The sequence below is a fragment of the Centroberyx affinis genome, unplaced genomic scaffold (genome assembly GCF_046629955.1).
Source record: "Centroberyx affinis isolate AG114_WGS23_722 - 3 ecotype Tasmania unplaced genomic scaffold, CSIRO-AGI_Caff_v1 ptg000377l_1, whole genome shotgun sequence".
NCBI lineage: Eukaryota > Metazoa > Chordata > Actinopteri > Beryciformes > Berycidae > Centroberyx > Centroberyx affinis.
Window position 1 is genome coordinate 15,155 of NW_027279046.1, and position 144,179 is coordinate 159,333.

The following is a 144,179-nucleotide window of genomic DNA, read 5'->3' on the forward strand; positions in this document are numbered from 1 at the left end:
CAGCCTGCATGCAACACACACTTCTCAATCACCATAGTAAACAGTTTGTACAGTTTTTTGTTGACTCAATCAGAATACAGACATGAATGAGCAGTTGACTGACTCATCTGCTGACACGTCTGTAAGATGTAATTTCTGATGGATCAGTACAGCGTGGAGAGGTGGTAAAAATAGCTGACAACCTATTCACGACTACACAAGATTTATGAATATAAAACATGAAAATAATCCCTTAAAAATATAAAACTCGAAACAAACAAAACAAAGTAACAAAAAGTTAGTAACTGTTGTAGCACCCAATAATGTAATAATTTCCTGAAAATGTAATAACGCCTGAAAATGTAATAAAATTTGCACTTATCTTGATTGAAAATGTAATAAAACCCAATAATGTAATAACTTGACCAATAATGTAATAAAATGTCCTGACTGATATTGTAATAACATTTTACCGATAATGTAATACCTTTCAATATAATAAAAACCCAATAATGTAATAACATTATTGGGTTTTATTACATTTTCAATCAAGTTAAGTGCAGATTTTATTACATTTTCAGGCGTTATTACATTTTCAGGAAATTATTACATTATCGGGTGCTACAACTGTAATTAGCTTTTATATGAACTTGTAAGATAAACTTTTCCTGAGAATGAAAACTTCACTCACAGTAGAAAAACTGTCTGACTTGGGAATTGAACCCAGGTTGTCGGAGTTGGATTTTTCTCGGTTTTGGTGCAGGGAGCTCGTTATCCACATGTTAAGACTTCATGCTCATTTCACAAAGTTTCATGATGCCAGGCTGAACACACACACACACACACACACACACACACAAACACAATGCTCTTGCACTGCCACTTCTAACTGTAGCCCTGCCCCGGCACTGTAAACGATCAGTGAGATGATGAATGTTGTTGTCGTTCCTCCACAGAGACGATGTACTAGCAGGAGGGGGATCAATGCTAAATCACTTGGGAGAGCCGTCCTGCTCTTTGTGTCGCTGCCAGAGCGCAGACACACTGACCGCAGCACAGGAACCACAACCGGCCTCATTCATCAATCACAACCAGCTAAAAGAAAAGAAAATTCTATTCAACATCAATACTTCGGTACGGAGCCCAGGAGCGGCTGTTGGGAGAGAAAAAAAAGTTATATCGAGTCCACGATTTGCGTGCACACGTTTTAGTCCATTCGTGCGCACAAGACAGGATTCATTCCCTAGATTTCGTTAAACTGTGCAATTTAGGAAAAAATGCAACTTAAAAGGTATCTTTTAGGTATTGCAGATAGGCCTAGTAAGGATTTGGTATGTTAATAACCATTGTCTGTTTACACTGAATAGGCAAATCCCCCAAATATTGCAACATATGTAGCCACTTAACCTTCAGGCCATGTAAACACAATCAGGTGCTGCAACACACCCAGGACAGGCCACATTTAAACATGATCACCAACATGTGCACTGACTCTTTATAAGCTTGTGAAGAGCGCATGGATTATATATCGAGAGCATGATATCACTATTACTGTCTGTCCCTAAGGTTCGCACTGAATTTGGCAAACGGGCCTTTATGTTCTCCGCCCCCTGCAGCCTGGAGCCACTTGCAGACAGATTTGCAGCTTGATGTGTTGATCCCGATTAGGGCGTTCAAAAATGTAGTGAAGTGGTTTGGAGGCAAATTCATTTGGAACTTGCACTTGCTTCCTTAGCTAGACCCGCTTCCTCCTGTCCGTCTTTTAGGCGTAATGATTCTGCGAGTTGCGTGTGTGTATGTTTTGTTTTACATGCTTTTAATGTTTGCTTGTATGTTGTTTGAAACTTTGTATTGCTGCTATCTTGGCCAGGGCTCCCTCGAAAAAGAGATCTTGTAATGTCAATGGGACTCACCTGGTTAAATAAAGGTTTAATAAAAAAAAAAAAAAGAATTTCGAGGGCACGTTTGGGCAATTAACCAATAAACCAAAACGAGAGCTCATTTTAACCAGATCGAGGGAACGAATTGTATCTCGTGCACATTACAGTAAATTGTGGCCATTTCTGAAAATGTATATTCTAACCCTTTATTCAATCAGTGGAGGTAGGCAGAGCTCAGTTTTTTTCAGTCTTTCACACCTCGGAGCTGCACAGTACAGCCACAGTCCTGTGCTGTTGTCCCACCTCATCCAAGACTCAGTTCAAGGAAAATTTAAACAATCGCAGATAAGTTCAGGGTGCTCCATAGTGTTTACTTGGTACCAAAAAAACCAGCACCGAGACGCCTGGAAATGTGAATCTTTCTCAAGTCCTCTTCCAAATGAGCTGCGGTGTGTTTCATCAGACAGTACGACAGCAAAGCGATAGTTCTCACTTCCAACTGCATCCATCTTCACTGAAAACACTCTTTTATTTTTTTTGGGCTGCGAGTCAATGAGAGAGTCTCACGTTCACGCCGATCTATTTTCTTATGCGAAAGGCTTATTGGATTTAGGCAAAACAGCGTAATGTTTAAAGTCTTTCTAAACTACAGACAGCAGTGAGATCCAGACAGTGTTCCAATTTTGTTTAGCAGGTGCTCCCGTTTCACACATGCAGTGAAATGTGATATCAGTAATGAATATTCATGAGGGTTCTTCATCAAGTATTGTATACAAATTATTATTATAAATATTACAATATATTTAATATTGATAGTTCACCTATATTGTAACTTTAGACAGTTGCACTCATACTTGTTTCCACTTTTGCAGACAAAGGATTCTATAAACTGGACGATGTTCAGGTTCTTCGTTCCTTTTTTTTCTTCTTCGTTGGTTCCATAAAGGGGTGGGAACATAATCTGAACCAACTACAGGAAACTACTTGAAATTGAATTTGTGTTATTGTCACCGAATCCAATTCACAGTGGAGGAACGTAATTTCCACAACATGTAAGTCTGTGTTTTCAGACTCGGTGCTCATTTCACAAAATTTTATGAGATCACATTGTGTCCGAAAGCCGAGCAGAACGGAAATGAAAATCTGGACTGATGCTCATAATCAGCTGTTTCTTCATGGCTTCTTTACCGGTATGAACACCAGAGAAGAAGAGACAGACAAGTCCATCATGCTCAGGTCAAGTTGCAGAGAAAAATGCAACAAAGTGAACATTTCTACTGTGGTTCGAACCATAGAAAACGTTTGAATATACTTTTCTGTGATTGAAAACTTACCTGACACTCCCTGACACCCCCACACCCTGGTCCTGGAGCTCCAAGCAGGCTAAAACAAAGTGTACAGAGAGGGATGTGAGCTGTCCTTTAAGGCTTTCTCTGAACTGTCCTTGGGTTCGGATGATGGGAATCAACTGCAGTTTTTGTTCACTCTTTAGTGTGAACAGTGATGCTCTACTGCTGTCTCACTGAGGATAAATCTTTTTAGGATAGTGCTGTTTTTTTGTTTTTTTTCCTTGGGCTTGGTGTGGTTTGAATTCCACTGAATGTCTGTCTGTCTGTGCTTGTTAGTTTGTTTTGAAGGGAGGCTTGGTAGGTAATCTGTTTTGTCTCAGACTGGAGCCGTATCATCCTTCACTGACCAAAGACCAAGATAACAAGACTCTGGAGCAGAGGAGGGAGAGGGAGAGAGAGAGAGAGAGAGAGAGAGAGAGAGAGAGAGAGAGAGACTTTGAAAAACAAAACACACTTCAATCCGCAGCTTTCTTTATTATCTGGGTTCATTACTGATGTCAGTGTTGTTTGCTTGTTGTCTCTTTCCTAATTTGACTTCACACTGACACTGTCTGTCTTGTCACCATCCTTTTGCAGTAGAGAATACAAATGTCTGTTTTTTGTGTGGTGATGCTCCTACATGACCTGGGATCAGTATGAGAAAGCCTGTTTCTGTTTTGTCTGGATGACTGTTGAGTTTTGGGGGGAAACTGTATTACTATACATACTATACTATACTGTATACTATAATGTATTACTGTTTTTTTGTGGTAACTAGTAACTTATCACATTTTTTATTTTTCTTTCATATTGTTTCATTTATTGTTAGTGCAAATAATACAAAAAAAAGTCAAAATCCTGTGGTATTTTGTGTCAATAACATGATGCCAATTGAAAAATCACAATCTAAATATTCTTGATATGAAATTAGATTTGTATTTTTGTGTTGCATTACATTTTTAAACAATTATCGACACACACATCAACACACTTGGTAGCACAAGCCATATGTTGGGTTTTTTTTATTTTGTTTTATTTAACCTTTATATTACCAGGCAGGTCACTTAAGACAGTGATTCTCAACCTTTTTTCATATCAAGGACCCTAATTTAGTCCACATTAGAGCCACTGATCCCCATTTGATGAGACCCAAAGCTGAGAATATTTTTATTGTCAGATATGACTTTGTCCAGAATTCCATGACTATCTGTATTGTAGGTAGAGAGATAGCAGAGAAACTATGATCAAAAGTCATTCTTCTACATTCTCTAATTGTGTTAACTTCTTGTAAATGAAATGGTGAAGTTTAACAATTCATCAGTTTGCTGGGGACCCCCTGGAACCCCCCCTCTCAAGGACCCCTGGTGGTCCCCGGTCCCCTTGTTGAGAACCACCGACTTAAGAAACAAATTCTTACTTACAGGACGGCCTGGCAAGAGGTTTGGAAAAGGGAAAGTTACTTTTAATGTAAACTAGGTCCCTTTTATGGAAAGTAATGAAGAAAAGTAACTTGAAACAGATTTTGCTGTGTAATTCTATGGAGCTGCAGGCAGAGAGAGGAAGAAAGGGAAGGAGAGAGTAAAAAGACAGAGAGGGAGGGAGAAAGAGAGAGAGAGAGAGAGGGAGTATTAGCGAATTATGGGAGACAATTGGATTCCCTTTTTCTTTTTGTAACGGTGCAGAGCCCAATAAAGAATCTTAATGGATATCTTCAATGCAACACTCTGGGAATGTAATGGCCTGATCTCTGTCCCAGCTGCAGCTTATGAGTCTGGGGAAATACTGATTGTGTCGCTAATTAACTGCAAATAAATGTGAACAGAAAAACACTCTACAGAAAAATACATTCCACTGATATTATCAATTTGGTTCGCACACACACTGCCAAATGTAAAAACAGCGGTTAAATAATAACACTAAAAAATATCAGATTTAATTGGCCTTTCCATGCTCAACTATTTACAGTTTTCTATGATAATGGAAATATGTGAAAGCTCCAATATCATGTAAAGTATAAAGTGGTTTCTCAGTGTATCCCAACTTCTCTCTCTGCCCATCAGAGCCGGTGTGTGACAAGCTGAGCGTTACATGACATCTCATGAGACTTGGGGAAATGGGCCAAGTTGCAAAAGCAATATCACTTCAGCCATGAATAAATCACTGAAACCTAAAAGCTATCAGAGTTAGTTGGGTTGCCAAGGGAAATGATTATAGGATTAGCGTTTGGGGAAAGTGTGTTTTAGCGGCGTCAGTCAGGGAGACGATTAAAGTAAATAAAAAAAAAACGACAACAAGAAGTGACAAGGGAAGGAGATCAGAAAGCTCCGGGCAGCGAACGCTCCCACAGAACTTATTCAGAGGAGACGATCATGACTGGAATGAGCAGCTTCTCCCTCCACCTGCTGCTGGTTAATCTCCACCACAGATGGACAGACTTGTAGCGGAGCAGAAACCCAAGTGATACCAGTCAGGAGAAGGAAGAAAGAAGAGAAAGCCTAGGTTCACTTCCATCTTCACGTAAAGTCGTAATCTGCGAGGGTTTATTCAATTTTGTCTCCATCTTTTGTTCCTGTGGTGTTTCTACTGCAATTCCCACAGATCAGACCTGTCAATCAAACAATGTGGGGGTGGAGCTTGGATTTTCGGTTGACGCAGTGTTCGAGTTTCTCTTTTCTTTGTCTGTTCAGCCGTGGTGGCTATCGCTAGCCTCATGCCACCCACGTTGAAGAAGTCGGGGACCAGAAGGACTCCGACACTGTCCAGCCACAGCCTGACAACAGCTAAGAGAGGCGTCCACACACACAGCTGGCGAACTCACTCCAACTCGGTCAGACACGGCCAACATGAACCAACAGGAGCACACAGACCGGGAAAACAGGACAAGCAAACTACATTAGCATTGGCAGAAACCTGAGCTGGTGGTCTAACCTTACTGTAAGAAGAGACTGAGTCAATCCCAGTAACTGAGCAGAGCTAAGGGATAAATAAATAGCTAAACAATACTAGAGATATTCCTTGCCAGTAACATGAGACACATATGAGTTAGCAAAAGCATGGATTCCCAAAAGAAACCACAGCAGTATTATGGCCCTTGTCTGGAGGTAGGGATGGGGGGGGGGGGGGGGGACTAGTCTTGTGAGATTATTACTTGATCTTATTTGTTTTTTATATCCTTGATACTTCAATTCTGTGTTTTCTCCTGTAAACTGCTCTGTTTCTGAGAAAAAGTCAATAAATAAATTGTTTTAAAAAAAAAGAAACCACAGCAGCCCGCAGGTACAAAAATGTAAACAGACTTTATTATAGTGGTTATATAATAAAGACTGACCAACGTGAGCTGAACGTGGCAATACAGGATCAAAGCCCTAATCCACAATCAATAACTACGGTGGCCACCAACTCAAGCCTGCATAATCTGCTGGACATCTCTGGAACCTCTCAGCAGTAATTTCCAGTCATCCTCACTTTCGTCCGAGGCAAAGCATTACATGAAACCCGGATCCTGCTTCTCCACTGAAGAGAGAGAACGTGATTGAAAGCCAATTATCCAGCAGGTCGCAGAAGGGAATGGAGGATTTTCTCCTCTTCCTCGTTTTCTGACACTTTGCGGAGCGTTAAAGGACAAACAAATCCCCTCTGTGTGTGGATCTGATAAAGCTGCTGCCACAAAGCTTATTCTGATGAAGTTTTATAAACAAAAAAAAAAAATCTAGAACAAAAAAGTTAAAGTATTCAACTACGTACGAGTGAAAGTATTTAACATTTTATTAAGACTTTATCTCTTGGTCGTAGTTATATATTTTGGATATTCTTTGAAATATTGTTCCAATTTAAAAAAAATTGATAGCAAATCTCATATAAAATCCATGCAAAACATTTTAATGGGATTTTATTGTGTAGGATGCACCAATGCTGTGTTAACTACCTGTTGCCGCATTCACATCCAATATTGAATAAAATGTCATTGCTACAACTAGGAAGTCTTTGCGTATATAACTCATTTGAGCGCCCCGACATCCCAAATATTCATTTATAAATTTAAAATCAACCATAAATGAACCGCAGCAGACATTACTGATATTTCAGTAGTAAGTAGAGATGATTGTATATGAATGTAACCGGTAGATTTGTATTATGTTGGACTGCCCACAAAAAAATCCCAATAGCCTACTTGTAATCACGACTAAGAGTTGGCGGCTTCTATTTACAATAAATCCAACATGACATGAATGTGGCATTATGGATGGCAGTTGATTCCACTTCCTTGCGTTTTATAGAAAAAAAACAAAATCCTTCTTCCATGTGAGAAATAAAATGACAGCTCATAGTTTCAGACTAGAGTTGCCGACCAAATATTTATAGTCCAATTGAATGTTGGACTATAAATGCATATATAGATGCGAGTAAACTTCTCTTCACCCCATCCACTCTCACTGTTTTGGAGACTTTCCTTCATGCTGATGCACATTTTTTATTTGTCCCTGTGCTCAATAAGAGATGCATCAGAGCTAATGGGAAAACCGGAGACAGCGAGGATCCATCTCTCCTCCATTATGAGTTTTTTTTTTTTCTGCGGTGAAACAGGTGGAAGCTGGACAGGGATGTTTTATGAGCAGATGTCAATCAAACAGGTTTTGAAGGTTAGAGAGATAAATGATGATGAAGCAGATTTGATTCGAAAGAATCTGGAAACAAATAAAATGAATAGTGGAGTTCTGCAAAGCGCCTTCACATGACCTCCGGTGAGTTTTAACATTAAAATTGTATTAATATTCAACAACAGCTGCTCTTTTATTCGTGGGAAGTGTTTTGTCCCAGGCCTTAAGAATCAATGACATAAACAAATGAGAAGGTCAAGGAGATGAATACTTTTTTTTATAGCTGTATTTAGCATCAAAGCTACTTCAAGAGGTGGTGGAGAGAATATTTTGAAAACAATTAATCGCACAGAACTCACCTGATCTCCTGACTGCAGATTTGGGGATTTGCTCCACTGTATGTGAGCGCTGCTTTCCTCAGTCTAAACAACAGACTGAGGCAGTGAGTCAGTATTTCTGGGAGCTGGATGGCTGAAAATTGACCAGCTTTTCCCAGAGCTGTTTGCAATTTTTATTTTGATGTTCTTGATTTAAAAAAAAAAACAAAAAACAAAAAAACAACTGTTGAATTATTGAACACAGCGGAGATGAAACAGATGAGCAGAGAGCAGCAGAAAAAACACAAAAACATGTTGACAAATTGGATTAAAAGAGAAGAGAAACCATTTTCTCTCGCCAGTTCCATTCCATTACCTGAAGTTATTAAAGCAACATTTGGGCAACATCCTTTCTCCGGCCGCAAATAAAAGAGCTGCAGCCTTCATTCAGTCCGGATAATCCGAATGATCTCAAAACAAAAAAAGAAAGTGATGTTACATATTGGAAATAAATTACCAAACGTCAAAGTAAACTTCTTATTGACCCTAAACCAAGACGACTCGGTGGCAGAAAATATGACAAACCATGAGAGACTGGAAACTGAGTCAAAACAAACCTGATTCCAGTTCCTGTAACTTTAGCTAAACGTGATGGACTTGTCCGTCTCTTCTTCTGTGGTGTTCATACCAGTTAAGAACACATGAAGAAATAGCTGAATATGAGCGTCAGTCCAGACTTCATTTTGTTCTGTTAGGCTTTCCAAGCACGAGGAACCGCATCCGTCTCCTTCTACCCATAATTTTAGGGTTGTTTTGGATTATGTTCTTACTTCTAACACACCGCAGTCCTCTGACCCACATTTTCAGTTATTTGGTGCCATCCGAGTTCCTAACCCTAACCCTAACCCTAACCCTAACCCTAACCCTAACCCGACCAAAGGAATAAAACGCTCCAGAGTTAGAGAAAAACCACCCTAAACGTACTTGGTGTGAACGCACCCTGAAATAGAATCTCACTTCTTGCGACACTCTAAGAGATACGAAGACATAAAAGCAACTGAGTGACAAAATACATGAAAGAAACCCCCGAGATCCATAATCTCTGCAGTCTTCAGAAAGTTCCCCGTTCACGTGGCGATAAAAGTCGGCGCAATTTTAGCTGCAAAACGTGCCGATTGTTGTCAAACATCAAGCGAAACGGGTGGCAATAAAGAACGAATAACGAGCGAGTGAGAGGAAAGAGTGGAAAATCCTCTGAAATTCTACTCTGCCAGCTGTTTTCTTTTTTTTTCTAAACCTCGTTAGTGTTGTCAGGAAAAGCATAATCAGCAGTTGCAGTTTTATATGGAGAAGACACATGGGAAGGCTACAGGTTACTCCGGGCAGCGCAGCTCCAAGCTGTAGTTTCGATTTTTCAGCCTCAGACAAGATTAAAATAATAATAATGATGATGATGATGATTAAAAATAAGATCAATAAAGGGCTGTCATGGACCAGTTAGTCAGTGGTTTCCAATGGTTTCAAGGAAACAAAGAAAACGGATTGTAATGTTATCACCACTTCCTCTATGAAAAAAAACTGAAGAAAATGCACAAGTTTTGTTTGGTGGAAATGGTTTCGAATTGTACTATAAAAAAGAGAAAAAGATCAGGGAGGAAGAGGCAATAATCTTTCCTTTTGTTGTCTCTCCTCCAACATGGCGGCATGCCCCCCCCCCCCCCCCCCCCCCCCCACGAACCTTCCCCCAATACAGACGCTGACCACAGTTTATCATCCAAATATAGAAACCTTTTTATTTTACAATTTCAGCAAAAATATCATACAATTCCAGTTTAGTTGTACAGTATGTTAAATATCTAAATACACTTTTACAGTCGTAATGTCAGTAGAAAAAAATATCGGATATTTTATGAGATACAAAATGTACACTTCCCTACACATCAAAATCGCACACACATGTACACGACATTGTGTGACTGGCCAACGTCGGCCTGAGACATTAGAAACCTTCGCTTTTATAAAATAAGTATCGTCTTTACATTGCTCACCCAAATTTAATCTGACTACATCATGGAAAAATTGGCCCTTAAAAAAATGTACTTCGATACCACGATACAAAAACAAGGTAACACTTTCACAATGGCCTTACTCCACTGTACCAACTGTGGAAAAGTACTGTAAATACACAAAAAACCTGACAGGACCTAATGAAAATCCTCCTAATACACAGTCTACTGTACTAAGAGTGTAACAACACGATGCAAAGCTAAAAGTTGTATTTGTACACTTTGTACTTAAATAGTATTTTTATACTCTTGTAAGTACATTATGTATTTGGGAGATTTTCATGAAACATTTACAGTATTGTTGTGCATTTATAATACTTTTAACACAGTGGCTAATAAAGTGGAATAACGCGATTGTTAAGCGTTAGCATAAAGACCCAAGTTACAAACCATACAATATGACATAATCAAAACATATTTTACATGTGCAATGGAAAGGTTCAATGTACTGCAACAACACATACAAATTGTGGATTTCACAAGCTTATTCTCTTTAACGAACGTCTCGGCTGCGATACACTTGGCAACTTTTTGGGCAATATTTTTTTTTAGCAATTCCCCCCCCCCCACAGGGATAATTTAAGTTTCATCTCTCGAGGGCTAAAATGTTCTACGGATGTCTCCAATGTAGAAATCCCACCTTTGCAGCTCTTTGGCTCCATCAAGACTTGGGAAAAAAATTAAAACAAATTTTGTTCTCTTTTCAGAAGTTACAAAGAATGGTCTGGAAACTAGTTGGTTGAGAGAGAGTTTGTGTTAAATATACTACTTGGTTCTACTATTTATGCTACTATTTGGTTCTACAGTATAACACAGAACAAATTGTTTGCAGTTATAATGCAAGATGGATGTAGGAGTGCATCGTCCTGTCATGTGTCCCAAACTGTTGCCCGGTGTATTCCCCCTTCTAAAGACTCCAAACTGTTAGTCCACAGGTACAGTGTTCCTGTTAAATAGTCCTTCACAACAAAGTCACATGATTAAATAGCCTAGATCCCACTACTGATTTAAGTCAAGGTTTTTGAAAGAGGAGCACAGGTGGACGAGTTGCATAAAAACGATGAGTGATACATGTTCCATTCTCAAACTGCCACAAAATAAATGAGGTCTAAGATTGTCATTGGTTGGCAAAATCATACAGTACAGACAGACATGATGAATGGACCCCAGAACTGTCAAAATGTATCGTAGTCAAACAGGAAAAAAGGTTTGCAGTGAAAGTAGCGAATAGGTGAGTATAATTTGAAGTGAATTAAATGAAAAAAAAAAAGATCCAAACAAATGCCAGAAAAAAAGGTTACTCAAACTATGTATTTTACCTTTTTTTTTTTGTTTTTTTTTTAAATCGTTCACAATATACCACATGCCTTTGGTTTTTCAATGAATACATCACTTCTATAGTCGTCTCTTTCTAAACCCGGTCTTCAAGTTACAGTAGAAAACTAGGCTTGTAGGCCTGCAGTTTGTGTCCATCGACAGCCAAGTGTCCTGATCAGTCTTCACTAACAAATCAATCATATTTCACTCTGGATAACAGCATCAGCTAAAAGCCTAAAATGTTAACGCATCTGGTACTGAAGTTTTTCCTGCACAATACAGTCAACTTACCCAACAAAATATTCTTACCTATTACCTCAGCCATTTCAAAACATTATAAAGTTAAAATATATTTCAATTTAAAAATGAATGCTTGGACATGATCAATAAGCTAAAATCACTTCTAATTTAGCATTTTCACGGCTCACTAACCTCCTGTCCAGCTTTACTGCATATGGACACTGAAGGTTAAATCATCTAACTCTACCCAGTGGAAATTGGGAAGCTCACCACTGCTAATGTTGTGTGTTTGCTTTCCATGAAGGGATTTTGCAATGTGTAAAAAAAAGTGGGACTTCTGCGATGGCGACATGTTTAGGACACAAAATCTGTCGCGGCAAAAGCAGAAATTCAGCTACATGTGGTGAGCAAGTCAAGAACAAAGCTTTTATGGTAAAACCAATAGGTTGGTTTGTAATACCCATAATAATACCCATTCCACAATCCACACCCAGTCAGACAGATAGGAAAAAATATAACTATATAGATCTGTAACGCAATATTAGGGGAAACAATAAGCTAGCGGTGAACTCAAAGCAGAACACAAAATTTTAAGATGTCTTGGCCACAAAACCTTGCATATTAGGGTTTTTGGAGTTGATAATGACAAAAATGTGCCAATGTGATGCCGATATATTCAGTAATATATTTTTTTTGTTTTTGTTGTATAATGGTGTATAATGTCCTAATTGTTTATGTGAGGATCTATATTAAGTCTGACTGGGTTTCAGCCTCACCTGCACACTGCTACTGCTTTACACAATGCTATTTGATGTAAATTTCTCCTTATGTGTGCAGAAAAAAAACTTCTACTAATACACAGTATATGTTAGAGGATGTGATGGTTTTTGGTGTACTACTGACTGCTGAAATCCAACACGCCACAATACTACATTACATTTTTCTGCTTCACAAAACAGGATTAGCGTATTGATGAAGGCACAGACCGGAGCTTCCCTACAGCATAGCAAACATACATTGCATTGACATAGAAACTGTATTAGATCATCGGCTAAACTAGGACCAAAGCATCAAAACAAAAGACAGAATAAAGAACATTTCACTTTAAGGAAACTAGATGGGTGTAAAAAGGTGGATGGTAAAATAGGCAAATCAGTATTTCACTGCCCTTTCCTATAGAAGTATTTTGGGTTGAACAAGAAAAATCAGAAAACAAAAAAAAAAAAACTCCAACAACATCCAACAACAGCATGACGTCATGATCAACATATAAGGAGGGTCTTCATAGGGCCATGGGTAACTTTTCAAGGCAGGAGAAAACATGGTTAAATAGTCTCTTTAGCTCTATTCACAGCCAATAAACAATTACATTAGTGTTCATTTAGAAAGCCATACAAGAATCACATACAATGCCAGTGGCGCCTTAGATGTCCTGCACTGGGGTTGAGGTCAATTCATTGTTCAATTCCAATTGTAAATTAAAAAATAGAATTTACATAACAACGATCAAGCTTTCATTCTCAATCATTTCCTTTCAGATCGCGTACATGATTACTTATAAGAGGTTTTTTTTCATAGCGAAAGATTCCCAGGTTTTCACTTTCTGAATTGAGCGAATTGTCCCCCCCCCCCCCCCCTCCCCCTCCCCCTCCCCCTCCCTCGCCTCGGACATCTGGACCACCGGCAGCAGCTCCACCGGCACCCAGCCAGGCCTACATCTACTCTTCTTCCAACAAGGCACTAAGATTTCATTCAAGTTTATCATTACAAGTGCTTTATGCATTTTAAACCGCCACATTCGTCTCAGTCCCGGAGCGACCTCGGGGCAAGCCTACCTACAGAACCAACTCCACTCCACCGCCCCCTCCTATCTTCCCGGTCACCGTCCGCTAACCTGATGTGTCAGCCGGGCAGCCAGCCAGCCGTGCTGCGAATCAGCCGGCCTGCCAGTCAACTAGCCAGTCAGCTAGCCGGTCAGCCCCCCTCCCCCTCTCCCCCCCCCCCCGTCCCCCCCCGTCCCCCCCCGTCCCCCAGCCTGCTGCTACGCGTCGTGACCCCGCGCTAGACCGTTTGTGATGAGGTCGTTCCGGTGGTTGACTGGCCTCATTCCGCAGACCAGCGGAGGCAGGCAGACTGTAGGTGGGGAGATTTTAAGAACTCTGACAGCCGCTCCCGCCCCCATCACCACCCCCCCCCCCCCCCCACCACCACCACCACAACAACAAACAACCCCCCCGGCAGCAGCAGACCGCACGCCGCTCACAAACCCATCACCACCACCGCCTTAGATACCGCTTGCCTCTGAGTAATAAAAGAAGAACGTGGCACAGTAGCATAGCTGCGTACTACTCAGACACAGCTACAGATGATTAGAGAAAAGGAGGGAGAGGATAGAGGGAGAGGATAGAGGGAGGAGTGCGAGGTGCGCTGCAGGTTGGCGTTTCCTTCCCTTAAGCTCTCTTGTCAGCTTCCATGTGGTGCATTCAGGGCATCGCTGCCCACCTAGATCTCCCTCCAACCGCACAGAGGAAGCACCGACCATGAGAAACTACAAGCCGGGGGGCAGGACATGGGGAAGGATGGGGAGGGGAGGGAGAGAGACAATGGGGATGTAAAAGAGAATCAATCCAAGGTGATTTTCAGAGTGGTTCTGCCTGGCTTCACCCAGGTGTCAGGATGACTTTGGCTCAGCAGGAGCCCCCCCGGGGGGGTTGTCAGAGCCGGGGAGACATAAGGGGATTTGAGAAGGAGAATGGAGAAGGTGAGCGGAGGTGCACTCATGCACAGAGATAGAGACGGACACGGAGGCAAAGGCAGCTGGGAAAGACAAGAGGGGGAAAAGGGAAAGAGATGGAGACGGGGGGATAAGGGTAGATAGATAGAGGTAGATAGAGGGAAAAATGTGCACAAAAAGACAGAGAGAGAGAGAGGGGGGGGGGGGAGAAAGGCGATAAAGGCAGAGACAAAATGAAACACAGACAAAGGGCAGGAGGGAAGAGAGAGAGAGAGAGAAACTGAGAAAAGACAGATAACCAATCACAAAGTGAGATAGACCCGCCACCACCTGACACTGTGACAGACCAAATACCTCCAACGCACACAGTCACCTTTCAGCAGAAACCCATCCATCAAAGCATAAGACAATTCCCGAAAAACCTCGACTCAATCTCTCCCCTAACCGATGTTGTCTAACCAGCTTGCCCAATGCTCTCCCCGTCCTCCTTCACCCCCTTAACACCCCCCAAAACAACCCACTGGACCACAAAGGGAAACAGCTGTCACCGCGGCGCCCGGCTATGTGGGGGATCCGAATGAACTTAAAACTTAAACCCCATTTTCACAGCAGCAGCAGCAGCAGCAGCAGCTCCAGCTCCACTCCCGCTTGCGTTCTCTGAGTCGATGGTCGCTAGTCCGTCTGGTGGATCTCTACGGTTCGTGGCGTGCGGCGGCCTCAGTTGTTCCCGCGGTTGAAGCGCTCCAGCACCGTGGCGTTGGTTCTCTCAAACAGCCACTGCTGGCTGGGAGAGCCGGGGTCACAGGTGTTCATGAAGACGCGGCGCTCTGTAGGGCTGCTGTCGATGCAGCTGTTACTGACCGGGTGGTACAGGCTCTTGTCCTGCGGGGGGGGGGGGGGGGGGAGAGAGAGGGAGAAGAAAGAGGAAATATGCCCGATGATGTGTAGAATCAACCAAGAGTGAGAAATCAGCCACCTTCACTATTTTACTAGCTTTTTTAGAATAGGAGAGAGCATCTGACTGATGGTTGGTTGTGATGAGACGATCTGCTTATCTCACGATACGATTCGATATGTGATATCAGGTTCACGTAGGGCTGGGCGATATGGTTGAAATCAATATCATGATAATCATAGGGATTTTTCTCGATATCAGTATATATATCACGATATGGTTCATGTATGCAAAATCACATTAAATAATCAAATTAATGTTCATCTCATTGAACCGAATGGTAATGTTAGGTGTGATGTCAAACAAAACAGAAATATTCAAATAATATTCCTACCATACCTCATTTTATGAGAGTTTTTAAGTAAAATTTGCTTGTCATCATCAATTTAGACAGAAGAAATGTGTGTCATGATATCAAAATATCTTCATATCATCACGATATGATTCCACTGAAAGACGATACACGATAATATTGAATTATCGCCCAGCCCTAGGTTCACGATTCAATACAGCCATGATATGATGTAATCAGTAAATGTTCAATGACACCGAAATCTGACTGTGCAGAATTGTGTTTATTTCTGAGACACAAATCTTTCTCGCGATGGCATTGGCTCGCTAGAACGTAAACAATAATTTAAAAATGGCAAATAATATAATTTGGATGGAGAGCCTGAGAAATTGTGATGGACAAGCCACCTGATTTGTGATTACTACAGCAGAATAGTGGTTGCATTTTTGATTTGGTTTGTTTAGGTTACAAGTCAACTAGGCCTTGTAAACAAAAGTCACATGGACTCAGAAGTAGCTTGTTTATTGGACAGAGTTTTGGCAACCTGTCATCCTGCAAAGTTAGGGATTTTAGTGGCAAGGGGGATTCAAAACAGAAAGATTATTGTTTGGTGCGCACTTGCATTCGAATGCCATTGTTTTCAGCTATAAAGACAAACTGAACTACATGCTTTCTCTATGGCTTGACTCTGTGAGTGCTGTATGAATGTGCCGTCATACATACCACGGCATTTTATGTTTCTCACGGTTCTCATGATCACAACATGCCTGAAAGCTCCAGTACTTTAGTGGAAATGCGGGAAAATTCACATCTACACATCCTCCAACAAGAAAAAAACAAACAAAAAAACAACCAGAAAGGGCCAGCGGCTCCAGTTCCAGTTTTGTTTAGGTTAGGTGTCCACAATTCACGTCTCCCAACTCCCAAATGCAGCCACCGTTCAGTTTTTGCAGCAGTTCTGTTATTTTGACGGCTTTGCATCAGTTTCTGTGTGAAGCGAGGACCAAACTTCAAGAAGTTCAAACAAACTGCTTCAAACACGCTTGATGTGAAAGCCTAAATGCCCGAAATGTAAAAAAAAATGGAAATGTAGTCTCCAGTGGTGATCCATTATTCTCCGTCACTTTTCTGTAACACCACAGTTGGTGCATTGTAACAGCATTATAGAAGCATAATGAGGTCTCCTCAAGCTCCCTCAGTGGGGTTTCAGCTTTAGGGTAGATTCTAGTTTCAAAGTGCACAAACCAAGTGTACAATGAATAAAATAACCTAGCAACCATTAATGTTGAAGCGATTATGTTGGCAGGTTCGTTATTTTCTACTCAGAGGGAGGGAGAGAGAACAAAAGCGATATAGAGAAAGAGATAGAGAGAGACAGACTGACAGAGAGAGAGAGAGGGAAATAAGCAGGTAACACGTTCTGTTATTAGAACCCAGTGTCCACTTTCTCCTCCCGTACCTTCCTGTAGCGCCACAGCTGGTTGCCCTTCATGCCGTGGCAGTCGTACAGGGTGACGGGGCTGTTGTGGGAGATGGCGTCGAAGCAAACCTTCTTGGTGTGCATGGGGTCGCCCACCCGGACGTCCTCCCTCCAGCCGAACGTAAACACCTGCAGGGAACACGCCGCAACTGTGATATCAGAGGCTTTTTCTCGCTTGATTCAATGCTGAAAGTTTAAAAAAAAACTAAAGGCTAAAAGCGCAGGGATGTAGTCAGGAAGTTTATTGGAGTTTATTGGCTGCTCATGTTAGTAATACAAGAACTTAGGTTTCATTAAGTGTTGCACCTTTTTAAAGTTGTTCAGGAAAAGAGCATGAACGTAAAGGTTTCTCTCTAGCTGAGTAAAAGAGACAGGATTTGGAAATACTATTTATGAGTGAGCTTGCTAAGGCCCTTTCAATTACTGGCTGTGCATTATGTCGGTAATACTGAAAAATCAAACCCCTGCCTGCCTGAGCGTTTGTAGATGTTTCAGTCTCTGAGAATCTGCATGCAGCGGAGTTAAAAGAGACTTCTCCGCAGCAGGATCACAAGCCAGTGTGGCTTCTGTGGATAATAACCCGTCTAATTTATCAAGTTAAACCTGGAATATTAACGAGTCCCTGAGGATAGGATCATGAATACAATTCCTAATAGGGGGAATGCCCTGTGTAAGTGAAACATGCTCATGGTGACTGTTGCATAGAGACACAAATCATTAATTTAAAAACACCACACCGCTAAGTAAAGGATGGAATAAATGGTCTTTGCTATATAAGTACTGTATTTGGGCTCTAATATAGTTATAATCCTCTTACCAGGGGCCTAATTTACATTCCTATTGATTGTGTTGAGATGAAACTAATCAGTTGAATTCACTAATGAAATGTTTTCATTCCAGAGCTGGGAAAAAAAAGGGTTAAAGCTACCCTGATAATATTCCTGAACAGAGAGAATGCTATGAATAGAAATAACAGAAATAACACAAGGAAAGAGGTAGAAGATACATTTTTTTTTTTTTACTTATAAAGCGTCTCAGCATCAATGTCACCAAGCCAAATTCTTGTACATTTATTGTACTTGTCTATTAAAGTGATTGTGATTCTAATTTTGGATCTTACTGTGGTCCGAAAAAAAAAAAAAAAAAAGACCCTGGCCTATGTGTTTGCATTTTGCAGACAGAGAAGCACATTCCTGCAAATCACTACCATCAGCAACACCCACGCGTCCCTCATTCCTCTCCATTAGGATTTTTTGAATGAGTGCCTCCGCTCCTCTAGTACCAAATCAAAAAGCCCGACAAGGACAGCTGCCAGAAGGCCTTGTGTGATTTGCAGTGGCGCCATTTCCCCCTGGTGCTGAATACAGATCATAACTATGGCAGAGATTAAGCTACAACGCATCTTCAGATTACAGCAATTAAACTGTCAGAGCTCAGAGCCGCAGTATTTCCACTGTGGAAACAAAGAGGGGACATGCAGTCCGTCGAGGTTGTATTATGAGCTTGACTTAAAGATCTTTGGGGTGACATCTGGAACAAACAGTCTCTGTTAGAACAATGCAAAGATAATGAAGCTATGCAGCGTGAGCGATGTTTATGTGTCTGATTTATATGGGTCTCCTTGAGAGGGAGGAAAATCGCAGAGGACAGACAAGCTATCACGAGGCTGAAATGTCATGAGACTAATCTAAAACCTCAGGATCCCCTCTGCTGAAGGATGGCCCAGCCAGAAAGTCCGTCCCATAACCAAAACGTCACTGGATCAATTCCCCCAAAAGTCAGTATGTGTCCATCAACAGCCATGTGTCCTGTTAAAGGGTCCATGACATTGAACTCTGATCAGCTCACTCGGTTATTTTAACTGCTCTGACTAATAGGCTTGGGCGATATCCAAAATTGGGCGATATCCAAAATAATGTATTCAATATTATTATAATATCGGCCCAAGCCTACTGACTAATGTTATGTTCAGGCAGCTCAAATCAAAATTTTTCACACGTCCATTACGAGTCGAGTATTTTCCACTACCACATTCGTAGGTGGTTTGAAATGTGATTCATTTCAAACCGTCATCTCTGAAAATGCAGCTCAGTCTGACCACTCAGACCGGGTTTCAATTGTTTAGTTTTTTTCTCGTCACTCCCTGTGTGACACATATGTGATGTCACAAAGAGATGTGACAGGGAGAGAAGAGAACAACAAACATCAAGGAGAAGCAGCGGTTGAGAGCAACTGTGCCTGAACAAAGAAGTTTCCTGCCTTGTCAACAACATGGCAGACAGCAGCCTCCTCCATCGCTGACATCTCATTCTGCACCGCGACTTTCAGATTTGCCGGACAGAAACCGCGTCTGTAGTCGGCGTGCTCACGTCTTGCTTTGTTACTATGACAACCAATGTCGTAATGACAGGAAATGGAACTTGTCTAAACACACAAATCTGATCTGGTCGCTTGTAAATTACAAAGTGGACAGTCAAGCCTTCCAGGTCAAAATTTGAGAAACAAAATGGATTTGCCTCGACATAGCTTAAGAGTGTCAGCAGAGGTGTGACCAAATCAGCTTTGCTCAAGTCCCAAGTCAATCAAGTCCCAAGTCTAAATGTAGAAAGTCAAGTCCAAGTCAAGTCCATGTCACTAATGTCAAGTCTCAAGTCTAAATGTAGAACAGCAAGTCAAGTCAGAACAAATCAAGAGTCCAGTATCAATTTAATATCTTAAAGAAAACTAAATATCTAGGACTTTTCAGTGCAATATGGTTTTAATAGGATAAAAACTTGGTAAGAGCATCATGAGTTTGATTTCTATAATCAGTTTCAACTTCAATAAATTCAAAATCATTCATCCATACAAATTCAGAAAACCGTCTGGTGGAACAAATCTCACCAGAACCCCAATCTCAGTCTCAAGCAATTAAAAATCTAGTCCCCATCTCCGAGTGTCAGCTAAAGCAGTGATTCTCAACCTTTTTCATATCAAGGACCCCTAGTTTAGTCCACATTAGAGCCACGGACCTCCATTTGATTAGATTTTGTCTCTCGGACCCAAATCTGAGAATATTTTTATTGTCAGATATGATTTTGTCCGGAATTCCATGACTGTCTGTATTGTAGGCAGAGAGATAACAGAGAAGCTATGATCAAAACAGTTGTTCTTCTACATTCTCTAATTGTGTTAACTTCTTGTAAATGAAATAATGCTGAAGTTTAACAATTCATCAATTTGCTGGGGACCCCCTGGAACCCCCTCAAGGACCCCCTGGTGGTCCCCGGACCCCACGTTGAGAACCGCTGAGCTAAAAGGTCTAAAGCGGCCCTCACCTGTCCGTGGCTCCAGCCCGTCTCGCTGCGCCCCTTCACACAACTCTCCAGGCGGATGGGGCTTCCCGACACAAAGTGCTTACTCTCCATACACATGCTGCTGCCCACGTTACGTACCTACAACACACACACACACACACACACACACACACACACACACACACACACACACACAGAAAAAACACAGATACAAACACATGATATATTTAGGCCTGTGCCAATGTGAAGAGTACGATCATATTTGCCAAAATTATCTCGATATTCGATATTATCCCGATTATTAATAAGATGAAAACCTTAAAAACAGTAATGTGTTATGCTTCGGTTACTTAAAAACTATCATGTCAAAATTATCTCGATATTATCTTGATTATTAATAAGATGAAAACCTTAAAAACAGTACTGTGTTATGCTTCGGTTACTTAAAAACTATCATGTCAATAGGAAGACATTTCTCTTTTTTTTAAACATGTTTTAATGCGAGACTGTAGAACATATGTAAAATATTTATGTCAAATATTGAGCTTTGCGCTTGTTATGTGGTGTAGCGGGTGTGGTTTGGGATGGTGTGAGAGCCCTTATGTGTGTGTGTATGTCCTTGTAAATGTTACTATTGTTGATTGTTTTGTGTCGTTGGATTGTTTAATTTATTATCATTATTATTATTTATGTATTTTGTTTTGTTTATATGTTGTTAACTTCTATGTTTTGTGCCTGAGGACCCCCCCTCGAAAACGAGATGGTGCATCTCAAGGGGTTTATCCTCTAATGAAATTTTGAAATAAATTCAGCCTCCTATCAAGTCGGTGGTTATCGCATTGGTCACGGTAATAACGATTAGGTGTCATAACCGTTACTGTTTTATACCACAATATATAGCGATACCTGTTATTGTCCCATTCCTAGATATCACAGGTTCAAATCTGACAACTTTTGGTACATATTGTTCCCTCTGCTCCCACCTAATGTCCTTGTCACTCTCTTCTACACTGTTTAAGAAGAAGCAGAAAAGCCATGTGCAGTGTATCTGTCTGTTCTTGGTTCTTGGTCTGAAGTGCAGACTTGCGGCTCGTACCTCTCCCCAGGCGGCGGCGGGCGGCTCCACCGGTGGGTAATGTTTGGGCAGGTCCCAGGCGACCTCGCTCATGAACCACTTGAAGCTCTTGCAGTCGAGGCTGTTCCTCAGCTCCTTCTGCACCGTCATGTCTCCCGCCGACAGGTGGCGGTACTCCGGCCGGCGCTGGTAGATGAACTCGGCGTACTCGTCCATCCACACCTCCGCCACGCGCTTCAGGTTCTGAAACCACAATCACAGTGAAACGTTTTAGGCGTTCAGCTGAAACTCGCCACTGGGCGTGGGCGATATCCATATCGCGATACTGTCCCGCCAAAATATCATGATATACGATATTATCGCTGTAGGACGTTTTTTTTTTTCTTTTTTGTATTTTCTTTTATTTATCCTAAATTTCATCTAATCATAATTAGAAATTTGATCTTACTATTCAAGCATTAGAGGAAACAACAGACATTTGGTGTAATCTTCTCATCCCTCCTATTTCCAAAAAAACGAGCTGATTGTGGAAAAAGGGAACCCACTTGAAGTAAGTAAAAAGACTTTTCCACTAATGATTAGTTATTTTTTTACTATCCTACCACTAGGTAGATAATATGGTAATATTTTGTGAATATCGCAATTTTTTCCACGATATCAAGTATCGCCCCACCGATATTATCGAACAACGGCCCAAGCCTACTCGCAACCTCAGCAACAATGACAGCAACAGTAAAATGACAGTAAAATTTCTAGATCGGCAATGTTACAAGCAATGAATAGTAAGGATTTCAAGGATCAGAGCCACAGTGTAATTTCTTAATTTGTATATTTCACAATATTCTTGTGACCTATGACTGAACCTGTAGTGCTAAAAAAAGAAATAAAAGGCAAGGAGAGAGACAGAAGTGTTTTTTTTTGTTGCAAATTTGTGATGTGGTATAAATAGAGTGATTTTTGATGTGTACTGAAATAAATTCCACTTCCCTGGTCTACAGTATGTGACAATAAAAGCAACTTGAACTTATTAAATAAAAATAGACAATTAGGAAGATAAAGAGAAAAGTCACACAGGAGTTTATTAGTAGATCTGTGTGTTAGGCGCTGTGCGGATTCTCTTAAGACTTCATCCCAACTTCCTGCCTTCCCTGAAATACTGAAGAAGCTTCCTGCCATCCTTGATGTATTGATTGATCTGACTTGACAAGACCGATCAAAGCAGCTGTGTAGAAAGGCTGCCAGTCTTCATGCTAGACCTGTCATCGCGTCCAAGGAAGGCAGTGATGAAAAATAAATGCAACTTGTCACTAGTCATGAAAGAAGATATAACACTGAATTCAATTACGCACTAGTTTACAACTTGGCTTCATAAAAGAGAGATGTGTGACTATTTACAATACACATAGTGACATCAGGGAGGCGTGGTGAGACCATCCCATAACTGAAAGGCAACTGGATTGATCCCTCTAGTAATATGATAATGGGGAAAACATGATTCAGTCTAGAGCTGCAACGATTAATCGATTAGTTGTCAACTATTAAATTAATCGCCAACTATTTTGATAATCGATTAATCGGTTTGAGTAATTTTTTCAGAAAAATTAGTCAAAATTCTCTGATTCCAGCTTCTTAAATGTGAATATTTTCTGGTTTCTTTACTCCTCTATGACAGTAAACTGAATATCTTTGGGTTGTGGACAAAACAAGACATTTGAGGACGTCATCTTGGGCTTTGGGAAACACTGATCCACATTTTTCACCATTTTCTGACATTTTATAGACCAAACAACTAATCGATTAATCGAGAAAATAATCGACAGATTAATCGACAATGAAAATAATCCTTAGTTGCAGCCCTAATTCAGTCATAAATGGATTTCTCTCCTTAAGAAAGTGACGTTAAAGTCAAACTTCCTGCCGGTAGTTTTGGATTTTGAACATGGTGCAAGGCAAACTTTATTTACATAGCACATTTCATACAAGGCAAATACAATGTGCTTCACATAAAACACGCATCTCACTTTCGTCTAGTCAGGTTTCTGTGTCTCGTTTCTTTTTATTACTTTAGGTCGCAGTTTAAACAGTTTAACAAACGCTCTCCTTTCTGTAAGATGTCTCCTGCCTCCTGGACGTTGCTCTGTATCCGGTTACGTTTGCCCTCATACACAGAAGTAAAACACCAAAAGAAATCAGACTAAGGGTAAACATGTACCGAATTATTGTAAAAGTTATGCACAAAAACCTAGCTGTGGTAATCGTGTTTCCCATAATGCGATAACGGCCTTTATCCGATTAAGGAAATGGCACTATGCCGTTTACGTGACCAATTGAATAATCAGGGAATTACCTTAGTGGGATTATTAGTGTTATTAGTTTATTAGTATGCATGTAAACGTACTCAATGTGTGTCCATCAACAGCCATGTGTCCTGTTGTTGTGAAGCTGACCCAACACCTGCTCACTGCCTCCAAGTTGCTCTAGCAAGGCCAAGGTTTAGGCATCAGCTAAATGCCTAAAAAATGTAAATGTACTGTGCAGGGTGAGAATATATAAAAAGACCAATTGTGGATATTCATAAGGAAGAAGAGTGAAATGTATTGTAGCTACACTGCAAGAGAGATGAACAGATTGACTGTCAGTTCAGCACAAAGTTGAGGGTTATGATCATAGAAGCCTGGAGAAAAAAAAAAAGAAGAGATGAAGATTTATGAAGCGGGTCGTCTCGCACGCCCAGACCTCTTTCTCTCTCTCTCTCTCTTTGCTCCAATTCATTTTAGCGCGGTGCCACCTGCAGCTCTGGTTTCAACCCTTTGTCAGGGCCGACTATTGGGAAAAAAATAATGTGCCAAAAGATGTTGAAACTGTTACAGCTGCTTGAAAGTTGTCAGTAAGAGATAGATCATTTGGATGGCACGCTGAGATAAAAGTGCTCTCCTCAGATTTCCCCGGGACAGGAATATCCAGAAGCCAGACTTCTTGATATAATTTGTCTGTTAGGTTGGCCTACATACATTTAAAAAATGAAGGGTGGTTGTCTTAGATCACAGCGATCCCAAAATGTTGGCTGGGACAGGAACTGAGTGCGTTTGCCTTTTTGTTTTTTATCTCACTTGCACAATATTTGTATTTTGGCTCTTCTTTCATCTTGAATTGTACTTTATGAGTGTTTTTTTTTTTCTTTTTCTTTTTATCACGTCACAAACTATCTCTGCACAAATAAACTAGACCACAAGAAACCCGTTGTTGTCTAGTGTTGCTTCAAAAGATTCAAATTTCGATTTTGATCACAGTGTTTTCCAGCCATATTAAAACAATATACAACACAGAGGAGCATAAAAACACTGGAATTTGTTTATGTAAGAGCTGTGAAGTATATCCATTTTGTAGAGGTAAACATCATCATTCAGTATCTCTAAAATACAGAGGCTCCAGCCTGTAAGTGTATCATTTCGGGGGAGTTACCTCATCTGATTTCTCATTTTGGACAAAACTCATTTGTTGGTGGAATAAAAAGGTAAGCAGGCTGATCTCTGCCACTCTGGCACTACAAGCTGTGGCCAACAATGACTGTAGCCCAGACGGCTTCTTCACTACAGCCAATGGCTTCTTTAAGCTCAGACAATTGCACACATGAAAGATTTACACCTCAGCAATGGGGAAATCCATCCGTCTGAAGCTTCTGAGGTGTATAGCAGTGAAAACACAGGGCCTGTCAGCCCCCGAGGTAAAGGACGTGTGTCTGGGAATACAGATTGTAGCGGCTTGGAGGTACGGATGCTGGAATGAATGAGAATACAGATTCTGAAGGCCTCCGAGGAAAGAATAAACACAAGTCCTCCGGCCTTTGGAGGTACAGACATAGAGGAAAAAGGCCCTCCAGCCACACACACACACTCACACACACACACACATACACACACACACACACTCACACACTCCCTGTAGCACAGCTTATTGCCTGTAGCCAAACTCTGGCTCTGGGCTCTCCAGGTGAAGTGGAGTTCAGTGGTACCATCTGCCTCCATGGTGACAAGAGGAAAGGGGGTTGTAGGAAGGTGTGTGTGTGTGTGTGTGTGTGTGTGTGTGTGTGTGCTGGAGGGCCTTTGTTCTCTGCATGTGCACCCGCTGAAGGGACCAGCCTGGTCTCATAAAATTTCATGAAAAGAACACAATGTCTTAAAATGCAAGTAACGCATTTCATGCACAAGACCTGACAGAAGTCATGCAAAGAATTTTTACACGTGAGTGAAGTGAAGTTTTCATTTTCAGCTAAAGCTTTTCTTATTTCACCAAAACCTGAACCTTAACTAAATTGTTTTACTTGCCTAAACTGTTAGCCAACCTTTTGACATGACCAACACTTGGAAATGGCCTGTCCAATTTGTGCTTTTGTCACATAATCCTTTCATGTCGGAAGAATATAATCTTTGTAATGTCCGCAACATGTAATCAGTGTTTCAGAGTGTGTGTGTGTGTGTGTGTGTGTGTGTGTGTGTGTGTGTGTGTGCAGCCATGGGGATAGACACACCTTGTATCTGCTTAATGGAGTTTTTTTTTTTAAACTTAATGTAAAAAGCATCACCAACTAGTCTCATTCTAGGTGCAGTATATCTACAGGCCCACACCCTGAAGCAGTCACGCTGCATATGCATGGTGGTGAACAGTTCAACCAAAGAATGAATAAACAAGACTAGACTAGAATGATTTTCCCTTTTCAGGTCGTTTTGTTTGAGTAATTATCACAGAAAGCCTAGAGGCTGAAAATGATCCAGTATTTCACAGGAAACAAGCAAAAATTTGAGAAAAATCTGAAAAATTTGACATGAAATATGCATTTTCCTATACCATAAATCATCTCGCAACCCCCCAGGGGAACCACTGTCCTAATTTTGCCATCATATGTATTAACTTGACCAGCGTTATAAAGATATGGACGCACTTGAATAGAGTTTTGCTGTAATGCGGGTGAGCTTGTGCGCACATTCAGTCCCTGGATTACCCATGGTTCCCTAGTGAAATATTTTACCATCAAGATCACTGATGTGCATGGGCAAACTGAAATTACTGACTTCCCCTGGTGAAAATACTGCTGTCTGGAGAGGGCTTATGTTAGCACCTCTTACAATAAAACCTGAATTTAATACAGTCACTATTGAGCTGGAATATAATACAATCACTATTAAACCCGAATACATTCAGTAGACCATCACTAACTACATTATAAAACCTGAATATATGGCCATCACCTTCTACAGTATAATACCTTAATAATGTATATTTTCCTAATCAACAGTAACTAGCCTCATTCTTAGTGTATTCTCTAGTATCTGTCAGCTGGAATGCATGTGGAGTGAATACAGTCAACCGTGGCAAATCAATTACAAGGTATCAAGAGAGAAAGGACTGTTAATGTAGCAGCCATTTTACCCTAATATATACAAAAGGCCACAAGAGACAAAACACAATTCATCTACAGACTGCGGTAAGTATCCCTTTGTTGTAAAACCCAACTCCCCGCTCATATCAGTATTCCACTCAGCTCCAGCAGAAAGGCTAATGGTCAGAACAACAAGGCAAAACAGAGGCCAACGGGTTCAAATTACATATTCAGCCAGGCCAAACCAAGCCAGGTTTCAGGCTGAGGCCGAGGCATACATAATGAACAGACCCGCTGCATTTCAAATGACTTGAAGCTTTATAGAACTTTCTCATTCTGTGTAGAGAGGTGTTGAAGAATACATGGAACAAAGAAACTTGAGCTCGTTTTTTCTGCATTAGCAGCTGTAGAGACTAAATAGAGTGTAATTAGTATAATATAAATATATATTGTAGATAGGGGATATTAGGGTTCGACCGCTATGGGTTTTTGAATATTTCTGTCATGAAAATGTCTTTAAATTTGACTGTTTTCATGCTAAACATGACAAGGATTTGATGTTTCCTCACATTGTGTTAGGGTGTCAGGGTGGAAAGCCTCTGAAACAGCATTCAGACCATCATGGGACACTAAAACTCTCCATTGAAACCCAGGATGATGAAATTCCTTTAGGTGGGTTAGCAGCTCCCAGCACACCTGTTCACACCTCTTCACCTATTCAAACTTGTCATGTGACAATTTCTGGTTGCATATTTGGCACTGAACCTTCTTCTTATCGTCCGTTCTTTTAAAATGTCGTCACACAACTGATTTCTTTGGCACTGGCATCTCTAGCTTCAGCGCCACGTGTTTGAGACCAAAGGGCTGCAGAGGCCAAGAAGAACCAACCAGCCAACAGACGCTCATAAACGCAATAAGTGTAAAATGAATTGGGTCAGCGGAGGGAGTCGCATACATCTCCGAAACCTACATTCAGGTTTGAATATCAACCTATTGAATGGATATATGGACTGTGGACTAGCTGGGGCCGGCTGCTAAAACGGGGGGGGGCGGCACGATCCCGTCCTCTTGATTTGATTAAGAGCCTCGCTGCCGCATTTGACACTAGTTGCTACCTTGCCGAGTGGCCTTTTGTTAGCGCCCACCGTGTTTGACTGTAACAGGCTCTTGGACATGGAGGAGAAAGGAAGGAGAGAGGAAGGAGAGGGGAGAGTCCTTGACAGAGAGAGAGAGAAAGAAAACATAAGAGCCGTCATTTCCCACTGAGCAATTTTACATTGATAAAACGTTTAAAACACGTCTAAATGGCCATAGCCGTCTAGGCTAAATTAGGTTTAAATGGGGTTGAAAAGTGAACGTTTATTAGATGTCTATACATAGACAAAATTATCCTGGACTATATGAGAGCTACGCATAGACGCAATGTTGAAATTACTTCTTGTGCTCAGATAATTATCTTGTAGGCTAGTCTACAGGACTTCTCTGGTGCATATTTTTGGTATTTACAGATATTTATTCATTATAATAATGTATTTACTGCTTGGTCTAAAATAGGTCTATACATAGCTGTAATGATCCTGGGCTATATGAGAGCTAAAGCATAGACAAGACGTTGAAATCACGTCTTTTGCTCAGAGGGTTGTTATTCTGTCTAAACTGGAAGGAACACTCAAGCTGTTCAAACACAGCACCAGACTAGCACTGATGTGTGTGAGTGTGTATAAATGTGTGTGTGTGTGTGTGTGTGTGTGTGTGTGCGTGTGAAATGTTTTGTATATTATGAATATATTTTTATGACCGTGTGCAACTCCATGACTAATGTGTGTATATTCTACGGAACGTTTGCCACCCTATTGACCGCCGTATGGAAATTGTGGATAATATTGTATATTCTGTATTTTTCTATTTTGCATAGTATTGTCGTGTGAAAAATATGTTTTCTATGAATTAATTGATTAATTGAATTATGGATTGTATTTGTAATCTCTCCAATTGCTAACTGATCAGAACCTGTCCATCCGACAGTCTGCACATCTTTGGGTGTGTGTTCTACTGTCTATCCACCACAAAGAAGAGCTTCTCCCTCAGCAATGAAAGATGCAGACCGATCATCGACTTCAAATCCGCTTGACCTTGCCCACAGTGGGGCGCCTATCGATTCAGTGAGACACACACACACACACACACACACACACACACACACACACAGATGGTGGTGATAGTGTGTTGCTGTGTGAGCGTGTATGCATTTGAGCGTTTGTCATACTGAATTATAGTACAAAGTATTAAAGTATGCAGCAGCCAGGGACGCGGGCAGGAAGAAGGCTGGAAGAAGACGAGGCTTTCTGTGACACTTGAGGGAATAAACCGTCTGTTAAATGTTTCACCAGCTGAAGCAGATTCACCATCACCTCCAGGCATTCAAGGCCAAAAGCGTTGTTTTGACAGAATACCGAGTCTGACTACACAACACATTTAGAGTAGTTCAGAAGAGGTACTTTCCTTGGTGCGAAATGACTTGGATGTTGTTTTGAAGGGCATTCCACTTGATTGCAGTGATTTGCTCGTTTTTGACTGATTTTTTTTGTGTCCTTGTTCTGTAGAACGCTTGGTGATAAACTTGTTTTATCAAAAGAATTTACATAGCTGACATAAATATGGCTTGACAACGTAATTTTCCAAATAAAACAGCACATAAGGACAAAGATAGGGACACAAAATCTCCAATAATTGTAAGGTGCTATACCTTGGTGTAATATCAGAGGATGTGCTATTAAAATGTGACTGGTACCTTTGTGAGATTTTACTTACAAAACTGAAGTCCCTGGTCTTGAACAATGGATGGATATTACAGGAGAAATATTTGCTATGGAAAAATTTACATTTATCCTAAGGACTAAAGAAGATGTATTCCATAGAAAATGGGACAAATAGACTATTTACATCACAAACAAAGAGGACACTGCCAACTCTTGATATAAATAAAAATGGCTGAAATGCAGAACAGTCCACTAGATATCTATGAAATACTGTATGTACCCCACGCTGTTTCATGTTCATTGTTAGCCTTTGCACGATTCAACTAACAATAAAAAATAAGTGATAAAAAAAGGGAGGAAGATAGGTGGTAATAGTATGAAAAGTGGATTCAAACCCATGTCACTGTGATCCCGTGTAGCTCAATGAGCAGAACATATAAAGCTGCCAAGATTAGGGGTTTGATTACCACTGTGGCCGTCCATACTAAAAATCAGTGTTCTCATGGTAATGTAAGGTGCTTTGGATAAAAGTGTCCACCAAATTTTGTTTGCCATTGGTTGTGTTATTCTCAGCACAACACACTAGACAACTAGGCCAGTTAGTCTGTTCTAATCCTTCTAATCTGAAGGCAGCGGTTAATACTTGAACTCTATTTGTCCCATTTTCACATTTTTATTCCTTGGCTTTTAACTCAGTATGAGAGTTGCCTTGCTTTTATTATTTTATTGTCCTTTTGTCTGTTAAACTGGTCTTTGTTTTTATTGTGTTGTTTTGTGTTTTTTGCTATTTTGATTCTACAGCACTTTGGTCAACTGTGCTTTATAAATACATTTGGATTGGATTTGGATTGGAACTTGCCCAAAATAGAAACACAGTCAAACGCGTCACCGCATAGAAACTCTGTGTATGCTCGCTGCGGCTTCCTATTGTTCATTTATTCACACTCCAGCAGGGGCGCATGAAGATTAAACAGGTAACTGGAAGCTAGGGGAACAGGAACCAGCTGTGACAAAAACTCAGAGAACAACAACAACAACAACAACAACAACAACAGCAACAACTGCTGTGGTGAAAAAGCGACAACGGCTGAGGGAATGTGAGGATTTAGAAGCCGTTTGATCGGTCATGACATGTACAGATATTCTCCAACGAGCTCAGCAAGCCGAGCCTCCAAACAGTTCATTTTGAAAGAGTTAACCAGGAGATGGAAACAAAGGCAATGAACTGGGAAAGGACATGAAGATGCTTTTCCACAAAGCAATACAAAAAAAGCACATGATATTTTAGACCAATTGGATACCAATCTTTCCGCGAACGTGTCCTTTTGTCCCACACAAACCTGGCGAAAATCATTTCCGCAGCAAGTACATCGTGACCTTTATTGTAATTGTATATATTTTACTATTATGGCTTCCTTCTATAAACTACTAAGCCATATTTCTATCGCCAAGAAACGTAAACAACAAGGTTAAGTTACGTTCATTCAGCAGGTATTCGGCACTCACAGTTTGGTGTCCAGCGGTAGCTCAGGCGATGAAGATAGAAGGCAACGCGTGTGTGTGTGTGTGTGTGTGGCTACGCTAGTAAACAACCCCAGGATATGCCACGGCAACCCAAAGTACAAAAGAAACAAACAAACTTAAACTTTCACTTGTTGAATGAACAAATAATCTATCTTAAAAACCCGTTGGAAAACTGTTTCGGCTCTTGGCGTCCTGAAGCTGCATGCACTGTTCACAGCTGGTACTAATGACCAATGACGCCATCAACGGGTGTTAATTTATCAACAATTCAATGCCAAGGTTGGCCACATGGGGCACATATACCAACCACACAGTCTAACAGAACACTTCTTTATATTAAGGAATTTAACTTGTCTTTTTGATATTTGGCTCCTACATTTACTATTTTTGTATTTTCTACTGTGTTGTATGTTTTATTGTGTAACCACTGCTGCCATTTCCTAGCCAGATCTCCCTTGGAAAAAAAGATTTGGAATCTCAACCGGAATTCCTGGTAAAATAAAGGCTAAATAAAAAATAAATAAATAAATGGTATTGTATTAAGACTGGGCCGCTGTAGCAGGCAGTGTTGAGACTCACCCTCGCCAGGCTGACCCCACCAGGGACCTTGTAGGGGACGTACTTCCTGTAGATGTGTCCCACCCTGGAGCAAGGGATGTCCTCCATCCGACCACCACACATCCACACCTAGAGTGATAAAGGCAGTGATAAAGACAGGGTGTCAGAGTGGGGTTTTGGGGGTGCGGAGCTGTTACTGCTGGTGTTTGTGACCCGGGGTGTGAAACTGAACCGTGTGAGGGAAAAACCCGGCAAGGTCGACAAAAGCGAAAGGATGAAGCGAAAGGGGCGGGAGGAGAAGAGAGCGTGGGAAGACGCGATAAGGAAAGGGAGAGGTCACGAAGCGAAGAGAAGGCAAGAAGAGGGAGAGGACGGAAGGAAGGAGCGTGAGGAATGACAGCTACGCAGAAAGGGGCGTGAAGTACTTTGATGTTAACAGGTTTATGGGTCCTGTGAGAGAGAGAGAGAGAGAGAGAGAGAGAGAGAGAGAGAGAGGGAGAGAGAGAGAGAGAGAGAGAGAGAGAGAGAGGGAGAGAGAGAGAGAGAGAGGGTTCAGAGTAGGACTGCACCATCAGTGTGATGCTGAGGACATGGATGGAGATGTCACTAAGGCGTTTTGGCATTTCACACATTAGTTCTTTTTGGGTTAGGTGAAGACTTGGAGCCACGTCAGCAGCTACAGCGAGAGGGAACTGTTTAAACTTCAGGACCCAGACATTGTATAACGTGACGTCAGTAAACTGCACACAGCTCGCTCATGTTTACCAGTCTGGCCGGTCTGTGAGGCTTCATACCAAACAAAAAACCAAAGGGGCTGAAAGAGGAACAGATGTAACGTGGGCGGGAGCAACGCTGTGCTTCACATTCATTCATTTCCACACATCCTCCACCTGGGAGCTGCATAGTAAAACCACATCGACATTTACTGATCACTGTATGAGCGCGGTCACACCGAGCAGGTTTGGAGAGTAGGGCTGAATGATTTTGAAAAAATATCTAATTGCGATTATTTTGACTGATACTGCAGTTGCGATATGATTTGCGATATTAGAGGGAATGATAATTTTTACATCATTATTCTCATTTTCATTGAAAAAGATATTAAAATGATTATGGTGTGATTTTTGCGGGGATCTGTACCAAACAAAGATGTCTTCTTAAATCTGCAGAATATGATGTGTAGGCCAGGACATCTCTGCAGCACCACAATATTTAATTTAAAATGCTATTTTGACACACATTTCGCCTTTAACAAAAATTGCGCCTCCTATGATTTGAAGATTGCAGTAGGCCATATTGCGATTTCGATAAAATTTCGATTAATTGTTCAGCCCTAATGGAGAGGTTCATTCAAACTCTAGAGTGTTTACTCCTTCACGTTTGATTCGTTTGGGCGGGTGAGAACAATGCCAGTTGAATTCTTTTGGCACCGAGATCGCCTGAACATGCGAGTCTCAGTCCTCTTCCAAGCAAATTGCGGTGTGATTCATCAGGAGTGACAACGTTATCCGAGCCAACTACAGTAAACGGCCCCCAAAATGCAGGGCTTTACGGGTAGAAGGAGATGGATGTTGACACCTGACAGCCAGAAGTTACTCATGCTTGGAAAGCCCAGCATAACAAAACGAACCAAAGGCAAACCACAGTCTTGAGTTTCGCTCCCATTCAGATGTTTCTTCATGTGTTCTTGACAAATATGAACACCGGAGAAGATGAATTACAGCAAAGAGCACAGACAAGTCCGTCAATCTGCTTTATTTTGCTGAAGCTTAAACAATACACAAAACTCACTGACGCTCAATAGTTCAGTCTAAGGTCAGACACCAAAACTGTGTGTGTGGGAGACAGATCTGTAAGTTCATGAATGAGTTTGTTCTATAATATATGATTTGAATTTCCTCCTTTACTATCTGAAATGACCTTTGACACTATTTTGTTTATCTGAAGCGGTACAAAACTGGCCCATATAATTTCTCTTCATGCTGCGACAGCTATGACAAGTTGGCACAGTTCAGCCTGGCTCATTCGGTTCAGTAAGTGTAAAACTGCAATGAAAACAAACCACTAATTTGATCTTTTTTGTCCCATGTGATATGTTTTCTTTTGCAGTGCGTCAGTGTATTCTCTCTCCATCAGTTACAACTCACAAAAAGAAGCTGAACTGAGCAAACCGTGTTCTGTATCTTCTATAATGCACAGTGCATCCATGAACTATTCAGTCTGATTCAACTGAGTGAAAATTACAGTAGCATCTGGCTCAATATAAGCTCTTTGGGGGCGACCTCACCGTCTGATCCCGACCATGCTGGGTTATTCACAGTGACCTCTGACCTTTCCGGGCATCTCCTGCCTCCTCGCAGCACGCCACCCTCCCCCTCCTCCTCCTCTCCTCCCGAAGCATGTAATCTACTCCTAACCTTGTCGTGACTGGAATCTCTCAATTATAACGAGTCTGGAAACCTACTTTGACGCAGCCCACAGTTTAAACTACATTCACATCTTACGTTTTAGGTGTAAAAAAACCACCACAAAATTGCGAGAATCTGAAGTCGTTTCTACGCTGAGAAAAGCCGATCGGTTGATTTCTCCGTTTCGTTGCGGATTAAAAACAACTTTCAAACGTCAGAATGGGAAACCCAATCAGAATTCGACCTCGGCGCTCTCTCTCCAGTCTACAGTGAAGCTCGCTCGACCGAGGTTTGTAGCAATGCGTGTTTTTAGCCGTGACAGCTAATCTATGCTGACAAAAATGATTTTTTGCTGGTGAATGTTTTAGGTACAACTAGATTGAGATAACAGAACTGTGTTTTGTGTAAAAGGTTTGTCCACTAAGCAGCCGAGGCTCTCTCTCTCTCTCTCTCTCTCTCTCTCTCTCCAGTGCAGAGTGAAGCTCGCTCGACCAAAACGGCAGAGGGAACGCCCAGCAGCTCTCTTGAACTGGATCACTATAAAAAAACGCAGCAGCCGAAAGCTCGATTATATTACATTTACTGAACGTTAGGAACGCTCAAATCTTGGTGGATGATGAACATAGAACTCAAGAGTGATACTAAAGGAGAAAATCTATATTTCTAACTGGGTTGACCGTCCCCTTTAAGCGTCTCGCTCAAGGAAACGTGATTGATGATGGACACACACTGACCACAAGTCTACTGCCAACAACTAGTAAGTCAGTAACGACAGGTAGATTTTGCTCTGACTGGCGTACTTTCTTTTTGAATTGAGCAACCGCGGGTCAGTTTGTCGATGCGGCTAATGTGCGTCACTCCCCGCACCCTCCGGAGTGGATATCAGCCGGCTGCTATCTGAATTCAATTACCTATCATCCAATTTGTCACACCACTATAGCCTGGACAAATATAATTGGGAGAAATAATAGATTGAATCCATCCTCTCTAGATCTCGCCGTGGGAAGGTCTACCTTGCCGCACTAATCCCTTCCGTCCTCTTCATCCCTTCACTGAAACACTTGAGCTTAATAACAGAAGGGCCCCCGCTGCATGAGGGATCAAGAGCTTGAGTTCAGCGCTGGACGGATTAAATTGAAAGCCTTATCTCTCACCTCTAACACACGACCTCCACAATCCTCTCACCTCAGAGCATGCCCACTCAAACCCCAGTACCGTGGCATGGGACGGTTCTTTTCATCCCATTTAAGTGTATTGGCATTGGTGCTGCCCAGGATTCTGCCATGCTGAAAGAAGAAGTAATTCTTAACGGTCCAGTGCAATGAGAATTGCATTTCTCAATTTCATGGTATAATTTAACAAAGGAAGAAAGAAAAGCCAGCACTCATAATGTCCTTTTGTCTTTTAATCAACGTTGACATCATAACGCTGATGATGGCTTATTGCTGAAACGCGTCTGTCGCTTGTGCTCTATAGCTGCCCAATTCATTAAAAGACAAAAAGGACATTATGAGTGCTGGCTTTTCTTTCTTCATTTATTAATCTTTGGCCGTGCACCTAAGGAGGATTTTTTTGATCGAGTTGTGCTCGCACTTGGCAGAGTTTGGACATAATTTAACAAAAGGACCTGTTAATGTAAAGATACCCAAATTATCAGAACTGTCAGCGTTGTAGAAATTTGGAAAAACTCTCCCTCTGGTTTCAGCAGAATCAAGAAGATTTAGAAATCCAATGTAATTCCTGGTATAAATGATGTCACCTACACCCAGGTTTTAATGAATGCTCTGATTGTTTGACAGTATGCATCGTTAATCAGGTGATGATAGCCAACCAGCTACTTGCCAAACTAGCCAAAATCTTCCAACACTGGATACTTTGGATACCCCCAAAGATAGAAATATTGTCTGCAGTGGAAGGTCCGGCTCTCAGTCAGTCCTACAAGCTTTGTACCATCTAACCATTAAACACTGTGTCATCCATGAGTATATCAATGGGAGGCTGACCAAAGGTGTAGTCACTGGTGTACAGGGACAAGATATGTCAAGAAAACAGCCTTTTGGGGTCCCAGAGCACACCCGACCCAACGAGGATCTAAAAGGCGAGGGCTAAGTGGAAAGTTCTGCGGCGGATTACTCGGGAAGTTGCAGGTTCACAGAAAGATCAGGACGTGGTTCATGTTCCGCTGGGTCAGTTTTTTTTTTTTTAACAGTGGGACAATAAGTGAAGGAAGCAGGACTGGAAGAGTGGTAGGTGGAGGGTTATATACGGCTCTGCTATCTCTTTCAAAGTTTATTGGAGGGAGCAATTATAATAATGACTTCTGTTTTCTCGCATGATTGTGAAAATCTAAACCCTGCTTTGTACGGTAATTGGATCTAGGAAAAGTCACGGAAGGACGTTTTGAAAGCTGAGCTATTTCAATTCTAATATCCAAACCGACCGCCAACTGACCTGACCTGGCCTTTCTTGTTTGTTTCTTATTCTCCCGTTCTTGTTAAACACAACAGTTTATAATCTTCGACACATAAAAAGTGATCATTCTGTCAAAAGATTTGGTTTCATTAAATCATTCACCAGCTTCATTACCTAATTACACCCGACAGAAAACTCAGATGCACCATGATGTAATAAGTTTCCTGATGTAATGAGTCTAAATATAACAGGCCTATGCTACTGAAGCCTCATAGGCAATAAAAAGATTATCCTTTTCCTACACATTGTTCTCCAACTAATCCTTTTACAGGCGTTCCTCCACATATTCCAGCTCTGTAATTAACACAGCCCGCTCCAGCATATTGAGGCGGTAAGCTGAATCTTATCTGAGCAGACTGTGGAAGGGGGTTTTCGACGGGGCTTGAAATCAACGCTTGTCCACTTGTCTCGAACATCATAATCTATATATATAAACAAGCAAAAACTAGATTGGAGACACTGTACCACCTGGGGTTTTATGTCAAGTTGATTTGAGATTCAGGACGGCAGTAAGGAGCTGAAAGGACTGCTGCTGTGACATTTAGTCACGTCAAAAAATCCCCATTTAGCACGACACCTTCGTCTTTTGGGCACCTGTGAGCTGAAAACAAAAACAATGTTGCCTATCTGCTAGCTTTGTCATTCCATGTGGAGACAAATAAGCATTCAGCTAATAGCTCTGTTTTGCTCTTACAGAGAGAACAGTTAATTACCTTAATTAGTTACACTTACCCTTTCTATAATGTTAATTATATTTTTATATTGTTGTTCAGGTACAATGCTGGATGTTCTTTGTCTTTCTTGGACAGTTTCCTCTGTAAGAGACTTTTACTTTCAATGGGCCGAGACGATCAATTAGGGCTGGGCGATACGGACCAAAAATCATATCTCGGTATTTTTAGGCTGAATGGCGATACACGATATATATCTCGGTATTTTCTACAAAGTGGGCTAAATGTTCAGTTGTAAGTAGGGCTGGGCGATATGGACAAAATCAAATATCACAATATTTTTGACCAAATACCTCGATATCGATATTGCGACAATATTGTAGGGCTGACTATTGGTGCCTTCACAAAATATTTACACAATGAGATTTTTGATAAATAATCATCAGTAATGTGGATATAATGACTAAGTGGGTAAAGGCAAATAATAGAACAGCTAGAACAGTCTGGTAAGTTCAGAAAATTACATCACTTTGCTGTAATGCAGCCTTTAAAACCAGGAAAAGACACTTATGCCATACCACGATATTACGATATCCAAAATCTAAGACGATATCTAGTCTCATATCACGATAGCGATATAATATCGATATATTGCCCAGCCCTAAGATCAATACACGAGTGCTGTGAGTCATTCCATTCAGAGAAACATGTCTGTGCTCATGTGCCTCCTCTTGACGGAGTAATTACTCAGTGAAAAATAAGTGGCAGTAACAGAAGATTTGGATGTTCATCTGTTTTTTAAATAAGAAAACTTCACTCAAGAGGGACAGCAGCGTCCCTTTCACTCAGCTGAGGGACAACTCAGGCTAATGTCCTTAAAACTCCAAGCAGGTTTCCAAGTGCCACTGTAGCATACGTCCAATCAAATCAAACTACACAGCAGTGGCCTTTGTGCTTAATTGAGTGAGACGGCAAAAGTCCTTACTCTTTAAAACCACAATTCAATTATTCTGACAAGCTTTTCTATCTCTCCCCGACTCCTGGAGAGGGGGAGGCGGCTCTTAACATGCAGGTCCAGTCAAGATAATTTATGGCTATCCTATAGAATAATTCATGCTGAGGCACAAGACAAAAGCATAATCTAATAAGGTTTTCTGAGTATGATGGATGTGAGGAGTCCTTGATGCATCGGAGCATGTTTGGCTCAAATGATAGAAACACGAGTTGAAATCTTAATGTGGAATGCCTCACCTTGCTTTTACCAGTCTCAGAAAGAATACAACACCGAGAAAAACAATTGGGACCTTTCTCCATGAAAAATTAACTTTGAGATCTATAAGTAGTCGATTTTTCAATGGACAAACTGGGCTGAAAACCAGCAATAGCCTGCTTACTAGATATAGCTCTGGAGTAAAGTGTAACATCGTCCACACAAAGATTTAATAATTGTTAACTGAAAACCCTGCTAGTCCCAATCTATAATACAAACAAAACTGAACAGTAAATGCAGGACTTGAATAACAGCATCAAAGCCTTTTGAGTAGAGCCGAGTATTGGAAAATTACAGCCAAACTTTAGGTAGCTATATTGATTTTAAGGTATAAAAATGTACTGAAGAACTTTAAAATGCTGGATTCTTACAATATGAGCTCAAATTTTGTTCTAGTTCATGGGTATTGAATTGAGGAAATCAATGTGGAGTGGAGTCTGATTCTTAGAAAAGCAGATTGCATGTATAAATGCCACACAGAAAATAACACAGACAAAATGAAATGTGTATGGAAATGTGATGGAATTATCAGGCAAAAACTTTGGTTGCTATCAATGAAAGATTATAATATACCATATAGTTTATTTTAGTTCACATTAGTTCATTTTGCCTCAGTGTGGTTGTACAAATGTCAGCCTCAAACACTGGGAAAATAAATGAAGCTCACCTCAACAGGAAAAGAGAAACAATGAAGATGATTGAGAAACAAATGAAAGCTATGCAAAAATGCTCATTGTTTCCTTCATAGTATGTGAAGTTGGTGCTGACATGAACTTCCCCTGTTCTTGCATTCTGGCAGCAAAAACAACATGATTGTATAAATGGAGCTTATAATTATCATATCATATAATTAAGATATCTGGAGCATAATTTTCTTGTAAAATGTACGGTAACTTTTTACTAGGGTTTAAAAAATAGTAGTACCAGTTCTGAGAAAAACACTAGGACAGTACTATTTCTCATACTATTTTTCGGCTAAAGCGGAAGTCCTGGGAGAGACGGCCCCGCTGTCGCCCTCTACTGGCTGGCTGCAGAACAACTTGAAACACTCGCCTCAATATAAGCCAATGGGACCAAGGCCCATCTTGTAGGCACACACATAAAGTCAATATTCTTTTCCAAAATATTATGTTTGGGTTGGAATAACTAATTTCATTTCTTCTACGTCTCCGCTTCATGGCGATTAATCAAAAGTAATGATGATACATTTAGGGAGGAATATTTGCATGAATTTCACTGCATGTAAGGAGGAAATATCTGCATAATGCTGTTCCTGGCAATGACAACAGGCCGGCTCCACCCGATAACTCTAACCGCACAAACACCGACTCCAAAAATGCAACATGGAGGCACCCAGAAAATCCATTTCTCGGGCTTCAAAGTAGCCGGTCGAAAGTCAACGGGTCTCACAAGTCACACACAAGTCAAAGTCACTTTATCCATCATTTTCTACAGTCCTGTGGGCAGAGCTATGTGTGGTGGTGGTGTTTTTTGTTTTGTTTTTGTTTTTGTTTTTTTACCTTGAAGGAGATCTCGTACTGTTCTCCTCCCCAGATCTCCAGACCCGTGTCATAACCTCCCAGCTCCCAGAACCACTTTCTGTCCACAGCAAACAGTCCACCTGCCATGACTGGAGACCTGGAGGACAGACAGGACACACACACACACACACAAACACACACACACACAGAGTAAAATCAGACTCAGCGTTTTCGTAGCACTTCCCACTTGCCAACACACAGTTTTCTCAGCGGTGTGTGAAATCCATCTATCTTCGCGTCTCTCTGCTGTGATCACACACCGTTTGGCTGGTTCTCCTTTAGCAAAAAAAAAAAATAACTACAGAATCAGCAGCACAGCACAATGTCATTAAAAACATCCTGCAGGTAATCAATCAGAGAGGAAGAGGGAGAGAACACGAGAGAGACAGACAGACAGACAGGCAAGAGTGTGGGGGAGGGAGAGAGATTTTATGGTTTAATCAGGTTTTTCACTGTAGGAGTCAGGAATTTTTGAATAAATATAATTAAAGCATTTGCTCACAGACAAATGAGTTTGTGCATCAGCTGAACCCTTTAGGATGGGGGTTTGGTATCCTAAAAAGTTAGAGACTTTAAGTGCACACTTGAACAAGACTCTTAACCCCCAACAGTAGAAGACTGTGGTTGCACAGGGCATAATACAGATTTAAAGGAGTATTATGTCATCTCTACCATAAAGTGACCAGATTTTTGGGAGTGTGCAAGTCAGTAACTGTGTGAAACAGCAGATGTCAATCCAGACAGGATTAAAATGAGCCCAGGACGTCAGAGTTCACTCATACAATATACTATATATAAAATTCAAGGTCATTTAAGATGGAGTAGCCAGAGAAAATAACTGTCGATTAATATTACAGGAGGAGGTCTGGTAATGTCGTTTTTACCAGTGATTTCAATTTTACAAATACTTTGCACAGTAGACGTATTCTGGATACTCTGCTTTCGTAATTTATAGGAGAAATAAAGTAATGCTCAAAATGTACTAGATTAAATTACCAACGTTGTACTGCAATATTAATCCCTTACAGACAGCTGGGCAGGATAAAATCTCTGTGGTCCTGAGGTAAAAATGACAAAAATTTCCAGGGACATTTCCAGGGACAAAGCACCAAATCCGGGGACTGTCCCCAGAAAACGGGGACGTCTGGTCACCCTTCTCTAACCTTTATTGATGGAATTGCGACAACATTGACAGAACTTATCTCGCGCTACACAACTCTCTGGTGCCAGTGTGGCAAGATAGTGATCCATGACGTCAGCCACAGAGCCGGTGTAGCAAGATAACGATCCGTCACTCCGAGACGACATCCAGCCAGGATCAGCAGCAATTAGAGCTGGGGCGTTTAATCCCATCATGTGCTTTTTTTTTTACAGTTTCGGTAATACTGATTGGTACCCAAGCTGATGTACCATGATATAACATTGACGAGATCAAACGTTGTGAGTGAGGCAGCAGGGGGAGTGGACTTTTTTGTGACAACAGGTGAAAAATGTCTAGCAGTGCCAGACAGAGTCCAGAGTCATGTCTGGAAATACTTTGCCTTTGAGGCAGATGAACAAGGAAACATAACTGATGCTCACAAACCAGCCAGCAAACACTGCATTTGACCGTTTAAAACAAAAGGAGGCAATGCATCAAACCTAGCAAAGCATCTGAAAGACCGGTATACTGACTGGTTGAAAGTTTGAGAAGGGTTGTGTGAATCCAAGTTATGCCTGAATCCTTTTTTCAGGTTGCCTGGCCCACGCATCACTACTAGCTACCCTTTTTAACCGCAGCTGTTGTAAACCGCTCAGTTAATCTAGCCAAAACTCCCGATTACATCTCATCAAATGACATAACTGACATTGTGCTGGAAAGCCTCCTTTTTGATTGCTTACAGTTAAGGATTGCTTATTTCAGAAAGATGAGTTTATTGTGTTACAGAGCAGCGTCCCTATCAAAAAAGAAAAAAGAAAGCCATAAAAACTCATGCCGACAGCAATATGGCTGTTAGCAGTAAAAAAATAAAATAAAATTTGTCCTTTTAGCTAAGTGGCTACAAGGTACAGAATCTTAAACCCTAAACAGTTCCATCATGTCCTATACATTGGTAAATCACAAGGGTCTATTTATGACCACAAAGCATAAATCAAAGGCTTTTACATTAAGAAACGGCTCCCTGTTCAACACTTTACTGCTGTGTTTACAGGTTGTGAGAACAGAGACTTGGGTAGTCCCTGTAACTTTGAACTAAATACATCTTAGCAGAAGGATTTCTTAAATGCAAGATTAAAATATGAACCCATTCACATACAGGCTTGTAGCTGCTGTGCAAGCAAAACACAACATGCATTTCCAGTTGCTTGCACCAACTTATTGTAGCTCTCTCTAGTCTCTCGAATGAATCGTAAATTGTAAAGGAAAGTCTTGGATAGATGTTTCTTTCTGCTGCTCAGCTCTATAGAGAATGAACGTGTGAAAACGTGAAAACTTGGCAAAGCAGGAGCAAACACACACACACACACACACACACACACACACATACACACACTTTGTCTCCCTGGAGTGGTGCTGAGTGAAATGTAGTGGACAGTGTCTCATCAGGACAAGGGACAACTACAAGGACAAACTAAAATGGTTGCAGGGGGACAGGCGGGATGGTGTGTGTGTGTGTGAGTGAGTGTGTGTGTGTGTGTGTGCATGTGTGTCTGTGCACTAACTGTAGTGTTTTTTAGCTGCTGCGTGGTCACTGGTGTTTGTGCACTAAGCAAAGAGAATGGAGCAGTTGTATGTATTTTGTGTGTATTAGGGGTTGAGATTGTTAGCTCTTGTATGCCTGAGGGAGAAAATGTGACACAGCGAGAGACACACACACACACACACACACACACACACACTTTATTTCCCTGGAGTTGTGTTGAATGAAATGTATTGGAAGGGACAGACTACGCTGATATTTTACAACTCAGCTGATGGAGGGAATGCGGCGGCCCTTTTAGACGGAGCATCGCGTTAGTTCAGGCTGAACACTGAAGCCGTTTCGCACCATCAGCTGATCAGAGTCAGCTGACTATTGACCAATCACATTCAAACAAGTCAGTGAGGCGGTCTGAGAGCTGATCATTCATGCCACTGCTGCTGTTGACCTCCACCACCCCAACCTCCTCCTGCTGTTATCTGCACACAGGACGCTTGTACAGGCGATCTCTGAATTATGTCATGTGTTTATGTTATGGTTTTCATATTGTTGAATAAATATATATATAAACAGCAATTCCTCATGTGCGGCTCTGATCCCAAACAGTTCTGGAAGACTGTTAATATCATGGAAAATAAAAATACATCCTCTCATTTACCTACTGCAATTAAATCAGAAGACACTGTCATCTCAGATAAAGGCAGAATGGTAGACTGTTTCAATAAGCATTTTGTTAGGGCTGGTCATGCCTTTGTAGCTGCCAGGCCCACTCCTACTGTCAAGCCCTGCTGACTCAGTTTCAAGCTCTGGTCCTCTCCCCCCAGACACCCTCCCTCCACTTCTCCTTCCAGCCAGTGCAGGAGAATGAGGTGCTTGGGGAGCTGCTCAAACTGGATCCTTATAAATCAGCTGGGCTGGATGCTCTAGACCCTTTATTCCTGAAGTTAGCGGCTCATATTATCTCAGCTCCCATCACCTGTCTGCTCAACCTCTCCCTGCAGACCTATGAATTCCCCCAGGACTGGAAATCTGCTGCTGACATCCCACTCTTCAAGGGAGATTTATGTGTTAATGTCTTGCACCGACTTGCCTTCTGTTTCTGCCAGGTCGTCATTGTAAATGAGAATTGGTTCTCAATTGAGTTATCTGGTTAAATAAAGGTAAAAAAAAATAAAAATGTCTACTATTCCTGTGTTTGCTGCGCTCCCTGCAGAATCTCTCTTGCTGCTTGGATTGACTGGGGAGCATCCTCAGCAGCAGAGCCTTCTCCACCAAACACAACTGTATAACCATTTATCGCTATAAATGGTCCAATCTCCTTTGAGGTTAAGTGTCTCTGACTGAACAGTTAATTTGAATAGTAATACTTATGCGTTGCTTAGCAACCACTTTGTTTAAGTACACTGTTCAAGAATTATTTATTGGTGGAAGAACTGAATTACTATTATTATTCCACTATTATCAATCAAAGCTACAGATTTATTCAACATGTGCTCTCTTTTAATACAACAGTGGATTACTACCGTTTTATAAAAACAATAAGCCACTAGACACCGTGCCCTGCAGCCATTTTAGAACAGCTGAGAGGGTTTTAGGCACAACGAAAGCTGTTCTGTAAAATCACTGTAAGCATGTAAGCAGCTTTTTGACTGAATCAATGGAAATTCAAGATGTTTTTCTATTTTCATGATCAATATTAAAATGGCATTTCTGCTATATTTGACAGTAAACGGTGGAGAGACAGTAAAGACACACACACACACACACACACACAGTCAGCTGGCCGGGGCAGCAGAGCACCATGGCCCGCTCAGCTGCCCGCCTCCTCATGCTCACAGCTCTATTTGATGACCTGTTCACACACACACACACACACACACCGAGTTACAGTGTTAGGAAGTGTGAGTGACGAAGGAGGAGAGCACAGGAGGGAGAGGAGAGTGTAGCGCCTGCTAGAGTGTGAGTGTGTGTGTGTGTGTGTACGTGTGTGTGTGTGTGTCCTTATCTGGAGAGTCCGTCAAGGGAAACAATGAGATGACAAACCAGTCAGTCAAGTCACATTTTGATGTAACAGTGAGTCACTCAGTCAGGCCTCGTTCTAAATGAAACAGCAAGCCGCGGGTCACCAGCTACGCTCTTCTGCTTTGGTTTGGTTGAAAACATAGACAACATGCATGCACACACACACACACACACACACACACACACACACACACACACACACACACAACGGTACAAAAAAGGGCTAGAAATTTTGGCACTGAGCAGCAGTGGACCCCGATATGCAGAGACAAAGTGATGTTTTGGGGTAAAATACTGATCAAAAAACAACTGTTCTAGTGCTACACATCCATTTAGAAAAAGAAAAACATTACCTGTAGTTCATCAGTAACTCTAAGATAATCCAGTCTGTGGAAATGTTATTCTATTCTCTATTTACCAGAGTTTATTTAAATATCAATCATTTTCTAAGAGAAGGTGCCCTTTTTTTCTCCAAAATGGTGGATCTCTTATTTTGAAGGGAATACATCAACTCATCATTCTTCCTCTCATTCCCTTTCTCTCCTCTATCTCTCCTCCTCCTCCGTCTAAAATAAGATATAGCGTGGAAAATTTAATATCCCTTTTGGACAAAAAGAAACCCCAAACCATTACCTCAAGTTCCCATTATTGATCCCAAGAGTATGTATCACTTTATTCAAATGAACACATTATAAACACTGGTGTCAGTCCGCTTGAGGAATAAGATTTCATTTAATGATCCATGAATATTCCAAGTCACTATTTAGTTTTAATTAGAAATGCTCAAGTAGATATTCTCTATTTAAGTCTACTGACCTCGGAGGGGGATGGAGAGGGAGAGAGAGAGAGAGAGAGAGAGAGAGAGGAGAGAGAGAGAGAGAGAGAGAGAGAGAGAGAGAGAGAGAGAGAGAGATAGATGGATGACAATGACAGTGACAAAAGAGACAGAGAGAAAAGCGAAGAGATACGGAGGCATGAGAACAGGGATAACATCATACTCCCACGGACTGTGGGTTTTAACACACACACACACACACACACACACACACACACACACACACACACACACACACCTCCCAGATGGATTTTGTCATCGCACCATGTCTCACTCCACTCTGCGACAATGTCAGTCACAATGAAAATGAAAATCTTTGAAACTCAAATTGGATTTGCACTGATGAAGGTCGTTTCATTGGCAAAGAACAGCGGACTAATAAAAGAAATAAGGATTGATTCTGACTGTTCTGCAGCTCATTTCTTCTGCTTCAGTCTCCTACTTGTAGATCTCCCAAATACCTCAAACAGTGAGGCATCCAGACATGAAGAAACACTGTCTCACAAACAGAGGATCCCCCGGGACTCACAAATGGAGCGTTTGGCATCAAGCGAGGAGTCATTTGGCCTTACAAATCTCTGGGTATCATTCATTTATTCAGGTTTTCATTGCTTAAAGGTTGTGTCACCTATCCTATCTTTGCTGCTTCTTGGCTCATTTGTTCTATCAGCACTTCTCTATCATACATGATCACTGTCGTCTCACTCTGACTCTGACCTTTGTACTCCTCACTATTGGTTGCTTGTAATGTTAGTAATCTCAGAATTGGAGCTTATTTCACTGCTCAACTTTATTCATCAAGTACAATGTACAAGGAATCTTTCTTAGTGTAGGTGCCAACATAAAATCTAGTAAGAATAAGAAAAATGTAAAAAATATATACAATACAACAAAATTAAAAAAAAATATGTGCAATGAGTTCTGTACAGATATGAGTAATGAGCAATGTGCACAAGTACAGTTACATTATATGATCAGTGATAAGTACAGTTAAAGTGCAAGTGTGCAACTGCACTTAGAGTAAGTCATTAAAAAGTGCCACCTAAATGCCTGAAATATAAAAATGTAACTATAAGAAGGTAAATGAGAACACCGCCCTGTAGTTTTAATTTACAATATAGAGATGACGTACTGCAGGTGGACTCCCTAATAAAGTCATGTATTTTTTCATGACATTTTACATTTTAGTCATTAGGCAACAAGACTTACAATGGGCGAGAAGGGCTTCAGTGTCTTGCTCAAGGACCCAAAGGCAGGATACATGGCTGTGAATTGACATTAAGCAGTTGTACTCGCACTGCGTCTTAATTCACTGTTTTCCTAAATTAGTGGGGTTATTAGTTAACACTTAGGCCCCACACCTGGTTAGCAAAAATTAACCACAGCTGGCCAACAAATACACAGTGACAGAAATATTTTGAACGCTTTCTCCACCTGAACTCGCAGAGGAGAAGTTGGATCTCAAAACTCCTAGCAACTACAGCTGGCGCAATCATCAGATAATTGTCAAATATCGGCAGTACATTAACAGCCGGGCTAGAAAAAGAGAAATACCTGAAAAAAAAATGTGTTACATGGGTATAGGTAAATTCAGCAATGTTCAAGGTAAAAGTGAATAGTCTTAGATAGATCTGTTTCCAAATGAAGAGCTGAAGACTTTCACTATGGCAGCTGGAGGATGTGTTACATCACCTGAAAGCCCTCCATTATCCCTGTATTCTGTTGTGGTGGATTGTATGGGCAGCTCCCAGGTGTGAATGTGTGTATGAATGTGAAAACAGGCCAGCGCTGACAAAGAGCATGTGTACTCAGCAAACCCTTCACTGAATAAATCAAGGTTACCAGGTCCTGTGTAGCTCAATCGGTAGAGCATAGTACTAAAAGGGTTTCGGCTCCCACCGGGGCCAGCCTTCTACAAACGTATGCACTCATGGTACTGGAAGGTAATCTGGATAAAAGCCTCCAACAAGTGGCATAATTTTATGGCAAAACAAAGCTGCACTCACTCGAAAGGCTCGCTGGGGTCTTCCTTCTGCAGCTCTGGAGGGATGGGGATGCGTTTGTAGTACATCTCCCAGTCGAACGCCCCTCGCATGGCGTCCCCCGCCTGCGTCTCGTAGCCGAAGTTGTCGTGGTCGATCACGTCGATCATCGGACACACGATGGACTTCCTGTTCTGGGCGATTCGGTCTGAGAGAGACAGAGGGAGTAGACGGTTTAATGAGTGGTTTGGAAAGTGTGTGAGTTTATGAGCGTGAGCAGTCTCCTTCTCTACTGACTGTGAGGCAACTCAGTAACTTTACACTGTGTGTGACTGTGTGTATGTGTGTGCACACACATGATCAGTAGACATGTGTGTGTCCCTCAAACAAGAATATGAAGATTGTGTCTGTGTGTGTGTGTGTGTGTGTGTGTGTGCGAGTGTGTGTGTGTTAGGGCTGCAGCAAACGAGTACTTTCATTATCGATTAATCTACTGATTTTTTTTTTTTTCAATTAATCAGTTAATCATTTAGTCTATAAAATGTCACAAATAACGGCAAATGCCCATCACAAGTTACCAGAACCCAGAGTGATTCTTCAAATTGCTAACTTAGTTCTGACCAGCAGACAAAAAAAACCCCCAAATATTGATTTTATAATGACATGAAACAGAGAAAAGCAGAAAATCTTAGCATTTGTGAAGCTGTAACCAGAAAATGTTTGGTATTTTTACTTGATAACTGAGTAAAACAAGAACAAGCACTAGTGTGACTCACCCAGCAGCGGAGGCAGCCAGTTGACGTTGGCCTCACAGTGGGAGTCCAGGAAGGTGATGACTTCTCCCTTGGCGGCGCCGGCTCCCAGCAGACGCGTCCTGATCAGCCCCTCCCTCTTCTTGGTCCTCAGGATGCGAACCTTGGGCATCCGCACCATGTACTCCTCTAGGGCCACCTTTAGGTGCTCTGCACAGAGAGAGAGAGAGAGAGAGAGAGAGAGAGAGAGAGAGAGAGAGAGGAGGATAGGTCAGAGTCTGGCCAATTTCAAATACACAAGGAACTGCATGTCCACTAATGCAGCCAAAATGTTCATGAATACAATGATCCTTCCAAACATCACGTACTGTCTGACAAGTTGGGGACACGTCAATAAAACCACACTAAAGCCAATAGAATCCCTGTATAAACAAACAATAAAAACCCTAGACAAGAAGCCACATGGATACCATCATTGCAATATTTTTGAAAAAGCACAGTTTACTAAGCTGGGAAAACATGGTTAAATACAGTAGACTGTGCCTCGTTGTCAAGGTATTACACAATATGGCTCCTCCACCACTCTGTACTTACATCTCATTAAAAACCAGCCGAACTACTAGAGCAACAGCTAGAGGAGATTGTCTTAGTTTTGGCCAATCTGTTTTTTCTGTCAGAGCCTCTCAGGATTGGAACAACTTACCGCAACACATAAGAAACTGAGCCAATTACCATTCCTCCTCCACAACATTAAGAGCCAGCCTGGCTTATTAGAAATCAAACTTGTGAACACTAGAACAGGGAGGTGTTTTCCTGTTGTTTACTGTCTTATTTGTCATTATTATGCTTAGTGTAAGAGCTGCTCTTGCTTATCATAGGCTCTGTACATAATATCCACACCTCACCAGGACTAACATTGTGTCGTCATGCTATTTGTTGATTTGTTGATTGTTGTCATGCTATTGTTGATTTTGTGTGTTATAAGAGCTGTCTTTCTTGTCTCCATGTAGTGCAGGCTCTGTTTGTATCTGCATATTTTTCACTGTTTTTATCGTTGATTGTATTTCCTCTTAACCTATCCCTAATATTTTCCTATTATTTTTCTCCATGTTTATTGTATGCACCTCCATACCAAGGCAAATTCCTTGTATTGTGAAAACTTACTTGGTAATAAACCTGATTCTGATTCTGATTCTGATTCAATGTTTTTATTCTTAACGTTTGTGCTTTCAGCTATTGCCTGCCCGGGGACTACAGATGACAATTAGCCTTTTTGGCTAACTCTGGCATATTTTCAGAAATGTTATTAATATGCACTGTCCCTGTCAAATAAAGTAATAAAGTAAAGTAAGACTGATTGGTATTGGTAAACACAACCAAAATGACACAGGTTCAATCGTCACAACAGCTTCGAACCCCACATCTTGTCCACCAACAGCCATGTAGTGTGTCTTTAGCTCTTTATCAATATGCGTTCTTGTGTCCTCCATGACGCTAACCATCGAAGCACGATTCCAAAACAAATAACAAAAGGACAGAGGATGGATAAAGATCCTGGAAGTTTACTTGGGCAGCTGATGGAGACTTGACTGACAACAACTAATTGAAAGCCCCGAGATTTGCGCTGCAGTCTACAGTACAGAGCCGGGTAAAACAGCTGGGAAGTTGAACAGCTGTGTGTCTTAATTAATCACGTGTGTGACATGAAGCACACAGTCCATCTCAAACTGTAAGGAAGCGTCTCTGTTCACTTTCATGAGAAGATCGTTCTCTCCAAAACGGCTCGGGAGGAAGTTTCTCCACAAGGTCTCCAGTGTCTTCTCTGCCTTGTTGGATCTGAAAGCTTTTGAGCAAGAGACTGAAACCTCTGTCTGCTCTCTCACTCTGAACAGCAGCTTCAGCTAAATGCCTGCATGCCGACTGCCTGAGGAAATACACTCAGCAAACTCTGTGTATCCTCTTTTTAAAGCACTAAACAGAACACATTTTTTTATGCATTAGCATTTAACTAATAACATGTTACTGTTGTCTCGCGTTGCCACTATGCTGCGGCAGGAAGAGAGGAATCGTAGAGTGAGTGGATAGAGGAATAAGGTGCAGTGTGTGTGTGTGTGTGTGTGTGTGTGTGTGTGTTCAAAGCACTATGAAATTGCTTTGAATTAAATTGAGAGCAGAGATTCAGCACAGAATGGAGAGCAATTACTAGAGGGCTGGGTTCTTTTGAAAATGTTTTTGTTGTTTTTCTTTAGTTCAGGAATGATGTAACACGAATCTTGTATATCTCACTGATGTAATTGTTACTGATAAAAGAGCATAATTTATTTTCATGGGGGTACGAAGTAGCAGTAGTTTTTTACTGCAAACTAAACACAGTTCCAAGATTCTAGCACAGTTTTGGGGAATAGGGAATTGAAGAGAATGAAGAATCTTAAATTTGTCCACCCCAACTCGTCTTTACCATCATCTTTTTTTTAATTAAAACTCTTAATCGTGTTTCAATTACGAGGAGGAGAGAAAGGGGAAGGAGTGGGGCAATGGTAGGGTGAGAGAGCACAAGAATGAAGGGAAAGAGTTTAGGGAAAAAGGGAAAAAAAAAAGCCCAAATTTGGGGGGAAAAGGCCCACACAATGAGATCTTCAAATGTTAAACACCAGGTCTCCTAAGCTAAAACAAGCACACACACACACACACACACATTACAGGCAAACACACATATACATAACCAGTCCAGCTTAATATAGCAAGCAACTCCGTTCATCCTATTCTACATATGCAGAGAGGTGTTCAAACCCTCACTAACACATTCTCTTACAACAGGAGCAAAAAAACATGATCAAACGAAAACTAAACCATTAACTGTTACCATCAAACAGGACATCTGCCACTGCCACATGCTCCACCACTGAAACGTTTCCCTCAAGGCCGTCACATCATAAAACGCCTTCACCCATGCAGAGGAAAAAGTTTATTTTCACTTACTTTTCTGCACTCTGTGATTATTTATTTATTTATTTTTTAATCTTTACCGCAGTCATTAGACAGAATGTTACCCTGAAGAGAACGAGTCCAACTATGAGGAGTGAAAAAGGAATTTAAATCGGCCTGCTCCAAACATTTGCGGTTATAAACGTTTTTGCTAAAAAATCAGCAGTTCTTCACAAATTGCAAGGGATTATGAATCTATTTCACCACACAAAATTCCTCATGAGGGAATTACAAATCCGGGAATTTTAAAAAAAATCACTACAATTTTACGGCAATAAAAAAATCTGTTCAAATCCCTCATCAGCAAGCAAATTATTGCTACAGTATAAGAGGCTTAAACACTTTATTATTATTTAAGTATGTTATATAAGTGCTGGTTATTATTAAAGTATTGGTATCCAGACAGCTTCATTTGCCAATACGAGTATGACCAAACGTTCAGATCACAAGTCATTTCCCATGAGATTCGGCAACATAGAGACATCCTGTACTACATGTGCGCGCCCAACACACACACACACACTACAAATCGAAGTTGGAAGAAGAAGGTGACTTCAACTCATTTCATGCTGCAATGACGCAATGAAGCGTCAACTAATCAAAATAGTGAGAAAGTTGCTCCATCCCCCTTTTCCTGAAGGTGCTCTCAGCTCTTGATCCAATTTACATAATATAAGGGATTTATAGGGCAAAATGTCTTATCTCCAAAATGTGAAAAACAGCAGGAGATATGCTAAGATAATACAGGAACAATATTCAGTTATTCTATTACATATACTTTATTATTTAATTCATCATTTATTCCAGTTTTCATGAAACGTTTGCCTATTATTTCACATGAAACTAGAAATAACCGCCTCGCAGTTGTATGCCTCTGCCAATAAACTTTGTTTTATCATTGCAAGGACAGTCTTTATTTATTGAACATATATAATTAATGTGATTATTAGGTCAACTTTTGGTGGATTTTGGTGTCTGCAAAAGTAAGTGACAGCACTTCCACCGTTTTTGTAGACTGACCCAAGATCGTTTTCTCAGCTACAGTGGTAAGCAAAACATTATGATGTCACAGTGAATTTGACCTTTGAACTTTTGGATATAGACATTTGTGTGAAATTTTGTCATAATTAACATATGAATTCTTGAGTTATGGCCAAAAACGTCTTTTGTGAGGTAACAGTGACCTTTGACCTTTGACCACCAAAATCTAATCAGTTCATCTTTGAGTCCAAGTGGACGTTTGTGCCAAGAAGAAATTCCCTCCAGGCGTTCCTGAGATATCGCGTTCATGAGAATGGGACGGACGTGAGGTCACAGTGACCTTGACCTTTGACCTTTGACCACCAAATTCTAATCAGTTCATCTTTGAGTCCAAGTGGACGTTTGTGCCAAGAAGAAATTCCCTAAAGGCGTTCCTGAGATATCACGTTCATGAGAATGGGACGGACGGACGGACGGACAACCTGAAAACATAATGCCTCCAGCCACAGCTGTCACCGGCGTGGAGGCATTATAAAAAACTAACATTAAAAATATATTATGGAGCTTATTTTATGGTACACAAGCTCGTGACGACATTGATGACGTCCACAGGTGCTTGAGCGCCGCTTGTAGGGAGACAGAGAGCTGGATCGTCACCATCAGGAACTCTCCACCTCACCGTGTTCCTACAGGTCAGCAAAATGCCCAAGTTGGCCTGTCCAAACAAGAAAATTCAATACATGCACTTAGCGGGAAGTAAAAGAAAGAGAGAAAGCGAGAAAGTAAGGACAGAAAATAAAAGAAAGTATCAAATCAATCAAAGAAAAGGTTATACATTCACATTTTTCCCCATCTCCGAACTTTCCTCAGAGCCGCCTTCAAAGAAATCAATCCTCTGCTAAATAGAGCTTGTAAATCTTTCTGCTCCGACATCCAAGTCAGTTCTGAGAGGTCAATAAAAAAAAATGACAGAGACTCAGAGCCATGTTTCATTCTCTGTCTGTCTGCTGTCACTCTGTTTCCACTGTGTTTCCAGACCTCAATCATCACCAACCATCACCATTATTTGGTGTTAACAGGTGGAGTCTTTAAAGTAGTTTAACTCTCTCCAATCATGCATACACACAAATCCACGCCAACCCTCCACCGGAGCACCTGTAAAGTTCATCGCACTTGGAGTTGAGTCCCGACACTGAATGACATGTGAAGCTGGTTCTGTGTTGAATAGATGTGTTGACAGAAGAAGCCCCGCTATTCAGATCTAATCACAAGAGAACAGACTACTGGGAGTTGTTCTCTCTTCTGCTGTGAAGGTCACTGACGGAGTGGAGGAGAAAGACGAAGCCATCGTCTGCCCAGCAGCAGCTGGGAATGAATTCTCCACTTACAGATTCCCATTAAGGCCGGGGAATAATGGATTAAGGAGACTTTCTGGTTAAAACCTCCATCACTTTACGCGTCTCCCCTTTTTCAATTATAAATGTAATGTGACATGTAATGACATCTACCAGTTTCTCCTCTTCCTTTCTTTTCTCTTCCTCTTTATCTCTCCCCAGCTACCTATCAATCTACCAATCTATCCATCAGCTTATTGGCAATTCATTATACTTCAGACAGGCAATGGCAGCCGTCTAATCCCAAACATCGCCCTTCCTCCCTCTCTCCTCCCCACATTTGATTTCAGCCCAAACAGCCTCAAGATGTCACTGCAATTAACCCTCCTCCTCCCCCCTCTGGGGTACCCGCAGACCCCAGAGCTATACTTTTTGTCATATCTCACAGGTGCTTTATTCTATCAATTCCAATTTTTCCTGACTTTGTCAATCAATTTGTTCCTAATGACTTCATATCATTGTTTTCTGTTTCTCTTTTAATTAGTGCTTTTTAAAAATACCAATGTATCGGGGTCCTGGTGGGCCCCGGTCAAAAGCACCCAATTCCGCCTATGCAGTTTTAATAGATGGAACTATTTACTGAGTTCATGTTTGCCATGGGTCCTAATTTAAAGTCTCACACACTATCAGGGGGGTAGGGGCACTCTGTCAGTCATTTTGAAGGAGACAGACACAGATGCAGCAGACAGAAAGTCAGAAATACAATACATAATTTAATTTAATTAACTGTAACTTTCCTAAAATAATAATAATCTGTTGTTTTTTTTCAGATGACATTATTTACATAACTAATAATGTTTTGAGAAGAAATAAATGTAGCTATGATGGTTGTTTCTTACAGTAGTTTATTCTTGGGGTCCCCAGGGACCCCAGTGGGTAGTCCTTGTATGTTAAATATGTTGGTAGGATGAGGGTTAATTTGCATTTACCTGCATCTTGATTGGAGGAAATCTTGACCATAGTACCATATGGCACAAAGCGACTGGTCAAGGTTCTGATATGATATGCCTTGCTCTGCCTTGAATACATACAGGATAGATACAGTATATGTGAAAAATATATACTCACAAGGTTGATTTCATTGTCAAAATCTAATTTATGTATCAGACACGGACCACTCCATGTCTGAGTTTATCGTACAGTGCAGCAACATCTTGATGCTGTTCAGACCCATGCGCGACACAAACAAACAAATCAGTTCATATTCAGATACAGTATATTGATTATGTGTTAATGTTAAAACTGGCATTCTATCAGTGGAATTCCAATCATAAGACCAGTGGGGGTTTCATCTTGAAAAATAAGCTAAAGTTGGCAAGGCCTGAAAAAAATGGGACTATTATTTGCAGAATGCAGGCAGGAAAGCCAGACATTAATAAAATAGCAGCTCTGCCTGTCGTCCTTAATGGTTGCAGGTCTTACAAATGGGCCGGTGTGGCTGAGGAACCCTCCAACAGCCACTAATTGGATTCTGAATATCAGAGGAGAGGAGGGAGGAAAGGCAACGGCCCTTTCAAATTAAAATTTTACAGGCTTAACTGTAGCTGCTAAAGTGACGGACAAAATGTGCTTATCCCCATACTGCCTTGTTCCCTTCCTTAATCTTCCTTTGCTTTCATTCATTCCCTCCTTCCTTCCTTCCCTACATCCTCCCTCCTTCCTTCCTGCCACTCAGCCCTTCCTTCTGTGTTGATGCTGCTTGGCAGCAGTTCTGTCTTTGGCCACTGGGATCTGTGGGGAGGCAGGTCTGATCCAAACCGACAGCTGGATCGCTGAAGACAGGAGGACCAGCCAACAAACCTGGAGCCAGGTTCTCCAATCTGTCTCTCTGCCTTCTGCAGATTTAGCTTTCTCTACTTCCTACCTTCTTCTCTCCTCTTCCTCCCTCTCTGTGTTTTTAGTGTTGAGTCTGTTTGGTGACAGCCCATCTCCCCGAGTCAAACAGCATCAAATCCCATCACTCGCCCAGACAAGCTAAACTAGCCAGGCCAACCCAGACCTGACAAGACCAGACCAGACCAGACCAGACTAGACAAAACAATAAGCCAACCAATGCCAACTAGACCAGCAGTAATCAGGAGAGAACAGCACTGTCAAAGTGTCAGACAGGCCTCTGCTGGTAATAATTCATAAAGGTCAAAGAGAATTGGCCAGGCCACATTTGTGAGACACCTGAGGGCCATGATTCACAGGACTGATCGTTTTATGTGCAGTTTGGGTCATTTTGAGGTAAAATAATAAAATGATGGGAGTGGACTGGGTGGTTCTGGCTCAAATTAGCTAAAGTTACATGTGATAAAGCAGTGACTAAGAACCGCTGTGTGAAAGTAATCATAGAAGGCTTAGCTTCAAAACTAAGGATGGATTTATTTATCAAATTATATTATTGTCACTTTGTAATGACATTTTTAAATTGTTGTTAACATTCTAGCAAGCCAATGCCATCGCTGGAAAGATTTTTGGCTCAGAAATAAACATAATTCTGCACAGTCAGATTTTTTTTTCCCAGTATTGAATCCTGAACCCCACATTGCGTATCAAATCATATCGTGAGATGAACATATTGTCCCATCCCTATTTGTTACCCGCTCTAGGCAGAGCAACAGGCTGTGGGTCTGCTCCTGGAACAGGAGCTGAGGAGCTCCATGGGTTTGGTGCCACACTGAGAAGAAAGGGCAAGCTGTCGCCTCCATATCGTGCTGCAATAAATCAGCCCATTAAGAACTGACCGTTAGGAGATTGATTCAAGCTAATTTAAACCTTCGGCCCACACGGGGTGATTCTCATATCACCTTCTTAATGACAGGCGCTGAGATTAAACAATGAACATTTGCATTGCATGTACAGCGCGTGCGAGTGAGGAGAGGGAAGAGGGAAAGGTTACCACGTCTAATTATGAATGGTTAATTTGACCTGAATAAATTGGAATACGGCTCCTCTGGTTTACTGAAAATCGGCGGGGCCATAAATCACGCTAATGAGAGCAGGCTGACGTCGGCAAACACATTAGTCATTATTAGAATCCGGAGCCCAGGACATGATTGGGGGCTGAGACTATCATCGACGCCTGGGTCACCCCCGTGCACCAAACAACCTCGTGTCCACTGCCCTCTATCTGTTCCTGCTTTGGAAACGGATCACATCTTCCCTTAAACTGCGCCATTAATTAAAATTATAATCACAACCAGAAAAATTAAGGAAAGAAGCAAAAGACAGGAGGAGTGAAGCGTGCAGCAGCAGTGCTTTGGCTGTGATCTAGTTCACTAGGCTCCTGATATGACAATAAAAATAAATGGAACTTTGTCACACAGGGACAACGTGCTACACCAAGAACAAACATTCAATAAAAAACATATGAAATGAAATTCTACTGATCAAATTCATTGTCGATATTTATGTAGTTTTTTCTTATTCTTATTCTATTTTGTATGCAAGATGAAAACTCTTCAAATGTGCTCTCTGTCACACTAACAAGCCGCCAATGGCAAAAACACAAACACTAATGGAAAAAGGTTCCTGGCTCTCCTCTTCCGCCTCTCCGTCTTATTTTGGAACAAGGCTCCACTTTACTCCGCTCCACATGCAGTAGATCAGTGTAATACTTCAAAGGCCCCGCAAAGTGTAAGAGTAAATAGCGCTGATGTGATCTACCGTTTCCTCGACATCTGGAATAAACACACTGACCTTTCAGAAACAGCGCTACTTATACACTGTGACAAATTTAGGATCAAACACAGGATAGAAAACTTCAAACTACGCTGACGTATTTTATTTTGGTTCAGAAACTGGCTGCATAAACTTCTATACATGCAGTATACCCACACATACCTCAACCCCACTGCAGTATTTATTTTTTTTTTCTCCAGATTTCCAATTCAATTAGCCTCAAATTACAGTGGATCCAATATGGCAGCCTGAGCTTCTCCTTCCAAGGTGGTGGATTACTTCCCAGACTCCTTGGCACAGCACCAGAGACTGGAGCTGCTAATTTATTCCTCCAACAAAATATTCCAGTGGCCTTGTGAACTCCATCACACTCCCTCCCTTTCCGCCCCGCGCCAGCCTGGGATGATGTGAAGTTGCTTTTTTTTTTTTTTTTTGCAGCCGTCATTAAAAAAAAAGGCTGTTGAGGGAGCGTCTATGATGATATAAGCCAGTCTGGGGGGATTTTACCACGCCCCCTCCCCCCCCCACACATACACACACACACACAGCTTAAATAGCTACCGAGGCTACGACAAGAGATATATTACAGATGTGAGCTTTGCAGTCACACTGTAAAATGATGAAAGCAGCATTTTGATAAGCAAGAGGGGACAATTTCATCTCTCTGCCTTCAAGGACTCCATCTTACATCCATTCTAACTGCTTTCAGCTGTGTCCTTGCTGTTGCTGGTGTTATCTGTTGTGCTGTTTGCTGACTCTGGGTCTTTACGTGTGTCCGTCCAGCTTATGTCTGCGCTAATGTCTTGTTCATCATGACTCACGGTTTTTATTGTGTTTTTTTGTTGCCCTCTGTCTTCTTGTCTGGTCTCCCTGTTCCTTTCACCCAACGCCCCATAAAGAGGTGTTTTGCCTCTTTATGCCAGGCCGTCACTATAAATAAAGCCCATTACCATGCGTCTGGTATCCAGATTGTGTCTAGATCTGATGTGGCTAGATTATATTTGCACCGTGAAATCAGATTTCTCTTTCCCTCGCCAAAATGTTGGCTAGATTGTCACTTTCTCTAATAAAATGTATGTCCTTAAAATGTGACAGTAAACACCTCATCTCATTTGTTCCCCATCCACAAGTACCTTCACAATCCATTTTTGCCAAGGACGTTTCTCCCTGAGCTGCCGGCCTGGTTGGATTTGTGCAAAAAAGTTTATTTTTGCTTACATAGCTCCTGTATGTGGACTGGAGACATGCTGCATTTACACTTTGTTATAAATGGTGGTTTGGATGATCAGATTCAGACTCAATTCGTGTTGAATTTACACCTGGATTTTTTTGTGTTTTTTGGCGCTATCCGATTACAATCCGATCAGCCAGCATGCAAGTTAATGTCAGGTGGAAAGGGCGTCTAAGAATGTGTTGTTATTCGACTACAATTTGACTTAAAAAGAAGAGGAAGAAGAGAAGAAGGGTAGGGGAGGAAGGGGTAAGATAGAGGAGAGGCGAGGAGGAGGAAGGAGGAGAAGGAGGCAGAAATGACTGCATGTAGACGGAGGGGGGGGCTGCAAGGTAAACTAACAACAACAACAGAGATGGATGGCCAAAGGGAGTCACAGTTAGTCACTGTTAACACGGCGCTGCCTCTGTTGTGTTCACTAAATCTCTGCTGCAAACCTCGTTCTGTCGGGCGACTCTTTCTTAGCGCCGCTGTTAAAAAACCCCCGTGGGGATTGTTAGTCCTTGAGAGAGTCATTGTTAGAGTCTAAACACTCACACACTCAATCTCGCCTGTGAGCCTCGATCTGTTCGGCTCAATTCTTCTCACAGACATCGGCCGCCGCCTTCTGTTGAGACCGAGCTGAAAAAAGGACGAGGAAGAAGAGGGAGAATAGAAAAGAAGTAGGAGTAGAAAAAAAACGGTCGTTCAAGTTGGCATCTTTTTGCTCTTTGTCCTGCGCATGCTGTCGATTGTTCCACGTCCCAGTCGTCAATAGTTTTTCGGCCGGTCCGTTCTTTTTACGAGTCTGGTCTATTTTTGCCGGATCCGCTTGCGTCTGACAAGCGTGAAAATGCACTTTGATTGAGTTGTATGCATCACCCGCAAGTCAATAAACGTCTCGATCAAACAAAAATCTGGTGGACATTGGGCTTTATATGGTACGCGCTCTAATCGGTGAGCTACTGGGGCGCCCACCATCCAAATTTCTGAGAAAAAAACAAACAAAAAAAAATCATCATCATCTTTTGTGTTTTCAAAATGTAATCTAGTATTCCTCAAGATCCTCATTTTTATTTTATTTATTGTTTAACTTGTAGCTGTTCATTTCTTTTACTCTTAGATTTCGTTGCCAACAAGAATGCATAATGGGAGGTAAAATGTGCCTTTCAGTGGCGTCCCCCTTCATGTTAAATGGGAAGAAAGTCACTCTGTGTTTCTGTACCACAGACGGAGAAGACAGAAGAACAGACGGAGACGGAGATGGAAGACCTGGAAGACACCAAGAAGGAATCTGAACACAAACACTTTTTTATTTTGCAATAAACGGTGCTTGTTTCCCCGTGCTTAGTCATTTGTGTTGACTAAGTTATTTATATTATTATGTGCTCGTTATGTAGCACTGATCGCTACATGTAAATAATGGAGGGTCTAGCCTGATAATGAGACTACTTAGGTGTAGCTCATTCACACTAATTATTATGATAATTCATGCCGTGGCCTCCAGTGACATCGCCGTTCAACAGATTACAATGCCTTTTGTGAGAAAATGATTGACAAAAAGATTACAAGGTCTTTGCTTCTTCTGAGAAGCGCTGGTAATCTGCTGCTCTACACTGTATTACTTTATATTAGTTATTGTGCTGTTGTCTGTAAACGGTTGTACTCATGCCTGCTAGTGTCACCATGCTCAGCATGTACTTCATGTCTGCCCTGACTGGAATATTAACTCTATTGTCCATAATTTTTATGAACGATAGGCGTTCACAGGCGTTTTTTCACTGCATTATTAATTTAACAAACAAAATCATGCACATAAATACTATGATCTACTAAGACTCCTCTATACTGGCAATTTTATGTATGCAAAGTAGCCGAAACGGGGCAATACTAGCTACTAGTGGAAGGTGTATGCAGGAAAGATGGGAGTCCAATCCTTCTCTAGCAGTAAGGGAACACCCAACTCGCTCATCGGTTATCGGCATAGGAACGCACTACAGTCTGCAGTCAGACCCTTCTCGTTATCACTGCTCATGCTAACTACCCAGCTCTTCTTCTATTTATTCCAAACAAGCAGAAAATGTGAAACGCATCACTTCCTGTGCAGCAGAGGATTTTTCCCAGGATAAGAAGCTACCAGACACCGGATGTTTAGAACAGACAATGGAGAAGCTTTCATCAACTGGATATACAGTAGGTTGAATCACTGCAGTGGAATATATATATCAGTACTGGACAGTAGCACAGCAGACAGTTATTTATACAAAAATGTCACTGATTATTACTTAAAAACCCTTTAAGCACCATATGACCGACAAACAACCTTCGTGGGTAGAATTCACATTTACATTTTGGGCGTGTAACTGCTGCTGTTACTGAGAGTGACTTGGGATGAGTGTGCAGGCGGGGGTTTAATGTTCTGCTCAAGGGCATTTTGAGACACATGGCTGTTAATGCACTGGGCTTTTTCATAGGATTCAACCTGTGGGGCATTAGGCCTCCCTCCAGCATCCTTTCAGCAGTTAGGTTTGCTTCATTTAGAAATTCCCCGGGGTTTGATGCTTTGGTAATCTTCCAAATCCTAGCAGTGGATGTCACAGCTTTGTTTCAGAGGAACAGTCATCAGAGTTTTTCATAAATTACACACACACACACACACACACACACACAGAGTATCAGTTTAGGAACACTTCCTCACCACCAAACCTGTTGAGATAATCGAGTTTGTTCATTTTCTAAATACAATTTCCTTCCAACAGCAGAACGTGTCTATGAAAGATGCATGAGCTGAAAAATTAAGAAAAGACGGAAGATGTTAGAGAAAAAGAAGAAAAAATACAAGAACAAGGACACGGAAGAAAAAGAAGAGGTGAGAATAAGGGGGGAGAAGAGGAACAAAAAGAAGGGAAAGAATCGAAAAGGGAGAAGGAAAAGAGGAAGAAGACAAAGGAGGAGTAGATAAGGAAGCGAGAAAAGGCAGAGGAGGAGAAGAAAGAGGAGGAGGAAGATACGAAACTCCAACATCAGCGCTCCCTTCCTCTTCCTCCTATCCCGCCACCTCCCTGCTCTCTCCTCCTCCACCATTTGTCCCGTCTTTCCCCCCTCTTTTCCCTCCATTAGTGGAACAGAAAATGGGCTTCTGCTCTCCAGGGAAGACTATTAAAACATAATAACACGTCTTTACCCCCCAAAACCGCTTATTTGCCATTTCTCCCATTATCTCTCATTGCCTACATTTCTTTCCAACTCTGCCTTCCTCTCCCTTTCTCTTCTGCCTGCATGCTGCATAATGCTTAACTCGCTGATGGTGATGATGACGCCGATGTTAACAATGCCCCAATTAAGCTGGCATGATATCAGTTATTTCCACTATTACAGATGCTAATGAAGCTCCTTGGGGAACAGCTCCAGTTCTCAAATTAAACTCCAATTAAAGAGAAATAATAATAATAACCACTTCATGGAAACGAGACAAAACAAAGGGAATGACTCGTTTCTGTGCAGTCATGAAGCGTTCAGGGGACCAAATAATTTTAGGTTTTGTCGGGAAGAAAGAGGCAGCGACATTACAACCTTTGATTTGGCTGTCAGTCTTCCAACATGGTGACGTGTCCCTCGTAACCACTCTTCAGATCCTCTGTGACAGGCTTTGATTAGGACAAATCTCTCGCTCTCCCTTTCTCTCTCTCCATCTCTCACTCTTTCCCCGTGAGCCGATGCGACGCCCGGACGGTTAGAGGTGCTAACGAAGCCCGATTCCCCGGGGAACAGCTCTCGTCCCCAGAATAAACTTCAATTAAAAACAGAGGAAAAAAACAAACACTTGCTACACTAAAGCTGCTGAGACAGAGAGAACACAGCGCCTCCTGCCCCACGGCCCTAAAAACACAGCTTTTATTACAAAGACAAAACGAGTTAACGGAGTGATAAAACCAGCAAGCGGCGTGAGAGTGAGGCAGAGCAGAGCAGAGGGGAAAGGGAAAATCCACCCTAAAACAATTACACACTGTTGAAAGGAGGTACCTATGGGCCTACCTGCACAGACGTGTCTAGATGATCGATGGTAAGGAGAGAAAATTATTTATTTTATCTATCATTTATTTAACCAGGATAGTCGCGTTGAGATTTGCATCTCTTTTTCAAGAGCCTCGGCCAAGAAAGGCAGGATACAGAGAGTTTCATATAACACAATACAACATAAAAAAAAAATTATCAAGAAGAAAACACAAAAATAAAGATGCAATAATAAGCTTCAACACATCAGTTTTGATCTTTAAACTGATCAATTCTGAGTTCAGTTTAGCTTCAAATCTTTTTGTAACAGATTCCAAGAAAACGGAGCAGCATAGCTGAAGGCATGTTTTCCAAATCCAGTTCTTAATATTGGGAACATGATATGAAATCTAATTTTGTGATCTCAGACTGTAGCGTCCACCTCTGGGTTGATAAAGCGGCGTTCTCGTTAATCTAACCTTGGAAGCGTCAAGGGAAGCTGGGAAGGCAGAGCGAGCCAAGACTCCCTGCAGTGAGAGCGAGGGAGGTGCATCCTCCCCGCATGGCCAACGGAAATTCAATTACAGCCTAATGAAGAGTGAGACAAACCACATAAGCCTCCCCCCTACCCCCGCCACCCCTACCCCCCACCCTCCACACACACCTCACCATCACTACCCCCACCTCGTCCTCCCTCCCTCCTCTCGCCAAGCTAAACCTCATCATTACCTGCATCAAGGCAAAAATCAGACCAAACTGGTTTCATCGAGACCGTCTCTGTCTCCATCTCTCTCTCTCTCTTCCTCATCCATTAGCTCCATCTCTCTCCTCTTGTTCTTTTCATTCTGTCCATCTCACCCTCTCTTCTCTCCCGCCTCCTTTTCTCTTTATCGAGCCTGGGAACTGTTTACTCTGTCTTCTTTTAGCGGCGCGTTAAGATGTTTACGGCCCCGTAGCACAGAGTGAACGTGATGTATCTGCAGGGGGTAAACAGGGCTGCCGATCAATACCAATGACTCAACGGTTACTTCTTCTACTTTTCTGAGATTTTTGGCTTTCCAACACTTTCCAGCCCGTACTCTGTTTTGGAAACACTATGAATCAATGATAAAAGTCGTAAATGTATTCATGCCCGTTTAAGGCATCCACCTCCATTTCTCTTCTGCCGGCCGCTCTCTCTCTTTCTCTCTCTCCCTCCATGCCCCCTCTTTCTCACCACCCCCCACCCCAATCTCTCTAAATGTTTGTTTCATTCGTCTTGATTGCTCCAATTTCTCGCTCCGTAACTAAATTTATCCCTCTCCTCCATTTATCGCATGTCTCCTCATTGCACTGAGTTTCATTCCAAAACAAGACATCCACCATTAAAACAACAAACATTTTTGACAATGGAATCATCTATATCTTTTTTTTTCTAAATATCAGTGATGAATTTCAGGGAACAATATTACTCTCATAATGACATTCAGTGTTCTCGAATAAATCATTTTTTTTCCCCTCCCTCCATCTTTGTCATGCAGATGGTGATGCTGCTGCTGGTGATAACATGGTTCAAAAGTAGCTGGAGCCTGCTGACAGCAGCTTTCTAAAGCAGGCGAATGCAACGAGAACATTAATAAAAAACCGCCCTGAAAATAACTCCGGGGAAGTTTACTCCCGTGGCCATGGAAGCTAATCGAGATGCCGCAGCGAAGCTAACGGTTAGTGTGTTAGCGTGAACCCGACAGCAAGAGGAGGCTGAGGTGTCCGCTGTCCAGCAGATCCAGCAGAACCGCCTCAGGATAACCGCCTCAGGATAGCAATATTTGAATTATGAAATATTTTGATGACCTGGGTTCAAGTCGAGCAAGCATCCGGCAGGCATCCGCCTTGCTGAAGTGTCCTTGAGCAAGACTCTGAATTCCTACCAGCTCCAGCAGCCGGGACCTGCCGCTCTGCCGCTCTGACCTCATTGGAGGGGGGGCAAGGAAAAACAGTATTTCCTCTTGGGGCTCAACAGATCAACACAAAAAAAAATATCTAAAAAGTTTATCAAACAGACAAAAAACTGACAAAAGCATCCTTACTTTTGTCAGTTTGTTTGGAAGTGGGGCGTCCTGGTGGCTCAGTGCTCTAAGGCAGAGGTTTTGCTCCATCCCTGTTTGTTAAGATTTTTTTTGGGGGGGCATTTTCTGCTTTATTGGACAGTCAAGTGTAGAGAGGCAGGAAAGGTGGGATGAAAGAAGGGGGATGACATGCGACAAAGATCCTGGGCCAGATTCCAACCCAGGATGTTTTGTCTACATGGTACGCGCCTTAGACCGCTGAGCCATCAGGACGTCCCGCTCCAGCCCGGTTCTTGTGCACGTGATCCAATTAAGGGCTAGACATTTTCATGACACCTTAATTGGATCAGGTAGAATAAAGCTGGAGCAAAAACCTCAGGACTGGTTTGAGAAACACTGGTCTAAGGTGCGTACCATGTAAGCACCTGGCTTTGAATCCAGCTGAGGACCTTTTGTCGCGTGTCATCCCCCCCCCCCACACACCCTTTCCCGATTTTTCCTATCTCTCTCCACTTAATAGAGGGGGAAATCGTCTAATAAAGGCAAAAATAACTTTAAAAAAGTAAGGAGAAAGCAAGAGGTGTCAGAGGAAGAGATGGATGGAAGGATGGATGGATTAAGGGCAGGGTACAGGCAGCAACAGGAGGGTTTGTGGGCAGAGACGCCTGACGTATTGCAGACGGTCATTGTAATTGATCCCATCAGGCACCGGAGAGCGAGTGAGTAATTGGACGATCAATGTGCCAATGACAGTTTTCCATCACGGAGTAGCTGATAGTGCAGTGAGCCACAGCGGTCCTGCTGAGAAGCACCGGCTCCGTCACACACTGCCGTTAACCATGATGGACACACTGGGGCTACAGAGGAACTGAAGACATTTGGTCTAAAATGACAATAGGTAGTTTAACACTTTCACCGAATGGGTCCTCGGTATTTTAGAGATCTTTAATATAGCTCTGTTGTCGGGTGAAAACCTCGTACCTCCAAAATGTCATCTTTTCAGGAACTAAAAAGCCTCGGTTTTAGCTTGACAACCAGCCATTTTTCAGTTTATCCAATGTGGGTTCTGAAAGGTTTTCATAAGCCAAAGGATCACAGAACTTTCTCAACACACAGACGACCGTGTAATCTTTCAGTTTAAGTTAAACATGAAAATCACTAAATCAGAAAAAAAGGAAATGACTGGTTGCTCTAAATTGTCAAACTAGGATCAAAAATGTGTTGCGTGCTCTTGGAAAACGGGGAAAAAAAGAGTGCTACAAACAAAAGGACAATCCAGGCACTCCAGGAAGGAAATATTTAAAAAGCCTTTATTGTAGTGGCTAAATCATTAAAAAAGCCAACATGTTTCGACCACTGTAGGTCTTCTTCAGGGCTTTAAACACAGACAACACGGGTGTGGCCTCACCTATATAATAGCAACAGCCAATGGGAGGCAGTCACATGACCCAGATAGTTACATGACAGGTGAAACAAATTGAAAATGATGAAAAAAAAGAAAAAAAAATTAAAACAAATCACTAAATCAGAGTTACAAGGTTTTCACGTGACAATGATGATATTTCCAGTCTCTCCTAGGCACCGCAGCCATTCTAAGTAGGCCTATTTGTTAAATTCCACCAGCAGCACACCTGATTCAACTTAATGAGGTATTGATTGGGTATTTATTGAGCATGCCAAGACGCATCAAAGCTGTGATAAAGAATCAGGGTTACTCCACCAAAAATACTGATTGTTGCAGCCTTCCTAAGCAAAGACAATGTTATTTTTATGAATCACTCATGGGTATAAACTTGTTTAGCGTTATTTAATGTATAATAAGATTGTGTATTTTTGGTATTTTGACCGGTTGCCATTTTCTAAAAGTTAATGTTCTGAATGAGAATGTTTCTGTTTGAAATCACAATCATACATGGTCAAAAGTTAATAAAAGATTATCAATGTGATGTTCAATACATTCCAGGAGTTACGCTGTGATTAAGTGTTTTTCCCTCAACCTGCCTCGTCTACTACATTTCCCAGAATTCCGTTCCACAACCCCCAGAGAACGAGCCTGAACTTGTTGCATTCAGTTGTGGGTTATAGGTGTAGATGGACAGAGTGATAGGGATAGCATAGAAGGAGCAAGAGAGCAGTTGAGAGGTTCCAGTTGAGACAAAGTGAGTCTCGCCCCTTACTCAAAACTCAACCTGTCTTGATGCTGCATTGCATTCTGGTCTCTCTCCTGCTCCTGCGGGTGGAGAAACTGGTCTCTCTCCTCTTCTGCGATGGATTTCTCCCTGTATGATTGCTGAACGTCTCTTGGTGCAAAATGGCGGCTCTAGAAAGAAGAAGCCCTCGCTCTTTGCTTCTGAGGGACTGACACCAAAACCTGACGTTTACCGTTGATGTTTTAGATAGCTGAAACATTTTCTGCTTTCAAACTCCATTATTGCTGCTGGAAATATCTGGATGTGACATAACACTGTCAACATTTGGTCAGTTATCTACTAGAATAAGAAAAATACACAGCCACGAGACAATGAGCCCAAAAATCTAAGGTACATAACCAATAGCTGTTATTTTAACGGCGGTTAAGAGTTTTAGTTTGGATTTTTCCTTCCTTCTACTGGGGGTGGGGTTGGATTTTCCCACACTGTGGTATGAGAGAAGGAGATACAAACAACTCAAGGCTCAAGATAAAATACATTTGTGAAAGAGCAGAGTCACTGCTGACATCAATATATATATATATAATAAACTATGTAATAAAACAATCTATATTTAATTAAATCCATTAAGAAAGAACGAAAGAATTAAAACATGAATGAACAAAAGAAAGAGACACACAAACAAACAAACAAACAAGTGAACAAATAACTAAGTGAATAAAGGAATATAAGACCCAAGATAAGGTATTGACATATACACATACACACACACACACACACACACACAGTCAAAATGTGATAGGATAGGAGTTAGAAAAGAAGAGAAGAAAAGACAATAAGTGATGTGAAGAAAAAAAAGAGGAAACGAGAAAAAATACAAAAGACAAGATAAGAAAAGAGACACCAAGGGAAGAGAAGGGAAAAGAGGAACAGGGAAGAGAAGAAGAAAAATCAAGAGAAAGAGGAGAAGAGCACAGGAAAGAAAAGAGGAGAGAATAAGAGAAAAGAAGACAAGAGATGTCAAGAAAAAGAAAACGAGAAGAGAAGAGCAAACGCAAATCAAGAAGAGAAGAGAAAAGAAACGAGAAAAGAGAAGAGCAAAGGAGAACAGGAGAAGAGAAAAGAGAAGAGGCCCAACATGGATGGCGGTGTCATGGCTGGTGTGAGGGAGAGGAGGCCGATTTAGCTCAAATTTGCTATAGCTTAAAAGGAGTTGGAGATGGAGATGGAAGAGAAGAGAAGAGAAGAGAAGAGAAGAGAAGAGAAATGGTAGACAGTTGAGAGACTAACCCTAGCCAGCTCAAACTAGACAATCAGCGATCTAAAACATCAGTGGTAAGCTTCAGGTTTTGGTGTCAGTCCCTCAGAATCAAAGAGCGAGGGCTTCTTTCCAGAGCCGCCATTTTGCACCGAGAGACGTTCAACAATCATACAGGGAGAAATCCATCGTAGAAGAGGAGAGAGACCAATTTCTCCACCCACAGGAGCAGGAGAGAGACCAGAATGCAATGCAGCCAGAGCTTGTATCTTTGTGAACCCATTGTTGCAGTGGGTCCATACAAATGCATACAAATGCTCTCTTCATGGATTTTTTGTAACTTGAACAGCCAGGCGCAATGAACAAATGCAGATGATACAGTATACAGTATGCAGATGGGAAATAAATATACTGTGACCACTGCTCTGCTCATGGAGAAGCAAAACTTCCCCCTTCATGCACCGATACCACATCTATCTTGCATTAGTACTGCAGACAAATATCTTCAACGTTATACAAAAGAAGCAAATGACTTTAGTATTTTCAACAAAATGATGTCACCCAACCAACTGGTTCCCAGTCTAGCTTCCAGTTCCTTTTAACTTCTGACGGCTCAAACAACAGGGAGGACTCGCACATCCAAACTCTTTCTGCAGGTACAGCGGAGAACCGGTCAAGACTTGAGTGATAAACAAACTCCAGCAAATGAAATCAGAGCAAAACTTGGGATTTTTCTGAGCGATTCGAGTCGTCATGGCAGGGTGGGAAACAGCCTGATCACACTTTGCTCTTCTGTTCTTTGTGTTTCTCAAAGGACTAAACACAGAAAACACTGTTCCCCCTTATTCATGAGTTCACACTTGTTTTCAAATTGATGATGTCATGAAAAACCCTTTGCCTCCAACTTATCAGACTCAGCACATTAATCCAGGAAAAAGCTTCACCTCAAAAGAAAAAAAAAAAAGTCCTGCAACTAACCAGAGTGACTTTCCTGTGACTTCCTGAAGCGGAAGAGAGAAAAGTTTTGTTTTTTTGCTTCAATCACATATAAAGTCAACCGGAGCAGAGTTAGACCGGGGTGTGCAGAGAAATGAATATAAATGATCAGGCGTTCCTTTGAATCACATATGAATAGTTGTATTAATTATAATAAAAAATAAAAAAAAATAAGGGGAGACGAGGTTGTTCCTGTAATGCTGTTCCGCAGCATGGCTATAATTACATGACATAGAAACTGGGAACTAATTAGCACCTCACAGGAGAAAACCGCACTCCGAAAAAGCATCTCATCAATTGTTTATTTTCCTCATGTCGTCCACGAGCTACCAAACCAAAACAGTGTACATTAATATAACAGGACATCAGTATTACTGCAGGCGAGCTGGCTGCTATCAAGCTGAGAGACGCTAATCAGAGTCAGAGAGAGTGACTGGGAGGGTTTCCTGCTCCAGTGGGCGGAGGGGACCTTCGAGAGAGAAGTGTGTGTGTGTGTGTGTGTGTGTGTAAAGGGCGTATGTACTTAAGAAAGTGGTTTGCTGGTTTTTGCGCAACCCCACCCTTTAACACCATGTGTCCTTTTGTGACTGCAACGATTTGAAGCTGAGCAAAGAAGCCCCAGTCACAGCGAGGCATACACACACACACACACACACACACACACACACACACACAAAAGCAGCATATTCACCTTCAAACCCCAGCAAAAACATCCTTTCATATCCTCCGCTCTTTTGTGTGCATACATTTAAGTGCATTATTTAATACCTCGGGAAATGGAAATGTGAACAGGAAATTATGCGTCACACGGCGGCTCTGAACCACACTTTCATGATGAATCTTTTCTCCCCTCCTCCTCTTAAATCCCAGCGATAATATTGCACTTGTCCCCTGATTTATTATGTAAGGGTTCAAAGCTGTGCATCGGCTCCATAGTTCAAACTGATTAAGCCGCCGCCTGTGTGGGAATATCAATCCGCACAGAAACCGTTCTGGATTATTCTCTCCGACGCTGCAACACCAGCAGGGTCAGAAAATGCCTTTAAAATGAGCTCCATTATCTCCATTAGTTTGTTTTCTGGTTTCATTTCTTACTGTCTTGTTTATTCACAAGAGATGGGAAAGGAAATGGAAATGTCTGAAAAAAGCAGAAAAGCACGTGATAATCTCACTAAAATGTATCTGTTCTCATTTCTTAATTAACTCATTCCTTACTTACTTACTATCTGTTCATAAGTTACTGCCGTTTTTAGTTCCAAACATGATTAACATAATTTTCATGTTGCTTGTAAATAGTTTCAGTCTCATTTTCTGTACTCGTTTATGCCATTTTGGATATATTCTCATTTGGTACCACTCTGGATACATTAGCGATCCAACAGTGTACCAGAAGTGTTGCTTGACTTATCCATCATCTTCAAGACACTGGGGCAGATCCTGGACACAATGGAGGGACTACATTTCCCAGCATGCCTGGGGAGAGGAGCTGGAAGAAGTTGCTGGGGGAGAAAGCTGCTCTGCTTGCCTTCTTGCCATCGCGAGTCTGACACAGTTAAGCGGCAAGAAAATGGATGGATGCGCAGGAAAGCACATTACAAAGTAAAATTAAGTGTGTCTTGTCACTGCGGGTTTACGCAGCAGTTCATCATTTTAACTGTCTTTGTATTTTGTCAAGCACACAAAAGACGAAAGACGAGCGGGGTCGGGTCATTTCATAATGACAGAACGAGGGAGAGAGTGTGACCGTATTGTCAGCCTGCTGCTTTGAAAAATTTGGATGATTTACGACACTAAGTCAAATTTTGTGGCCACGGTGCTGCTATTTTGCCTGAGAATTGTTACGTATTGCCAATTAGCCTGGAAGGGTACATATTAATCATTTAACAACGTGGTTCAGTTCCAAGGGAAAGTCAATTACTCGCTGGGAAAGTGTGTTTTAAAAAAGGCCTGAGAGCTGTGGGAGGACTCTAAGAAAACGACACGTTTCATCTCGCAAAAAGATGAAGATCTTGCCGGAAAGACAGAAGAGATCAACTTTACTGACAGGAGAAAGTTTCTTCTCTTAACTCTTTCTTTTCATTTTGAGCTATCAGAATACCCAAAGAATGGTATGGCAAGTATTTGACTGAGAGACAAAATATAGATATAAATATGGTTGGTTCTACTATTTAACATTCAAGAACAATAAAATGTATGAAACTTCTATAATGGCTACCGCAGTATACACTATTTATGCAGGATAGATGCATGAAGAGGCACGTCTTTCTTATCTAATGTCGTAATTTATCTTGCGTAAAGCACTCTGAATTGCCTTTGTGGACGAAATGTGCTATAAATAACCTTGCCTTGACTTTACTAGTGTAAATAATTTGCTGTAAAATCAGTGTCACTTTTCACTTTCAATTTTTTGTCAAAGTTAACAAGTGTGTGGGTTTGATTCCCCTCCATCAGTCCTGAAACAAACCAGTGAACCAGTGAACCAGTGAACCACTGAACCACTGAAACACTGAACCACTGAACCACTGAAACACTGAACCACTGAACCAGTGAAACACTGAAGCAGTGAAACACTGAACCAGTGAAACACTGAACCACTGAACCAGTGAACCACTGAACCAGTGAACCACTGAAACACTGAACCAGTGAAACACTGAACCAGTGAAACACTGAACCACTGAACCACTGAACCACTGAAACACTGAACCAGTGAAACACTGAACCAGTGAAACACTGAACCAGTGAAACACTGAACCACTGAAACACTGAACCAGTGAAACACTGAACCAGTGAAACACTGAACCAGTGAAACACTGAAACACTGAACCACTGAACCACTGAAACACTGAACCACTGAAACACTGAACCAGTGAAACACTGAAACACTGAACCAGTGAAACACTGAAACACTGAACCAGTGAAACACTGAACCACTGAACCAGTGAAACACTGAACCAGTGAAACACTGAAACACTGAACCAGTGAAACACTGAACCAGTGAAACACTGAACCACTGAAACACTGAACCAGTGAAACACTGAACCAGTGAAACACTGAAACACTGAACCAGTGAAACACTGAACCAGTGAAACACTGAACCACTGAACCAGTGAAACACTGAACCAGTGAAACACTGAAACACTGAACCACTGAAACACTGAACCAGTGAAACACTGAAACACTGAACCAGTGAAACACTGAAACACTGAACCAGTGAAACACTGAACCAGTGAAACACTGAACCACTGAACCAGTGAAACACTGAACCAGTGAAACACTGAAACACTGAACCACTGAAACACTGAACCAGTGAACCAGTGAAACACTGAACCAGTGAAACACTGAAACACTGAACCAGTGAAACACTGAACCAGTGAAACACTGAAACACTGAACCACTGAAACACTGAACCAGTGAAACACTGAAACACTGAACCAGTGAAACACTGAAACACTGAACCAGTGAAACACTGAACCACTGAAACACTGAACCAGTGAAACACTGAACCAGTGAAACACTGAAACACTGAACCAGTGAAACACTGAACCAGTGAAACACTGAAACACTGAACCAGTGAAACACTGAACCACTGAACCACTGAAACACTGAACCAGTGAAACACTGAACCAGTGAAACACTGAAACACTGAACCAGTGAAACACTGAACCAGTGAAACACTGAACCCTGAACCAGTGAACCACTGAAACACTGAACCACTGAACCTCTGACTCTAAGTGCATTTCATTACTGTGGAGACGAGAGGCAAACACATCCGTCAGCGAGGAACTGTGATAGTGAGGACTAATTAACTAGGAATTAAACACTTGCTTAAGAGAGCTAGTGAGGACAGAGGGACAAACACACACACACACAACACACACACACAATTAATGACGAAAATTAAATACTTGCTGAAGAGGGCTAGGACGCAGGCAGACACACACACGTACATGTACACTAGGATTTGACCAATATGGGGTTTTCAGGGCCGGTACTATACAAATATTTTTGTACTAAAGCTGCCCATAGTCAGTATTTTCAATATCTACATTTTTTTTCCATTTTCATGCCAAAAAAATGACATTTCACTGCAGGTTTTTTCATCATATCAGAGGTGGATGACCCTGACCAATATTTGTGCTTAATAAAAGACCAACATCGGCCTGACCCTAGTACGTGTACACACACACACACACACACACACACACACACACACACGCTCAGCAGAGTCTGCTGCTCTCTGCTCTTGTTAATGAATGTCCGACTGGACCGGTGAGATACACTCCTGAACTAATGACTTACTTCTGGGTGGCTGTGGGTGTGTTTGAGAGCGCGCGCATGTGTGTGTGTAGGTGCGTGCATCTTTGTGTCTCAGAGTATGGTGTGCATGTGCGTGCATGTGTGTGTGTGTGTGTGTGTGTGTTTGCTTGTGACATACAAAAGACAGTGTGTGTCTAGAGATCAAATTTGGGCCGTAGCAGAATCACTGTTACCGGGTGGCTCATTATTTGTGCAACACATTCACAAACACTCACAAACAAATGACTCAATGGTCTGGGGATGTGTGTGTGTGTGTGTGTGTGTGTGTGTGTGTGTGTGTGTGTTGTGAGAGAGAAAGATAGTGCCATTCCAGTTAAAGTCTAAATTCTTGCTAGTGAGTCAGCACTGAATGTAGATATGTGCTCGCATATCTGTGTAAGTGTGTGTGCCCCTGTGTGTGTGTGTGTGTGTGTGTGTCCTCTGTACCTTTGTCGCTGTAGTCGTCCACCAGGATGACCTCAGCGATGAGCTGCGGTGGCGAGCGGTTCAGCACGCTGTGGACGGTCCTCAGCAGAGACGACCAGCCCTCGTTATGGAACGGGATGATGATGCTGGTGTTGGGCAGCCTCTCCGCATACAGCTTCTGTTTACAGCTACACACACAAAAAAAAAAAAAAACACAGAACTTACAGCTGCACTTGGCATGATATTTTTATGTAAAAATCCACCCATCTTGTCAGCCTAAATCACAGAGTGAGGCTGCAACAGAGAAGAGCGTCCCATCCCTGCTAATTGGGATGCCTTCCAAACCCCAGTGGATAAACTCCAAAACACACAATGTTGCTTTTGGTAATTCCTGAAAACATTTTGGAGGTATGGTAGGTATAAGGTTTTCATCCAACAGCAAGGCATTTTCGGCATTTGGATCAGCAGGATTAGAAGCAATCAGATAAAATGACAATCTTTCTTTTTGTGTATCCCTGCAACCGCTGCTAACCCGCTCTCCTAACATTCCTCGACAGCACTCAATAAGCAGACTGTTTGTTTTGGGTGGCAGAAAACTTTTGCAGCTTATTATGTGCGTGATGGGGTTTGAGTTGAAAACCGGTGTTTGTCTACGTTCATGTCATGTAGAGACCGACAGTGGGAGGCAGTCGGAGTCAGACTCGACAGTGGAAAGGCCGCCTGTGTGTATTCTCGCACATTCGGTTCGCCCACGCTTGTTAGTGTTGAGCTGCACCGTGCACAGTGTGGCCCAAAGCAGAAAACCTCCACCGCCAAAAACCTCTCTCTCACCAGCACACCAGAAACGAAACGTGTCAGGAGCAGATCTGGGCCCCGGCTGCCTCCGAGGCACACCGACAACATGCCAATCACCCGGAGGCAGAGGCTCCGAACGGGACGGAGCGGAGGACATCGATTGGCTGCTGGGGAGAGCGGGTGCGTCCGTCTGATTGGTGAGAGTGACGGGCGTCTTGACAGCCGGGTGTCACCGTGTCACATCATCTGTCCTCAATGGGCCCAGACCTCCGACAGCTTTCATTCACTGTTACCCACCGTCATCCCTCACTCACTGATGGAAGAAAATGATGGGGAGAGAGAGAGACAGAGAGAGAGAGACAGGCTGGGAGAAAGGGAGATAACTACTGTCTTTATAGATTCCTCAGGGAGAGAGAGAGAGAGAGAGAGAGAGAGAGAGAGAGAGAGAGAGAGAGAGAGAGAGAGAGAGAGAGAGAGAGAGATGAGCAAGCTGGCAGGTGGTAAGCTTCATTGCATCTTATTAAAAGAGCCACACATTATCCAGGTTAGAGCAGCTGAGAGACCTGCGATCCCACTGGGTTGCAGGGAGCATCAATGGGCCACTTAACAGCGAGAAGAAGAAAAGAAAAGAGGGCGAGAGAGAAAGGAGTGGCTAAAGAAGGAAGAGACAGAAGAAGAAATGAAGAGAGACGGGCAGGTAGCTCGGGGCCGGGAGGTGATGGAGGGAGGAAATCAGGCAGAAAAAGAGGAATGGAGGGAGAGGGAGAAGCAAGACACGAGGCTCTGGTAAGAAGAGGGGGAACTGACAGGGAAGGGAAGAAGGTAACGACATGAAAATTTGATAGTATCGATTATCTTGGCCAAAATTATCTTAATATAAGATATTATCTCGAAAATTACTGATAAGATGAAAACCTTAAAAACAGCACTGTGATATGCTTCAATTACTTACAAAAGAATTTATCATATCAATCATCATATCAATTCATGTAAAATATTTGAGCAGCAGGTGTAACTGGTGTCACTGCTTCACTGACTTCACATTTACGCTAGAGATAGGGCTGGGCGATAATTGTTGATGTTATGGTGATTTTGGGATATGGTAACACTAGGGCTGCAACTAACGATTATTTTCATTGTCGATTAATCTGTCGATTATTTTCTCGCTTAATCGATTAGTTGTTTGGTCTATAAAATATCAGAAAATGGTGAAAAATGTGGATCAGTGTTTCCCAAAGCCCAAGATGACGTCCTCAACTGTCTTGTTTTGTCCACAACCCAAAGATATTCTGTTTACTGTCATAGAGGAGTAAAGAAACCAGAAGATATTCACATTTAAGAAGCTGGAATCAGAGAATTTTGACGTATTTTTCTTAAAAAATTACTCAAATCGATGAATCGTTGCAGCTCTAGGTAACACACAATTCTGCCGTCTACATTGATGATGAAAATGAAAAAGCTATTTGAAAATTTCAGTGTGTTGTTTGACTTCACACCTAACATCACCTAGCCGAGCCTAGAAAAAAATCCTTCTATGACTATCATGATATTGATTTCAAAGAGAAGAGCTGTGTGCCTGTTTAGCTCCATCTGCAATGTTTGAGACAGAATGGGAGGCTGCTGCAGGACGGTTGCTGGTGGAGGATAGTTGTTAGGATGGATGCAGGAAGGGGGGGATTCGTTTGATGGCTACCACTTTATAAGGAGCTTTCTAAATATGGAAGAAAAAAAAAGAGAATCAAGAAGTGTTTTCCCGGGGAAACCTTCAGAGAGGAAACCTTCAAAGCTGCTTCCCACATGAAAGAGACGGAGGGTCACGAGTCAGAGAAAGACTCTTGTCAAGTAGAGGAAAAGTGCTGAAGGTCGGTAGGTCCGCTAACGTTTTTGCAGCCAGTGTTTATAGTATCGCAGGTCTTTTTTATTTTTGGTGTTTTTGTACTTTAATGAGTCAGAGCAGAGCAGAGAGAGGTCCAGCAGTCTCTGTTACAGCCACAGGTACATAATGTATGCCTCGTCATGTTTCTACAGTAAGTATCGTGTTCAGCTCCATGGAGATCTCCTCCATGCCTCCAATCAACAGCTACAGCAATGCATGTTACTGGGAGTTATGCAATCCCATGTTAGCATGGTTGGGTTTCACATGGGTTTCATTTTGAACGTACAAGAATTGAGGCTTTGTCGTTCTGGACTAGTACTGAAACTATTAGTCGATTAATAGATTAGTCGATTGTCATAAAAGTCTGATTAATTATAATTACTGATTATAATTGGAAAAAAGCAAAAATAAGGAACAATCAGTCGCAAATATGTCACTTTTTTTTTCTCATATCTTGATTTGACATCCTCCAATCCCATGCCCCTTTTTTCTTTCACCCTGACCGTTGTGAAGGCGAGTCCTGCCCATCCCACTGTGGTAAACTCACTGCTTTAATTAACAAAACTGTATTTCTCTTCAGGGTATCTTTGCTGTAGTTCACCTGCATCCAATATGACGATAGCTGGCAGCTTGTGAAAATAGACCTTTAAAGTAGCTTCCCTTCAGGAAAGCAGGTTCTTCGCACCTATATCAGGAGACAGGTGCGTAGGAGGGGACCTGGAACCGAAACGTTGTAATTCTTCAATAAAATGTTGTAAATTGTGAGTGTAGACGGTGTGCGGGAGTCTTTTCACATGTAAAGTAGCTTCCCTGACACACAATTTTCTCACACACACTGCCTGAGTAAAACCGCCTGAGAAAATCCCACAGTCCCAGTGCAGTCAGACTGGAAGCGGCTCCAGTAAAACACAGCACACGTCGATCATCAGTTTCTCACACCTCGTGCTCAGAGGGGGACATCAATGACACTGGTAATTGCTGTCAGGAACCTAGTTTGTAAGTACATTGGCTGTGTGTGGTGTGTAATCAGCTTCTCTGTCGGTCTAAAACTACAGCTCTCCTGTGGATAGACTGGGTGGGTTGGTAATTGGAATGATTGTTCCAAACGGTGCTTGTGGAAATGAGTTGGGACAGATCCAACCAGGGCAAGTAAAGCCTTTAACAATGCTACAACATACATGCACACACGCAGTCATGCACATGCACAAGTGTAAGCTCACATACACACACTGATGCAAACACACATGTCACTCTGAAGTCTCTCTCACTCTGCCCCACCGATTTTCCGAGCCAGTCCTGGGATTTAAACCAGCCACCCTCTGACTGTCAACAGCTAAATTCTCCAAAGCAGGAAAGCAACCGTGTGCCATGAAGCGCCAAGAGTCTGCAGGTATTAATTCCAACCAAAGACTACAGCAGCTCCTCCTCTCTGGGTGAAGGAGTGCTAATCAGTGAAATCAGCTGCTGCAGTGTTTGGCTGGAACCAAAAAAAAAACCTGCAGCCTCTCAGCGCTGTGCGGCACATGGCTGCAATCAGACAGGATTAACATTACGGGACATCTGTAATGTTAATGGCCAGTTCGCATGGAATAGAGAGATTTCTGTGATCAGTCTCCAGAATTACAGAGAAAGGAGTTGCCCTCACACCAAAAATACACTATGCTTCATACACAACTTCTGCAGCTGACTGGCTGCAAGAGTCACAGCTGGACCAGAGCTAAGACTCTGGGTCTGATCTTCATGTTTCGATTGTTGTTTCAGCCCAAAAAAAACACTTTGGCTACAACGGGACCAATCTCTGAACCCATCGTCTATCGGTCTGACGACGATTAGACTCTGGGGGCGGCGGCCAATATTTGGGGGTTTCCGGTGTAGCCAGCGGACATCCGGGCCAAGACTTCCTCTTCCGTGTGCCGGTCATTGTTTACAGTCCGATTAACAACTTGAGACGCGAGAGTCGAACGTTTCTCCACACAATACACAAACATCGATACTTTTTGTAGGTGTTTTAGGTCCAGACGACATTTCGGCTAGGGCTGGGCGATATGGACCAAAAATCATATCTCGGTATTTTTAGGCTGAATGGCGATACACGATATATATCTCGGTATTTTCTACGAAGTAGGCTAAATGTTCAGTTGTAAGTCAAAGCCACATGTGAGATGTCACAAGCACTTTTATTGAAACAAGACTGTGATCAAAATAAAATGCAAAAACAGGGTTTCCTTCCCTGTTTTAGAACAGTCTGGTAAGTTCAGAAAATTACATCACTTTACTGTAATGCAGCCTTTAAAACCAGGAAAAGACAACATTTATGCCATATCACGATATTACGATATCCACAATCTAAGACGATATCTAGTCTCATATCACGATATCGATATAATATCGATATATTGCCCAGCCCTAATTTCGGCTATAATCTTTATAAACAGATATCTGCATATGAGACGTCGTCTCTCAACTCCGACTCCTCTCGCATTTCAAGTTGCTAATCGGACTGTAAACAATGACCGGCGCACAGAAGAGGAAGTCTTGGCCCGGATGTCCGCTGGTTCTACCGGAAACCCCCAAATATTGGCCATCGCCCCCAGAGTCTAATCGTCGTCAGACCGATAGACGATGGGTTCAGAGATTGCAACGGGACAGGCCTGGGCAATGATTCAAAATCATCATTTATCATCTTTCAGTGGAATCATATGGGTGATGTTATGGCGATGTTGTGATATAGTGATACACAATTCTGTCCAAATTGATAACCACGAAATTGTATTTAAAAACTGTGAGGCATGAAACATTTTAAGGCATGTATTTTTTTGAAAGTTTCAGAGTTTTGTTCGACATCACTTAACACCATCAATGCATGTGCAATGCAACAAACATCAATTTGATTTGACTGTGACTTAGCATGTAATTTTTGCATACATAAGTCGTATTGTGATATCAATATTGAAATAAATATTTATGATTATCGGGATATTGATTTCAACCACATCGCTCAGCCCTGCGGTGGGAACAGGGCCAACAACAATTAGGGCTGCAACTAACGATTATTTTCATTGTCGATTAATCTGTCGATTATTTTCTCGATTAATCGATCAGTTGTTTGGTCTATAAAATGTCAGAAAATGGTGAAAAATGTGGATCAGTGTTTCCCAAAACCCAAGATGACGTCCTCAAATGTCTTGTTTTGTCCACAACCCAAAGATATTCAGTTTACTGTCATAGAGGAGTAAAGAAACCAGAAAATATTCACATTTAAGAAGCTGGGATCAGAGAATTTTGACTTATTTTTCTTAAAAAATTACTCAAACCGATTAATCGATTATCAAAATAGTTGGCGATTAATTTAATAGTTGACAACTAATCGATTAATCGATTAATCGTTGCAGCTCTAACAACAATGTCAGTTAGTTTCACCTGAAGTTATTATTACTGGGCATTTTACAGGAGGTAAAAGAAGCTGTGACTTTTACTGTTGTGTTTTTTTACTGATATGGCAGATTTGGACAGAACTAAAATTACAGACATGCTCCAGTAATGATTAAATTAACCCAACTCCCCCTGTAAAACTAATCCTGCCTGAATAGGGCTTAAGCTTCAGACTATCACCACCCTCTGTATCTGGGATTAGTTGTACCGCAACATATAAATGCAGACACATGCTCCGAAGACGACACATGCTCTCCAAGGAACCTTTAATTGGTGCAGTGATGCTGCTGCTTCAACTGGCCTGCTGGGTCCCATTGGAAACTATTAATTATTCATCTCTTTCCGTCATGTTTCAGACAGTCCGTTCCTCGGTTCCTTATGGATTTACAGGAGGAAAGCTAGATATGACCGCACCGTGACCTTTCACCACACACACACACACACACACACACACACAGATGACTCACTTTGGATGTCGGATGTCGGGGAGCGAGCGGTTGAGGGAGATCCGGTCGCTGACATAAATGTTGAAGCCGTTCTCCCTGTAGGCCTGGTCCACCCGGTCCGCTTCTGACAGAGGGAACGCCTTCCCCTGTTCTCCATTACCTGCATTGAACACACACACACACACACACACACACACACACAGAGTTGAGTTAAACATCTCCAGTTCATGAACACCAATCCCCTCCACACACACATCCTGTACAGCAGATATCAAAAGTCTACACACCCTTTATCTAGTTTTTATTGCCTTCAGGCTGAAATGAAAACACATTAAATCAGACGTTTTGCACTTTTGTTCATTTGGATATATTGTAGTAATGAGCAAAATCAAGGTTAAAACAAAAGGCTATTCATTTCTGACAATGTAATAAATGTATTCCGCCTCAAGGCAACAAAAATAACATTTCCAAGGGTGCGTAGACTTTTGTACACTTGCAAACAAACATAACACCATATGGATATAAAACCATATAATCATTCACACACACACACACTTGAGAGAATACACATGCACAGCACTTTGGGAGTGTGACTCCAATGGGTGGGGAGCTTTTGTTCCAAAACAGAGTACGGGCCAGAAAGTGAGGTTTGAAAGCCAAAAATCTCAGCAGCTGGTGAAGTAATCGTTGAGTCATTGGTATTGATCCCTATGGGGAAGAAATGATCTTACGTATTGCTCCTTATAGACATGTTTCAAGAAAGAAACAAAGCAGGTGAGAACAGAATATTTCCACTAAACATGGCTAATGAAAGTCCACAAGTTATAAATCGGTAATATAAGACAAAGGACAACACTAAATTAATGACATAATGTCCCATTGTCTTTAGTAAAGAAAAACATGTTTTTGCATAATGTACTACTAACTAGAGCTGAAAGATTTTGACAAAAGATCTAATTGCGTTTATTTGACAGAACATTACAATTGCGATTTAAACTGCGATTCATATCACCACAAGTTTTTCTTGTTATAATTTTTTTAGAACTTCAAAATTGTTTAAAGAAAAGTAAATTTGTTGAAAAAAAAAAAAAATAGATGTCACTGTGCAGGATTTTGAATGGACCAATTGGTTCATGGACCAAAGATTACCTGGGGCTCTAAAACACCTTGTTCAGAAATCCATTTTGGACGCCTCTCTCTCTCTCTCTTAAGAAATGAATTGCAGCCAGTTCATATTTCAATTTAGATTTTTTTTTTTTTTTCGATTAATTGTTCAGTTCTACTACTAACCCTGTTCTGTATTAATCAGAGTGGCCATGCAGTGCAGAGAAACCTGTGTCATTACATGATAAAAAAGTAAAACCTCTAATAATTGTATTTAAGACATTTTGACACTTTTAAAGGCTTTATATTCTGATGATTTATTTAAAAACTGTTTAAGGACCTGCAGATACCCTGATAAACATAATCCTAATAATTCACACGCACACGTTCCATTAGGCAGAAATGATCGGCTTTTCTTCCTGAAGGTAACGACTGTGGAAAATAATTCCTTTACTACTTTAATGGCTCATTTCAGGGATAAACTCTTCTAATTTACACAGTTTGGAAAGAAGAAGAAGCAGATTTCCCTGAACAGAAAAGACCTGAGGCGGAATCGATGATTATTGCAGCAGATAAGCTGTTTATTTATGACAGCAAAACTGTAATCAGAGCATTGATTCATACTGCTGCTGCAGAGCGATGGGAGAAACGGGATAGTGTGTGTGTGTGTGTGTGTGCGCATGTGTGCACGCTTATGGGTGTGTGAGAAAATATTTGCTATGTGTTATCTATTTGGATTCAATGTTGAAATGTGTGTGTGTGTGTATGTATGCCTCTTTCCGTATGTGTGTGCTCAACTGTGATGTGTTTATGTACATCTTTTGGTGTGTGTGTGTCTGTGTCTGTGTGTGAGAAAGGTGTTTTTGCCGTGTGTGATGAATGTGTCCCAGGGTTCTCGTCTGTATTTGGCACAGGAGGGACTACGTGGGGTTTGGACCAACCAGAGCGAGAGGCGTCTCTCTTGATCGCTTCGTAGTCGTGCCAGTCTTTCCTCCGCACGCCGTCACGCCCCACCTGAGCATCCTTCCCCATCCGGTTCAGCCCCTGCCAAAACACACAGGAACAAAGCATGAGGGTCAAACACACACTGAACACACATGAACACACTCGTTTGTGTTTGTGCCGGTACTGAAAATATACCAGGACACCAGGCTTTACAGCCCAGCCACACCAAAACAGGATTTACTCTGCGACCATTTCGCCTCCATTCACTTTGCATTGGATGGAAGCGTTTAATACAATACTGAAAGGGGTGTGACAGAAGCTCAGTTCACTTCAGTTCACTTCAGTTCACTTCAGTTCACTGTGGTGTTCGCCATGGAAGAACTAATCCAGCCAAAGAAGATGACGCTGATTGCACAATGCTTCTACCGGCTTTCACCCACTTTCTCATTACCAAGAAGTAATAATGTCAGCTGTCCAAGCCGGTCTTAATGAGAACAAATTGATTATCGCGGTGTCGGGATTTCATGAGCTGTACACACATGCTGTTACCACGGATTTACCAGTGAATTCAGCAATCAACAGCAATAGTTTTTCCTCAATCACTTTGGTTGATTGAGACTTATTTCTCCAACTCAATGTCCGGGTTATGAAATAGTTTACAAAGCCATCTAAACTCTTTGAATATCAAACTATTCGGACAAATTTGCTTAACTCCCATTTGCTACAACCAAGCGATCAACTTGAGGAGACGGCTTCGGCTTCAGCACTGTGTTTTTTCTGTACGTCACTTTGTAGTGTTTCACATTGTGCTATTGTCAGCTTTCACATTATTCACACTCACAAATGCAAATACTTGTAAAGCCTTATTTATTTGCACACAGAAACATGAAACTGCATGAAATAGCATGGAAAATGCAATGATTAAACACAAACTGTGTTTCAGATGTTTTCCCCCATCAAACGGCCTTTGAAGGTTCTCTCGAAGAGGGGGAAGAGAAAATACAAAGTTTCCCGTGTGATATATTTCAACCACAGGTTGCCTTCAGGATCAAATTCTATTCATTTTCAGGCTCTATCAATGTCAGCCAAGAGATTTCTCCTGAGCCTGAGACCCTGACCGGCCAACAGTGTGCTGCTGAGAGTTTACTCAAAGAAAGTGTACTCTGTTCCATTTCATGCTCGATGGCCCAGTGAGGAGAATATTAATTCTATGGCGTGGAACTCCATGGAGGCTTTATACACGAAGACAGACACACACACACACACACACACACACACTCTGGAATATTTCTTTTGTGCTGTGCGGAAAAAAAGTGGAGGCTGACATTTATTCCACTTAGTCATTCTACACTCTGAATGCCTTTCAGTGACTCGACATCTTGAATTACAGGATCACAGCACAATGGAGAAATAATTAGCTCTATGGGAGGATGCAATTAGTGAAACACTTAAAATACAAATGGCACGTCTGACTGCACGGAATACCATGAATTATTAATCAGACTGCTGGCTTAGAGGAATAAGACACTAAATTACAAACAAACTAATGTAAATACACATAGGGTTTTGGTTTGAGGAAAGTGTGTGTGTGTGTGTGTGTGTGTACATGCATGCAATGTTGAATAGTAATTAGAAAGCTTGAAATCCTTGGAATGTTGTTCTGTTGTGGTTTAGATTTCTTTATGCCGTTGTGTCTTTGCTTGTCATCTTGATTTTGTTGTTTTTTATTGCTGTGCATAAGTCAATTTTCTCATGGTCAGATCCTCAGTGTGTGGTCTAAACGGATGTTTGAATTTCCGCCTCATGCTAAAATTTACAAAGGCTGAAGTCTTGTTCAGACCAGAAGCAGAACAGACGGGTATCAGAGGCATAGCGGAGCCCACCTGCTTTCGGCGGCCATGTTAATGGATTGGAGCGAACGCACAGACCTGCAGAAATAGTTTCACTGTCGAGTCTATTTCCTCCGCAGACAGTGTACGGATTTCACAGAAACACACAGTGGAAATACAGTGCAGATAGTCATATCTGCATAATGTCACAACAGAAGCACTTGAAGATCAAACTAATGTCTTTACTGTTGCTGTTGTTGAATAATACATGTGCACTAATATACATTTTAAAAGCTTGGAATAATGATAAAACCTTATTTATAGAGCACTTTTCTGAAACAGAGTTTAGAAAGTGCTTCACAGTAAATAAAAGAAGACCAGATAAAATAATGGCACACACGTTTTCCTTCATATCTGCTTTTGAAATATCACAAATGTTTCATAAACCTAAACCTAAGAGAGAGAGAGAGAGAGAGAGACAGAGAGAGAGAGAGAGAGGGCGGAGGTCATTTTACACTGACAAGGTGAAATGTGTTTGAAAAATAAATGCAAATAAATGTAAGAAAATATGATTGTAATATACAATGTAATTTCTTTTTTAGAGAGAGAGAGAGAGAGAGAGAGAGAGAGAGAGAGAGAGAGAGAGAGAGAGAGAGAGAGAGAGAGAGAGAGAGAGATATGTATCACTCCTATAGGCTTGTCCAAAGTTTGCCCAGTCACAAGTCACAACATGAGGATTATTTTTCATGCCAAACAGATAAACATGACTGCTTTGAGGCGACGGAGGATATAAAGTTCATCACCGAAGAGGAAAAGTAGGACTGCTTTCTGGTGTGAACTGCCTTACTGTGACGCGTCTGTGCCGCTTCTGCTCTGAACAAGGACCAAAGTGCAATAACGCAATTTGTTCAGGTCGCTCTGGTTAAGAGGAAAATGCTTAAAATGTAAAATGCAAATCAACACCACTAAGGGGGGTCACCGAGCACCAAACTGGACCACGGATCCCTGCGTGGGTGTAAACTAATGCTGCACACAGTACTGATATGAGATTGCATGAAATTAATTCTCACAAAATGAACATCGTCAGAAAAATAATGAAGGGAAATTTCACACCAAGAAAGTTTGGAGTTTGGTTCATTTGAACTCTGGAGCGTTTACTAAGCAGACAGCAGTGCGATTCACTAGGAGTGAGAATGTTATCGTCCAGAAGAAGAGACAGACAAGTCCATCATGCTCGAGGTAAAGACACTGGAATCTAACTTCTTTTGACCCCTCCCTCCCCCCACCACCAACATCTCAAGCTTTGGTGGAATGACAGATTACCAAATCAAATCAACGAGCTACTTGTGAGTCATGTGACTTCTGTTTACAAGCCCTGGTTTCCTTTGTAGCGTGAACTTCAAAGAACCAAATACAAAAACGAAACCAAGTCGACTTCTGCACTCCGGTTCAGACCGGGGAAAACAAACTGCAGGTGCGATAAGATTATCACATGCTCATTTGTACGACTGTGCCGTTCTGCTGCTAGCGTGCGTGGGCAGGGGAAGTGGTGCGTCAGTGAAAAATGTGAGCTGCAGCATACAATTCTTTTGCCCTCTTCAGAAGAATTGGCAATGGTAATACACTATAATTCACCATCCACCCCATGATTTGAACAAAATAACAATATAAAAGGCATATCCCACACACACACACACACACACACAGGCATCAAACAATACAATACACATATTCCAGGCCTTTATATGTTTATTTGCTATGACTGTGGTTGACACATCAAAAACAAGCCTTTAGACCTTTACCTGTTTATTTGCAAAGGAGTTGATACATCATTAAACCTAGCCAAGGTCTTTTGTGGTTTACCATTAATAACTAACACACACACAAATTGAACAGTATACGTCATCTTTCTAAAATCATCATAAATGATGGATGTGAGAGCTGCTTATTTTGCTGAGCTAATTACTGCAAATAAATCATAACACTATATAACACGATATCTGTTCAAAACTATTGATCGCCCTGTCAGCTCTTTTCCCTCTGTGGTTCCTGCTTCCTGTTGATGAATGTCAACATCCTTCATATTCTTTACATCATTTTATCCTTCGCAGTAGAAAAGGTCAAGGCTATCAGATTTCAGATAATGCCTCCCCTCTCTGGTATAGACTCATGCCTACCTTGCATTAGTACTGAGCTGCTTAGTCAGATTTCATTGATTTCTTTGCAGGATCTAACTGACGTTGTGTCACACTGAGGAGCTTCTTCCAGTCCTCTGGATGTCATTCCCACTAAGAAGTCATGGGTACTGCTGGCCCTGGTTTACTGACTACTGTGAATGAATCCCTTAGCCTACTTGTCATGTCCCCAACTACTTCAAGCTGGCTAGTGTCCAGCGTCTTCTTCAAAAACCTAGCCTTGATCCATCTCTCCACATTAATTACAAACCCATTTCCAGGTTGTGCTTTGTTTCCCAAATTCTGGAAAAAGCGATCTCCAAGTGACTTTTATAGGTAGTGGAGAGAAAAATTATTTAAAACACATTTTAGTCAGGCTTTCATCAGCAGCACAGTACAGAAATTCTCTTCTGACATTATTATTGCATGCTGATTCAGGTAAATGCTCCATTTTGGTGCTGCTTTGTGTGGCTGCTGATACAATTGATCATGGCATTTTGATAAACTGGCTTGGGAAATAGGCTGGCACAACTGGGACTGCTCTTATCTGGTTTTCATTGTATTTGTCAAACAGAAAATGATGTGTCTATTGACAAAAATGTTACATAATTTTTCTTTGATCACACAAAGTGTGCCTCAGGGCTCCGTCCTTGGACCGATAAGGTTCTCAGTCTATATGACCCCCTTGGGTCACATATGTCAAAAGTTCTTTTAATAACATACAAAGCATCGCATGGTCACCTGGGCATATCTCTGTATGGTGCCGATATAGGCTAATACTGTTGGATCCCTTAGCACTTGGTCAGTCCACAGTCCAGACTAAAGCTGAAGGTTGATTATACGTTTTGCTATTGCTGCTCCTAACCTTTGGACCAGCCTTCCCCCTGATTTCAGACTACCCAAATCTACTAACATCTTTAAACAACGGTTTAAGACCCATTTTTATTCTCTCGCTTTTGATTGTGTCTGATGTTTTATTTCTTGTACTATGTCTTGTCCATGTTTTACTATTCTGTTTTAAGTGTTCTTATGTTTCTACTATCCCATGGTGAAGCACACTGTAACCATGGTTTAGTGCAATATACAGTAACTTCTAAGTTTTACTTCATATGTTGGCTTCTAGCTGCCAAAAAGCTAACACACCAATGTCCAAGCCTTATGTAATTGGCTGCTGTAGATAAGGGAGACAGACTTGCAAACATCATCTAGGCTTCTATAGATTTTTGCAAACTAGTATTGCTGCTGATAATTCAGTGACAGGGCAGCGGTCTTATGTAACTGTTGCCAGACAGGACAGGACAAGACTCATCATGTCGAGTCCCCTGGGGCAACTCGGGCTCAATATTGATTCCAGAGGGGAAATTGGGTCGTTGAAGCAAATAGTATTGTGATATAGCAAAATAAAATAGAATATAAATGAGAATAAAGAAAATGAGGGTTATATAAATATACACAACCCACAATTTCAACTCTGGAACATGTTGAAATGTATGAATGAAAAGTATGATGAAAATATGGATTACAATACCATGTGGGTCTGCAAAATAACAGCAGAAAAAGTTACTGAGACAAAGAAAAATCATGATCATGCCGATTCATGTATGCAATAAAAATACACAAAAAATCTGAAATATACTAGGCAGTGCGAAATATGTTATATATTATAAAAATACCAATAATCATAGAGTAAAAATGTTGGGGGGGGGGAAATAATTCTGTGCATTTTGGCTTGAGTTTCCCTAAAATAGCTTGCTAGCATCATTAGCATTCCTCACTGATACCTAAGGGCAGCTAGCCTTGAGCAACTGCCTGGTTTAAAGGATTTGGACAACTGATACTCTCCAATGCACATGTTACTGCAAGAAAAATCCATGAGAATTCATTCATGATGACAGGAATTAGTGTCGCCACAATACCAAGTGATTCCAATACCGATACCAGCCGAGGTTTGCAGATACCACTTCCAAAAGAAAAGAGAAAAACTGAAACAATAACAACCTTAAACTAGAAGCCACTTGGAGAGCACAAACCTATGGCAACACTGGACAATTCTCCATCTTGCTGTTACACCTAAAGACATCATTCCAATCACTTCAATTTAATCTAAATTGATTGCTTGACCCTGCAAACAAAAAGTGTTTATCCAAGAACATATTTTGCTGATGCACAAATTCCTCTGCACTCACATTACCAGAATAACCGTAAAATAGTAGTGGCAATCTTGTAGTTTGAGTGAATTTTATGCCAAATGTCAATATATGACAGGAAACATTATAAAACAGAGCATGGGTTTTGAAGAAAGTTGAATATAAAACTGTTTCCCAAATCTGGAACTGTTGTACTGTGCAATACCACTGTGCCTGACACTGCAGAAGTGTTCCCTTGTTTAATGCAGTCAATTATGCACACATACAGTACACACCATCACACACACACCATCACACACACACACACACACACACAAAGATCCACAGACCAACACACACACTCACACACCTTCCTCCAGTGAGTTCCTTTATATGCAACTCTGATGTCATCCCTTCATGCATTATCAGACAGTCTAGGTCAACCTGACACAGAGAACATTTTGATGGATGAAAAGTGTATGAGTGTGTATGTGAGTGTGTGTGTGTGTGTGTGTGTGTGTGTGTGTGTGTGTGTGATGGACATATAACCTTATTATTCACCATCCCCTAGTTAGCCTCTGTTTAGACAGACAGATATCCTGTTTGGGAGCCTAATATAAAAAAAAAACTGTTAACCCCTTCCTCTCTCCCTCTCCTCTCCGTCAGACAGACACCCTCAGTGTGTCGCACCAGGACCTGACAAGCAGCAAGTCCATCTGTGTGATTTCTACTAAAAGGAAGCGAGATTGTGCCGCCCCATTTCCTTTTGATTAAAATTGCAGCGCACGTCGCTATGATATTCCACTGGGGCTTTTCTGCTCAAACAAGACCTTGAAAAACAAGACAAGGAGAGAGGAAAAGTTTTCACAGTTAATGTGTGCACATGTTTAGTTTTGTGTAAGTGTAATGTGTCTGGGAGGGGAGGGAGGGAGAGGAGGGGGAGGGTGAAACGAAAGAAAATAATTGAGGCAGACAGCAGAAGAGACCGAGTATGAAAAAGACAGAAAGAGAATACTTGAGGAACAGATGGAGAGAGAGAGAGGAGGGATGAGATCGGAGTGAGAGACAGATGTGTGTGATGAAACGGGGGTGAGAGAAGAGAGAAGGCACCGCAATGGAAATCAAGCACTTCTCTTTTATTAAAATCATCACACAACTGAAACTTCACAGGTTCGATCCCTGCCTCATGTCCTGTTGAAGTGTCGCTGAGCGAGCCGCTGAACCTCCTGCCTGCTCACGCATCATGAGCCGATCTGGAGAGTCAGCGCGCGTCAGCTAAATGCCTAAAAATGTCATTCATACCAAGTGACCAACTGATCCCCTAAGGCAGCTAACCAGCTGGTACTCCTGCTGAAAAAGTAGTACCCGACTTGAGAAATGGTAATACCCCAGGGTCAGAAAAAAGGTGTAGAGGCAGAGATGAAAGTCATAAAATGCCTGTGAAACTAAAAATGAGAGGGCCAAAAATGCCCCTGATAATGTTCACATGCTTTTCCAGAAATGCCACCCTAGAAAATGGATGGATGGATGGATGGATGGATGGCTGGATGGATGGATGGATGGATGGATGGATGGATGGATGGATGGATTCTGAACCAGACTGAGGTGAGCTCAGGTGTTGATGTAACTAGTTCAACAATGAAAAGGCCAAAGCCATCAGGTGTTCAGTTCAGAAAAAAAAAACAAGAGGAAGAGTAGAAGCCTAGGGTTACTACTGGCTAGTTAACATTAGCTACATAGCTTCTTAAACAGTGTCAGCAGCAAAACAAAACAACATTAGTGTTCTTTTTCCCACCTTGATATGTGAAATAGACTAGAGCTGCAACGATTAATCGATTAATCGATTAGTTGTCAACTATTAAATTAATCGCCAACTATTTTGATAATCGATTAATCGGTTTGAGTGATTTTTTAAGAAAAATAAGTCAAAATTCTCTGATTCCAGCTTCTTAAATGTGAATATTTTCTGGTTTCTTTCCTCCTCTATGACAGTAAACTGAATATCTTTGGGTTGTGGACAAAACAAGACATTCGAGGACGTCATCTTGGGCTTTGGGAAACACCGATCGAGATTTTTCACCATTTTCTGACATTTTATAGACCAAACAACTAATCGATTAATCAAGAAAGTAATCGACAGATTAATCGACAATGAAAATAATCGTTAGTTGCAGCCCTAAAATAGACTCAGAAGAGCAGCAGCATCCTTTCACTTTGATAACTGTACATAGGCTAGGTAGCTGACTTTTAGTTATCCATGCAAGACTAGGCTACAGCAAGACCATATGTTCCCGTAATCACATGGTAGTATGGGGCCAGGAAATCATCTCACCTCATTTTACCTGCATTTGGGGCTTAGCCAGTATTAATTTCAGACCCTGGTCCTGTCTACTGCTGCAACACCATTGGCGCCACAGCTTTCAATAAACTAGCTCTAGCTAACACGCTGCAGTGCCACTCAGGATGCATGACAGAACGCTGTTTGGCAAACAGGTTCAGGAAAGCTGACAATTTGCTGCTGGAAATGCAAGTGTGAAAATCTATTTCAAACCTCAATTTAACTGAAATGCCAAGGTAGGAAGTGGTAATTTTGAAATGTTCAAGCCAAGTGGCTACTTCATCAAGTGTTGGTGTGTTTGGTCCAGATTGGCTGCGTCTTGCTGTCTCTCCAGTCTTCCACAGAGACCAAACAGCCAGGGGAATTTAACGCTCATAAGAGCTGTTGTAATCATTCAACACAATTATCACCAGGAAATAAAACTGGACACTACATTAACATAACACTCCACTGGGACATCCGGCTCCTCTGTCACGTTGGCACAACACTAAACACATTCTTGCATTAGCCTGCTGGTCGAACGCCTGCCTTAGTCACAGGAAACACAGACTGAGAGGTGGCGTTGTGGATAAGACCCCCATCTCTAGTCCCTCGTGTGCTAGCCTGGGATCAAATCCGTATTGCACCTCTGTATCCCACAGATACACATGCATTTTTAAATGTTTGGGACTGACCGACCAACCGACAGAGTGAGTTATACTAGTGGCTGGTCACAGCTACAAAGTTCAGGGAGGACGAGGTGGCAAGATTACAGTCTATCCTTTTATTATCACTCTTCCAACATGGCAGCATGTCTCTCGTAACCATTGGTAACCACTCTGCAGCAATCCCTAACCACCGGCCTGGCTGTGGGGTAATAATAGGAGCTTGACTTTAAATCTGCTTAATGGCCTAAGTCAGATTTAAACCTACAGTAGTAATTTTAATGGAAGCGTAGCATGAGATATTCTCTCTGACAAGACAAACCCAGCTCTATTATAGCCAACTCACATTCATAGCCAATTCATATAAATTGCCAAAGACGAGGCATTGAAGCTATGCTGTAAAAAGCCAGTAGCAAACATGGCCATCTGCATTGCTTTTCCTGCTGCACTGAATAGCAGCGCATTTCCTGCCACTACCTTGCTAATCACCATCATCACAAGACCGAGGCTCCATGCTGCCACAAACTCATTCTACTCCGGGCACTTTTCCGCTCCATTAATATTCAAGACGCAGCACAAACACACTGATAGGACATCGGAGGAGCTATGCAACGAGCCACGCGGCCCGTTTTGTCTCCATCACCCAAGCGCTCGTTAACTGACGAGCCCCATGATGTCTCATAAGTGACGGGCCGCAACGGGAAAAAAACATCTTTTATCAAGCGACATATTCTGCTAAAAGGAGAGAGACGGAGAGAGAAAGACATGGAGAGATGAAGAGGACGGGGATGTAACTCGTTTTACCTGGCTGAGCGATCCTTCATTAAATTTAATGTACCCTTTTAATGGTGTATTCAACCGATGGCTGCCTGCAAACTGTCCGTGTGGGGATAATCATGTTGGCGGTGCGAGGAAAAAGGGGTGAAAGGCCACGTGTCGGGGGTTTGCACACACATTATCAAAAGACGTGTGTGACGTGTGTGACGGCTAACAAATGTGTGTGAGCGACCTGTGCATCGCCTACTCTCTCACCGGCGAGAGAGAACACGAGAGAAGCCAGAAGGACTTATAAATTGCAGAGAGCAAAGCACTTGAAAGCGGGGAGTAGAGGGTGAAGCAGCAGAGAGTCAGTGGTTCCCACCCAGCTGTGGTACGCTGCCAGAAATCCTCTCCGCCCGCCATGACGCTCAATCAGTTCTGGTCCCAGTGACCTCGACCTGGGCTGTAGATGGAGGGATTTTGCGGATTATGGCCAGCCTCTCTGAAGCGCTGGCTGCCTAACCTCATTCCCATGCTGCTGTGGTCTTCTGCTAATCTGCCAAACAGCAGATTATGCCTGCTATTCGGTCAGATAGGTCGGGATTGCTGCTGCTGCTGCTGCTGGGTTTAGGCTCTCAGCAGCTGTTGCGGGACGTTACTCAGTCATACAGTACAAACATGCCAGAGAGACGGGGGCTGAACCTGCTTTCTCAACCGTGCACTCTTTCTTTGATTCTCACTCTCGACACGCCGCAGCATTTCACCACTTCAGAGGTTCTGTCTCCGGTTCTCTCTCTCCGATTCAGAGAGCATCTCCAAGGTTGTTTAACTGACAGGTCAGGTCCCAGGGACAGATGTCTAGACTACTCTGTTTTTTTTTACTCCCATTCTATCACCTTTTCTTTTGTTGTTCCATCCATCCTCAGCTCTGTCTGGCTTGTCTTGTATGGCAAAGTCTGGTCTGCTGATGTCTTTCTCTATAAAAAAGCCTAGTATTTCAAGTGTTTATTTTTCTAATATTTGGTCCCTCTAGCTAGCAAGGTGAAAAAGATACCGTCCTTGGAATTGCTTTAGCTGCATTACAATCCATTGTGCTGAAGCCCCAGTTCCACCAGGAGCAAAAAGAAGGTGTGAATAATAAGAAACGGGCTGTCAGAGTGTTTGGAGAGTTGTAACCAGTTGTCAATCTTTAATTTTCAAAGGTAAAATGCCCTGATAATATCCCTGTTACCCCAGAATGATCATAAAAGAGAGAGGTGCTCGTAAAAGAAAGAGGAAAAATAAGAGCTGCGGAGAGTAATGTAGGGGATATTTTCTCCTCCTCTCATTTACATGCATACTTCCCTCCTTGCTATACCTTGTCCAGCCTACAGCAGACTGACACATTCAGCAGCCTCGAATAAATCCTTAAGCTGTGAAGCCGGTGCCTGCATCGTATAGTGTAGAGATTCTCAACTTCTTTCATATCAAGGACCCCTAATTTAGTACAGCCACGGACCCCATTTGATGAGATTTTGTCTCTCTGACCCAAATCTGAGAATATTGTTTATATAAATATTGTTAGATATGATTTTGTCCAGAATTAATACGACTAGGCTATCTGTATTGTAGGTAGAGAGATAAAAGTAAAACTATGATAAATCAAAATAGTCATTCTTCTACATTCTCTAATTGTGTTAACTTGTAAATAAAATAATGGTGAAGTTTGCTGGGGACCTCCTGGAACCCTCTCAAGGACCATTGGTGGTCCCCGGACCCCGGATGTTGAGAACCACTGGTATAGTGGTAGCCACTGTATAAACCTCCCATCTTGCATCTATTGTAAAGTTCTTCCTCCCAGACAAAACAAAAGTGCATAATTTCTGTGGGTTGGAAGTGTATTCAAAAGTGGAAAGAAGAAGCAGTCATGTTAAAAACGTGTTATTGTTCCAATATGATGACTTGTCTCTCATAAGCATGGGTTACCACCCTGTAAACATTTTGACAGGCCTCTATTCTTCATTTGTTTTAGATCTGGACAATTCAAATTGTGGCAGGTACGTTGCCAATCCCAAAAAAGGTATAGGCTAGTACATTGACTTTCTCATACTTTCCTGTGACTGTCTAAATCTCACTGTGCACGACAAATCCCTATGTGGCAAACACCATGAAGATAAAACATAAATGTGTCAGTAATATGCGCTCACGTCGTGGTTCCAATTACAGCAGAACCTTGGATTAGCTTTGTTGAGCATGGAGGCAGAGCCGGCGGTGTGTGACGGAGTAGAAAAGAGCTGCCCATGCATTCTGTGAGCAGGAGGAATCAGACCACCTTGGGTCAATACTTCCCTTTTCTGTTTCACCTGCCACCTGCTGAGAGCCGACAGTGTATCGGTGTGAGGAGAGGACGATTTTCTGTTCTCCTGTTCGGATCAGACAGATCCACCCCGACCCCCAGAGACACAATTACCTGTCTTTCCTGTCTCATCTCCACCTCTCATCCTTCTCCTCCACCTCATCCTCTCTTCAGCCACATCAATTTGCCCTGGATGTCCACTTCGGCTCTTCACACAGAACACAAACTATGAATGTTGTAGCTTGTGTTTCTGTGTGAAACGCAGGGATCTATTTCCATACTGGCAGTCTCTGGCTAGCAACCTGCTCAGCTGACTAGGGTCCTCATTCCCCATTGCGCAGTTGATCCCACATTAGGTTCCAGCTAGGCTATCGCAACTTTTTAAACTTGTTTCTGCATGGGAATCATGCAAGTGCACATTTCATACTAACTTGATAACAAGACCATGGCATTGAAAGGCATAACTCTCTGTAACAGCATTTCTTGGTACTTTTGCGGCTGCAGAAGGAGGTTGCTGCTACAGCACTGAATTTAAGCCTGACAAGCAAAAGATACAAGCAAAGTCATTTGTAGACTATGTAAAAGTCAAAAGCTAATCTCACATAAAATGACGGGGAGAGAGAAAAGAGTTCGCTCATGACAATTCTCATGCAGTTGTATAGCACAAGTAGAATGTGTGAATGTGTTACTTTGTTTTCATATGTCTGTAATATCAAGCAGGACCAGATTTTTTTTAGCCTAGAAAAGTCGGTTTAAGGCGTGCACATCACAACGGCTATTACTTGCCCATTAATACACTATGTCAAATCTACTTAAACTATCATCTGTCACATCTCAATGGCTATCAGTTTGCGTTGATAAGCGATGGCCATCGTCCACCGGTCCAACCCTTCCAACTCCTCCATCAGTTATAGATCCACTGACCTCTCTCAGTGAACTACTGACCCGACTGTTTCAACCTAAAAACTAAGCATCAGTACACGTCATCCCTCACAAATAATGCAAACCCCCCTGAAACAAACATGTCACCTGTGGCTGTGAGATGTCACTGGTGAGATGCATCATTCCAAATTTTGGGGGAATGATGCATTTGGGAGAAAACCCAAAACAAACAGGTCACCAAATCCAGAACCATAAGCTCACACTCCCCAACAAATGATCTTCCCGCACTCAGTCCACACCAAATCAAGAGAAGAGCCCTGCCCTTCCCTGCAGGCTGCGGCTCGCCAGCTCTTCTCCACCCACAGCGAGGCATCAGTGTCCCTGGAAGAGGAGCCCAGCAGGGCCGCCGCACGCTCCCTCATCTCCCCACAGGGGTCATTATCCAGAGCCCCGCTGAGACTGAGAGACCATGCAGAGGACCAGAGAGAGGCCAGGACAGATGGCTGGTCCTCTACCATCAGCAGGCACAGAACTGCACTTCATTCTTTGATGGATGACTTATAGACACAAACTATAGGCAATCGTTTGTGAGAATGTCACTCCAAAAGAAGTGTGAAGAGTTTCATTCCTTGCAGGATATTAAATCTGTACAAAAACGGTGAGTCAGGTCTCATCTTGAACTATAATTAACACTTACAATGAACCTAATGTGTATTTGCACTTTTCTAAGAGAAAGCTGACAACAAAGCTGACAAAGCACTTGACAGAAAACCACGAAGCTGAGGCATAATAGTAAAATCTATCAAAAAAAGAAATAAAGGAACTAAATGAAAGAAGGAATATTAAAAAGGTCTGCTATCCGACATCAAAGCCATGATCGCTCTGTTCCACCCCCGCCACTGCCGATCCACCACACTGCTCTATACTCACAACACAGGAGAGCAGGAGCCAGCCTCTCTGTACTGATGCCTGCTAGGCTTGTTTGACCATCAGCTTTATCTCTGGATACGCATACTGAATGAAATCAGACAAGTGGAATACAAACACATCAAGCAAACACCCGCTGAAGAGGGCAGATACATGGTCAGCTGTAGATACGCACACAAATACTCAAGATGGCAGATACAGAGGTGAAACTGCACTTATCAGGTGTGATGGAGAGGAACTCTGTTTTCTCAACCCTCTCCACTGGGGTCCCCCTGGGCTCAGTCCTGGGCCCCCCTCCTCTTCTCTTGGCACTAGATTGCTTGGGCCTTTCATCATACCCCAAAACCTCTCCTACCATTGCTATGCTGATGAAACTGAGCTCTACTTGTCTTTCCCATCCTCTGACATCTCTGCTTGCCTCGCTGACATTTCCTGTTGGGACGCCTGCCCACCACCTCAAACTCAACCTCAACAAGACTGAGCTCTTTTCCCTGGAATATCCTGACCTCTCCATCACGACTGACAAGACCACGGTGAGTCCATTAAATAAGGCATGGTTTTTTGTATTTCACAGGGTTTGAGAGATGTTGCTTGGTAATGCATCTTTTTGGTTGTATGGAATATAGGGGAAATTCGTCTGAGAATTGGATGCACAGGCTACCAACAACTGAAAGTTTAAAATGTGAAAAAAAAAAGGAGGCAGACGAAACCTTGGCACTGTTCCTTGAACTACAAGAGGAGGATTCAAAAGGTGGAGGGTTTGATTTGGATAAAAAATAGTCGATTTGAATCTGTTTCATACTGAGCCACAGCCAGCAAACTCTCATCAGAATAATCAGACGCTCTGCCAATTTTTCATTTGCACTCCTGTGCCAGGTAGGCATATTTTTGTATTTTTTCATTTTTCATTCAACCTTAAATTAGGTTCATTTTTAGCCAACAGTAGCCACAAACAGAAGCTAACCAATAAAAAAAAAATTGTGTTATGTTGTAGACATATAATGAAGTTAAAGTTCTCATATCATAATTGTAATCGTCCGGTTCACCATGTTTGCACAGAACTTGATTTGTTTGTTGTTTTAAGTATTTTGACACACCCACATGCACACACAGTAAAATACCAGGATGTCCATTGTACAGTAATCACAAAAGGCCAGTATGGCTCCTGGCTGACTGCTGGCTCTCTAGCTGTTGTAGGCTGGAGCCACCCTGACAACCAACAGGACACACACACCTAAACAATTACTCTAAACTGGGGTAACTGGGGGCAACAGCAGCCTAGAGATTAGAGAAACAGGTTTGTTACTGGGAGGTTGTTGGTTTGAAACCCTGGATTGGCTGGTAAAATGTGAGCAAGGCACTTAAAATGGCCAACAGCAGAAGACTGTGGATGTACTGGGCTGCTCCCAGGTGTGAATGTGTGTACCTGTGTGAAACAGGACATTCGAGCAGCTGTGCTCAGATGATTTTCCCTGGATAAAGGAAAAAAAAAACGAACCTAATCCTAATTGTAACCTTAACCCTAAACCCAAGTCCCAAATCCTAATCGACGTAGCTCCCTGTAGAAGTGAATATCAGCAACATGTCCTCAGTTGGGAGGATTTTTCTCAAGGACAAGAACAAACTCACACAAACACACACACACGCACACAGTCTGCTGAACCGTAATAACCAAGATGTAAATAATACCTCAGCTCAGTGTGCTTTCAGCCTGGAAGTAATATACTGCCGGTACACACAGAGACACACAAACACACACACACACACACAAAAGCCCTATGAAAAACACTTTCCCCCCCTCAAGTTTTCCCATGTTCCATTTTTAGATTTCATGAAAAAAACCTCCTGACCAGTCAGCACTTCATGTGGACAGAGCTCCAACAGAAGGCCATGGTGGCGCTCCCGCAAAACCATTCTACAAGGAAAGGCTGCATTTGTAAACGTTTACCAGTAAGCAGGATCTGATGTAACCACGTCTTGTGCCATTTAGTGTGAGTGTCTGTAAAGAAAGCTGTGGCAGGGGGATTTTAAAGGGCGCTGGTTGGATGTCAAAGGGTTTCCCAGCAAGCATTTCACAGATGGCGACGTGTTCAACATAACCCAAACAAGCACAAAACTTTCACAGTATGATATTATAGCATGGTTAAATTCACATCAAACACCTTTGGTAGCTGTTTTGAACCGATATCAGAAAGATATTTAAGTCCCAATTTCAGAAAAATGATGCAGGTAGCAGCTATGGACGATTGCGGACATCACCTCCATCATTTTGGTGCTACATTTACACAGGTTTTTAACGCTGGTGCAGGCCGTCTTATCAACATCCATTCAACGTTCACATGCTACTTTGTTGGAAAATCAAACCCAGAAGATAGCAACCATAAGCCATTACAGAGGCTGCAGCTTTGCAAGTTGGAGGATTGTTCAGCGTTGGCAGAGGTTTGCGCTCTACCCAGCGCCTTATTTGTTGTATTATTTCCAATACATTCAGTTGGTGTGATTTCTGGTATTATCCTCAGAGCTCTCCGTCTCATCCTTGCCTATATCCCGTTCTGCGCTGCTGCGACAACCCACTTTCCCGACATGGACCATTAAAGACAATTAACTGTAATATAGCTCAATTCAATTTAGTGTCTCATAAGGGAAATTTGGTTTGCAGACAGGATTCTGAACAAGAAATAACAAACCACCACTTCGTATACGGCACAGGCAAACACCAGTTGATAAGACCAAAGAGGGAGGCAATAGGTCATTTCAGTACGAAAGGAAAAGAAAACAAACAGAATACAAAGTTCCTGTATAGGCAGGAAGCTGCATCATTACATGTGCAAATAAAGCAATCTAACTGCAGTGGGGATAAATAAATCTAGTTCCTAGTAGTTCTAATCTAGTAATCCAGAAATTAGATCTACTTCCTCACCATACTTTCTTAAAGATTTCAGTTGAGCCTGTCTCACACCTTGTACAAACACATCTTTGAACACATTATAATAAATACCCAGCTTTTCTAAAACAGAGTTTACAAGGTTTACTTTGAACAGTAAACAAAATAAGACAAGATAAAATAATAAAAAAGGCACCACAAGACAAAAACACAATAAAAAAAGGCATCAGAAAATTTGATAAAACAAGACACAATAACAATTTGATGTTAGGATCATTGCATCTGACTGACACCTCATTTTGTTTTCCAGAGGACTTTATTCAGGCTGCGCAATTCATTGAAAAAATATCAGAGCTGCACAGTCCGAAACAACGTATTCTGGTGCTATACAGAATCGCCGGCCAAGAAATCCAATTTGCATGTAACGGAAAAACTTTTCATTTTATTCAGACTTAAAAATTCCTAAGCATTAGTATGTTATTTTCTCTGCCCCATGCATTTTTCTTTAAATATTAGTATTGAAAAAACAAATATGTAGAAAAGGCTGCGCATGTTTTCAAAAAATTGTAAAAATAATTTTTCCCATCTCCATGTGTACAGCAACTCTGAACAGGACCTTGGACAGATGTGTATGGCAGACCATATGTTTACCTGTGGGAGGCAACTCAGCTCTCCGGGAGAGTTTAGGTCACGCTATTTAAGTTAAAAATTGAATTTTAACACGAGACATAGTGTGATGGATGTGTAGGGGGCAGCGGTGGTGATCTACAGCTGTGTTGGCTCTGCTGTGATCAGAGCCTCCACTGGCACCTTTCCAAACCCATCTGGGAAAAGAGCCGCTCAAATAAGCTCCTTATTATCATGTCTGGAGGAGAGGAAGGCAGGGAAATAACAGCAGAGAAATGCTGTATGGCAGGCCATTAAGTGCTGAGACATGGTAATGCCAGCTCAAAGAGCGGCTTCCCATCCCGCCCCAGCTAGAGGCTGAGGCCAAGCTGACAGACGAGCTCGCTCCCGTCATCCGACGTGTCACCCGGCTGCAGAAGCACACACTGCAGAACAAGAGACCATCCTCCAGCCGGAGGGCCCGGGTTCAAGCCCCAGTGACAGAAATCATCCGCCCCGCTGGAGCGTCCTTGAACGTGGCGCCGAACCCTTCCAGGGGCCGCTGTGCTTTGACCCCCCCTGCGGACGGGGCAAGTGAAAGGACAAGTTTCTCCTTCGGGGGATCGATACAGTACCACAAAAAAAGATTTAAAAATACATAATCCAAGGCCAAAGTGGTATATTTGTCTGTAGGCTTTCTTTCTAAATGCTGCGTTTGTGTTGGGGTTGAAAGCACTGTGCTGGTAACCCATTCAGTGATTATGTGAGCACAATTATTCTAGTTACCACCACTCCCCACCCCCCTCCTCTAGCCTTTCTGGCCCAGTGACTGCCTGCCAGGAGTGTGTTCATCTCCCACTCCCTCACCCCCTCTCGACTTTCCCCTGCCTCTCTCTCTCTGTCTGCCTCTCTCTCTCTCTCTCTGTCTCTCTCTCTCTCTCTCAGTAAGCAGACTTCACAGTGCATCTGAGTGACTTGTCTCTCCCGCTCTCTTCACATGGCTGCTGGGCTTGGCTGGGTTCGGCGTGGGAGGCCGGGTGCCACCGAGGGGACGGAGGACAGATGTGGCTTACATAATGATCAGCGAATCAGGCGTCTCGCTGTCGCCCTAATCCTCCTAGCATCGCTCCACGTATCTCCCCATCTGAGGCGGACCGGTCCCGGCTGTGCCGAGCTGAGCCGAGTCGAGCCACGCTGAGCCGGGAGCCTGAGGCGGCTTGCTCCTTCTCTCCACTGTGGCGATCAATGCTCAGTTTGGTTAAGAAGAGCGAATCAATGGGCTCAGCAGGGAGAGCTTTTACAGCGCTGCTGGGAGGCAATTATCAACATTTGTCAGTGAGGGGACAATCAGGGCATGGGATGATAGCTCAGGGTTCAACAGACTTCAGTCCAACACCAGAATATAATTTAAAATAAATTGGGCAGATGCAACTCTTTGAACAAAAAGTTAAAAAGCCTCCCTATTCAGTGGCTGGTTAATAATGGAACAGGCTGTAAATCTGCCAACATGTTTCGGCCCCCTGCCTTACATGAAGACGGGTACAGGAACAGACAGGAAGCACCAGTTTTTGTAAGTTCACCTCAGCACGTAAAGAGAGGTGTACCCAAATCTGACAATACAATCAGAAATGATTACAGTGTCAGATTCAAGATTCAATTACGCTAAGCCATTCCATCCCTTCAGATATATATTGTCTGCGAGAGGAGAAATGTCTTAAACAGAAACAATATCATGGATTGTGCCTCTGCCTCTCGGCTGTGCCCACCCCGAGCTCTCACTGTTCACTCTCTAGCAGCCCACTCCTCTCTCATACACAGGAAACCTCTGAGGACTTGTAACCCTGCAGTATTTCAAAACTGTTTACCAGCAATCATGCTCCTAAGAGCGTGTGTGTAACATACAGTGATAACCACTGAAGGTGCACTTATCCTGCATCCAGAGGGAACTGCAGACAATTCTTTCTTGAACGTTGCACAGTATATTGTGTAAAAACAAAATGTCTCCAACTCTACTGTTGCAGGAGAAAGTGGGACTTTTTTTCAAGTACAAAACACAGACTTTTATTTATCAATTCCAGTGATTTATCAATTTATCAATGTAAGTGTAGCTAATGCATATCTATCATCTGATCACTGTTGAGGCTTGTGCGGTCCTTTCTAGACCAAGACACACAAAGCCTCAAATCCAAGCTTCAGTTTGTACCCACCATCAACTTACAACAATGACAAGCCACATGAAAACACAGGTCTCCATCAACAGCAAAGGGAAAGACAAAACTTGGAATGTTTTCTATACATAATTCCGTCGACTGAATCACCCTTCTCCTTGAAAAGTCCCATGCCAACTTTACTCAAAAAAGTATATGGGGCATAGAAGGAACTAGGAGCCCCAAGTGAGCCCCACTGAAGCCTGGGGGGCTGCCAATAAAACAATGTCGCGCCTCACAACCACGGACAAAAGGCCATTCACAAATTTGGTCCACTCTGGTCTTAATGTTATGGAAACAGATTAGTGCCAGCAGAGGCTGTATTTGAATTGCATAAATATAAATTTGCCATGCCCATATTGAGCCGTTGCATTCAAAACATTCAGTAGTTTTGCAAAGCATTTTTGAATTTGAATGCAAAGCCTTGAAATTGTTTATGTCAATATTACTGAATTTAACTTTGAACTTCTCAATTCAGATTGAGCTCTCCAGGGACTCCAACATGGGACAGTGTACTACTACTACTTTTCACTAGCTAGTTTAAGTTTTGTCCTTGTCTCATTTCTGCACTTTCATTGGCTACCTTTCAGTGGGGAAGTCGTTGAAAGATTTGGGTGAAACTGAGGGGTGGGGGCCAGGACTTGCAAAATACTTCACTGCCTCAAGGCTAAAAGGTATATTTTAGCTTTAATGATGACATGATGGCCTAGGTTACTGAACTGAGCTCTTGGGGATGCTGAATTACATAAATGACACCTAGTCTTACAGGGCAATAGGTTGTTATCCCATGAATTATAATAATAATAATTCAGGTTAGTGATAGTAGTGTTAATGTTGACTATAAACTGTATAGTTCTGCCGTCGCAATAGTTGTCACTTCACTTCCACAAGAATCCCAGCATTCATGGCTTGTTTCATTTACCTTCTCTTCACCCACACAGCTTGTAGTTTCACGCATCGTTTTACATCCCTAATCAATGCCAATGAAAATGTTTCACAAGACGGGGGGGGGGGGGGGGGGGGGGGGTAAATTCCCCCTACCTAAGATTGGGTGAGGGAGTGTGTTGTGTCGGGGGATGATCAAAGTCTCATAAATGCTAACAGTGACATCACCTGCTGTTGCTGCAGGCAGCTCAGTAAGAGAGGCCTCGGTCTAGTGGAGCACAAAATGCAGCAATTTTTTTACGACGACAGCACGTCAGTCTTCAAACAGCTGTTCAGAAGTGCTGGTGTGGCTCCAGTCTGATTGTCGAAAAGTGTTTTAAGACTAGAAAACAAGACTGGCTGCATCAGTTCAAACCCTTCCTCTGAAGCTCTCGGAGCGAATAGGAAACATCTGTTGCGCTATGATCTGTAAAAATGAAAGGAGTCACACTTCACAGGGAAGCAGGGCAGCAGCAGCCTAATGGTCAGAGAAGCAGCTTGTGACTGGAAGTCTGACGGTTTGAATCGCGGTGAGAATGTGGATGAGGGAAGTGAACAACAGTGAACTCTCCTCTTCCCGCGCAACAACTGTGGAGGTGCCACTGAGCAAGGAGCTTAACCCTCACCGGCTCTGGAGGTGAAGCTCAGCGGCCGCCAGTAGAAGACTGGTTGTACTGGGCCGCTTCCAGGTGTGAAGTGCTGTAAAAGAGCATAGCCGCTCAGCCCATCTCCCTCGGCTAAACACGGGTTAGAAAAAAGCCCATCTGTGGTTTCTGTGGACTCTGAAACTGCCCCTCCCTTCCCTCAACTCCTGGACGATTAAGCTATCAGCCCATGAGGGGAACTTCAGCCTTACCACGGTTTTTGCTATCGCCTGATCTTTACTGCTGTGCAGCCAGGCAGTAGCTGTGGAAAAAGCAATTGCTCTGCCTTTTAAACACACACAGAAACTTACACACACAAACACTCTGCTTTTAATACACATGAACAAAGCCCAGAGCGGGCCGCCTGTAAATGCTGTGGATCTCAAGAGTGTGAGCTAGGGAAAAACACACACAAACTTCACACATCAAAAGATATTGCTGGAGGAAAAATAACGGACCTAATCTCTCTTATCTGTTACGGGAAAAGCTACCTTGGTGCATTCCCTTCAGAGAGAAACTCATCACAGGTCGGGTGCTGAGGTCAAGAGTACAGTGAGTTTTTCAAAAAGGAAATGCAATCTCCTAGCTGGAGATGTGATAACTGAACACGGAAAATACAGCCTGAGGCGAAGAGCTAAGGTCCATTTACCAGCTAACACTTTATGACACGTTTTTTTATTAATAACCATTAATCAGTAATATTTGGGTCCACCAGCATAAGGCGAAACTGGCCCGGGTAGACCGAGTCAACACTTGATCTAAAAACGGGCTACGCCAAGCTGACGGCCAAGACCGGCACTGATGTAAAAACCAGACAAAACACAAGCCGAGGGTTTGCGTTTTCTCCTGCAACATGTGATTTAGCTTTTAGTGCTTTTCTGTCCTTGTGCCAACATGTGGCTGCAACCAGTGGCGGTGCGTGGGCGGGGCAGACAGGGCAATTGCCCAGGGCGCCACGCGGTGCCAAAGTTGCCCACTTGTCTTAATTTGATTGTAACTAGGGTGACACAGCATAAATACATTTGTCGCGATCTACAAATAAAGAAAGGAGTGCAAGACGTAGTCAAAGCCGTAGTGTCCGGACAGCAGATGAAACAAACCATTTCTGTGCAAAAATAATAGAGTTGAGGATAGAGGACGGTGCACTCTTAGTGTGTGCACCGTCATGTTTTACGGGAAGCATACAAGCCCTGTTGGGCGGGGGTAAGCTGGTGGTCAGAGCAGTCAGGCTTGTGACCGGAGCGTCACCGCTGTGAATCAGCACATCAGCTTGGAAAATCTGGGTGGGGGGGGAAGTGGATAAGGAACGCTCTCTTCTCCCTTTACAACAACAGACCAGGATGGGTATTCATCCCCCAAATAGTCCAGTCTGTCTGCTGAATGGAAAACAGTAGGATGGTTGTACTGAGCAGCTCCCAGGTCAGTGTAACTGTGTGAATTTGAAGCAAAATGACACTGAATACAAGCACGATCAGCAAAAAAAATAAACATAAAAACACTAAATATACAAGTTAGTCTATCACCATAAAGGTTCCATCTTCAACGCGGTGAAGCTCAGTACAGTGAAGTACAGAGCCGGCTTTAAAATTAGTGTCCGGGGATGAGCTTAATCACCTGAACATAAAAAGCAGCTTCAGAAGCCATGGCTGTAATTAAAAGCCTAACTTCTCCCTCTGCATCCACGGGCGATCTGCTGCACCTGTCCCTCATTTGGGCTCTTGTTCTGATCTGGGGCAGCAGATCCCTGACAGGCATACAGAGCAGCTTCTGCACGCGCTCAGTCGGCGCTGCAGCCAGCAGCGAGTCAACGTCTGCCTTGTCTGAGCAACGATGAGAGGAAACGCTCTCCAACAAAGTCTGACTCTGAACAAACACCTCTTTTATCCCGTCTCTCCCTTTTTCTCCTGAGGTGTTTTATCCCCTCCTTTCCTCTCTCTCTCTCTCCCTCTCTCTCTCTCTCTCTCTGAGTGATAAAGTGCAACGTTTGAGTCTTCAGCAAGTCACTCCGCATCTCTTTGCAAATGACTTTCACCCTTCAATCTCCCATAGGCCTATTTCCAGAGGCTTAACACATTCAAGATAAAATCTCATTTCCCAGTGTGGGAACGCAGCACAGCTACACTGCATCAGGTGCTGACGTTTTTACCTTCTCTGACATCAACATTTCGAAAGGTCAGGGAAGTTCATTCTTGCAGCATCAAAAGATTACTTTTACAGAAAAAATTAAAATGCTGCACTTTGCAAGTGTAATAAACTCTAAGGAACTCTCACAGCTGTTATTATAAACCAAGTTAAAATGTCCTAATCCTACTCCTATAGCCTCCTTAATTGGCCTTAATCTCAAAGGATTCATAGGGTTGAAACGATTTCTTTAATTGCCGAGAACCACTATTTCCCTTACTTGTCTGAAGTCATATGAGGAAATTCACTGCAGCCTGAAAATATGCCTAATTTCAAAAACTGTGCCTGGAGGAATCACAGTTTTGTTCAAATCCTTGTGTATGTGCGGTGCGATCCAGTTTTAGATTTGTTTGCGGGGATAGCCCAAATCCGTCCAATTTCAGTTCTGTTCCTCTGCACTTTTCATTCGCTCTTCCTGTAGATGTAGCCCCAAGGTTACCGAGGCTCTGAATCCACTGTCTGGTATTGGCATGAAACATCATTCCGTCTCTCCCACATGATGTCAATAGAGCAGAAAGGAGAGATTTTTCACAGAACCAGAGGCTAAACTCTTATTCAACCTCAATGTTTATCAGAATAGCAACAGAGAAAGAACAGACGGGGAGCTGCAGGTCAGCTAGACTCACATTGCTGGAGGATTTAGAGACTATTGTACTGAGGCAACAGAATCTGGGACAATTCAATGACTTTTAAAGTCTTGTTTGGTCTAATTCCAGAACGATTTGTTTTTATTTTTGTGATATGAGGCGTGTGTTGACTCATTCACCTCCGGATCTTTTTGTCCAAGTCAACTAAAGGTCAAACCATTCATTCAACGAGTCATATTATCAGTGAAGTGGTTAGATAATGAACACCTTTGTGCATATGCAAAGGAAGAGTTACATATTTTGTGCAGGATTTGTTTCCAATATATTGCTGTGCAACTATAAGCCATTCTAATGTCAGGGAAACAGGCTGTCACCGCTAAAACCCCAGTGATCCCCTTCATGATTCAATTTGGTCCAATCGGCTTTCAGCAAACTCATAACCTACTTATAGCCAACTTATATGATTTAAGGTGCTATAGCTACATTGCTAAAGAGCTTTCAAGTGGTTTTAAATGGATTGAAACAAACAACAGGCCCTTGTTTGTTTGCCTCAAAAAGACAAACTTCAAGCTTTCAATGTTTTTAAGGCCTGCGGGAGCGCTGGAGGACAGCGGGGTCAAACAAAGATCTGATTTGCATTGCTTTCATTGTGACTGTGGGGAAAGAATACATCACAGCCAGACAGCCAGGGAATTCAAAATAAGGCCAATGCAACGGGGGTATTTATTCAGAAAACCAGTTTGTTCTGAGCGTTGACTTGGCCACCACTACAGTTCAGCAGCCTGCCAGCTTGTGTGAGGCGGACACAGAAATTAAAGATGTTCTTGTAATATTTCTCAGCTGTGATTTCTCCTCGTCCTGTGATGTTCAACAGAGGAGACGTCCTTGTTTACTTTGAGCTCGACTCATTAATAACACCAGACTGCTGGCTGACTGACCTTCTGCTGAGCCAGAAAGCAGTAGGCCTATATGCGTGTGTGTGTGTTTCCATTGTGTGTGTGTCAGTGAGTATACATGTGTGTCAAGAGGCGAAACGCACAAGGTCTCGCAATGATGAATGTGCAGTGATCCAGCCAACAGTGCATGGCACACAAATGTAGCCTCCAGCGTCCAGAAGCCTATATGATCCTCATTTCTCTGTGACAGGGCCGTGAATCTCGGCCAACTTTCCTTTCAAGAGCACAATTTATCTTCTTGGGTTTTTATCAGAGCCGATCAGATTGAGTTAGGGCGAGCTAAACCAGAGGAGAACCAAAAGACAAGCAGAATCCTCCAGTAACTTGCCCCAACAATGGCCAAAGACCTGGCAAAATATGTCTAAATATCTGTATGATCCAACGCACTTGCTTAGTCCGGGGGTTCCCAAACTATTGCAAATCAAGGACCTCCAGATGGATAAGCATTACACCACAGATGAAGATTTTCTTGCAAGGGGCCCCATCTGAGAAGGTCCTTGTTGTTGGGTACATGACACAAAATTATATAACAGCCTCTACTGTAGGTGTGAAGGGGACAGATGAAAGATGACTGATGAAAACACATTATCCATTCTCTCATTGTGCCAACAAATGAGTGAAATTAATCTACTACTCATTTTGCTGGGGGCCCCTTGGAACCCCCTTAAGGACCCATGGTGGTCACCGAACCCCAATTTGTAAACCACTGGCCTAGTCCACATGTTGACAACGACTATCCACCATGGCGGACAATGTGACTTGTAACTGTTCTTAGTTTGGCAGGTGATGCGTCTTCTGCCCATTCAACTGAATTAGGGAACTTAAATGCTTAGGGACGTTAAATCAAGTTGGCATGATTGGGTTTGCACGCGTCTGTCAGGACATTGTATGCTTTGGGGAATACTCTGTAAAGACATACATGCATCTCAGGCAGTCCAGCCAGTCAGTCAGACAATCACTCATTTAGCTGGATAGCGAGGCAGGCAGTCAGCTTCTTTTTAATTCCATCTATTGCTCTCATTTTCTCTAACCTCCACTTAACCTGAGCTGCTGGAGCAGGCAGGAGGAAATTGAGCAACCTATGTTTCAAGGAGCGTCTATTATAGGTGACTGGAAATGTGTAAATTACCATTCTGTCTCTGTCACAGTGGGGGAGCTTCTTAGCGGCTCATGACTGAACCATATCAGGTTGTTGTTAGTCATGTTTGTTCCATATCAGGGTGATAAACTCAATGACACGATATGCATTGACATGTGATTACAGCTGTTGCAGACAGTAGATGGGTAAAGGAACACAGAGTTAATTACAGTTATATTACAGTAATGCAGATGCAAATTGACTTTGAGAACCACAGTGTTACTGTTGTGTTCTAGCAATGTTTAAACACTCAGAGATAAATATTTTGAAGTCTGACAGACTACCTGTGCCTTGAAAGTACAGGCTTAAGGCATCAGACAGCGCAGACCACATCGACTTTTCATCATAAATGATTTACCTGTGAGAGAGTACGTCTGTGTGTGCATGTGTGTAGAAAACCAGATTGCCGGAACCAGAGTAAGCTGCACTAGTTCATCATTCTAAGAGGAATCGCCATGCAATTTAAAGGGGCCCTGCTGTAGGAATTCAACATTTCCTACACTTCCATACATATATGATCAAATATTTTTAAAGAGGACATTATTCTAAGTCAATTCTCCAGTCAAGGTATCTCCCCTGACTAAACAATTGCTAAAATCCTTCCAGTCGACCAAATTTGCAGCGATTGGTCTGACTGCCCCCCCCCCCCCCCCCCCCCCCTCCTCCCCTCCCTTCACACACACACACACACACCCTGAAAGCCTCCATTCACCCGATTTACCTCATTTGAATTAGAGTAGCTGGTATTGTCTGCCAATCAGGGTCCAGTACTGTGACTGTTCTGGCTGCTAGGACTTATATCTCTTCTTTGAATTTATATTTATTCAATCAATCAATAGCCCACCCTTTGAACTAAACTACATTTATTTCCCAAACATCACGTAGAGGACTATCCTTACACCAAGCCCTAGCATATTATGCAAAAACAACATCACGACCACTGTCATGATATGGCACCTTTAAACGTCTGCTGCCTGTCAGCCTGCCTGCTCCACATTTTTTGACAACTTCCTGAAGTCAGTGTTATTGTAACTTTACTGCGACGCCTAGCTCCGGCTCTGCTACGTGGCTTCCTACTGTATTCACCCCGGTAGCTTTTCTTTTTTTTTATTTTTTTATTTTTTTATCTAACGTTAATGACCTCCCTGATCCTGCAGAGCCTCTGTGACACAACACGACATGTCTAGCAAAGCAACAACACGCACACAGCACGGGAATGTGAAGGTTAGGTCGGCGGTACAAGCATGCAATCACGACATAGGAGCAACGGCATGAGGAAGTACGCAGCAACGTATCCGATTTAGCTGGCTCTCCCTCCGCACTACCGAGACCAAACTAACTCCCCGGCAGTGTAGGGGGAGTGTTGCTGGCGAATAACATCACATTTTTTTTCCCCCGAAAACGAAGCTCGTTACACACTGCCAAGACAACCGAGATAACCGCTGAGACCTCGGCGCAGTGCCGACTGAGCCGCCCGTCCGACCTTACCTGTATTATCGGGATGCCGCCCGGTCCGTCCACGGTGTCGGGCGAGTTGTCAAACACTCGGTCCCTGTACAAAGACCAAAGACCGACGTTGGGGAGGAAAAGAAGAGCCGCTATGAGCAGCCCGGCGAACTGCAGCAGCCTCTTCTCTTTCCGCCTCATCTCTCCGGTTTTTAAAAAAAAAAAAAAAAAAATCTGGTGGGGAAACACCGGCAGGAGACAAAACTAGCGAGTCCCGATCCTTTTCCAGGCGGAGGCAACTTTCACTCTGAGAGAGCCACGGCGGCTGTAACCGTTGAAGAGCAAGCGAGCACTTCCGCTAGGGGGAGCGAACCACTGCGCGAGCCACTGCGCGAGCGGTGGAAGGAGGAGAAGGAGAAGGAGGAGGAGGGAGGGGGGGGGATGGTTAACGGAAAACTGTTAGATTTTGTAAGGATATTACGGCTGGAATCGATCGCCTCTCTAAACCCATCGTCTCCACATCATGTGATACAGTGAAAGTGGGGAAATCGATTGCTGTGATTAGAAGGTAAAGAGCACACGTGCCCCATCCCCCCACCCCCCCTTCTCCCGTACCACCCACCGACCCACCCACCCCGGAGAACGAAGTGAAGGCGTTCATGAAAAGTTAGATCAGTGATTCTCAACCTTTTTCATATCAAGGACCCCTAATTTAGTATAGATTAGGGCTACAGACCCCCATTTGGTGTGAGATTTTTTTCTCACCCAAATCTGATATTTGCTAGATATGATTTTTTTTTTCCAGAATTCCATGACTATCTGTATTGTAGGTAGAGAGATAACAGTGAAACTATGATCAAAATAGCCATTCCTCTACATTCTCTAATTGTGTTAACTTTTTGTAAATGAAATAATGGTGAAGTTTAGGCTAATAATTCATCAACTTGCTGGGGACCCCCTGGAGCCTCCTCAAGGACCTCTGGTGGTCCCCGGACCCCACGTTGAGAACCACTGAGATCATTAGAGCTCCCGTAGGCTTCAGTTGCCTTCAGATGCACCTCGGAAATAAGACCAACCCCGTTTACTTGGGGCATAACAAATTAAAGGTTCCATATTATTTAGTTGTGTTTTTTTTTTTTATTTGATTTTCAAAATATAGTGTGGCTCAGGATAAGAATGGTGTTTTGCAAATAAATGTAGCATAGTGGAAAGGGTATTTTTACTGAATGAATAAGGAGAGCAGTTACAACACAGCCCCCTGATTCAAATGGTAAACGATGATGATTCATTGTTTCCCCCAGTTTTCTTCTTGTCAGGGTGGAAAAAGCCTCTGAAACCGCATTTAGACCATCATGGGACATTAAAACTCTCCATTGAAACTATGAAACTAATTAAATTATTTTAGTGTTAGCAGCTCTATTTATTCTCTATTTATTCAGTGGTAGGAAAAATCTGGGATATAATACTACCCTTAAATGAAGAGTTAAGTCACAATAAAACATGATTGGACAATTAGATTAATAAATAAAATGTGCAAATAAAAAATATTGTTTTTCATGTTTTACAGATGGGTTTTATGTAGCTGTGGTCAGAGAGATATTATATTGGAGGTGGACCACATGGCCGATATCTCAGTAAAAGCCCAATATTGGCCTGATCTGGTCTAACCCTATAGCTCACACAATAATTATGAAACCTGGGAGTTTGAATGCCATCCTTTTGTGTGTTTGAGTGTCATTCACAGGAACATTAATGGAAACATGGATTCAGCCTCCATCACAGTAAGCATCTTTAAGCTTCTTAAATGTCCTTGAGCAAAACATTGAATCCCCATCAGCCTGAAGAGTGGTGTTCTGCAGCTGTCCAAGCGCTCTGACCTCCATGTCCATTGTGGCAAGAGAAAAGATGGATTTCTCCTTCAGACTTATAATTATAGCTGTCAAATCTCATTGGAATGAATGAATGAATGAATGACATTTTTATTATTGTGTCATGCATACAATTGTATGCCCAGCCCGCATGGGCTTACAAGACACCATAAATTCAAACAAGCCAGGACCAGAGTACAGCGTATACACTATCACACAACAAAGAAAGAAAATAAAGAGACAAAAGCATCTTTCACCTTCAGATCTTCAGACCATCCTTGAGTAGAACAGAACTCCTAGATCACTGACAAAAGCTTACTATGTGTTACTGAGAAATCGAAATAAATATTAATTAAACAATCTATCTTGCCTTCTTTTCCAGGCTTTTGAGATGAAGTTAGCAATCTTAAACACATCAAAATTAAACAGCCATGGATGTATGTTCCTGTCACTGGTAAACTTGCTGTTACTGCCAAAGCCTCTCATTTAAATGTTACAGAATAGCTCCTCTCCCCTTAAATCTAACTTTCCATTTGGAGTTGAAAACATGCCAGAATGTTTTACTTTACAAATTACAGACACGGTAGATTCACACAGGATTATAACCTCAAACGATCTTATTACAAATCACTGGAGGTCCCAGGTAGTATTAGTTCCTTGCAAATGGAGCTATAGTGGGGAATGTACTTCAAATTCTTTGCTTTCTGCATTAGTAAAAATGATGGACATGGCACACTCATACTAGATTGAATTTACAGATGTCGTTAGTTACAATTGCAGTTAAGGGACCTCGCCAGTAATTTAGTTTGAGTAGGGCTGTTGTAACATAGAGTTGCACCTTGAATCTTAGAAACTAGTGAAGGGTTCATGAACGAAATTGGTTCAGCAACAGAATTGAATAAAACAATTAAAAATTTACAGTTATAATCAAGCTGACACAGTTGTAAACAGGAAACCAATCTTTGGGACAAAGATGTTAATCTGCCGACCTTGGCAACTGCAGTGCTGGCTGGCTATTCTCCAGAAATGGTCTTAATCAATCTCAAATCAGTCTAAATAAAAGCCTAAAATTCTCAAACTTCAAGTGCGATATTGTACAATTCATTCAGTTCGATCAGCAGTTCAGTTGCTAGTGTATAGAGTCAAGTCAAGTCATGTGTATTTATGTTTATTTGACTTTTAACCATAGGTTTCACTCTCACCACAATCAAACAAAACAGCACAGACCTCTGCCATATCTGACAACACCCCGCAAGGAAGTTATGCATCTTTTGGTGATATGCCACGCCCTCTTTTGGCCAGTCGACATGAAAAGTTAATCAGTTCTTCCATCGGCCCACAACCAACCTTCATACCAAGTTTTGAGCAAATCCGTGCCCAACTTTTTGAAATATCCTGTTAACATTACCTCCTTGGTGGAGATAATCCACAACAAGAAGAATTTTCCCTTATGAGTTCCTCAGACAAAATCTTATAAAACTCCGTGGCCTAATGTGTGTCTCTGAGGGTTGGGGCTATTCATGAATTGAATTGGGAATGCATCATAAAATCCAGTTCAGTTCCTGGAGTTGGAATTGGAATTGGAGCCAGCCAAGGAAACATAAATGGAATTGAATTGGAATGACAGCAAACTGAATTGAATTCCATTAAATTCCACTTTTAAGACGTGTAATCTCAGGTATGTGGTAAGAAAAAGCACAAAAGCATGGGATTTCACCAGAATTTAATTGAATTAGGTTCAGCTTTTCACCTGAACTTCCAATTCAATTCCAATTCTGTTTCCAGTAGGTTTTTTTTTTTCAATTTCCAAATCCACAGTTCCTCAGTTGAATTGGAGAACCCCTTTTGAGAACCCTTGACTTAAAGAACCAGTTCTGTACATTGGCCAGTGAGTGTTTAACCCGTTTCCGGTTTGTACATGAGACAACCGAATGGGCACGATAGTAAGTTAGCAATGGCTGCTGAACAATGACTGCGTTTACATGGACTTGAGTATCCCGGTTATGAGGCTTATCCCGGTTTTGATCATATTCGGGATATGGTGTTTACATGGAACACAGAGAAATCTGATAATTCATATCCCCGTATGATAAATACTAGTATCCCGGTTACTGATTACTGCATGCTGTTTGCGCAGGCACCTGTGATGTTTACAACACAAACCGGCAATTTTGAAATCATTAATCCAATATTCCTCTGTAACTGTTAACCTTAAATTAATTTGACTGTTTTGTTTTTATGTTTGGCTGTAGTAATGTTTCTTTAGTATTTTCCACCCAGACCTGACTTGCTCCACTGTACGTGTTGGGAAACCGGCGTCCTGTAGTCTGTATACTACAGACTTGAATAGGTCAGCATTTCGATGCTTTCTCCCACCTAAACTGCCAAGTATATTTAATTATTTCATCACTGAAAGACAAAACTCTGTTTCCTCATCGCTCCAGAAGTGAGACGCTCTTGTTGCTGCCATTGTTTGTGTTTTTCTGTTACGTCACTTGGCTGGGATAAGATGTTTACATGCAACAGTATCCCGGTTTCTTTCGGAGTACTCCAGCTAGCATAATCGGGTTTCTCAAAACCGGGTTAAGGGCTTATCCAGGTCTCTGAAATCGGGATATGATGTTTACTAACCTGACTTGCCAGATGGTTTGATACACAGAACCATCTGGGAAGTCGTCATTGGAAACTGTTTGGAAAAGGGCAGGCACTTTCAAAAAATACTTGGCAGGTGATTGGATGAACCACCTGTCTATCACCGTCTATCACGGGCTAACTTCAACCAATCAGATCAACGAACCATATAAACAAACTCTTGCCGAAGCCGGTCGGGAGAAGAGCGAAAACATCTTTTCCGCCCAGAAAAGCCTTCAGTGCCGTTCTTTGCTCTTCTTTCAATGAAGAAATCCTCTCCAGTTCAGAAGTAACTGATGTTATAGCAGCATCTACGCTAGCCTCTTTAGGAGCCGCCATTGTTGTGAACGAACAGTCGCTCCTCGCTGTCGTCACACCTAAGCCCCGCCCCCCAGCTGCCCTCACAGGACGCTGATTGGTCCGCACCGCTGTGGTTCGGCCACAAACGGATAACTTGAAAGCCTGGCAAGATGGATTCTCGTGTGATCGTGATCTCGCAAATCCAGCTGCCTCGCAAGGTAAGATGTTTACATGCACAAACACAACAACGGGATACTTCAAAAACCCGATCAGAACCGGGACACTCAAGTCCGTGTAAACGCAGTCGATGAGACCACCACTAAAAACCTTCACCTCCAGCATCAAAACCTGTCGCACGTGCCAACAAAACAATCATGGGGATTACTTTTATTTTAACGGGGCAGTAGAAAAGAAAACTGTGCTACATCATGCCGAAAAAAAAAGAGTGGTTACTGTTCGGGGGGGCGAGGTCCGACACAACGACCATCTGTTTCATCACATTGTTCCCGCGGCCGCAGCTGTGGCAGAGCCAGAGGTGCAGCTAATGAAGCCTAATGCTGCCGCTGATGGAGAGAGCCAGGCAGGCAGCGGCCACCACACCTAGTTTGTAAGCACAGAACAAAGCACACATCTGCCTTAGATGTTCTGTGTCATAATTGTGTGTGTGTGTGTGTGTGTGTGTGTGTCTGTTTCCTCTTTAGTCAATGAGTAGGAGTAATGTCTTCTCTGGAATAGCCAGCATCACTGTGTTCCTAGCAGGCAGATGGTTGTCCATTTAAATTAAATTGAAATGTCAGCTCAGTGGAGGAGTAATCAGCGTTATCAAGTGTTTATTCGGTTGCGGGTTTAGTGAGAGTGTGTGTGTGTGTGTGTGTGTGTGTGTGTGTGTGTGTGGGTGTGTGTGATCTTGTTTGTTTACACACACGCTATACGCAGTGAAATGTTTTCGCCAGATTATTATATAAAACCCATTTTCAGACAGTGAGTGGATATTCTTTCATTTACATATAAAGTACGCCCAGCTAGGTCTAATTACCATGAGCACATATTTGGACACAACACCACCACTGCTGTGTTTCAGTGTGCAACCAGCAGAGGTGTTACAGATTACTCAAGTGCTTGGAAAAGACAAATTCAAGCCCATCCAGAGTGCTGCAGTTACACGTCTGCCTTTATTACACAAGTGTTAGTGGAGCATGAAAATCATACTTGACTAGTTTGGAAAATAAATGAGCGTTTATTGAATTTGTACTCCAGATATTATGTGGAACGTAAATAGCATTACAGACGAGCTGCAACCCGAGACAATTAATATCCAATGTCAGCAAGATTAAGGGGGGAATTCAGCTTGAAAAATACCGTGTTGAATGTCAGTAGGCTTTTTGAGTACGCCTGATCAGAAAAAATGCACACAAATGTTCTCAAAAATTGCACGTAAACCATCTTATGTCGTGTTAATTTCTTCATATTTTTATGCAAGTTGCTGACATCCAGGAAATACCAAATTAAATACCAAAGAAAAACAACAATCGAGGATGAGAAGAAGGGGAAAGAGGGGTAGCCTCTCCTGTAGGTCTGCTCCTTAATTTGTGTTGTTTTGTTTTCCATGTTCGGGCCTGCGTGCTCGTTTCTGTTTTTTGTTTATGTATGTTGCTAAAATTCAGAATAAAAACATTTGAACTAGAGAAGAAGGGGAAAGAGAAGAAGGGGCTTTAATTTTATACGATGATGCCTCTGCCTGTGTCTCTGCCTCCTGACTTTGTTCTCTCTGGGCTGGTTGTCTCAGCAGGACGCCCACCTCCTGAGCTGCCACCACACCACCGCCGCCTCTACGTCTCAGCATGCAACCTGCAGAGTTATGGATTACAAAAGTGCTTGGAAAAAATCTACGTGCGTGGAGCCAGAAGAGTGTGGCTGATACAATAAAAGCAAATCAAATTCAACACTTTGACAAACACACACAGCCACAGAAACCTTGCTGGCAGGCGAAGCAGCAGGTTCATAACACTTTCTGAAGTGAGCACAAACTCTGAAATGCAGATTATGTGTTGTGGGCACAAATTATGTGAAGATTACATTCCTCCACCATGAATTAGATTTTAGTACAATGGCATGAATTGGACACGGCATTTTCTCCTGTTTGTCATGTGAAAACGTTAGCTAACTGTTCAGTTTAGGCAATTAAAACAACTTTGGTAGTAGCGTGGGTTGTGTCTCTTCCTCCATGATAAAACCCCAAAATCGTTGATTCTCTGTTGTCTGTTGCTCCGGTTGAGGAGATTGGAGAATTGTGTTTTTTTCTCTCTCCATTCACTGCCATTGTATGGAAGAACAGTCTGAAAATCACACTTCTAGCACAAAAACGAACACCAACAAAGCAGATTCTTAAATATATAACAAAAACGAGTCATGCTTGAACAAGTGTAACACCGAAATCCAGTCGGAGGAAACTTATGCAACTTATAGAACAAAGAAAATAATACGTTTACTGGAAATGGGAAACAGTTATTGCATTTTGAAGTCCAATGTGTCGGCCACGCCCCCCTGCAGGCTGAAGCACTGGGTCACTTTTCAGCTGGTGGCATGTGTGGGAAATAAATAACATAGAAATAGATAACTTTAGGATAGAATAAGACTGCGTGTATTGTCTTTACCATGTCATAGTAAAAAAGCACAAAAGAGTCCTCTACAGCATGTGAAGTGTGTATGGTGTGCAACATGTGAAAGTGGTGATGGAAAGTTACTAGTTTAAGTAACGGCCGAGAGTGCATCACAAGGTTAAAATGTCAGCTTACTAAAAATGATAACAGTCTAAACCACAGACTTGTATGAAATACTTGTGAAGAATCAGTTGAAACCAGTTTATAAGGAGGAACTTAGTCTGGAATATATTATAATCAGGCTGTGAACACTTGTTCTGTAAGATGTTTGTCACACTGTATAAAAGAAAGTTTTAAGATCCTCTTTCCTTAGAGACTGCTCCACAATTGCATGACTAACATGCTAGAGTCCTCTCTCTCCATGTACATGTGTAAGGAATAAAGACTTGTATTCACAGAGATTCAGCATATTAAGTCAAGTCAAGTCAAGTCAAATTTATTTATACAGCACATTTCATACACAGAGCAACACAATGTGCTTTACATAAAAAGACAATACAGTATGCATATGCAATATGCATCAACAAGTGTTAGTGCAAAATATGCCAATGTCAAAATATACAAAACACACACACACAGACTCACACACACACACACATTAAGAACTTAGCCATAGATTGTTGTGAAAAGTAAGGTTTTTAACCTGGTTTTAAAGGTGTTCAGTGTGGGGGCCTCTCTCAGGTCCTCAGGCAGGGCGTTCCATCTACTTGGGGCATAAATACAAAAGGCAGCATCCCCTGCTTTGGAGTTAGTATGAGGGACGGTTAAAAGACCGCTGCCTGTGGACCTTGCTGGTTCTTGCTGGTTTTTATCTAATTAGCATGTCTGTTATATACTGAGGTGCAAGGCCATTTAGAGCTTTGTAAACAAGTAGTAGAATTTTAAAATCGATTCTAGTTTTGACAGGGAGCCAATGCAGGGATCTAAGAACCGGCGTAATGTGTTCAGACTTTTTAGTTCCTGTTAGAACGCGTTCAGCTGCATTTTGTATTTACTGTAGTCGCCGCACAGCTGATTTTGGGAGGCCGGTGAAAAGACCATTACAGTTGTCTAGTCTACTTGTTATAAATGCATGAATTAATTTCTCAGAGTCTGATTTTGATAGAAAGCCCCTCAGTTTTGAAATGTTTTTTAGATGGTAGAAGGCTGATCTTGTGAGTTGATTGATATGGCTCTTAAAATTTAGATCGCCGTCTATGATTACACCCAGATTTCTAGCTTCACTTTTGATCTCCAGAGACAGAGAACTGAGATGAGCTGCAATTTTCTGTCTCTGAGCCTTTGCACCAAAGATGAGTATTTCTGTTTTGTCTTTGTTCAGTTGTAAAAAGTTCTGTGACATCCATAGATTAATATCAGCAATACACTGAGTTAGGGAATGTATGGGATCTAGGTCCTCGTGGGATAGGGATATGTACAGTTGTGAATCATCTGCATAATTATGGTAGTTTATTTTGTGTTTCTGTATGACATGTGCGAGTGGGAGCATATAGAGATTAAACAGTAGTGGTCCAAGAATCGAACCTTGGGGTACTCCACACATAATACTCACTCTTTCCGAGGCAAAGTCACCAATGGACACAAAGAACTGCCTATCCTGTAGGTAGGATCTGAACCAGTTTAGAACCGGGCCGGATAGGCCGACCCATTTTTCTAACCTCTGTAGTAAAATGTCATGGTCAACAGTGTCGAAAGCGGCACTGAGATCCAGAAGCACAAGAACAGATAGTTTATTGGAGTCTGTGTTTATATGCAGATCGTTCACAACTTTGATAAGTGCTGTTTCTGTGCTATGGTGAGATCGAAAACCAGATTGATAAGTGTCTAGAAGGCTGTTTGATGTTAGAAAGTTATTAAGCTGAGAATAAACTGTTTTTTCAAGTATTTTGCTGAGGAAAGGTAAGTTGGAGATGGGCCTATAGTTAGCAATAACTGTTGCATCAAGGTTACTCTTCTTCAGAAGTGGTTTAAAGACAGCTGTTTTAAGCGCTGCAGGAAATATACCTGACTGAAGAGAGCAGTTAATAATTTCCAATACCTCAGGTGCTAAGCAGTCAAAAACAGTTTTAAAAAATGTGGTAGGGAGAGGATCCAAGCAGCAGGTGGAGGACCTGAGCTGCCCAACAAAATTGTCTAGTTGTTGTAGGTCTAGAGGGTCAAAATGAGACATGGCACAAGTAATATTCCTGGAGAACTGGAGGGTAGGTTCATTTATAGAACTTGAGGCACTAATGTTCTGTCTGATGGCAGTAATTTTGTTATTGAAGAATGTGGCGAATTGCTCACATTTTTTAGTGGACAGCATCTCTGATGGGGTTGGACATGGTGGATTAATAAGTCGATCAACAGTAGAGAAGAGCACTTTACTATTGTTGATATTTTCATTAATGATTTTAGAGAAGAAGGATTCTCTGTTTAATTTCTTTGTTGTAGTAACTCAGTCTATCCTTGTAGATTTCATAGTGAACCTGAAGTTTTGTCTTTCTCCACTGTCGTTCTGCCTGACGACACTTTCTCTTAAACTGCCTAACAACCACTCCATTTCTCCAGGGGGCTTTTTGTTTTTTTATGTTTTTAGTTTTAACAGGTGCAATGCTGTCAATGATATTTCGTACTTTTGAGTTGAAGTTGTTCACAGGATCCTCAGTTGGTGATGCCATGAACAATGGTAACTCATTTACAGTTTTCTTAAAGGTTTCAATTGTGTTATTATCAATTAATCCAGGTACTGAGAGGATCATTTTTCCCTGACACATGCCACCATGACGGAGCAGTGACAACAAAAGGAAAGACTGAAATGTTTTTGACGCTTCCTCGTTGACTGAACAAAAGAAAAATTCAGTGTGTTGGTACGCCGTTCATGTTCTAGTCTAAAATGGGGGAAAACAACAGGGATGAAAAGGCAAGATTACAGTTTTTTGTTGTTGTCTCTTCCAGCATGGCTGTCCAAACCCTGGCCATCGCTCTCTGAATACCCTCTAACAAGCCTCTATTGGATGAGGCATGAAAACATCTTTCAACAAATTGACGGCTTTTATTTACTTCACCCCGGGTTCAGGCTTAAAACATTGTGCTAATTGTTTATCAGAGAGGACTCAGTGCCAGAATGAACACTGCTAATGTGTTTCAGCAGACAGCAGTCAGGCCGCGGTCTGCCACCGGGGAATAAGGATGCTAGGGTTTCCTCTGCTTTGATGTTCTGCAAATTACCTTGATTTTCTCGGCCTCTTTCAAATCCACACTGAGCCTGTGACATGAACAGGAGGGTTAGAAAGCAAAGGGCTGCTCCATCAACGTAAATCCCCTCCACATTCAGAGGTTGTGGGGTTCATCCATAATTCATGCAGGAAGACACTGAACAGATTGAATTGTCACAACTCAGGCTGGTACAGATGGAGAGAATGAGAGAGGAATGAGCTGCTCTCTCTCTCTCTCTATCTATCTCTCTCTCTCTCTGTGTCCTGAACAGAAATAGAAAGAGCAGGATTAGTAGGGGGAACGACTCCAACACATCATAAGTTCAAGTCCACTCAGCTGAACAATGTGGCTAATCTTTATTTAACGAACATTCACCCGTTATACGCCTGCCTGCCAAAACACAAGTGTTACTGCAGACCAAGGGTCATGCTCGGCTGGTTTGGAGTGGAAAACAAGAATTCATGTGATGTGTATTCCAGAGGTTACATGGAAGAACCGGCATTATTGATTATCCCAAGGCGATTAAAATCTAATGCCACCAAGGTCAGGAAGGTCCAGAAGGAGTCCATTAGAATTCAGTGAAATGAAGAACTCAACAGCTTGTAAAAAAAAAAAAAACATTCATATTCAGTAGGGCTTGCTGAAAACTTGTACTGCTTGAAATCACTCTGCTTTTTTGGGTTGATCAGAAAATGGTACACAATTTTTTTTCCAAAGCAAGAAAACTCAAAATACCAGGCACCAGATGTATAAATAACACATAAAAAATAATGTGTGTGTTATTTTCTATGCAGAAACTGGGATTTCTAATTATCTCCATGCATACTTTGAGCCAGTTGAGTATGTGCTGTGGCAACACTGAACGGCAAAGAAAGACATCGTAGTAGAAACGCATTCTACGTTTTCACGACACACATATAGTGATCATTTCACTAGGTTTTAACCACAGAAATAGAATCAATAGAACGGCCACGTCCTGACGGGAGGTCAAGGTAATCTCTTTTGGTACACTTCAAGATGGCTGCCATAGAATTTGTGGTAACACTTTACAATAAGGGTCACTAAGTTAATTAACAGTTAACTAGTGTGTAATTTACTAATGGTGTTCATGTTAACTAAGGTATTAATTAATACATTATTTAATAGTCTATAAAGATGACTATTAAATAATGTATAAATTAATACCTTAGTTAACATGAACACCATTAGTAAATTATTACCAGACACATTAGTTAACTGTTAATCAAGGGTTAGTTAATGCTTATTAAGCTTTAACTAACCCTTAAGTTAGTGACCCTTACTGTAAAGTGTTACCGAATTTTTGATGTTGTTGTCATGGAGATGAGCGTTGTGGAAAGTTGGAATGTTCAGCGTGGCTGTCATCAGAATGTTAAGCTATGTGGTGCCATCGCCATAGTAACACATGATGTTCCATGATGAGTCTCACGCACTGCACCGATGCTGATATCCATCAGCAACAACATTATGAAACATTCTGAGGTTTGATAAGGAATGACCGTTCTGATCGTTCCAGTTCTGTGGTTGTAACAAAGATCAGTGGTGGAAGAAGTACTCTGATCCTTAAGTAAAAGTACCAATACAGCAATGTAAAAATACTCCATTACAAGTAAAAGTCCTGCATGAAAAATCTTACTTAAGTAAAAGTACATAAGTATTAGCAGCAAAATGTAGTTAAAGTAAAGTAAAAGTAGTGGTTTGGTCCCTCTGACTGATATTTTATTATATATGACATCATTAGATTATTAATACTGAAGCATCAGTGTGTGAGCAGCATGTTACTGTTGTAGCTGCTGGAGGTGGAGCTAGTTTGAACTACTTTATATACAGTTAGCTAGTTTAGTCCAGTGGTTCCCAACCTAGGGGTCGGGCCCCTCCAAAGGGTCACCGGATAAATCTGAGGGGTCGTGAGATGATTAATGGGAGAGGAAAGAAGAAAAAACAAGTTCTGATACACAAATCTGTTTTCAGTTTTTGGACTTTTTCTCTAATCTTTGATTTTTGCTGAAATATTGGATCATTTGAACATTTATTGAAATGAAACCATGTGAGGTTTAGAGGGAAAAATCACTATTTAGTGGAGCTGTTAACAACTCATAGACATCTGAAATGTGACCTGACAACACACTGCTTTTTGTAAGACGTCAAAAGCCAAAAAGGTTGGAAACCACTGGTTTAATCTTTAACAATGTGTTGTATTTTAAAAGCTTGTTATATTATCCATTGTGTCAAATCTCCATCTGAAAAGTAACAAAAGCTGTCAAATAAATGTAGTGGAGTAGAAAGTGCAATATTTCCCTCTGAAATGTAGTGGAGTGGAAGTATAAAGTAGCATCAAATGGAAATACTCAAGTAAAGTACAAGTATCTCAAAATTGTACTTAAGTACAGTACTTGAGTAAATGTACTTAGTTACTTTCCACCACTGACAAAGATAACAGGCAGAGTTTAGCATCCTGTCCTCTAGATCTGTATCTCTATCCTACTAAAGTGATTAAATAGGCTAATAAGAATTCACGAGTCAGCTATTATGAATGACTTTTGAACTTATAGTCATGAATTACTCAAGTGTGCTCAATCAAACTTAAATTTCTCAGTATAGAAGTATAAAGTATAATGGTTGTGCCTGACAATATACGATGCCTGATTTGGCAGCAATGGAAGACATCACCAATGCAAGACTTGAACTCACCCGCAGAGATAATTTTCTTGCTCATGATGATAACTGGCTATTGAATTCAGTTCAAACACAGAAGAATTGTGTAATCCCTGTCCATTTACAAGTCCTTTGAACCCTTGGTTCTCTGGCAGCTGGGACGTTCTGGGAGAGCTGTAAGACAGCTGGGGATCTCCTGTTTCCATTCCATGATCTACAAGATTCTTATTGTTGTTTTTATTTTATTTTGGCAACATCTTTGGCGATAAGTGGTCACTGCTGTGGTGTTTTGCACTGTACCTCCCAGAGAGCACCAGTACTGCCAGTACTTTAATGTTGCAGCAGCTGCCGCACCCCCAAACAAACAAGCATGGGCAGTTCGACTTGCCAAGCAACTACAAATACCAGAACACCAGTGCCTAAAACCTCATTCACAGCTGAATCTGTCCCATGCTATGTTTTCCTGTCATATAGGTGACCGTCTACATCGTCATTGTCACAAATCATCAGACATTTTTCAGAGTGAGCTATTTTTTTCTTACAGTTTTCTACTGTAAGATGTTTTATTGTATTGAAAGAAAGAAAAATCCCAAATAACTCACAAATCTGGTCAAGAATACAAATCTTCCTCATCGTCCCTTCTCTTCTTGGCAGGTGATGCTGATGTTCACTCTAGTTTTGGAGAGACGGTCACTTTCCTTTTTAGCAGCTCGCTTTCCTCTGAGGGATTCATCTGTTTCTACTTGGGGGGGAAAAAAATAAACAGAAGAAAAATCAATTCCTGATTTTGCTGCTTGTGGAAATATCATTTAGCTAGATCTGACCTTCATATATTTTTCCAACTCTCATGGGACATTACAGTCCTCAGCATCTGCTCATAATCCCATTAAACTCCTACAGCGACCCCCGAAGGCTTGTACTAGGTGTATGCGCAAAGTGTGTGTGTGTGTGTGTGTGTGTGTGTGTGTGTGTGTGTGTGTGTGCGCAAACCTCCCTTACAGAACCTCCCACATGCTGTATCCTGTGTTTACCTGTCCGTTAAGCCTGAATGTTGTAGCAAATATTGATGCATGTTAAAAGGCCACACTGAAGCCTTTAATTGAAATTCTGCTCAGTACAGCAGCTGGACACGTGTTTCAGGTTTTAATTTAGTCCCTATAAGGAGCAACGAGTTTCTGTTGACCTCAAACCAATCAATGATAGTGGCATGAGTGTGATGTTTTCATTTTTTCTCATGTGCTTATATGATTCCTCAAGTGCAAAAACATCCCAATTGCAAGGCCCTCACATGCTGCGTTCATGTGGGAAAACATGCCATCACATGTACCTGCATGATTCCACATGTGCAATTTTCTTGGTATCACATAGCAAAACATATACTTCACATGCAATCACAATACCCTCGGTGACAACATGAGACCATATACTGTAAATCCATGTGGTTTTCCTGCAAGGGCAGACTATAAATTGATGTTTGTCCAATTACAACACAAGACTTTTTGTTTTTCCGGCTTGCACAGTTGCAACTAACTACCATGGCTGTCAATCAGCCGTTATGAAACCTCCCAGATGCTCGACCCTGTGGCCACCTGTCCATTAAGCCCATATAATCTAGCATATATTGATGCAATGAAAAGGCCACAGTAGAAGAGCTTGATTAGATTGGAACATCTGCTCCATATGGCCAGCTGGGCCTGTCCGCTCTCCTCAGCCTCTGCAGTCACAATGTAACACAGCAGTTGCCAATGAAGATGGCAATTCAGATTTACTGGTGACATCTGGACCCGCTGCCATTTGATGGCTTAATGCACAGTAGACTTCAGCATAATCTGTGTTGGGTTTTATGGGCGATAGAAGATGGGAATAGCTACAATATTCTGTCTGGACACTTTTATGTCTTTGCTTCCTGTCTGCTTCAGTCTGTTCTCATACCAAATTATACAAATTCGTAAATATAGTTGTGAAAAGAGATACTGAATCAGACAGTTTCAGTCTCAGTTTCAGTTTGACACTTAAATAGCGCGGTTGCAGATACATTTAGCTTCAATCCGATGTTCAATTCCCAACTCTTTCAGGAGGTAATACCAAGTTAAGTGTAAGTTCTGGATTCCTGTCAGCTAAATGGGTTTAAAAAGGAAGAAAGAGGAAGTTGTGTGAATCAGGAATTACCACTGGCAGAGTGCATCATTATCACCACAAAATGTTGGTTTTCAGTCTGCTGAGCTGCCTTCCTAATGCAAAGAGAAACCAGAAGGCAATCATTCAAAACAGAAAATATTAGCACCACTGGGAAAGGCTTCGCAAAATTAGATCATCAATAATTGGTATGTTGAGGAGAAAGGAGCAAGCACTTAAACAACATTAAACTATAAATTGATCTGAAATTATTCACTAAGTTGTTTGGTGTTTCTTCTTGATTGAAGAGCCGGGCCTGTAGACTCCCACTGACATTTTAATGTATTGCATTTTAAGCTGCAAAGGGTCGGCGGTGTTCAGGCATTTCCAGACGAATATTGATGCTCGCTGTGTTGTTTTTTTTATGTATGAATCAATACAGAGCCAATGTTTCTCCTTGAGTGATGGGGGGGGGGGGGGGGGGGGGGGGGGCGCTCATTACAACTCAAGCTGCAGGCCTGCTGGTTGGTAGATGTAACACATATAAGCATTTCCATGCCAAGGTGCCATAAAAAGATGCATCTAAGTAAATGGAATTCATAAACATTATTGCTGTGCATGTTGTATATACTGTGAATTATATTTTGTAAATTGTATATTTGTGTATTTAGTGTATTCTTATATAAAATCCCCTGTCTGATTCTGCATGCATCATATTAAGGGTTTAAAAATGTATTTCCATCACAGTTACTACCTCATCAAAACTGCAATCAGTAACGAATTCCAAGGGATTACCCAAACTCAGTAATGTATTCGACTATTTTGCCATATTTGATGTATACAGGTACAGATAAGAATTAGTATTAGTAGTCATTCGCAAATTCTCAAAATACATTGTTTTTTTTAGGTAACATAATGAAATGCAGTTAAAAAAAAAAATTGGATTTACAAATATTCGGTCACTGCCTTGCCCTGATTAATCTGTATATATGGATGTTTGTGAAGTAGAGGGAAGTAGAAATAGTGTTAGCCTTTGTACTCACGTACGTGTGTGTGTGTATGTGTTTGACTGTAACTCTAAACTGCTGAGTCAGCACACTATAACCATCTCAAGGACTCAGGCTCGTTGTTGGAGACCAAACAGGTGGAAATGTCAGACTGACAGACTCTTATCTTCTGGTTAGTGAAGTTGTCATGGCGATCGATAGAATCCTCCCAGGGTCACGACCTCTGAAAGTCGATAAGTCCTGCTCTCTCTCTCGCTCTCTCTCTCTCTCTCTCTCTCTCTCTCTCTCTCTCGTCTCTCCAGCTTCTCACTCAGGATCAAAATACCAGGCAGAACTCACTGCTGATGTATTTCTCTCACACTCCTGTTAGACAGAGAGGGAAAGACAGAACATTGAGGTGTGTGTGTGTGTGTGTGTGTGTGTGTGCGTTTGTGTGTGTGATAATGGGAGGTTATAGGACAACAGGGATATTGTATTTACAATCTCATCAGATTGGACGGTCCACTTGAAGTGCACTGATGGCTTCCTTTGGCTGAGAGACACATTCACAAAACTGTGGGCTTGAACCCAAGTCACAGCTTGGTATGTCATCCTGTGTGTTTCCTGTCACTCCCCCTTTCGTAAATTGTGTGACAAAGCAGAAAAGCCTCAAAAGATAATCTTGAAAAATAGATTGCCCACTCGCTTTCGGAAAATAACCGTGTTGTGGCAGCAGCTTCTCAGTGAAGTCCATGTCATGGTGGTGTGAAGCTTCGCCGTCACACAGCTTATCAGATCCACACACAGGGGGGATTTGTTTGCCCTTTAACGCTCCGCAGAGTGTCAGAGAGCGAGGAAGAGGTGGGAATTCTCCATTCCCGTCTGCGACAGGCTGGATAATTGGCTGTCAGTGACATTCTCTGACTTCAGTAGAGAAGCAGGTGCTTTGATTTGCATGTAATGATTTGCCACATCTGTTGAGGAGATGAAGACGGGGGTGCGGACGTGCGGAGAAGAAAATGTGATGGGACAAAACTCACTGTGTTTTCAAAGTAATGCTGAAAGGTTCCATATCTGGCTTGTTATATGGAGTTGATAGCCACTGTGAGAAGACAATTCATGCCTCATTTTTGTTAATGCTGGTTGAGGTTTTGCTGCTTTCAGTCTTTCCTCTATATTCATTCATTCAGCAGTGGCCGGCTGCCACCAGATGATCTATGATGTAAAAAAACGTTTTATATTTTAGGCCTCGCTAAAGGGGCATTAAGTCTGTGACCTTTATCAATCTCAATTGGTTCCCAGTAGGAATTGCTTAACTTATAACTCATCTCCTCCTTCACATGTCTCACTACAGCCCCATGCACCCCTCCCACCTTGAGCTACGGTGGCCTGTAATTGACACAAACAATAAAGTCACATTTTCAAAACAAGGACGAGTAAGCTAGCTAATTAGAGCAGAGCTCCAACAGAAACACCTAGTAAAGAGGTAATATATCACCATGCAGACTTCTGTAATAATAATACTGCTTTGTCATTTGGTTTTTGGCTTATGAATGAGGCTTATTAGCCTTTGTAGATGAAATATTAAGCTGGAGCGGTCCCAAACTCATAAAACTGTCCTCTATTGTTTTGAAAATGCAAGTAAGTGGGAGTGTCTTGAAATGTCATTTTTGTTCCAAAACAGATCACGGGTCAGACAGTGAGTTTGAAAGCCAGAAATCTGGCCAAGTAATCGTTGAGTCACTGGTATTGATTTACAATGTTATCAACCCCCCACTGATAAAGTCTTAAAATGCAAGTACATGGTCCGTGCAGAAAGAGTTATGTGAAGGAGACGAGACTGTAAACAAGAAGGAGAGTCACATTGAAACAGAGCGGCGGGCAGTAAGGGTGTTGCGGTCGGGTTGGTGGATGAGCGTAAACATTTGCCTTCAACTCCGACGACCTGAGCTTCTACCAAGAAGATTTCTACTGTGAGTGAAGTTAGTATAAGTTTTAACCGTGACCAAAGCCTTTCCCAAACCTTAACCAAGTTGTCTTAGTTGCCTAAACTTAACCGTTAGCCAACCTTTAGGTAAAAATGTTGTTTCCAATCCGTGTTATTGTCACAGAATCCAACTCAAGGTGAAGGAACGCAATCTTCACATAATTCTTGTTCACAACACGTAATCTATGTTTCTATGGCTTCAGCTCATTTCACAAAATTGTATGATATCATGTTGTTTTGTGCTAAGGAGCAGCGGAAATCGTACTTATTGCCCCTTAAACACCAAAATGTTATCACCGCCGATGACTAGAATAAATGCTTTCATCATGAACATGTAGACAGTTTAAATGGTACAAAAGGGGGATGGACTGAGGTAAAAAAAAAACAACTGACCCTTTCATTCATGAGAAAATGTAGAAATGTTGTAGATAGCAAAAAATCTTATCTTGTTTCCAGACCTATCAAGCTTATTTCATGATATTTTCAGTCAAATTATCTCACTGCACTGGTTGCTGGTTTCAATACATTTGACTTGATACATGCCAAAATGACTTCTTTCAAGAAACCATCATAAAACAATAAAGAAAATCTTGAAACAAGAAACTTTCTCAAAGACAATTTAACTTTTACCAAGTAAATGTCCTGAAACAAGTCTTACAGTCTCCTGAAAAAAAAAGTAAAATGTGTTCAAACCAGTCAAATTATCTGCCAGTGCAGTAAGATGATCTCATTAAAAAAATCCTAAAAATATGCTTGATAAGTCTGGATACAAGATAAAATAACTGAACAGGTTTTGCAGTGTGGGCATATTGTAACACAAAAATCTAATCTTATGCTTTTATCTTATCTTGCTTTTTACCACACGCACTCTCATTCTGTGTCCTATCCTCTGTAAATCGCCTCCTCCAGCACCAGGCACTTTGTATTTCTCCTCTTTGCGTCTCGCTCCCCTTGCCTTTCCCTCGGCAGCAGGTGGAGGGAGAAGCTGCTCATTCCAGTCATGATCGTCTCCTCTAAATAAGTTCTGTGGGAGCGTTCGCTGCCCAGAGCTTTCTGATCTCCTTCCCTTGTCACTTCTTGTTGTCGTTTTTTTATTACTTTAATCGTCTCCCTGACTGATGCCACTAAAACACACTTTCCCCAAATGTTAATCCCATAATCATTTCCCTTGGCAAGTCACAGGCTCTGATAGTTTTTAGCTTTCAGTGATTTATTCATGGCTGAAGTGATATTGCTTTTGCAACTTGGCCCATTTCCCCAAGTCTCATGGGATGTCATATAATGCTGAGCTTGTCACACCGGCTCTGATGGGGAGAGAGACCGTGGATACACTGAGAGACCATATTATATTTGAGATGTTTCTGGAGCTTGGACATGTTTCCCAGAGGATATCAACCCTGAATTGCAAAAAAGGATTTAGATTTATTTTGACATTTTCAAGCTGAAGAGGAAAAGAACCCATTTATCCCCACTGCAATTAGAATATCTGCAAATTTGCAAAATGAAATGATGTAGAATCTAAAGCCTGGATAAGAATTTGCACAAATGAGCAAGTTTATTGCGTGACATCTGTCCCTGACTCTCCCTGTCTGCTGTTATCTTCTGATCTTTGTCCATACGGTGAGAGGTATGTTTTTGTTCCCTGCCTGCCTAGGTTTGAATTGAATTGAAATGAATGGTTAATCCAAATGCTCTCATATTATCAAAACACTCTTTTTCATTCGGTGAAGTGTCTTGGCAAAGTGAGCGATGTCTTCTGCACAGATGCTGTCCGGGAGAACCGACATCAATATTCCCAGAAACCCACAAGCCAAAACTGGGCCAGAGATTATTCCAAGAGTATTCCAATGAAGATATCCATTAAGATTTTCATTGGATCATTGAGTATATTTACATGCACACCAATGCTCTGATTACTGGGAGTAATCAGCTTAAGGCAATATTTAGATGACAATGTTTACATGGTTCGAAATTTCTCTAATCACCTGATTTACATGGATTCATCTAATAATCTGTCTCCCGCTCGCCACTCCACTGCACTGAGCCGCGTTGTTTGCTTTGTGAACACAACATCCAGGTTACTGTGTCTGGAGACTGGTGCACAGTTTGAAAACAAGAAATCTGGCTGGGAAATCAAAAGACTGAGCAGTGTCAGCCAGGTTATGTTTAGCTAAGCCTTACGAGGCTGTTATCACCTTACTAAGAGAATCAGAATGAAGGAGTTTACAGTGTAAATGTTTAGAGTATTGCCTTCATCTGGTTAAGATTGAATTATTAGTGTGCATAGAAACATACTTAAAAGGCCATTCAGTATTCCAGCTTCTCTCTCTCTCTCTCAATATTCCAGCTTCTCTCTCTCTCTCTCTCTCTCAATATTCCAGCTTCTCTCTCTCTCTCTCTCAATATTCCATCTTCTCTCTCTCTCTCTCTCTCTCTCTCAATATTCCAGCTTCTCTCTCTCTCTCAATATTCCAGCTTCTCTCTCTCAATATTCCAGTTTCTCTCTCTCTCTCTCTCTCTCTCTCTCTCTCTCTCTCAATATTCCAGCTTCTCTCTCTCTCTCAATATTCCAGCTTCTCTCTCTCTCAATATTCCAGCTTCTCTATCTCTCTCTCTCTCTCTCAATATTCCAGCTTCTCTCTCTCAATATTCCAGCCTCTCTCTCCCAATATTCCATCTTCTCTCTCTCAATATTCCAGCTTATCTCTCTCTCTCTTTCTCTCTCTCAATATTCCAGCTTCTCTCTCTCTCTCTCTCTCAATATTCCAGCTTCTCTCTCTCTCAATATTCCAGCTTCTCTCTATATATATTCTAGCTTCTCTCTCTCTCTCTCAATATTCCAGCTTCTCTCTCTCAATATTCCAGCTTCTCTCTCTCTCTCTCAATATTCCAGCTTCTCTCTATATATATTCTAGCTTCTCTCTCTCTCTTAATATTCCAGCTTCTCTCTCTCAATATTCCAGCTTCTCTCTCTCACTCTCTCTCTCTCTCTCTCTCTCTCAATATTCCAGCTTCTCTCTCTCAATATTCTACCTTCTCTCTCTCAATATTCCAGGTTCTCTCTCTCTCTCTATCTCTCAACATTCCAGCTTCTCTCTCTCTCTCAATATTCCAGTTTCTCTCTCTCAATATTCCAGCTTCTCTCTCTCTCAATATTCCAGCTTCTCTATAAGGCATCACAGACCGGAGCGTGCTGTCTGCAGTTCATTGACAACATATTACAGGATATTACAGGAGATATTGAAGTTAATATTTTTCAAACACTTACCTCCCGCTGCCATTTGGCGCTGGACAACGTGCAAAGTTACCTAGCGCAGCTTTAAAGATTACTTTCCGTTGAAGTGTGTTGTTGGTGTTTGTGCTGTGGTTTCTCAAGTGTCTCAGTGTCTCTGCGGGCCGGTGACTCCTCAGACTCAAGAGTCTTGTTATCTTGGTGTTTGGTCAGTGAAGGATGATACAAACCCAGTCTGAGACTCAATAGCCCACCTACTAACCCTCAGTACACAACAGACCGGCCACACAGCCAGACGTCAATAAATGCCAGACCACACCATGCTCACTGTGTGGAAAAAGAAAAAAACAATACCATCGCAAGACATTCATCTTTAATGAGAGCAGGGGTGAGAACCGCAGCAGGTTGAAGGTTTCATGGAACATTACTGTTCTGATGAAAGCAAAACACCTGTTGAGTTCTCTGATATCACACTGATTTCTTCCAGGCACAAGCTTGGGATATTGTGTGCCAAGAAATATATATATATATATTTTTTTTTTTTATTCAGCAGGAGTCAGCACTCTACTCTCCTTCGTATTTTTTTCCGTTTATGACACAGTAACACTGAGAAGGACACAGAGAAAAGGGACGCAGGAGAGGATGATCCTTGAATATGAAAGAGAGGAGACTACATGCTTAAAAAGAGCTAAAGCGTATATTTTGTCACGCATTTCAGAGACACCGCAGCATGCAGGGTGCCAGGTCACCTTCAGCGGTTTTCTGGAAAGTTCTTGGGATTTTTGCCATATATTTTGGCTGCAATATCTGCTGGGGTTCACAGATGTTTAAAAGCGCACTAGGTCACTTTCCAGGCGGCGGCTCAGAAATGGCAGCGAGAGGTAAAATGTTGGAAAACTTTGAACTTCAGTGCTCGGAAATCATGTAAACTGACGTCAGCGGTGCCTGTGGTTCAACTTCTTCTGGAAACGGGAAACAAAGGGCTTCTTTCCAAAGATGCAGCACATCCATATTCAGTCAATATTTCATCAACACAGGAGATTCAAACCTCAGGAACATGACCATTTTGCAAGCAAAGGCCTTAAGATGCCTCGTTACTTTAATAGTAACCTATAATGTGGTTTACCTGCGAGTAGGTGTTGATTTTTTTCCAAATGGTGGATATCTCAGTTTGGAATGATACTATCGAAAGAAATATAGCAAAGGATCATTCTTTCAGCCATTCAGATCATTCAGCCAAATGTTTGTGGTTGCAGGAGTCAATACTTTCCAAGCTGTTTTAAGAAATCTCATGTATAAATTTATCTGCCGGCTTCTGACTCTGTAAATGAAATCATCTTGGTTTTATCAAACATAAGGTTTAGTACTATACGCTACCAATCCCAGCTGTGGAGACATTGGTACAGTTCTCTCTTTGTAAGACATTAAACCATGATCTTTTATTGATCCTTTTTTATGTAATTCATTGTATGTTATGTCCTGATTTTTGTTTTTTTTATCTGGACCCTGAGTCTGAAATAAAGTTTGAATTGAATTGAATTTACCTTGTAATATTCCAATTTATAAAGCACAGAAAAGAGCCACATTATTCAGTATACAGTAAACACAACTCCCAACTGCTCCAGTGGCACAGTGTGTGTACTAAGCAGGAGTGAGTGTGTAAGGTAAGAGTATAAAACATGAAAATGAGTGTGTGGCTTAGACCCCCTCACCCCTATCCCATGTAAATTAAGGTGAAAAAAAAAAAGTGCATTTTCTCTCGGCATCATTCAACGTCTTTCAGAGTCCTACATAGAAAGAATGAATGATGAATGAGGCCGGTTGTGATTCCTGTGCTGTGGTCAGTGTGTCTGCACAGAGCAGGACGGCTCTCCCAAGTGATTTAGCATTGATCCCCCTCCTGCTAGTACATCGTCTCTGTGGAGGAATGACAACAACATTCATCATCTCACTGATCGTTTACAGTGCCAGGGCAGGGCTACAGTTAGAAGTGGCAGTGCAAGAGCGCAGTGTGTGTGTGTGTGTTTTGTGGGATGTGTGGTCTTCTATCTAGTAAAATCAAAAGTAGTTGAAATGAGAGAGCTGACACTGTTTAATACAATTCAACAAAAAGTCACTTGTTAAGGGTGCAGGTGAAGAGTAGAGTAGTAACTGAAATACCTTTAGTCATCAGCGGATCCTCATGGGTGTTCACACTGGACAAAACAGAGGAGGGGTGGAGAGACTGGACAGGGGAATTCTGGGTAACGATGCCCAGGTGCCTTTAGTCCAAGCCATGATGCAGTAAGGGTGCGATCACACCTACGGATTGTTTCCTTTGGTCTGAACCACAAAAGTTGAAAAGTTGACTTCTTGTGTTTACACATTTGGATCATTGAGGTTCATGCTGCCCAATTACAAGTGAACCAGTGCTTGTAAATAAAAGTCACATGACTCACAAGTAGCCCCTTTATTGGACAGAGTTCAGGTGACCTGTCATCCTGCCAGGTTAGAGATTTTGGTGGTGGGGGCGGAGTCAATACAAATCTGATTCCAGTCTCTGTCACTTTAAGCATGATGGTGTATCTCTTCTTCTCTGGTGTTTAGTTAAGAACACATGAAGAAATCGCTGAATGTGAGCATCAGTCCAGACTTCATTTTATTCTGCTAGGCTTTCCAAGCATGAGGAACTGCTGGCTATCAGATGTCAACACCCATCTACCCATAATCCCTTGTGTTTTGGAGTCATTTCCTGTAGTTGGTTGGATTACCTTCTCACTCCTAACAAATGGCACTGCAGTTCTATTGTTAGAGGACTGACACTCGTGTTTTCAGGTGCCGTTATTTGGTGCCAACTGAGTGTGACCGGCTGAACTAGATCTTAGCTATAGACCAGATAGACTAAGCCAGCTTGGGACTTTCACCCAAAGAACTAGCTGGTTGAACTTGTAACCAACAAAAGAGGGTTTCCACATACAGGTTAACTCTGCAGAATTGAGACAGAGACGTGTGTTGTACAATAAAACATAGAATTTATTTTCATCCATCAACCACAATTAAGGTAGCAGCACCTAATTTAATATACTAGTTCTCTTAAAACAATTATGCTTAAAATAACTTCCCCGGTTACCAAACAGTTTACAATCCACTTGGGCCAATGGAGGGCTTCAGGCCGACTGCAGTGGGGGCGTTTGCAGGGGCATTAAATGGCACTCTGGCTAACACCCCTCGTGTTGGAAACACCACACATATACTGCAATAGAAAAGAAGTGATCAATTAACACTACAGGAAAGCATGCCATAAGGAGGGAGCTGCTATACTAAACACCACCCCAGAGCGAGTATGGCCACAACCACTCAATAGAAAAAAACACTTACAACTGTTAGCAGATAGTGGGATCACTCCGAAATGGTTGTGATCACCACGCTTTACAGGCATGAATATTTAAGACAATTGATTAAAAAAAAACAACCAACAAGGCAAAGCAGCAGTGGCAGACGTCCTACAAAATACAAAAAGTTTGTTAGTTGAGAGCACATCCACACACACTGTACACTAAGTGGGATGAACTAAAGTGGAGGTTACCTCAGTGGACACAAACACATTTGCTGTGTCTCCTATCAACCATGGATCTCCCAGCAACCTATTGTGGCAGGTCAAACTCCAATATTACACTTAAAAGTCCAACAGGTCCCACAAAATCCACAACAGTATTCCAGTATTTCCAACAATCACACCGTAGCCTACAGCATGAAACCTCTCACCTCTCACTGTGCGTCCCAGCTACTGTCCATATTCCAGTTAAAGTCTCATTCAGGTTAAGATGTTTACATGAACCTGTGATACTCTGCAACTGAGTCTCCCTGCTGCCATGGATACAGCAGTTCACAGAATATTCCTGTTTACCTGTGGAGTCCCACCCAGAGAGAACAGTCGGCCCGCCAGCTGAACCAGCAACAGCAGTTTACTTCTAATACATGGGGAAAGAGAATACAATCCTAACTATAATCTGCACAATATTTTTGGTGGACAGTATGTCTCCATGGCACAGTAACCATTTTAATATGGGAGTAAGACAGGCAACTTAAAGGTCCAGTGCAATGAGAACTGGTGTAAATGATGTCACCTCCTCCCAGGTTTTAATGAATGCAAAAAAACTACTACAGGTGGAGGCAGACAGATAGAAAGTAAGGGATGGAGGTGGAGGCAGAGAAACAGAGGGAGGTCCGGGCCTGATCACAGACAGAGGGGGAAGAGAAGGAGGGAGTCACAGGGAGAACAGGAAGACTTCTGGCTGAAATCACTCTGTCTCTGATTGCCGCCATGGAGGCTCCTGACAGACGATTACAGGCTCAGCGTGGGGCTCCTCACTCTCTGATGGCACTGATGAACAGACGGCGCCGTTTACCTGTCCCCAAATTGAAAAATGGCTTGAACTGTTCAGCTTTCTCCATGCAGTCTTCATTAAGGCAGATGTAACTGTTAAGGCTGATTTATAGTTCTGTGTTAAAGTGTCGCCGTTGCTACGCTGTAGGTGTGTATGGCGGTGCGATCATGTATAGTTCGGTGTTGGTGATATAGAAGTGTCCCTACATGGGTCAAAAATGTAATACACCCTGCTAATCTAATAAATTGCTGGATTACATATTAACATCCTAATAATTGTCTCGTAATATCGTAATAATACATTATTAAATGAACTGTCAATTGTTGATAAATGGTGTAACATCTTTTTTTCATTTTTTCATGGGCAAGTTGCAAACTAAGAATGTCTTTCACATTGTAAGCATCAAACAACATTTAACAAAATAAAAACACTCTTGTGACTGAAAGAAATAAACATGGACAACAACAAACCTTTTCATGTTACACTCTCCAAAACTCAAGTGGTTCTCTTTCTTTTAGTTTTGCTGTGAAATACAGGATTTGTTAACTATGGAACAAATCCTTGTTTTGCTGCTTGAGGCACTCTCTGCTCTGCTCTTTGTTCAGAAAGAGGGGGAAAAAAAACAAAGAGGAGAAAACAGAAAGTTGCAACTGAACAACTTGTTACCTGGAAACAGAGTAAACCCAAAGCTGTTTCCCAAAAATCTCACCTTACTCTGAAGCACAAGCCAGGCCTTCATCCACTCCAGTCTTTCTTTAGAGAGGAGCTTTTAAATTTGGAGTGCCAAACCACTACATGCTTTATAGTTTCCAGGGTAATTTCCTTTACTCGTTGCTTTTCTTAAAAGCAATGAATTACTTTACTTATTACTCCCCAATAGAAGTAATTAGTTACTCTACTCGTTACATTACTTTTGCGTTACACCCTAAAACGATTGTGTTCGGCTCACTTGCGTTCACTGGGTCGATGAATCTTGTAGCGCTAAGCCACATTACCAGCAGAAGAATCAAAATAATGACAAAAACTAAATCTATCTTTAAGGTTTTTAATAAAGACAGAGCCCACAGCTTTAAATTCAGGCTTTCTGAGTCGTATTTACCTCTTTGTTGGCTCGTTCATATCGCCCTGCTGTAATTCTGATATTTCCAACATGACTTGAAGGCAGCAGAAGACAAGATAGATACATTCATAGATATTACACCAATAAAAAGGTTAAAGAGGCTGAAGAATGGAACGCAAGTAACGACCGATCTGTTAGATCAGTAACTGTAATGTGACTACTGTAACTGGAACAGTAATGCCTTATTTTACTCTATTACAGGAAAAAGTAATGTGATTACAGTAACGCAGTTCTTTGTAACATGTTTCCCCCAATGCTGGTTGTTTCCATGTTGATTCAAAGAAATGGCAACAGCTGTGGAAATGAGTCTAAGGGCGTTTTCACACCTATAGTTCGTTTGCTCTGGTCCGAATCAGTTGATGAGTTTGTAAACTTGGAGCGTTTTCCCCTTGGTTCGGTTCCAAGTGAACCAAAATGCATCACTAGGCTACAAACCACATGAGAACGTTCACTCCGCTTATTGGTCAGATGTGTCTGGGGCGGGAGCAAGAAAGTAAATACAGGAAGAAGGTCCTGTGTTCTGGACTAGTGCACATTGCTATGCAACATGGAGCAATAGAGCAGAGTTGGCATTTGCTCATAACTGTTGTGATTATCTGGGAAATATACCAGGCAACACTGTACCAGCAGAATGCCGAATGCACTTCGAGGAAACGTCTTGAAAATGCTATACTGGCTATACCTGCTAAACCTGCTGTACCTGGCTACAGGAGCCGCTTAGCTCAAACTTGAGGAGTAAATTGAGTTCACCTGGTAGTTGGGTCGGATCGCGGTCGGATCACGGATTCACACCTGCTCAAACGAATCGCACCAAGGGGGAAAACGAACCAGAGTCCGATTTAACCGGACTAAAAGCGCAGGTGTGAAAACGCCCTGAGCTTGTAATACTTGGCGGGAACATCTGACCCGATTAAATCTGCAAGTTGACACAGAGGAGGATTGTAAACGTTACACCTGTTAAGAGATTCAGCTGACTTGACAGACTCCTATGGCACAGGAGTGGATGGGGGTGAAACACATGAATGTAGGATCAGAGGTTTCATATGGGAGAGATCTGGTAAGTGTATGCGGTCGCACACCAGGGAGGCGGAAATGGTTAAGTGGTCGAGTGGAAATGCAATCACGCTGCTGAAGTGATTTTAAAATGGAGTATCAAGTACAGGCAAGGGGTAAATAGGACAATTTCTTCCCACTGTTAAAGCTATTAAGGGAATGGGGAGCGTATCTAACCTCCTAACAATAGCTTTCTCTCTCTCTCTCTCGCTCTCTCTATCTCCGTCTCCCTCTTTTTCTCTCTCGCACCCTTTGTCATTCCCTCTGAATGCTAATCACAACCCATCCAGCCGTCCCACATTTACATTTTACATTTCAGGCTCTTATCCAAAGCGACTTGTGGCGAGTGCAACAGTAGAATAAGCTTCACTTCCTAGATTCGCCAAGATTACAAGCGGCTGATAATGAGGAGTGCGAGGGTCAGAGCCACGGTGCCTTAATAAAATCCCTGTGAGCCTTGAATGGTGGTGGAAGGGATTTTTTTCCTCCTCCTCTGATTTACAAACGTATTTCCTCGCCTGCTATCCCTTTATCAGCTTTGAATACATGACACCGCCATCAGCCTCCAATAAAGCCTTAAAGCAAAAATCCATCATCAAATATCCTTTTCCACTGTCAGATATCAGCAATCTGTGATGCTCAGTGCATTCCAGGAGCTATTTTGTGATGAAGTGTTGTAATTTACAGTTTTGGTGAACCCACTTTCTCTCAACCTCGTCTACTTCTACTTCAGTTAGTGATTTCCTACATTTCCCAGAATGCCTTTCAACAACCCTCAGAGAACGGGCCTGAACTTGTTTGCTTTCAGCTGAGGGTTACACATGTAGTCAGAACAAGAGAACAAGAGTTTGCTCAAAACTCAACATTGTCTTGATGCTGCATTGCATGCTGGTCTCTCTCCTGCTCCTGTGGGTGGAGAAATTGGTCTCTCTCCTCTTCTACGATGGATTTCTCCCTGTATGATTGTTGAACGTCTCTCGTTGCAAAATGGCGGCTCTAGAAAGAAGCCCTCGCTCTTTGATTCTGAGGGACTGACACCAAAACCTGACGTTTACCGCTGAGGTTTTAGATCGCTGGAACATTTTCTCATATCAGACTCCATTGTAGCTGCTGGAAATATCTGGATGTGACGTCACCTCGTCTACGATTGGCCAGTTATCCATGGGAATTAGAAAAATACACCAAACAACTAAATGGACCCATTTCTGGGTCCATTTAGTTGTTTGGTTAAAAGGAACATCACCAGTAACTGTTTTTAAAGCTGTTTTTTTAAAATTATTAAAGCTGGTTGATGTTCTCTCTCTCTTCCACCTTTACAAAACAAAAAAATTATAATATTGCCTTTCCTTGTTATTCATGGTGGAGTCACATTAGCTCTCACCAAAGATTATGTGACAGGCCTCTATTCTGATTCTGTATTCATTTGGGGAACATTTTCCTCACAAGATACATTAACAAAAAAAAACCCTGATTTTTCAGTTTGAATGGCATGCCCCCTCCCCTCGCCCCATCCCAGCACACAGGATGCACCACCCTCCTCATGAGCCACACAAACAGCTGCTGATTCAACAGCTAATAAGAAAAAGTGGGAAGGAGCGAACGAAACTGGTATCCGATTAATAATTCCTTCTCATCACAGTGAGATTTCAAACCCGAGTCAGGGAAAGAGCACAAACACATAAACACTTAGCATATTTATGCAATGGCTTGGGCTGAGTGAAGGGAAATCGCATGAAAGGAATCGTACATTAATAATAGCTGCATTAGAGAGAAATCAGAAAGAGAGAGATCTGCTGCAAAGTAGCGTTCAGATCGTTATTTTCAAATTTTTAATCTTGAAAATATCATCTAAATGTTTTATTCGGTCTGTTATACACAAGCGACAAAAAAAGTCTTTTGATAACAAATTTTGTAACAAGGAAAAAGTGAATCTTCATATTGCTTAACATCAAATACACTTTTAAGTGTCAGTGAAGGATAGGCATATAACAAATCATGAAGGGAAATAATTATCAAACTCTTTTTCTTATACTCAGCTGATTGAAATTACAAAGACGAATATGGAAAGTACATGACGCATAGGAGTGGTCTATATAACAAATAGCATACTACTGTACTGTATGTCTGTATGTATGTATGTGTAACTATTTGTACATGTGTATGTGTATCTATATCTATACTGTATTTTTCCAAGGAGAGCTGCAGCGACAATTATGCACTTAAAGCAACTGCCCATATTATATCATAGCATTTAGCTGTTGTTAATTATTTTTCAATCCTCCCATCGGTACTGGAGATCCAGCTGGAAAGTCCTGTGAGACACGCTGGTGATAAAGAGCGATATAAATAAACATGACTAGACCAGACAAGTCTTGAACTAATGGGCAAACTAAACAACCAACCAACCTGCGGCCAGCTGCTTGGTGACATTTTCTCTCCCTGTGGGCAGACTGGAGCTTTAATTCTACAAACGTTTTTTGTCAGAGGCAGAAATAATCTGATTGGTTGAGTTAAACCTCAGTGGGCGGAGCCAAATAACCACAGTTCTTCAGAGTTCAGTAGGGATGGACGATTCCACGTCAAACCAAGGAGCCTTGAATTTCTCCCGCCCCACTTGTTGTAGGAATGGATCAGACCAAGGCAATTGAACGCATGCAGATTAGTAAAGATAGGCCTAAATCAGAATTAATTAATTAGAAATTTGTTTAAAATAAACAGTTTCTTTGATTCCAGAGTTTGGAGTCGAGATTGCAGCAGGTCATTTGGAGTCGACTCTCCAGCCCGGTGAGGTTTAACTCAACCAATCAGATTATTTCTGCCTCCGAGAAATGTTTATAGAACTAAAACTCCAACTTTGAATCTGGGGAAACTCTTGGTAGGAACATTTTGACTAAAAACTTGGTTGGGAAGAGTGATTTGATTCAAAGTTTGACTAATTTCAGATTTGAATCATAAACACTGTACTTGGAAAGTACAATGTTTAGAAATTAATTTGACAGCAACATCTCTCTCTCTCTCCCTCTTTTTCTTTCTCTCTCTACACACACACACACACACACACACACAGCGGTATGCTAAGTACCACATTTCCATCCAGTAACAAACTCTCATTTCCCCCCCGATGACTTCATTTTCTATTTCATTTACCTTACTTGACGTTATTATACATTTATGTTCTCGCATTCCCACCATGTCGTGTTTTGTTTTCATTTAGATTCTGTTTAGATTCTGTTTGCCAGATCATTTTTATTGATCTTGATTGGCTTGTTGTTTTTTGTTTGTTTGTTTGTTTGTTTTTTCTTTGTTGTAACATGAGGCATTTTAAGGTCACTATGCTTTTATCACAAAAATGAACAATTTCTCTTTTTTTCCTGATTTGTGCTTCTGTTTTACAGTTTTGACGCTTTAGACCAATTTTCACAACAGAGTTACCTTACCTTACACAAAATGCTGTGCTCACATAAAAAGTATATAACTAATTCAGAAGCTCACTTCAGAGAATACACCCACTTCATATCACTGCAAATGCATATTCAAATGCATATTACTATGTGTGCAGATCACTGAGTCAACTCATGTATTTTCAATCATGGCTTGTTACTGCCAACAACACTGCCCAGGTTAGTGGAACTGCAACACAACTGCTAATTACTTCAACACTACATAAAAGGCTTTTAGAAAAGATCGGCTTGCCTCACAATTACAAAAAAAACATTACAATTCTGTAAAATTATAAAAATGTAGGAATAAACGTCTCCCCCTCTAGGACTCTCCAGGAGTTAAACTCTTCCCTCTCATCTCGTCTTATCTCATCCTTTTCTGTTTCTGCTGAGGCAGGGAGTTTTGAGTTTTGCCTCAGAGACACTTCCTTCTGTTCAAACCATCAGACTATGTAAACAGCAGTCTGGGGGCGATTAATTATGCCTGGCCTGGAGACAGAGAGAGAGAGAGAGAGAGAGAGAGAGAGGGAGGGAGGGAGAGAGAGAGAGAGAGGGAGAGGAAGAGAGAGAGAGAGAGAGAGAGAGAGAGAGAGAGGCAATGAGGGAAGAGGCAAAAGATGGAAAGAAGAGAGTGTGCTGGGGTACAAAGAAAGGTAAGAGTGTGTGTGTGTGTGTGTGTGTGTGTGTGTGTGTGTTTTGAGAGCAGAGGGAGAAGACTGAGAGAGAGAGAAATCATGACGATAACACCTGAGCACCTCCTCTGCTCCTCCTCGTCCTCCCAACTGCACCTGCTTGTCTTTGCAAATGAGGAAAAAAAGGCCTAAATATTTTACAGTCAAATATTAAGTGTTTTCAATTGAGCCGCTATCTATTATTCATCAAAGCCAAATGATGCAGAGAACACTCCTGATGCCTCCGGGGCCGTAGCTACTGCACACAAACTATAGGATGTTGTGTTTATGTGTGTGCAGTGGAAGGTTATTATTTTATTAAGCATGTTACACACAGGTACTGGATTTTGTCTTTTAGCATGCTCCTCCCATGCATGAGCCATGTGCTGGACAATTTCATCCAAAGCTGCATGAGCGCATACATTTTAAGCATGAATGGCCCCAGTGGGAATGGAACCTCTAACCCTGGCAGTGTTAATGCCTTGCTCTACCCACTGAGCTACAAAGAACCACACACACACACACACACACACACACACACAGTCATCCATCCATTCATCCATTTCCTAGTCACTTATCTGGGTCAGGGTCACGGTGGCAGTGGGGCGAGTGGAGCAGCCCGGACGACCTTTTCCCCAGCAAGCACACACACACACAAACAAAACTTGTGTGTGTGTTTGTATGTGTGTGTGTGTGTGTGTGGACCAAGCGGCCAAAACCACGGGTGAATTTTAAAGCCAATACTGAAGTGCTGGCAGCAGCAGTTCTTCTAACGTCCGCTAGAGGCTCCGAAAAGACTCCAAACTGCCCGACTCCATGAAGTCAACGGACCACAACCCAACTTCTCACTCAAAATATAAAGTCAATACATTTTTTTTGACAAAAGGTTATGGTCTCAGTAGCTAATTTTACTTCTTCTAATGTGTGTCTTTGTGGCAATTTTCAAAATAATTGTGTCATTAAGGTGATATAATGGATATAAACGATATAAACGCCTCTCGACGACCCTCTGCCTCTTTGGCTGCTCTGGCTCCAAAAAATGTCACCATGGCGGCGACTGTAAACACAATCTCCAGGCTTCAAAACAGCCTTTAATGTCGGGCTCAGATTACAGGAGTTTTTCGCCGATTTATCCTCCGGAGGAGGAACCAATCGGAGGAGAAATCTGGACCTGAGTCTTGTGGTCAGAACCGAAGTTCAGCACAGAATATCTGGTGCTGTGAGCTGAGTACAGATCAAATCTGAACCCTCCTGAACTGTTCAAAGACGCATCGGAGCCGCCCGGATAATTTCTAACCTGTTTGATATTTGCGAGTATCTGCACGGCAACGTCACTTCATTATGCCTTTCAACATTGGACAATACAACTTGCCTAGCAACGGTAAACCTTTTAGCACTTTTAGCACTAGGCTAGCGATAGCATACCAACGTTATAACAAACAGAGATTAAAACTGACGGTTAAATTCTCACCTCCGGTCCTCCGGAGCAGACAGCCCGCTTTATGTCTGTCTCTCAAACCATTTCCTCATCCAAACTCGTCTGGTCTTTCTCTTTTCTTTGGCAAACTACTGAACACACCAAAGCTGCTGTTCCGCCTCCATGTCTGTAAACATCTGCCTCCTGCCTCTCCATGGTCACGTGACTTGTCGCGTACAGAAGCTCCGTCGGCAAAAGATAATCTTAATAATATCTTGTAGTGTGTGATGCACCGTCATGTTCTAAACTTGTAGTGTGAGCTTGTTTGTGATTTGAGAGAAGAAAATCGGTTAAGTTTCTCCTTATGTGCGCGATGCAACCCGATTTCAAAATCGTTTGGGATTTTAAAACTCCTGTAATCTGAGCCCAGCTGAAGAAGCCAATGGGTGAGGTCACACTCACTACTC

The 144,179-nt window shown here is 41.9% G+C and overlaps 1 protein-coding gene across 2 annotated transcripts; it reads right to left on the minus strand.

Annotated features, from left to right (window-relative positions):
• Nucleotides 1-13,981: 13,981 nt before the first annotated feature.
• LOC139641481 (polypeptide N-acetylgalactosaminyltransferase 10-like) lies at nt 13,982-110,288 on the minus strand. Of its 2 annotated transcripts, XM_071515893.1 has the most exons (12): nt 110,037-110,288; nt 82,404-82,506; nt 80,380-80,518; nt 73,831-73,997; nt 48,434-48,619; nt 47,682-47,865; nt 40,117-40,234; nt 31,797-31,904; nt 21,579-21,800; nt 20,504-20,620; nt 17,166-17,315; nt 13,982-15,341 (listed from the first exon to the last, which is right to left on the minus strand). In XM_071515893.1, exons 1-12 carry the CDS (start codon nt 110,193-110,195, stop codon nt 15,177-15,179), a joined length of 1,818 nt encoding a protein of 605 aa, XP_071371994.1. In that variant the 5' UTR covers nt 110,196-110,288; the 3' UTR covers nt 13,982-15,176. The 2 variants fall into 2 exon arrangements, with proteins under 2 accessions (XP_071371994.1, XP_071371995.1); XM_071515894.1 differs by lacking the exons at nt 20,504-20,620; nt 21,579-21,800.
• Between the last annotated feature and the right edge of the window lie 33,891 nt (nt 110,289-144,179).

Excerpts from the sequence above, each read along its gene's own strand:
- LOC139641481 (XM_071515893.1), bottom strand. The coding sequence starts at position 110,195 with ATGAGGCGGAAAGAGAAGAGGCTGCTGCAGTTCGCCGGGCTGCTCATA. Across the intron at positions 48,620-73,830 it reads GGACGACTACAGCGACAAAG|AGCACCTAAAGGTGGCCCTA; the intron begins GTACAGAGGACA and ends CTCTCTGTGCAG. Across the intron at positions 40,235-47,681 it reads GACCCCAGCGAGCCTTTCGA|GTCTCCAGTCATGGCAGGTG; the intron begins GTGAGTGCAGCT and ends TCTGTCCTCCAG.